We start from the raw sequence: 116,798 nt of genomic DNA, 5'->3' as shown, positions 1-116,798 counted from the left end.
GAGAATCTGGAGATGGTGGAGGGAAGTGTGCGGTGAAGTAAGAAAGCCAAAGGCAATTTCGTACTTGGCAATCCTGAAGTGAAGCCTGAGTTTAATGGGCAGTTGTCAGGAAGGAGGGAGGCGTCACTGAAATGGCCAGCTTGGTGGGTTTCATTGTATGGGCCTGAATGGGCTTAGCTCTTTGTGAAGGGCAGATGTTGTCCTTGGAGCCCTTTATTCCCTGCGTTGTGGGAAAGCCAGGAGACAAGACATCTCATGAACAGTTTGAAGTAGTCAAAGGGTTGTGATACAAAGTAAGATACAGCTCAGAGACCATGCCCTAGCTCTTGCCGGCTAGAGTAAGGTGTTGCCCTTTTTCCTGTGTTGTTTGGCTGGCCTTCCTCCAGAAGTTGGTGTCCTGTGTTATCCCTTTCCTAGCAAAAGAGCGATGGTGGCAGGCCTAGAAGCTAGAAGCTGGCAGGTAGGCATGTACCAAGCTGGTTGAAGAGGCTCTTCAGTGTCAAAAAACATCTTTTTCCCAACTCCTGAGCAGCAGCTCTGACCTTTATTGCTGTATTATAACTGATAGCCAGATGGTCTTTTGGGAGTTGGATTCTTCCCCTTTAAATCATTCAGACTCAAGCACCGTCACTAATGTCATGAGTAGCTGCAAGGCACACTTCTATTGTCCCAACAAGAAATGTTATCAATAGGGGAAAAGTATGGGAAACGCCGAGAAATTCAAACCCACACAGCCTGGTGCCAGTAACTCCTTTGTGGAGCCTGCGCTGCTGTCAGGGCACGATGAACTCACACGCCTTTTTCACCAAGTAAGGCTGAAAAGCACGTGTTCCGCCATGCAGGCAGGGGCTTCTCAGCGATCTGGGTTTTCCAGGAGAAGGGGGCAACATGGGGCAAGGGGGCAGAGGCAGTGGTGCACACACGGGGGTGGCCAGCAGGGATGCCCAGCTCAGCCGCAGCACTGGCTGTCCCGGGGGCCGACAGTTTGCTTCACCGTGCTTCAGTTTGCCCTTCTGGGAAATGGGAGTGGTGCTGCCGAGCTCTTCACAGAGCCCTCGTGGCGTCAGGAGCTGAGCCCGTGTCTGTGGTGGGAGATAGGGACAGGGCTGACTTGGCCCCTGCGGTTTTTGGGCACCACTTCAGGGTACTGCCAAACACCTGTGAGAGCCAAGCGGAGAAGGAGCGACGGTGGGCACAGCTCTGCTCCTCTGCAGGAGTGCTAAGGGTGGCCTCTTCTTGCTGTTTTACAGAGGAGTTTCTTCTCTCCCCATCTGTTGGGAGCCTGGTAGAGATGCTCCTTCCCTGGGACACCCCTTTGTCACCACAGCTGCCTGGAGAGCAGGGCTCTGCGGGGTCTGTGCTGCGTGCAGTCCCATCTCTAGTCGGCTTTTCTCTTCCTCGGGCCAGCCCGCGGTTAGTGTTGCTGAAAGGCTTGCTTACCCAGCTAAAATGGAAGGCTTTTTAGGTCCAGGCTGGCTCTGACCTCACTTGCACAGGCCATGTGCTAGTGGCAGCATCACAGAGAAAGACTAGCAATGAGAACACCTACCAGGGTCCCAAGCTGACCTGTGCTGACACACCTGTGTGGAAATTACTACCTTTGAATGTTTGATGAAACTATTGGGTCTGTATGTTGTGCCACACTCATACCTTACTACCACTGGGTATTAGGGATGTCTCCTACTGTGTAAGATTCCTGGGGTTTAGTACTACAGATCCCTGCAGTATTACCACATCCCTTCATCATCCTCATACCCGTACGACTTGCTCTGTGGAGGTTTTCTGGGTAAGGATTGAAAAGACAGGGTACTGCCTATTTGAGGTGAACCCTAATGATCCTCTACAGTTTTTAACTTAGGGGCCACTGCTTGCTTTGGTGTCACAGATAAAGATCACTTCTCCCAGCCCTCTAGGTACACCTAACCCTGTCTACCACATTCTGCTCAGGGTATTTCAGTGATAGTACATTCTACACAGTAAATAGCTTAAAAAAACCTTTGTCATGGGAGGCAATATGTAAAGATACTGTCCTGCAGAACTTGCCATTCAGGATTGGCTTCTTTCGCTCTCACAAGCCAAGCGTAATTCTGCCATGTGAACTGATGGAGTGGAAGTGTAGTGCAATCTGCCTCTTTCAGGGGAAAAGGTTATGTTGTATTAGACCTATTGTAAAAAAATATTCCATTAAATGTCATTAGCATGGCATTATCTTGCCTCCTTTAGATATTAGACATTAGAACCCTGGCAAAAAGCGGTCTTTTATTACTGTAAAGTACATTCTTCACAGGTTAACCTTTTTTAATTAGTTTTCCTTTAGATCCAGAACGCTTAATATGCAGCCATTCCCAGGTGTGTAAGTGAAGGAAAGTGGACTTTGATCATTAAGAAACATATAAGACAATTTGATATGCATTTTCAGGGCTGTTGGAGGCAAAAGCAATTTCTATAGTTGCTTGTGTGGTTGACCCTGAAATAGTCATGCACCAATAACATAGTCTTTCTACAGTGAGTATTACAAATAATTAAAAATTAAGGAGAATTTATTATTTTTCTGCCCAGCTGAAATTCCCACAAGTCACCTCTCAGCATATTCAAGAGTGCACAAGAGGGATTTATTATTTCCTGGTATATTGACTCTGAAAGGTCTGGGGATTACAGCTGCTTTGCACATGAATAGCTGGAGTGTGTTGTACAAAAGGCATGGTCTGTGGGATAATGGGGTTGGATGTGGGAAAGCGCTGACCCTGGGGGAGAGCAGGCTGGTGCCTGATGGCAGGAATCAATTATGTCTCAAAGGAACACATTGCCCTGGGAGCAGGCTTTGCGGGAGCCACCATGTTATGTGTTTACCACCCTCCTCCTTCAAAAACCCATATAAACCAACCACAGAATACATCCTGTCCTTCTGCTTTTACCAGGGGACTCAGCTACACCTTGCTCTACAATTAACGCCGGTCGGTGCTAAGTTAGTTATGATCTCAGTAATGTAAGTGTTCCCCAGCTCAGCAACAGCGCGGAGACCTGGCAGTTCTCTCACACACGCTACCAGATGGTTTTGAGCTTTGCTCTAAAGCACCCCAGATGGTTTTGGGTTTTGCTCTAAAGCCCCCCCCGATACTGCTGACTTCAGCGGGAGCGCGTGCTCCCCAAAAGTCCGCTGAAATACACAGACCCCACCAGTCAGTCACGTCCCAGCTCTGGCCAAGGAAGGAGAAGAGCCTGTCACTAACAATAGAGTGGAGGGAGCAAATACAGAAGCTGCTGAGTTCATGCACTTCCTTCATTGTTTTGGGTGGGTTTTTTGGAAGATGGGACTATTCAGTTCTTGCAATGGGCTGAGCATCTCTGAGGATCTGGCATTACCGCCAACATTTCGAATGTCAAAATTTGGGCTTCAAGAAACCAAGAAATGGGCTGAAAGTCATAGGGATTCAACAAAAACATGTTGATGTTTCTAATAAAATTAAAATAATTCTGATGGATTTTTAAAAAAACTTTTTTTTTTATTAAGCATTTGGACTTTGGATTGATGTCATTGATTTTCTCTCTTTATATAAGCACAAGGCTCGGATGTGAAATATTAGTGAAGGCCATAAGTATTATGAGTCCCATTATAAAAATCGCAAGACTTACCAAGTAGTGCTGCCAAGCATTTTGGCAAGCAGAGAATATTTCAGAGGACCAGGTTGAGAATTGGGGGTGTAGTTCCTGAGGTCTGGCCCCAACAACCACTTGCTGTCATTGACGAGACAGGAGTGGTGTGTTTGTGCGAGACAGGAGGGCAGTCACCTCTCCCCTTATAAGAGCAGCAATTAATCCTATCTGCTCTTGTCAAATATTTAATCCCTCATCTCTAGCTAGAGCAGCGGTGGAGAGGGGAGATAATAGTCACAGACTTCCCTGGCATCCCCTGAGCCTCATCTGATTGTTCCCTACCTTGGGACCAAGTTGGTAACCTGCAGCTGAATGCCCCAGTGAATTTCTCCCTTCCCTTGAGTTCAGCCTGGGTTTGGGATGGAAGCTCCCACCAGAACCCACGTTCTCATGTTTGGCGGCTGTCAGTCACCACACTGTGGAACACAATGGACAGGTGTCTGGTGAAAGCGTCTTGGGGCTCAGTGTCAGGTCCTGCCCCACCAGGCAGGTAGATTTTGGAGGACTGAGGAACATCTCTGCCATGTTCAGCTGGCAGCAGCGAGAAGAGATCGTGTCAGATAAAAGCAGGTGCCAACCTTGCAGGCAAGAATGGTTTTTCAAAAGCTAGATAACCTAGTTCTGAGCCAGGCAAAGGACTAGCAGAGGGGCATATGCAAGGACTGACAGACCGTGGTCCTCACAAGACGTACGAGGCAGAGTTGGAGGCTCTCATCACCATGCCACAGGGCAAGGCAGGCTGTCACATGTCAGGATCAGGGGGATCTATTGCAATCTAGAGCCAAACTCTACAGAAACAGCCTAGAGGGCATTAAGAATAGGACCAGGACCCCAGAACATCTTCAGTGTAGCTGGTAGTATAAACTGGGCCCTACAGTCACCTGCGGTGGTGTGGTACTGGGCATCTGGCACAAAGTCCCCAAGAGCTGCCATCGTCAGACTGGGCAGGCACCTTTTGCGTGCGGCCAACAATCAGCACATAATGCTGTAGCTAGCACTGATCTTGTTTACTAAAGCAGTACAGCTCCTTTCTCATTTCTAAGTCACCGGTTTTATCCAGGCCACGAGTCTAGGGCCTGAACTTCCCTTATAAACTCAGGGAGTTCATGTAATTTGGGGCACACTGCATCCTGTCCTCCAGGGAGCTCCGAGCCCAGAATAACCGCAACCGCTGGGAGGCAGCTGGTCAAAATGAAATGGTGCTGACAGACAGATTTGCACAAGGACTAAGGACAGCTGCATCTTAAGACTGCGGTTTTGGTAGCTCTTCAGGAGCATGAATAAACAAATTAAAACTTCGTTTACTTTCTAGAGAGATCAAGTTACTTTCTGTTGAATAGATCATTAAGTATTTCCTGACCAAGGATTTGAGTGCATCTTCCTTTTCAGCCATTTCATGGCCTTCAACAAATCGTACTGAATAACATTTTCAGAAACCACTGCTGAACTTGAGTAGAAAGGAGAACTCTTGCATCTACTTATCTAGGTGGTGCAAGTGCAAGTGTGGTCCAGGCTGGGAATACAAATTCTCAAGTTTGCTCCTTTTCAGAGATGCCAAAGCTGATTGAAACAGAAGTGGGCGCTGAGCATCTTTGTAAACCAGATGTCTCAAATAGCCACTTGGCAATAGAAGCACTGCAACCAGTTGGCTATTTGAAATATTGAAATTTTGGGTTTCTCCTGTCTGCCTCATTTTTCTTCCTTTGTAAAACATCACTAATAATACATCCTTATCTCACAGAGAAGGTTGCTGAGAATTCATTAGCTGGTATTTGTAAAGCACTTTGAAAATGCAAAGCCAGTGCATTATTCCTAGTCTTCTGGATGCTTTCCATGTTATTAAAATCAGGATTTCAGAAAGGCTTATCGGGGATCAAAACAGCATCCCAAACTTGAAAGGAAGCACGACTGTTAAACCATCAACTGTCGCCTCCCCCTCCAGCCAGATGTTAAGCCCTAAAGAACTGAAGTGGCACAGGGAATTACTTTCCCAAGTTCCCCCAGCTGGGCTGACAGGCCTTGATCAATGGTTTTCTCCACAGTGAGTGCTATGCAGATGGTCTGCCCAGAGCAAGGTTTCTGTGAAGTACAAAGGGAAGTCAAACACCATTTCTAATTCAGCTTGTAGCATGGCACACTTCCTTTATCCTCTGCCTGAATGCAGTGAATAGGAGAGCAGTGTGGGAAACTGGAAGGAACTCCAAACTCACACAGTCCGCGGGTCCGTAAGACACTCCTGTCCTCAAACCACATCTGCCTGTGACAGACAGAGGGGAAAAGAGTGACAGAACGAAAAATCAGATTATGAAAACTGCATGAAGGGAAAAGAAACCCTGAGTAAAAGGGGGAAAAAAAAGTGAAGGAAGCTATGCAGAGAAACAGAAATTGCACCAGACTCAAACAAGGGACTGCCAAGCAGCACAGCAAGGAAAAGTGGAAGGAAATGACAGGGAAAGGAGCTGCAGGAGCAGAATCTTGCTCAGCCACTGGTAAGGCCAAAGAAAATGGTCCCGCTGAAGGTGGCAGAGGTGGGTTTTGCCCACGCTAAGACTTCTGAGCCACATACTCTGTTTGCCTCTTTACGCCCCCAGATTTTTTTAGTGTGTCCCAGGAAGCACAGAGCCTTGGTATTAGTCAAGATGCTCGTAAGCTTTTGCAAGCTGTTGCAAACAGATACAGAAGCTACTCCAATCCTGAATTGCCCTGGCATGTTAATCTGAATTACAGTTTGCTGTAATTTAAATACAGGACTGATTTCCTCCTCACAGCTTGGAGATCGTCTGCAGTAGGCGAGGCATTGCCTCAGTTCAGCTTTGCCCGAATAACGTGGTTTTTTGCTAGGACTCTCCATGGAGTCACTGACAGAAAGCGAGAGACTCAGCTACCAGGTGTCACTTGACAGTCAGGGTGCCCCTGCTCCAGATTGCTCAGTACCTTTGTCTTGCTATTCTCTTTACCAAAGGCTGCCCAGATATGATGGCAAGCATTGCAGCACATCCCCCCCAGTGGTACAGCAGGGCATCGATTCCTTAGCTCCGTGTGTTGGTGGGTGTGCTTTCCTTGAGCAATCTGGGAGATGCCGAGCTCTGAAACCCAGCCAGTGCAGGTCCCATTCGGGAAGCCATCACTGTAGTTTTGCAATGGGATTTTTGTGCCTCTTTGCTGCACGGTGCTAAAGGGGAAAGGTGATTCCTGTGGACCATGAGGGTATCGTGATTATTAGATCGGATTTTATACCAGTAATGCTACAGGGAAGCTTTTCTCTTCATTAATACTTCTAAACTATTCTGTGTTGCTTGGATAAAAGAAATGAGAAACAATAGACCGGATGCTGGTACTGGTATTTGGCAGATGGAAATTCAGGCTCAAATTTTTCAGATTAGGATTTTGATAAATTCCACTGTACGTGTAGAGGTAATCTGTATTTCCACCAGTTTACCGGAGATCAGGAAATAGCTCTGGAGGTACAGAAGCTGCAGGCTAAATCTAGCGGTCTGCTTCACTCTTCATGGAGTCTGAAGTTTCTGTTGACTTCAGTGAGGATCCAAGTAAGGCTCTTAGGTTCGGACCCTTTTTATTTTTCACCTCAGGATGGTCTGTAAGACTTGGCACTAATTGTGTCCTACATTTTGCTGTCTTACCCGTTCACTATTCAGAAACACTGCTCTGTCCCTGCTCCCAAGCGTTTTACCTTTCTAAATGACTTGCTAACATAAGGCTATGGAAGTTTGTGTACTTCTGAGTTTCCCACACCATTTCTTAACTATATTCATTCCTGTCACAAAGGAAGCGTGCCTGACTACAAACCACATTAGCAACGGTGCTTGCCTCTGCATTGTGTTCAGTGGGAAACCCTGCTCCCAAAAGGCCATCTGGGCAACACGTATCAGGAGAGAAGCAATGGGAGCAATGAGCATCTCGCAAGACTTGAGAAAGGAGCAGCATCTTTGAGTCTTCCTAAAGAGCTAACATCTGGCAGAGATTCTGGGGGAAGGCTCTTGCTAATGCCGTATTTCAAACATGTTAACCAGGTCCAGTATCTTGGGATCCTCGTAAGTTTTCTATGCAATACGTATGTGTATGTTTGGAACCATCATAGAAGGTATATAATTCAGAATTCATTATCCTCAAAGTCCACTGACTCTGCTAACTTTATAATAGGGAGGAATTTTCTTTATCACTTTTCTTTAGGTTTTCCAACTAAAGCAGAAGCAGAGCATCTATTTTGCATAATCGAGCATTTAATTTGAGTAACACTTCCAAGATGGTCAGTAATTGGCCAATTTTTCCCCTCATAGACTGTGAAACCAACGAAAATAAAAAGCTATTTTTAATATATGGCTTTTTTAGATGCTTTAAAATTAATGTGTTACACAAAATGAGGAATTAAGAACCTCAGTAGATTTAGCATCTCAGGGAGATTTTGCTACATTCACCTCACATTAATACATTGAATAGTATCATTTTTCTTACCACACATGTTCTGAGTATGTATGTAGGGCCTCCAGCCCCTATAGTTAAGTGAATTTCTCGAGGCCACAGGAGATTATTAGCGTTCAGCCTGCTCTGTAGCAGTCTTTGGGTCAGTTTGGATCCTAATGGAGAAGTATTGAGCCTTGACCCCTTGATTGTGCCAACCACACCACGGCTATCGCAGCACCATCAGGCACAGTGTTGGCACAGCCGTCTCTGACACCTTTCCCTTTGGCTGTGGACTGGCCAGACGTGAGGCAATGGAGCTCTTCTGGAATCCCTGCTAGGAAAGCTGATCCTGCCTTTGCTGGGCTATGGTTTTTTTGTGAGGGATTGGAGCTCACATTGCTCTGAACCCAGCATGCAGGTGCTAAACTGAGGGTCCAGGCATTGAGGGGCTAGCCGCATCCACGCGGCTTGGATCATGGAGCATGGTGAGCCTTCACCTGCTCTCACGCTCCACTGAGTCAGTGGCAGATTCAAGGCAAGAATTCTGAAGGTGTGGGTTACAGTGACAATGCCTAACCATGTAATTACTAAACAGCAGGAGAAAAAAAGGTCCACCACATCTCAGGCGCACACAGTAAACAGATACGAAATGGGACATGATGCTTGGGATCCTGGAAGAAAATCCAGGATTTTTTATCCCATACAATTCATTCCTTCAAGAAGGTACATGGAAGTTACTTTCTTGGAAAAAGAAAGGAGATAGAGTTTTTCATTCTCTTTTAACTTGAGCTAAATTTTGTAATAATGAATTACGCAAAATTTCTACCAAGACCAAGGAGGGTAAGGTGGTTCAGGCGTGCATGACTGTTCCCACAGAGTTAACTTCATAATCCCCTGGCTACTGAGTGGAGAAATAGAGGTTCATGTGTGAAATCCTGCTGTAGAGATCCCAGGTGGAGTCAGCAGTGGCAGACGTGGGTGGCAACACCTTCAGCCTGATGTGGGTCGGTGAGGGGCTGCAGCCAGCTGCCCCAGCGCAGGCACCAGCACCCGTTCCAGGCTCCTGCCCCTCTCCTTCACGTCTTCAGAACCGCTGGGCAAACCCAGAAATGGCCAGAGCCTGCACAGGTGAGAGAAGCAAGTCAAAGGAAGACCCAAGTCACTCAATCACACGTCTGCGTCTGCTCGACTAGTTTTATCACGGAAAGTTAATTTGTGCTCCCCCAGAGTAACAGACCTGTGATGCAGGAATGCAGGAATGCAGAGGCTGCTGAGAAGCAGGCTTAGTTTCTTGTCCTGTACTGTGGATAATTGCAGGGAAGGCGTCTGACACTTTAAACAGCCTTGTTGGGCTCCAACTGGAGTGCCTGTTTATGTGACTTGTACTGGAAGGGGGAATTATTGCTGTTCCTAGAGCTGTTTATTAGTGAGTTAATTGGGAGAACAGAAACCGTCTCCAGCAGAACTGCTAGTTGACTCTGCTGATCACGGGATCGGCACATTTCTTCTTCACGCGGCTTGATTAATGAGCTCAAGAAACGAGTTACTACTCAGGAGTTTCTGTTTCAGAGAATCTCCCCAAGAGGGATGCACAGAGCGTAAGATTGGTTTCAGAGGTGGCGTTACATGGGCTCAAAGATAATCCACAAGCTTTGAGGAGAACATGTGAAATGGTGTCACAAAAGCTTTCCCACAACTTGACATAAAAGGCTCAGAGCTCAACAGCTGCTGCTCTGTACGAAAAGAAGGAGCCTATTCAGGAGCAGTACAATAGGGATGGAAAAGCAGATCCTGGAAGAGGTCATTTAAACCTTACCTGGTCTTACAAATAATGAGTTTCAGAGTGAGAGAGAAATGTGTACATGTGTATGTGATTCACATTAAAAGTCATGCGTGACCACACATATATATATTAATATATACATGAACACGCATACACATATATTAATGTTAACACAAACAGGATTTACTTACTACAGTAAGAGATCCCCCACCATAAGCCCTAACGTTACTTGGCAGTAATTTATCTGATTATTATTATTATTATTCCTGTATTGAGTCTTGGAGAGGGAGATGCTGATGCTCACAGAGAAGCATATCGAACTGATGAGGTCACACAGCACATTTGGAGTAAATCTGGGACCAAAACGCATGGTTCTAGATACGCAGTTAATGCTGCTGCCTGCCTGCTTTGCCCTTCATGTCTTGTAACAGGACAACATTGCTGTCAGCCGTGCTCCACACAGGCCAGGGTGCATGTCCAGAGGATGCAGAAGATACCCAGCTGCCATGTCCTTCTTCAGCTGTTCATTGGAGCTCGTAAAAGGAAGCGGTGCTTGCACGGGCAGAAGGCAGGGTAAATGCAGGCAGATCTGGTTCAAGTGTTGTGTCATGAATCTCTGGCTGTGTGCTTATAGGATACAAATAGGAAGACGGTTAACTCTTCCAGCTGCAGGCACCTATTGAGCAAAGGCTGTGCCTCTCAATGCAGAAACTGCCCCAGTGGAGAATAATGAGGAATCAGGAATTTGATTTCTGATAAGTGTATGGGCTATATAAATTTCTTCTGCACTCCATTTTCGTTTGTGCATAGATGAAATAAAAATAACCAGAATTATTATTAAAATGCATTTTGGGGAGGAAGTGAAAAAGCATTATGTGAGACAAACTGCTCTCAAAACACTCCAAGATCCTTCTCCCCATGGATTTACGTTGCAGGTATTTGCAAACAGAAACATGAAGTGCTTGTGGCACGGCTTGAGAGTATTCTAAAGAGGCACATAAGATATCAAGGGAAGAGAACAAAGATCAAAACTGAAAACGTTTTCAATAACTGTGTGCTTACAATTAGAAGTACTTATTTGCAGTAAGACAAGCTGGAAAAGCTGTTTTCTGTTTCACATGGGCAAAACTGGCGTCACGGTCACCTGAGGGAGAACAACTGGCTCTGGCTTCCTGAGAAAACAAGGTGAGTGGCTTTAAAGCAGTTCTGCTCTTTATCTCAGTAAGCCAGAAACCGCTTGTGTGTGCATGTGCATTTGTGCATGCTTAAGCGTGTGCCTCCAAGCGTCCCCAGAGAGGAGCGCAGCCCCACGCAGGAGTTACTTCCCGCCATCGGCAGCTGACCTCCTCCTTCCTCCACGCATGTGAACCCAAGGCTGCGTCTGGAATGCTATTGATCCGCGGCATTAGTCAGCAGCCTTTTCCCATTGAAGGCCCGCTCTTTCCCAGCTTCTGACACGTAACTCTGATCCCAGCCTTTCACGTACCATACACTCCCCACCTGCTCATCTGGGAGAAGGTCATTATCCCCAGGCTATTCACTGGCAATGGAGCATGCAAGAATAGATGCTTCTCCTATTGTGCTGCCTATCTCCCTGATTGGCTGTAGAGTGTGGGAAACGCCACCAAGCCGGAGACCCACAGACTCTCAGTGAGGTTGTACAGTATAAATACCGCGCAGAGGCAGCTTCCAGCAACACGTTTCTCCTGGACTTCCACTCTGAGACCTTCCTTGCTTTCCCAGGACAGATGGCTCCCAGCACTGTTTTCATGGAGCCCGACAACCTACTGACACCAAAGGAGAAAAACAAAGTAAGTCCAGGCAGAGCAAGGCAGCTTCGAGCCGCGCTCTCAGCTGTTCTCATAACAGCTTACACCAGCTGAGAAACAGGTCCACATTGTTTAGGAACAGTGATGGGCAGCAAGCAGTCCTGTGAGATGGCAGGGAGAAGATCCTTCTAACGTAGGTCTCTTTTCCTTTGCTTTTTACAGCTGAGGAAGCCGGTGGTGGAGAAAATGCGCCGTGACCGGATTAACAGCAGCATCGAGCAGCTGAAACTGCTCCTGGAGAAGGAGTTTCAGAGGCACCAGCCCAACTCCAAGCTGGAGAAAGCCGACATCCTGGAGATGACTGTCAGCTACCTGAAGCAGCAGAGCCAGCTGCAGATGAAGGGTGAGTACTGAATGTTGTGTCACTCTCTAGCTTATTGCAAATCTGTGACACTTTTATGAATCTCTGGCCATGAGCAATTGCTCTAAACTATTCTTTCTTTCCCCTACCTCTTTTCTTCCCTTCTCTAGCTGCAGGATCCTTCCATAAAAACTCTCAGTTTGACTTCAGAGAGGGCTATTCGAGATGTTTGCAAGAAGCTTTTCATTTCCTCTCTCTTCATAAAGTCCGAACTGAAACACAGACCAAACTTTTAAGCCACTTCCAGAAGAGCCAGTCAGCTGCTGCAGAGGTCGCCTATTCCCCTGGGAACCCCAGCACCCTGAAGCAAGCATCGCCAAAAGACACCAGTACTCTCTGGAGGCCGTGGTAGTCAGGGGAGTCCTTACTTCATGGACCTCTGCCTTTTACGGTCCAGAGGAAGGATCTGAGTGCACCTGATAGCCCAGCTCTGATCCTCTCTTCCGTAGGGAATTTTGTTTCCCCTATATTTTATTTATGAGTGAAAAGAATGGCATACTTTTGACTTTTATGGGATCCTTTGGCAAAAGTTCAGGCGTTCTGCTGAGTGGTACTGAAGCTGTGTAGACACTGCTGGTAACAGTCCACAGCACGCTGCCCAGTCAGGGGGCGAATGTCTTCAAAATGAAGGAGGGTGTTTTTGTAGATGTTACAGTTGTGATGGACGAGAATTGCTGTAGGAGAGATTTCTCTAATATTGCTTGTAAGAGCCATCAGCTTTGCTCTGGCTTGACTAGCAACACTTGGTTGCTCAGTCACTCCAGAGGATAAATTTACTACCCTTTGGTTCATGCACACTTGATTAGAATCAATTTCCCTTGGTTTTCTTATAACTTGTACAGCATCAGAGATGGTTTTCGTTTTGTTTTGGATTTTTCCCCAATGGCCCTTTCATAGTCCTAGTATATAAAGCATGATGGATGAACAGAAGCTAGGAAACTATGTGGAATATTTCTACTATTTTGCTGCTTTTTTCAATTTAGAAAAAGAGTATGTTACTGCTTTATGTTAAAGAAAAGGTAGTACGTGTAAGGCTTGATTTGTCAATGTTATACATTTTGGGTGTAAGCTATGCTTTTTCTAGCATTTTCATTATAATAATGATTTTTGTCTGCATTGAGTGGTTTAATTCATGATGGATAGTGTTTCTCCCACTACTGGGACAGGCCTGTGGCTTACATGCATACTGTGTATGCGTCTCTGTGTTTGTAGAGAGCAATAAAATGCATTTGTGTGCAACTTCTGTCTGGGTTCTCTCCCTCTGAGCGATAGGCAGCCACTCGCGCCCCTGAGAAAGACCAATATGTTAGTCTTTGAAAGTTAGAAGTGGGATTTTTTGTAAAGCAAAAGGAGCTCATGTTCTCATCTACTCTGTATAGTCTCATGGCTCCCATCACGTGAGTACCTTGCACACTTAACCCCAAGAAGCAAGCAAGTGCTACCATCACACAGATTCTCTCAGCTGAATTGTAGTGAGCATTTCCTTGGTCACTGCCCCTCCTATCCACACAAAACCTTCTCACCTGGGTAGTAAAGCCTCCAACCTGGCCATCTGGTCTCCCTAACAGGCAGCACCTGGAATCTGTAGTCTTCCTTTCACGTGATTTTTTCACCTCACACTGAGAGGAAGCAAACCGAATCACTGCAGTGCTGTGCATCCTCTAATGCCTTGCCACAGTTTCTTCTCTGGGAGCTCAGAGGGGCAAATGAACTGTCCTGCCCTGCAAAGCCTCGGGGAAGAGCTGCACTGCAGCGGTGTGGAGCAGCAGCGGGAGAGCTGTGGAGGTCGGGTGGGTCAGAGCTGCCCTGGTAGGGACACACAAACCAGGGTGAGGCCTTTTGCTGCTGTTACACCTACCTGAATGAGGATTCTGTGAGCATCCCCCATCAGGGTTTGTGGGAGGCATGTCTGCACCAGTTATAGCCCAGTAAGTTATATATGTACATATATGTATAGCATGTATTTGTCCGTGCAAGGATGGGTGGAAAACAGGTCGGAGGCAGCTGGTTTGTGCTCAGCTTTTTGCTCCCTACCAAAGGTGGCTGGTTTAAAACTGCTTTGGGTATCAGTGTAGAAGGAGCAGATGCGCAGGTAGAGCAATGAGCTGCACTTCCTATATTTACCTGGCCTGAGATCAGAAAGGCAGTTTGAGGAGAAGGAGGAAATCTCTCTCGCTTAGGCTGCCTTGGCTTCCCTCAGCTTGTTTTGCTGTTACGTTGCTGCCTTGGGTAGCAGCGTGGCCGTCGGTAACGCTTCGTGCTGGTTTGGGCCCTCCTGAAAGCCAGGCCCTTGACTCAAGCTGGGGGAGCTGATCTCTCCCCTCAGCAATAAAGAGTTGTAGAGTAGAAAAAGGATTCCTGGAAAGCCGCCTTTCCTCATAGTAATTACTGAATTGCTAAACTCTATGTTCCTAATATTAAAAAGTCTCTTAACTGTTATTTCAAGCATGATTTCTTCAGGAACTTCAGACTGGTCAGCAGGAATAGCCAAGGTCCTCTTGGCTGCATGTCTCACATGGACAGCTTGCTTTCTTTCATGTGGAACATAAGCACTTACGAAAGAGCAATATGGGATTTAAAAACCCAAACAACAAACATCTGTACTCCATCACAACAGGAACATCCACGTGTGCCCCTGACTGGGGGAGCTTCCCTTCCTATGACAATAAACCAATCGTGATAATAAACGTAAGTTTGTGCAGGCATAAACCTTGGGTGAAAAACGTTATCCTCTGATGAAAAAAATACGATAGTTCTGTGGCTTACATACAAAGTTACGGGATGTTTTGGCTAGAGACATAATCCATGTTGTTAGCCAGAGATCACACATTGCTTGCTTATGCAGGTTTTTGTTTGTCTCTTGTTTTGACAAGGAATGATTTGTTCTGCCACATTTTATCACCGATTTGTCATACATACGCATTTTACTGCAATAAGGAATGTGGCGTCTGTGGTAGGAGATGCCATTAAGTGGCAGAGTCCCTATATGCTCTTTTACTCTGGAGTTCTTGGCAGTAACTTTGTAAAGCGATACCTTAATTTCATTTGAGGATTTGAGATGTTACTATAATGTAAATAGTAACACTAGTAATGACATGATGTTGCTACTGTTATCCAGCAAGTGAATTGGCTTGCGATACAGAGAACTTGCCATATAAACTTCTAGAATTATGCAAAACGATTGTCAAACTATTTAGAACACTAAAAAGTTCTTACTGAAAAAAAATCTTTAGATACACAACTTTTTTTAATATTGCAGTAGGAAAAGCCCTTGCAAAGTTTACAAATGACATTGTAAACTTTCTTTTTTTTTTTTTTTTTTTTTTTTTTAGCCACCAGGGGTCACAGTTACTGTAAAAACACTGTCCCCTTGGATGACTAAAACGTCAGTTTGAGCAGAATTTTAGGGTTTTTCATGTGTATGCTTCATGTGATTTTGTTTGCTTCATTTTAATGGCCAGGTATCAGATGTCAGTCAGTGCTGGAGACTTAATAAATCTTTTCCACCTCTCAGTTTCTGTGTATGACATTGTAATTGTTTATATGTGGACAGATGAATAGGGTAACTTGATGAAGCGTTAAATTGATGTAGAGAGGTTTGGGTTTTTTCCAGCAGTACTGGAGTAGAATTCTTTTTAAAATTTAGTTGTGGAATCTGGTGCAAAAGCTGCTTTCTATCACTTCTCTCACTAGTATTATATGAACTGTGTCTATAAAGGATAATTTAAGCAATTCCTTAAAGCTGTAAAACTTGGGACTTGCAGGTCTGTTGCTTCCATTTACACTGAATGCTTCTGCCCACACAAAATGTTACTTAAAATTTTCAAGCTATAGTCCTTTTAAAAAGACACCACTTACTACTGACACACACTTATATATTCTTTTTATTGATGTTTCCTAAAGCTAAAGCTTTAGAAATAAAGTTAGAAGGAACAACGAGTTTTCTCTGGCCAATGCCTTCAATATCACTTAAATCAGAGTAATTTCATTTCACTGCATGTACTAAGGAATATTAATTTTAATTCTGCCCACAAGTTCCAGGCGGCTTATTTGGGTCTGTCAAGACACTGCAGCAGAAAAAAAGCCCTGGCAAAAACCCCACCAAAACAAATAGGGAATGGAGCTTGAAAAATGTGCAGGATGACTGGACCATAAACCAGTATGCTGTTGGATTTATATAATGTTATAATGCTGTTTGGTTTGGGGTTTGTTTTTTTTAAAAGGGGTAGAATTTGATGTTGTCTGTGTTAATGTCTCTATAGCTGGTGAATGAATTCCTTGTTTTTCTCTGCTTGCACACGCAGCTTTTGTTTTACCTATTAAACTGTCTTTATCTCGACCCACGAGTTTTCTCACTTTTATCTTTCTGATTGTCTCCCCCATCCTGCCAAGGGGGAGCGAGCAAGCAGCTCAAAGGGTTCGAGATAACGACAGATTTGACTGGACTTGCTAGGTCAAATTTATAGCTGTCGTTGCTGTTCAGCTATTAATTGGCAGGCTCCTGTGCTTGCCATGGGGTTTGCTTTCCTTACTGCAAATTAAATCTTGTGCTCGTTAGGGGCTGCTTTTTGCTTTTGCTGCTTGCTGTACCGCTGCACTGCTTATCATCGTACTCTGCTGTGCCTGGGCACATTCTGATAACAGCAGTGGCAATGCACCTGGGCTGGCAGCTGGCCAGGGCATCGCTGCTCTTTCTGTGCTGCTGTACTGGCTGTATACTGAAGAATTCAGAGATGACAGAAATGTTACAAGTCTTCCCACCACCAGATAAGCTTTGATCAGAGCTTGTACCCTACCAGGCACAAAATATTTTGTCCGCGAGACATAAAGCTACAGGAAACTTGTCCTTAGAAGTTCCACTGCTCACAAGCATATTTGATCACAATAGGAAAGATACCTCTTTTCATTCTCAGACGGGCTGCATTACATCTATTGATTTCCCCCCCCCCAGAGAGATATTTGCACTTAAACAGCACAGCTGCTATATTTCAGTCCAAAAAAGCAAACAGACTGATAAAATTATAAGCAGTTAAAAAAATAAAACAACAACCACCTGAAAACCTGAGAAGACTGCTTCTATCTTAACTTCCAGGCTCCCTAGATCTTCTACCACAGATAACAAAACTAAGGAATCAGAAGGGCGTACAGCTGTGGGATACCTTTGAGCATTACCTGTATACAAGGCACCTGCAAAGATAAATTCTGGACTAAGGATGCTGGTTCATGCACTAGTGTGTGCACCTGTGTGAAGGACGGGATAGTGGTGTGAAGGACAGGGAGAAGGTCTTTGCCCTCCTCATAGTCCTAAAAGGCTTCTCTCAGGACTTACTCTTTCTTGCATCCTGTAAATCAGTAGTAAATCAGTTGAAGACAATAGCTACTGTCCTTCAGCTGTCCAGAGCGGAGTTTCTGTACTTCAACAACCAGGAAAGTCCCTTTGCTTGTGAAGAACGAGGTACAATCAATCTGTGGCTGTTGGGAGACCGATGGAAGCTGGTATGAATCTACACCTGGCTTAGGGTTTTTGTATTCTGAAATGGTGATAGGGACGTGGGGGGAAAAAAAACCAACCCAAACCTTGGCCTGCAGTTAGGGAGGCAAGTCAGGAATGACCTGATTACAGCAATACTGCTGAGCTAAATACATATTTCCCATCCAGCTATGAACTACACTTTTAAGTAGGATGGCTGCTTGGTTTTCCCAACTGCTAGGTCACAGTGGTAGCCAGCACTACTGATTTCTTGGCTGAAAAATTAGTGCTGTATTAGTGCTGAATGCCGGCCACAGCCCGAGAGGTTTCTCACAGGGAAAATCCATTGCAAATGTGATAATACCAATGAATTTCGACTTGTCAAACGCATTCCGAGGCAAGGCGAGGCAAGCTCAGACCTTCCTGTCACATGCACAGCAGCTGTCCTTTGCCAGAGAAGCGTGATCTGCCGTGTCAAGTGAAACCTGGAGCAGTGGAAAAGAAGCGGTGATGTGTAGGAAACTGAGGCAGCTGCCATACGGTACAATCAGTTCATGTCAAGGGACTACCTGCGATCACTTCCCAGGGGAGAAAAGTAACTCTGTCTAGAAACCCTCAATCTCTGTCACTATGGAAAAAGGAAGCTTGACATCCATATTTCACAAGTATACTTCCCTATTTTTGTGTCTGAGGGAGCTTTCACTTTCAGCTTGTCTATCCCAAATAGCTATAGAAGTTAGCATTATCACCTGAAAATAAGAGGAAATGTTGAGTGAACTACAGGCGTGGTGCACCATCAACGCAGGTTACAGGCAGGACTGACAGGGCCACAGTGTCACTAGGCTTGTGCTTAGTGTCCCAGATTGCCACACACGCTCTGTGTGCGTGCCAGAGCCAGCCATCCCCAGCATCTCCAAAGTCAGCGCTGGCATTACCTCTGTCTGACTTACTGCCGCAGCCTTTGGCAAGTCATCCCCCTCCGTCGCTGTACGCCAGCATACACACGCTGACACAGGGCAGCAGTGGCAGCGCCAACCCCAACACCTCCCTGCAAGAATCTGGGGCATGGAGAACTGGAACTAGCGCCATCCATGACTTCCACCTGCTCATCAGAATGAATTCTGGCCTCAGCCGCTTCCCAACTGCCATTTCTTCATGGGTGCTCGTAGTGGGGTTGGGGGGAATGGGACCGAAAGGAGCTCTTCTTCCAGCAGCGCTGCACGTCAGCGCCTGTTAAACTGGCTGGGGACTCCCAGTGTGCTTGCCCTGAAAAGTTTAGCTGTCAGCAGAATTATGAAACGCTAATAACAAGAGCTGGACCCCTCTTTAGCTGCCTTTGCTACGTAGGCATGTAAACTGACTTTTAACGGATGTGGGCTGAACACAGGATCCCTGACGCGTTCCAGTTGAGCTGTCCCTAGCTGGTGGGCATCCTGGCAGAGGAGCAGGCGTGCGGCTCCCGTGTCTCGCTGGTCTGCTTTCCACTTGCCAAAGGTTCATCGCGGTTCTGAGCTCAGTGAAGGCCTTAACAAACAGCTCCTCTCTGCACCATCTCACCCTGCTGCAAGAAACGCTGCCTGCCCATTTCAGAAACTAGTAAAGCATTGCCAGCTTTTTTTCTTCAAAAACAGAAAGGGGGAAACCTGCATTTATGTAAACTGCTTCCCTGTGGTATTCGAGGAACAATGACCCATTTCAACATGTTACGTATTTGTGACAACAGCTGTTTTTTAAAACTGCCAATGCTTTGGCTAATCCCAACATCTGCTGGGGGCTGGTGCCGACTCAAAGCCAGACCCAGAACTGCCGCAGTGGCGGAAAGCCATACCGCTGGCACAGGGGGAATCTGAGCTAAGTCTAACAGCGGACTTGGGCATTTTGCTTTTTGGTCAAATAATTTCTCTGCTGGGCATCCTCAGCCTCTTTTTTTTTTTCTTTTTCCAACGGTTGGTTGTTCTGTTTGCTCTTGTGTGTGCCTATGGACACGTTTTCATGAAGGAAGGGTGGCCCCCAGGCAGGGGCTGGGGTGATCACTGAGCCCCAGGCCCCCTCGGCTGCCATCTTGTGGGGCAGGGGCCCTGCGCCGGGCCGCCCTGAACCTGCTCGGCCTCTCTCCCCCCCCGCCGCCATCTTGTGGGGCAGGGCGGGCAGCCCCCAGCCCTACCCAGCCTCTGCCCCCGCCGCCATTCTGTGGGGCAGGGGCCCAGAGCCGGGCTGCCGCAGCGGTGGTTTCCCTTCCTCGCCCTTCCCTGCCTGGGCAAGTAATTTCTCTGCTGGGCAGCCTCGGCATCTTTTTTTTTTAATAGTTGGCTGTTTCGGGTTGCTTTTGCGTGTGCTTATGGACACGTTTTCGCGAAAGGAAGGTGGCCCTCAGGCAGGGGCTGGGGTGATCACTGAGCTCCCGGCCCCCTCAGCCTCCCGGGCTGCCATGTTGTGGGGCAGGGGCCCTGCGCCGGGCTGCCCCGGCCCTGCTTGCCCTCTCTTCCCCCTCGCCACTTGTGGGGCAGCGGCGCGGGGCTGGGCAGCCCCAGCCCTGCTCGCCCTCGCCCCCCGCCGCCATTCTGTTGAGCAAGGGCCCACAGCCGGGCTCCCCGGCCGCGCTCGGCCTCCGTCCCCGCCGCTGCCGTTGTGTCGGGCGCAGGCCCAGCGCTGGGCTGCCGCCGCGGCTTCCCCTCCTCGCCCTTCCCTGCCGGGGCAGAGGTGATCCCGCTCAGCGCGGCTTTCGCTTTCATTTTCGTGTCGGCGGCGGGCGCGGCCGCGGGTCCGGCAGCCGCTGTGGGCCCGGGCCGGCCCCCTGCATGGGGCAGCGGCCCCGGGCTGCGCCGAACGCGGGGCGGCCGCTGAGGCGCCGCGGAGCCCCGCAGCTGCGGGAGCCTGCCCGGCGGACCATGCGCCTGGTGAGTGCGGGCCGCTCCCCGCTGCTTCTCCGCCCGGGGCGGCCTGGCGGGGCCGGGCTGGCCGGGGAGCGCCCCCCGCCCCGGCCCTGCGGGGAGGGCCGCTCGTCGGAAGCCCCTGTGCGAGACGGCGGTGTGTCGAGCGGCCGGCGTCCTGTAAACAGGCTGTGCAGCAGAAATCCCTTCTTGTATTGCCCCAAGGTTTTTGCCGTTGTGCTCGTCATGCAGCTGGACTGTGTGGAAGCCTTAGAATGTGGGCTGGGAGAATATCCCATAGGTGCAGAGTGCTGCCTCATGTGTGCTGCTGGTAGGTAACTGGACTGCTTGCTCTCCATGTCAGCTGCAGAGGAAAGCTCCTTCCCTCCTGCAGCGGGTCATGAGGGTGACCCGCCTTCCCTCCTGCAGCCCGCTGCACCCTGACACCAGCCTTGCAACTAACCAAGTTGTGAGCATCATGCCTGAATGGCCTCTTGCGGCCCTGGCTCACGCCCCACACCCCCCTTGCAGCAGCACAGGGCCCCATCCCTTTCTTTGGACCCTCCAGAGTAGAAGCCAAAACCACCAGAATCTCTCTGCCCTGGTAGTCACTAACTTCACGGTTTCCAAGGTCTTTCATTTTGGGTCACGGTTTCCAAGGTCTTTCATTTTGGGGCACAGTTTCCAAGGTCTTTCATTTTGGGTCCCGGTTTCTGTTTCGGGGTTCTCTCTGCAGCCGCTATTAGCATATTTCTGAGGTCCTTGTAGTTTAGTAGTTACTGTTGGTTTAATGCCAGTGTCAGGCCCCGGCCACGTAAGCTTTGCTAACGGAGCCACTTCTCTGGGGGGTTGTTTCTGGTTTTTAGGACTTCGGGTTTTCAAGCACTGCACTGCAAATTCCAGCACCATGTGCGTACCTTGTGTTGAGGATACGTACACAGATCATCCCAATGGTTTAGAACACTGCAGGAAATGTAAACTGTGTGATAAAGGTAAGGAGGATGCTGAAGAACCAGGTTAAATGGATTTTTCATGCCTTTTGTGGATACATTCTCCCCTTCTTTCTTGCCTCATTTGCTTGATGAGTTGGTTAAGAGGATGAACAGAGAGGCTTATGTCACTGTGCAGACCTCAGAATGCTATCTCCTGGGTGATGGAAGGGAGAAACTTGGATCAATCTTCAGCTGGCACCACCGGAGGTTTGGTCTGCAGCCTCTCGCTTAATGTTTAAAGGGTCCTTTAGATCGCAGCATGATGTCTAAAGAGTTGTCTTGGACTATCGGGGTAAGGTAGACCTGAATGAGCTCCTGGTGGACCTAATTTAAAAACATCTGAGTTGAGAGTATTTTGCTTTTGCCATGCAACGCTGAGGACAGATGTAAAGATGCTGTGTCTGTAAGGATTTGGGCTCTTTATATATCACAAAAGGAGTTGTCTTCACTAACCCTGCTAGTTCTGGTGCTCTTCACCAGTGCATCGAGGCAAGGCTAAATGTTTGCTTTTGGTTTTGTATCTGTTGATTGTACCCATGTAAATACTGTGGCTGCGCATGTGAATTTCTCTTAGGAGCCAACCTAGTGCCAGAAGTAGCATGTACCTATACGAAGAATACTGTGTGTGGCTGTCCGCCTGAGTATTTCTGCAGTTATTTGGGGAGTGAAGACTGTGAACTTTGTCAGCGCTACACTGTCTGCTTTCCTGGCAGTATGGTAAAAGAAAGGGGTAAGCCAACACAGCATCGGTAACACCAAGAGGAAAGTTTTCTTATGGGAAATGCCTTTGGAGCTCGATTTTGAGGAGTCTGGCTATCAGTTCATCCAGAAAAAAATCAGTGAAGGAACAATGTGAATGGATAGGGCCAGCACATACTAGGTATGGTGTATACTTGCCCGCTGTACTGACTGTGACACAGCTGAAAGCTTGCAGGATCCTTCAAGACCTAGATGCTGAGGTAGCTGATTAGCCAAGAAGCCTTTTTCCTGTGTGCAAAGAGAAGTGTGTGAGCTGTTGTCTGTATTGAAGTCTCTGCAGTAATCGCTTGGTCATTTGCAAAGAACACATTGAACTGAACCTTAGCCTTAGGTGCAGATAGAAATCCTGTTGTCTTCTCCCTTACAGGCACAAAGACCACTGACAATGTGTGTGAAGCCTGTCCTCCTGGAACCTCCTCAACAGCCAACATGTCTCACAGTTGTATACCATGGTCCAAGTAAGCAGCTCTTACTGGGCATGGGGCTGCTTTCTTTAACTGTTGGGTCTGCATTTTGCAGCAGTTTTCTGCTTCCAGTAAGGCACTGAGCATGGAATCCTGTTCCTACATCCCACTCTTTCTTGGGAACAGCATAACTTCTTTCTTTATAAACTCGTTAACATGACAGATTTAGCCTTCAGCCTCTTGTTCGAGCTTGCCACTGCACAGGAGACTCTCAGACAGCTCTAACAGAGCTGGATCTAGACCCATGAAGAGCAGTGCGCTCCTCTGGGTACCAGGGTTTCAGCTGACACATCCCTTAGCTATAGTGGAATGGGTGAGAGTTTGCTTCTGAGGAGAATCAGTTTGCATTTACAAGCATTAAAAAAAAAAAGAGGTGAAAGTCCAGGTCCTTCTTGGGTTACCCACCGAGTCAGAAAGACCTTTGTGAATGCCCCTGGGTGCGGAGGTGGGGTGTTAAAAACAGTACAGCAGTTCCCCTGCAAGGTCTGCTGACAGGTTCTAAGAACACAATTATTTCTTTTCTCACATCAGACTTAAGAAGAACGGCTGGGTACAAGGAGAGAACGGGAATTCTTCCTCAGCTTCCTCCGTTACAGTAATTGTTTGTTCTGTTGTCGTTGCCGTGCTAGTTATTGCAGTTGGTCTTACATCTATCTGGAAATGGAGGAAAAGGAAAAATTATGTGCCACGTAAGTACAAGTAGCATGTGTATAAAGGGGTGGTTTTGTAACAGTATTCTGAAGAATGGTCTTTGATTCACTAGATGTTGAGCTGAAACCTTAACAGCCAATTAGATATGTGAACTGTATCATCATCACAACAGGTTAACTGTGGCACACAGAAATGTCTACATTTTTGCATGCCACAGTTAACCTGTTGTGATGGTGCCTCCCTTAGGGGATGTGCTTATGCAGGCTCACTGCTGAACCGCTCCTACATACGTGTAAGAACATGGTAACGTGGTTAGAAAAATGTGTGAGTATAAAGTTCACCTTACTGCATTTTGATGGGACTGTTTCCTTTTCTTTGCAGCGGTGCAGGAATCAAGGGTGAGTCTCTTTCTCTCTCTTGTTTTGGGTTTTTTGTTTTTGGGGGTTTTTTTTGGTAATATGTTGAAATCTGAAGTAAGTTTTTTTGTTTGGTGTTTGTACATGCTGTGTGTTTGATGGGCTGAGTGCGTACTGGAGCAGCTCATCGATAGCGGGAGTGTCTCTGAGTTCCAGAATCCCCAAGATTGTGCAGTGTAAACTCATTTTATGCAGTTCTCATTAGGAGACTTTGAAGCTAGTCACAGGGCTGTTGTTATCTCCTGAAATTGTCTAAGAATGAATATTGAAGGGGTTTTAGGAGATGGACTTACACTAAAAAATACGAGTCCATCTTATGGAACTGTGTTTATCTCTCCATCCTACAGTATTATGTATCCCCTGAAAGTTGCTGTTAGTGATGTGCAAGATCTGGTATCTGTGCAGGCAGCGATGCATTTCATAGGAAAAACATTGAATGGACTGTATAATTTGTGCTTCTGATTGGAGAGGGGACCTACAGCAGCTCTTGCTCTTAAGGAAGAAGCCAAAGTCTGGCTGTTAGCAGTGAAAATCGCAGGCATTTGCTAATAAACACTGACTCTTCATACTCTCTGTTTTCCTTTGACATGTTTTAAAGAGTGAACAGCAGAGTCAGGCTTTGATACTAACTGTGGAGCATACGGATCAAACAACTGTTCCTGTGCAGGAAACTGGTGCTGGGCCTGAAGAAACCAGTATTGAATAGCCGTTTTTATTTGAACTATTGTAAACAATGGATATCCGCTCCTAAAACCAACCACAAAAAAAAACCCCAAACCCAAACCACCCTAACAAACAAAACCCAACATTTTTTCCAAGTATTCACGGAGAAGACAGCTTGAAAATGAAAAGGAGGATCTGCAAAGGAGGATCTTCTGAAGCATCAAAGTTTGAAAATAGCTGAGTCATCGAGGTGTTGGTCAGTATCGTCAAAGGCTGCAAAGCTCTTTCCTTTTACATTCCCACTTCATGGAGTGGTGGCCTGTATGGTATGCCTGAAGTTTCTTTCTTAGCAGCTTGGACAGTTATCACTTGGTATGCATGTCATTCTTCCAAGATATATTTGTTGGTGGAAAGAAACAGCTTTGTTTCATTTTAAAAATGAATTTAAAAATTCCGCATAACTAATATATAACACATTTTCTAAATGCATTTTGTACAGATTTTTCCTTTTTATAAGTAAAGAAAATAATGAAGGGAAGGGAATCTTGTGCAGCAAGAAACATGTAGCATTTAGTGAATGACACACACACACGTCTTTTGCTCTGCTCTAATCTCTGATCATGTGTTACAACAAAGAAAGTTCTGGTCCTACAGGGACATTATGTCTAGAAATAAAATAATGAAAATACATTCTCTCTGTAAAAGGAGTTTCTTTGCCTGAGGAAGGGAAAACACTGAGTTACTTGGCTGTTGGCATTATCTGGACGAAAAGTGTTATTCTTAAAGAGCATCATGGTGGACGTAGATTTTTGAGGAGGGATTTGGTGAGGGTAGTAATGAGGTGAAGAACTGTATAAAAAATGAGATGTGGAAGAAGATGGAGAGAGGCATGGAGAAAGCATGTGGTGCTTGCAGTGGGACAGCTGGGAGGGGGTGCTGGGGCTGCTGGAGTGAGCAGATACCGAGATGTACTGTGAAAGCATCAGTGTCGGGGTGAGAGGCCTGTTTCGCACAAGGTGCAGAGGGAGCTGTGAGTGTGTAGATGTGGCTTTTGCTCTGTTTTTGAAGTTGGAGACTGATGTGTCACCAGGTGGCAGCATGGGAGAAGGAAAGACTTCATTTTCCTCATTCTGGGAAACATCTGAATCCTTCTTTTGCCAAGTACGTAATAAAGCTGCTCTGATGCATAATTACTTACGAGTCTGGAATCAGATCTGCAGCAAAACATCTCTGGGTACAGAATTTTCCACTAGGCTAAAGTATTTTCTGTAGGACTTGCTGACTTCTGTCCCGTTACATGGATTTGTCCACTATCTTAGTTACCAATTAAGGTGCTCTGTTGTGGTTGGGGGTGAGGGGTGTTGCAGGGGGTTAAAAGGGAGGCTGTTGGCCAGAGTCTCTGACTGACACAGGTGAACATCTGGTACAGAACTTAGCCTGGAAGCAACTGCAAAGGACTCACCGTCTGACAGCTGTGTTGTTTCGAGTAGGACGGTATGTGTGTGGAGAATATGTCAGGTCTGAAAGCTCTGCAGATTATGAATATGCATCTTGTTCCTTCTTGGAGTGCGTGTCCTGTTTCAGTAGTGAAAGCTCTGGATTATTGGGAATGCCTGTAAAAAATTTTTACTGACCTTGCTTTGAGGACAAAGGGTTTCATTCTGACCTAACACTAAATACGTCACTCACTTGTGCAGGTAGAGAAAAAGATGGGCTTGTACAGGCTCCCGAGGTGACTCTGTTCCTTTGAAAATAGCTGAAAAGTCATCACAAGTGCTGAAGAAAGTACAAAACCTCAGGTAGGGGCAGGGGTTGCTTGTAGCTGCAGTTCCCATCCTGATTTGGAATGGGGCAACCAGTTGTAGTTTAAACTTCACCTGGTCATGGGATAAATGAAAATCAGTGTCTTGGGAGCACAGCAAATGGTCCCCCTGCTACAGACACTGGGTCTCAAACAGAGAACGCTTGTAAAGCTGTGTTCTGTCACTGCCACCGGTGTTCACAAACTGAGTGTGTGGCTGATGCCACCGGCAGCGTAACGCCAGCTGCCGGGCAGCCCGGCAGAACAGCCGGGCAGTGGGCTGACTGGTTGTACCACGCGACGCTAACAAGCTGTGCTGGAAAATGTTACTTGACAGGCTGAAGGTTTTTGAAGCTCAGTCTGGTCAGGACCTGGATCTTCCTGGAAAGGTATTGTCATCTCTGCTCTGAGCTTTGAATTGGCAGTTGCGTTAGACCTGGATGGAAGGGGAGCTTACAGGTGGCACAGACAGAAGCCAAGCGCACAGTAACAGACCCTGCTTGTAAAGCCACGATCTTAATTTTAAAGTCCTCTGCATTTATCTCTTTGTAGGTGTTCACTCACTGATAGGCTAAGGTCAGTGACACTCCACTGCTGCCTCTGTCCTCAACTTGAGTTGTTTCTTACTTGTGGTAGTGCATTGCTTCTGCTGTGACCCTTGTGCGTACGATTATGGAAAAGTACCGTGGTGGTTAACAGGGAGTGCCACGTCCTGGTTGTTCTGAGCCTCTCCCCGATCTCTGTCCTTGCTCCGTCAAGGTCATTGGTAGCCGGTGTGATGTAGGGGGCTGTAACTGGCGAGGGGAGATGTGAATGCAGTAGGGGTAAAATGGGATGTGTGGGACCGTAAGGGAGGTTGCAGCTTATGCACTTGCGTTGTGCTGGCACAGACGCAAAGCGACAGATGGAAAGAGTCTTCTGCAGGTGGGAGGCGTAATAAACTTACATGAAAAAACGAAGTAACTTCCATGTGCTGTAATAATAACTTGGAATAAAACCTCCCAGGCACATTTTAATTATCCCTTTAGCAGTTGCATGTGCCAGAACTTCTAATGGCACATCTCCAGAGCTTAATGATTTTGCAGAGTTATTAAACTGTCAGCCATGTGAACCTCCTCCACCTGACCTCTGCATGGTTGTGTGCTGTTTCCCTTGGCATATATATGCTGTTGTCACCTTGCTGAGTACCCTCACGGTAGGCAGTGACTGCCTGGCAATCTAGGATCAGACAGCTTCACAGTCCCTTTACTAAGACTTCTGTGAATAAATATAAAAGAATGCAATTCGCAAGGCCAAAACTGTCCTATGAGCATGGTAACCGAGAACAATAACTTGCACTTTTAGAGAAGGATTATACGCAGATCTGTTATCTGTAGCGTACACGCTAAGTTAATATTATCATAATATTTGTAGTACACCTGTAGTAGTTACAGACCAATTAAAACAGTTAATCGCGCTGTATTACTGGTCACAGCTTTGGTTGACTCTTCTGTAATCTCCTGCTTTTGTTCTTGTGCATAACTCTGACCTGTCTCCCGAGCAAGGGACCTTTCCAGCATGCTGGAAACGTGCTGGGCTCCGTACCCTCTCCCCAGCCGTAATTACCTCTGTGTTTCTTACAGTGCAATGAAGAGGTCCACATGGGAGAGCAAACAACAGGAGCGTGAAACATCTAAGCACAAATGAAGCTGGCAAGGACTGTCTTTGTTCTGTTACTCCCTATTTGCAGTAAACTCGCCTTTTTGCATTAGTAGGCTTGTGTGACAGCTGGACCACTGCAATTTTGAGTAAGTGTTATGTGTAAAAGATACCGTGCCAGATTCTAGCCTTGGGTTTGTGATACTGTTCATATTAGCAATCAATAGTTTGTGGTATTTCTTTTTTTTCCCCTTCATATATCGCCTCTTGGATTTTACATTTAAAAGTTCCTCCTCAAATTTGCTTCTTTTTTCTGATATTCTGATGCTGAAAGATGTAGGCTACCTAATTTTTCTGTCCCTAAAGAAGAATTCCAGGTGAATTTACCCTGAGGTACTGTTACTGCTGGCTTAATAGACAAGTTAAACTATTGAACAGTGAGGTATTTAAAATGTCACTCTCTTCTTAATTGACCCTAGCATAAAAACATTTTCACGATGGCAGACAAACCTGCCTGAATGTGTGAAATCTGTGATCGTCAGGCTAATCGAGACCTAACTGTGAGGGTGAGGCTCTGAGCAGAAGCTGGCAAAAGGAATTGTATGTTCACTCCCCTGAGGAGTCCTAGAGTAACTCCTTGTTCTCAGAACAAGTTGAGAAAATAGGTGTCTGGTACTGTGATATGTAGGGGGCAAATATTAAAGACAAGTCAGGCCAGGACGCTTTCCTTGGAGGGTCTGTGGCACTGTAAACACCTGGCTTGTAAAGGCATGTGAAGACAGAGGAAAGAAAGGCGCTTTGGCCACCTTTGCTGACTGGAAGTGCTACATCAAAGTATTGGTCACACAGGGGAAAAAGTTTTTATTACCTGACTATGGAATTTAGCTTTACTGTACGCATGTAATCTGGCATGGAAAACCTGAGCAAGTGAAGATGGACAAAATGCAGTTAAATACAGTTTATTTTGCCTGCCACCATACATGAATAATTAAATCACAAAAGCTGATTTATCAGAGCACTTGACTGTCTTGTAGCCAGTCATTCAATGTTAAAACAAATGAAAATCCTTCCAATAGGGAGCAGTAGTCAAATGGTCTTTCTATGAACACCCGTTTTAGATGTGATGAGAAAGGTGAACCTAACTTAATGGCTGCAACAAAGCTTGCACAGCATTTCGTACTAAGGAGGTTCTAGATCACGTCACTTTTTATAAAGAGCAATTTAGATAATTAAAAGTCCCTGGTCTATTACACGTATGATCTGATCCAGGAGCAAATACAAACCTAGTCGGTATGACAGTCGGTTTTAACAAGGCATGGGACATGAGCATTTGGTTAATTCAAGAGCAAAAACTCTCTTACAAGTGAATAAAAACCAGAAGCAAATGTAATTAGACTTGGCTTCAACATCCAGTTGCAGACACCTTAAAGCACTGTTCCTACGCAGAACCTGGGCTTCGTAATTCTCATTTGATCTGATCTGTTGGCCTTTACCTCTAATGATGGTAGGCAGAAGGCAGTACAGTAGGCATGAAGCCTTTCAGGACATCCGAATCTCACCGATCTGCTGCTACATCTGTAATCTAACTACATGGTTCTAGTCCTGGATGGAGCCAAAAGCTCATGGTTAGTCATAGTTTGAGTGGAACCTTCATTAACATCTAAATTAGTTCCTGTCCATCTGTGTTTTATACAGAGTCTATGTTACCTCCTAACTAGCTTTAACTTGAATCCTCCTTGTTAAAGTCGCATCGATAATTTACTGCAATATCAGATGAAATTGCTTCTGTTGTGTTTTAGTAGCGTTATTAAGCCTGACTCAAAAGGTGTTGGTGTTCAGCATCAGAACGGAACTTCCCGAGACAGACAAGTGTCCAGTGCAGCAATACTGCTCTGTGTGTGTGTGGGGGTGGTGTTCTAAACTACCGCAGCTCTGGGGTGATGTGCAGGCACACACAGCACCTCAGCCCGCGCTCCAGCAGGGAATAAGCATCTCTTTACACGTCTCCGTAGAACCAAAAGTTTTAACAGCTGAAGCACTTCAAATTGTGCGGAGGCATGAGCGTGACACGTATGTGCCTGGTTCCCTACCTCCATGTTTTCCTTTAAGAGCTTTTAAGTCACTTAAACGGGACCTTGATCCTAGTGTAGAATATTGTAACTTTTTTTTTTTTTTTTAAAGGGCTTTTGGAGCTTGGTAGTGCACTCTCCTATTCACCGGGTTTTGTTGTTTTTTTAGTGTGGGTCAATCCTAAGTTTTTCAGGCATATGTGAATCCAACAATTCCCATCTGAAAAAAAAATATCCTTTTCTCCTAATTAATCTGCCTTAAATCAGGATCTTTGTTAGAATTAAATGTTGTCGAGTGCCATTCTCTGCAGGTAACAGACAGAGCTGAAATAAAGACAAAACCAAAACGTAACTGGGGCTGCATTCCCTGGCAGAGGTCTGGATACACAGGCGTCTGAGATACTGCCCAGAAAACAATCTGATGGGAAACACCTTTTCTATGAACTGTGTTGAAAGCCACATTCTGTGCTTCCTGTAATATTTGTTTATTCACTTTATTTTTGTATATAAGTATGGTATTCACTTTAAGGCACAGCAACCTTCCTGGTAGGTGCTGAAGAGTGTTCTTAGTCTTTTGAAAAGATGTTAAATAAATAAACTTGCAACTAAACCCTCTTAGTACTTTCCCTTCTGTACTCAACTCTCAAAACTCTGAAGGGCAGAGAAGAGTGGTAGATCCCTGAGGCAGCACCGATTCTCTGAGCAAGTTAGCTTCCAAAATGACTTTTAGGATGGAAATAACATGTAATTGAACTATATATTCTCAGCTGCAGTAAAAGTGGCAATTCACCTGCAGGCTGATTTCACTTTAGCAGGTAAAATTCATGCAAAAATCAGGAGGGTTTCATTCCGTGATTTAGCCAGCTCTTACTGTCAAATGGCCAGAGCAATTCCGTGGGTCATCTCTTCTGGCAAAGCTGCTTCTGTCAAGTGATTTTCATTTCCTTCCCCGTTCTCTAGATAATCAAACCTTTTGCTAGTGGCGTGCTGAAATCTGTGAATCAAATGAATAGTGTGATTTGGCACTTGGTAAGCTAAGCACTAGGCGTTACTGTCTTGCTTTCCAGTGATTTCTGTGCTAGAAAGAGGAGCATTTGATGGAAGAGTATTTAAAATTCACTATTAAGTGTTGGCAGTTTAAAATATTATCACTGTATTAGAATACTTACTGAGGGAAGCCACCCAAAACTCTCTATAGTAAAATGTGTGCTGAATTGGCTACCGTGTTTTTGGGTTTGTTTGGTTGGGTTTTGTTTTTGTTTCTTTTTTTAATTAAAAATTAATACTTGTTACATTTTCAAGTGTAAATACTGAAAAATAGCCTATGGCAAAATGAAAAGGCACAGGATTAAAAACAGCATAATTGTTTCCATAGATACATGTTTGCTCTTTGACAAAAAGTATTTTATACACTTTCTACAAGAATAAGCATAATTTTAAATATATCTCTGAAGGGGTGGGGTGGGGTGGTGCGGGTGGGCTGTAATTTTAACCATAACAACAGAATTTGTAGTCCTAAATATGGGATCTTTCTATCTAGTCATACATCACTTTAAGGTCATGTTACAGTTGTTCTTTGGAGCGGAGGAACTTGAGTGCAATAGGAGAGCGCAGCTTGGCATGAAGTTAGCAGCCGGCAGGCATCTTAACGTACAGCTCACTCGGTAACGTAGCAAGACAAATAGCAATTCCTTACAACAAAAGCAGTAATCGAAGTGCAAGTATACGGACAGCATGAGAGTTTAAGCTAGCTCTAACCTGAATTGGGGAAGAATGCACCAGAAACTGAATCAGAACACTGGAAAACAGTTCACTGAGAACAGCTCCAACAGGTTCACTGAGTCTCAGAAGATGTAGTTGTAAGACATATTAAAATTATTGTTCTTTTCTGAAAAATAGAGATATGGTTGTTGTTGGTTTTGTTTTGGTTTTTTTTTATTATTATTTAAGAATTAAGTCTTTGTAACCCTGATGCAGTGTCTTAATAACAGTCAGGATGTCATTTGAAACAGTCGTTTCTGTTGTGGAGCGCACGGTGGCTTTCAGCACAGTGACACAGTCAGTCACTGAGATACCTGGGTACTTCCCAGCAGAACTGTAAGAGCTGGAGTGCTGGAGCTCCCTTGATCGTTACTACAGTAGCTGCACCGTTAGCCTTGGCTGTGACTGAGTGGGAGAACAGCAGGCACATCGCTGGCAAGAACTGTTTGTTGTGTCACCAGTCTGTGTCATTCTCGCTGGTGTTCTTTTTGGTTACCACACTCTGCACTTCTCTGCAGGATGCATGGCTGTGCCTTTTTTACAGTGGAATACCTCTGAGAATGCTTCAAAGTTCTGCAAAGATCCCATCACCCTAAACAAAGAGAAGGAACTTATTTACATGGATACACTGCTTGGAGGGTCTTGCTCTGGAAAACAGAAAGCCATGTCCATAAAGTGATTTAGAGTCGCGTAACTCAAATACAGTCTCAAAACACAGGATACTTTATGCAAGAAAAACATGGCTCATATGACTAATGAAATGCCAGAACAAACAGAGTGGGTCTGGGTTCTGGTCCGTCCTCTACCGATGGGCAAATTCACCAGACCAGGTAATGGCACGCGCTCCTCAGCAGTGTCCTGCAAGCCATGGGAGACCCGCCGAAGGTTGGCCTGGGTTCATCCCGTCTCCTAGAACGCATCTGCCAGCAACGCACCACTCTCTCCTTTTGTGCAATGGGTCGAACCAAGTAAGTTACCAATTCGTAAATCCGTTAGTAAAACCCACCTGTATTTCAGAGGACTGTGAACATCTGTCTTAATTGACTGGCTAGCGTATTCTGGTCTGTAGGAACCACACCAAACCTAGACAAGGGGGATTAATAATTAGTGTGTGAGTATTAAAGGGAATTCAGTTTGGGGAGCTTCTCAGTTTTTTTCAAAGTTTTTCCTAAAAGCCATCCCAGTTTGTTACAATACAGTTGGAGTATGTTTTGTAGAGGAGACTGAATAGATACAATTATTTACTCATTAGTTTTTGTTTTATCAAGTTCTTGGATCAAGATCTGATGCTTGATTCCATGTATTTCCTAAAACAGATGAGCTAAACTCCGAGAGTCTGAGGCACAGTTCCTTCATCCAGGCTGAAGGGTGAAATTCAGTTCATCAAATTTACTGTTTCTGCATTGTGATAAAGTGGTATAGAGGAAAATCAGTGGAATCTGGGGCAACATCTGTGATCTGAATACGTATCCCTATTTCAGGGCTGCTGGCCTGGTATTTCCGAGGCATTGTTTTCTCCAGCACATGTTAAAAACGGATGAAACCCTGCCTGTGTCTAAAGCAAAAGCAGTTTTCTCATAGATGTTAGTGGAACCAATACTGACCTGAAATGGCAAGCTCTGGAAAGGCGTTGTCCCCACCAGTTGTTGTCTGACGGCTTTTTGTGGGTAGATGCCCTGTTTCTCTGTATCCTCGCCCCAGGAGGTTTCAGTAGTGCCCTCAGAGAAGTTACTGAAAATTCTTTCCGCTAATCACTAAACCATCTTTTTCAGGTCTGCCTTGAGGACCTTTTGAGGGGCGCGGTGGTGACTCGCTGGCCCAGGGGAGCTTGGGACTGGTGTCTCTAACCTTTAAGGTAACCGAATTTATACTTTGATGCAGGATGTAGTGGCTGCATTGGAGGGTTCTTACCTGGGCAAAGTTGAGGAAGAAAAGCTGTTTGTGGGACAGATTCAGGCCAGGCAGCTTTGGCTCCTTCCCTTCCCGTTCCAGCCATTTTAAGTAGGCCTAGAAGTGAGCACAGATTCACTTGAGAGAACCGGCAGGATGGCTTATTCAGACACAATCATTTCACGTGTTATTTTGGGGTGAGAGATTTTAATCACAACGTACGTGAGCCCAACATGTCTTCCCTTCTGTATTTTTGTAGTTTATCTTTCTAATACAAATAGTACAGCTAATTCTATGAAAAAGCCATCGTCATAAGTCCTGTGTTGACCTTTCTAGCAAAAAAAACCCAAAATGCAAAGATAATTTGCATTCAGCTTCTTAAGTATGGTAATCTCTGAACTGAAAACTGCTATAAAACAGGAAAAAGTACCAAACTCTTATGTGGAAGTGGAGTATTGGAGTAGTAGTTATTGCTGGGCAGTTGACCCTCGCTGCAGGAAGCTATGCGTGTTCTTTACGGAGTCACCTGGAGATCTGTTGTGAATCGCTTCGGCCAGGTGGCACACACCGTTCTAGCGGAAGGAATGCCACTGTCCCCACGGAGGGTTCATTTGCTGTTGTGTCCCAGCAAGGAAGCATGACAAAGTGTAACTGCTAATACCCTGTTTAAGCACAGCTGATGACATATATATATAAAATCAATACTGCTATGGAGACTGAATGCCCATGGCTGCAGCTGGAAGTAAGATCATCAGCTTCCACTGATTTTTTCTACAGGAATCTGTAGGAAATAAAGTGTTAAGTCTTCTCCACAGTTCTATGGTGATGATTTTGATCTCTTCAGGTAACTGCTCATAAAATAGCAGATAATAACCTTGTTCAATGTTAAATCCATTACCTGTTATTGTTACACACTAATTGGCCAATTTTCTTTTTTTAGGTATATTGATATAATGGAGACAAGTTAATGTGTCCTCACGCTGGTTAATTTCAAACGTTCTATTACCTTATTCTCTTAGTTGCTGAGATAATCCCAAAGAACACAAAACACAAAAGGTAGACCTGAGGGTAAAAATACCTCCAGCACCACAGAACGCAGAGAATTCTCTAAGCAGGCAGTTCCTGTCAGCCCACACTCCTCTTCCACGTTCGTAATAGCTTTTAGAACCAAGTACATATTCACTTTAACGAAGCAATGAATCTGAACAGCGTCCCTCAGAGTCAGAATCATCGGTTTAGCTTTCTGGAAATTCAGGAGGTTTTTCTACAAACACCCCTAACTGCTGCCGTATTCAAAACACCAGAGGGAAGAAGCTGTACTGTGACATGTTAGGATTATTCATGGAAAAGAACATTCGATGCTCACACCTGAGGTCCGCATGGAAAGAGCCTCTGTGCTGATAACTATTCCTTAATAACTGTTCCTATTCATAACGATGCTTCGTAAACCTGGAGGATTAAAGATAGTGGACTTCCCTGGGTCTGGAAGCTGCCTTCCCCTGGCAGAGCAGGAGAAATAAGGTGAGATGCAGTAGTGTTTACAACAGGTAAAATCATGCTGAACAGAACAGCTTTTCAACCACAGCATGGAGGTAGTGCTCTGAAATACCAGTGGCATTTATCCTGTTTGGAAAATAACTGACTGGCTGAAGTGAGCTTTTGCCTTGGAAAGAGGCACACAGTTCTGAGGTTACCAATCCTTGCATTTTTATCCTGCTTTCTAGCTGCACGGAACATAAACAGCAGCTGGGTAGAAGGGACTTTGTTGTATTATTTTCCTAAAGCTTATAAAACACATCAAGCAAGCAACAAAAGGAGCTAGGCTTTTAGAGTCGGGTGTTTTGGTAGATGTGGTCTGTAGCCCTCTTGGGAAAGAGATGGCATTTCCATCCATTCTTTTCATGTCCTACCTGACGTGTCACTTTTGAGATCAAAGATGAAAAGCATGAGTGAAATAAACTTGGAAAAAACAGTTGCTCAGCTTCCTATCACCAAACCGTGTTGCCAAGAAATTAGTGCTCTGTTGCCATGGGACAAGCTGTTTGAAGTTGTAACTGCCATTTTCAGGACTAAGGGCTTTAGAAAATGGAGGGTGGTTTACCTTTTTCCTACCTAATACTGTGCCTCTGTGGGCACTGCCCTTGTTTACCAAAGCTGCAGCATCAAGTGCTGTAGTACCTCAAAGTACAGCGAGGAGAATTAGGTGGTCTTCTCCTGGGTGCAGGAACGCCAGCGGTCCTACACTGTGACTGGATCTACGGGGACATAAGCTTCTAGATCTATAAGTGGGGCTTTAAGTTTTTGATATGCTAATAACATGTTAATCTTTTTACAACGGAATGGATAACCCCATTGCTGAATCCCAGGGGTAAAACGAACTCACAGGGTATTTGAAATTCAGTTACCTTATAAGCCTGTCGGACTCCTCCATTATCTGCAATATTTTCTCCTAATGTGCTTATTCCACTGACCTGTAAAAGAATCATCATTCATTTACTCTGTAGTCAGTAACACGAGGAACCCTAAGAACCACCAGCTAAAGCACAGTCATACATCACAGATAGACTGGCACGTCTGGAACAGAAGGAAGCAGTGACTGTGCTAGGGCAAATAAAGGAGAGAATTAAAATACTAAAAAAACCTCATAGGGTAAAAGCTGTAGATTAGAATAGAGAAAATGTGTATGAATATAAGATGAATAGAATATGGGCTGCTGGGCAGAACACATACTAGCAGGACTGGCAAAATACAGAAGCAAACACCAGATTTCCACACATGCCCCTTTCCAAAAACACTCATAAGGCCTGGCAGCAAAAGCGCACACCATTAACCCAACTGCGCCCGGATACTGCTGGTTTTCTAGGCTAACTAGTATCCCCAGTTCGTAAGAAATAACCCTTGGATCTTAATTCCAAAACAATTAGGCTGTAGTATGTGAGGTTTTATGCTTATCATCTGCAGAGATTCTCCATTTACAGTAATTTTTCTGTATTAAAAACCAGTGGTGTGGAAATGGTCGGGTTTACTTACATTTTGTCCTCCAGCAAGCTCCCACGTGTAGTTCCCATACTGGTACACCATGCAACGAGACTGCTCCTTGAAATGCATCGCTGAGAAATTGCTCCACCAGTCAAACATATTTCCATCTTTATCAAAATTCCTACCTACATGAAAAGCCAAGAAACAAGGCAAGTTGCGCACATATGTTAGAGCAACTGGTCTCCCAGTGCAGCACCAGCACCTCTTTCTTTTTAATGTTACAGCTGCACTTCCCGCCCTCTTTCCTCCTTGATTTAGATGGTCTGTGCTACAGAGATTTAACTAGATGTTGTTTATCTATAACCATCATATGGTCATATTTCATATATTATCATATAATTATCATATTATCTATATGATATTTATCTGTATACTTTTGGCACAGTTGATTCTGCTTTGGCACAAGGGAATGGACAAGATCAATCATGGTTCTTTCATCTCAGTTCTCTATTATTCCGGGATTTCCTGTTCAGCCAGCATCCCTGACTCCAGTTACAGCGCTGAGACCCAGTTTTATTTCAAATTGGATCATACAGGCATCACGTAACAAAACTTTTCACTACTTTGAGATGTCTAAGGTGCTTATTCTGCGTGTCCATTCACAGAGAATTACTTGCGTTGCCACAGCAGGAGAAAGCTGGAGCTGCTTTCTCAGCTCTCTGGCTACAACACGCTTTCTCTGTGCTCCAGATCTAAGTTTTTGAGGCTGTATTGTGTGCTTATGTGTAAACTGCACAAGTTAATTAACATTAAAAAAAATGCATTGAAGAAAGCCCATGTATTACTGGCTTACAGTATCAGAAGTGCATTTTTGCCCAGAACTATTTTACATAGCATTCTAGAAAGAAAGTCAATTTATTTCAAACGTTCATGTGGAAAAAAAAGTCTCATGTGATTTAAGATGCGACTGGCAGCTCTTCTACCCAAGAATGCAGTTCCGATTTCATTTTACTTTAGAAGCCAGTATCTCTGCTCTCATCGTACTCCCCATCTGAGGATGCCGTGAAAGTAACAGCTTTTCCTGAGAATTGTCATTGACCCTATTTTTAGCAGCTGCTTACTTCTTGTGCGACCTGCTCAGTTCATGAAAACACTCACTGCAAAATGCTCAACAGCCTGTTAACAGCGTGCCTGTACTGCTCCCGGCGTGAGTGGGTACCTGACCATGCCTGCGTGGATACGTCAGTCACAGCAGCGTGTGGCTTTAATTTCTTACGGAGTAATGAGTGCAACTGAAAGAATTAATACTTTCTGTTATCTTCTCACCATTGTCATCAAACCCATGAGTAATTTCATGCCCAATAACCATCCCAATCCCTCCAAAGTTCAGGGCTTGCGGTTGGTGTTTGCTGAAGAAGGGGGGCTGTAGAATCCCAGCAGGAAAAACTGCAAAGAGGGGAAGAGAGAGGGAGATCCTCTAAGGCAGCTGTATTTTTGCATACTTCGCAGACAGATTGTTTGCTTGGTTTAAGGATTAGGAAGGAACATAAAATATAAAATGATTAGAAACAACATCGTGTCTCCTCATGGGAAATTGTTTCTGTCTTGAAAAATGGAAAATGACAAATTAATAAAGGTTTACTTTAGCACATCTGCACCACAGTATCTCCTTGTTTGAGAACTAAGCACCATTTACGTTTCACCTTTAGCCTCAGCAGGTCCATAACATATGCTGCAGTAAGTCAAGAACAAAATATTTAGTAACTGTCTTTTGGAGACAGGTACAGTTTGTGGTTTAGAGCCGCTTAATAGGGGAAGTAATGGAAGTTTTATTGCTTTATTTTTGTTAAACCGAGGTTAGTAATCATATACTGATTGCCAACAAAACTCGGTGCGTAAAGCATGCGCAGCAGTAATTCCTACAGACCACCGAGTGCACCTGGGTGCCAGTCTGGGGCGTGGGGGTGCAGCAGGTCTGTCCTTCAGTCCTCTGGCAAAAACCTCGTACGGAATCAATGGGGTTTAGCCTTCATCCCATCTATGTGAGACGAAAAGCATATATGCTTCTGGAGGCATTAAGACTGCAAGCAGTTCATTCTAATAAGATACTTTCTTATTAAATTAAGATACTGAAACTTATAGCAAATTTTCATTTAGAGGCAAAAACCTTTTTGATTACGTAGAAGGTTTTATCCATATAATTCTGGGGAGAAATATACGAGGCAGACTGCAGTAAGACAGAAGCAGGAAACTGAAAGGAGCATGGAAAAATATCTTCCTCAAACTAGAGACAGGAAGAACCAGGATTTAACTGGCATCACTGTTGTGGGTAGCTGTGCTTGGGTTTGGGGCTTGCATATTCATCTTCAAAAGTTACTTAAACCAGTTACTTCAATATTACTTACAAAAGCAAAGTTGCAGAGGAACCAGTCTCCTTTAAGACTTGGGTTCCCTGCCTGGAAAGGCAGCTCACAGCTGATTACCATCAGCATAAACCACCTGGATAAACAGGGAGCCTGAGCCTGACCACCAGTACAGCCCCAGGACAAGGTGGGCTGGTGAGTGGGGGTACCCTGCTGTGGCTGGTCACGGTGCTCGCTGCACCCACACGTGGAGGAAAGTGGGAGCTACCCAAATGCAAATCAGCTCTTTGTGATGAGGCCAGAGGGCTAAATTATGAGCCCTCTGGATGTTTCTGCTTTTAGCAATTACCGAAGTTTTCCCTTGTGATGCTTGGTTGGGTTGTTTTCTGTTTCTGGCTCTTGCCCTGTAAGCAGGATATGGTTGCTGTCTGGTCCAAAAACAGACACAGGTTTTTTTCCTCTTACGGTATTTGGCAGTACTTGGGTAGCAGATCTTCCTGGCAGTCTGGGGAATTTGAATAAGCACTTCTTGGCAGAAATTATTTGGTTTGTCTCCTGTTTGGGGCATTCAGAATTCAGCAAAGACTCTACAGCATCTGCAGGCTCAACCTGAGCTTGTGGCTGCCTGCACCAGAGGTCAGGGAGCATGGGGAACCGGGCAGGTTCACTGTATCTTAAAATCTTTTTCCCTGCCAAGAACAAGAAAGGTCAGCCTAGCAACTCTGCAAAAACTCGCAGATCTGACAGTCTGCAAGCAGAGGCTGGTTTCTTTAGTCTGGTACACCTCTTATCACTACCGTTCCAGTACTGTCTGTGCAGACAGCAAACTGGAGAGTTGCCCATGTGTTTATCAGGAATGTGGAAACATGAGTACGAACAGCCCAGGATACACTGTGAACGTTCTCTGGTCTCGAAGCTGGCACTCCTGTAGTAGCAGTTACTGTCTCAGGCTTTCAAACATAAGGCTGTTCCAGTTACAGTATAGAAACTGCGCCTGCCGAGGAGGGGTGGGGGTTGCTAGATATTCATCAACAAAGCAACTGCTTGAAGGGAACAACATGGTGCCCAGAATTTCCATAAGGGTACAGGCAGGTTTGCCTCTGGAGAGCGGACTTGCATCCTTGTGGGGCAAAAAATTATTTCGTTAGATCCATGCAGCTGTTTAAAACTGTTGTAAACCTACCTATCTGGTTCCGATTGGGGGAATAGAATGCGTTGACCACTGCAGCTCCAATTATCCATCTAAAAATAAATGTTGCACACAAAGTTAGTCACGATGGGGGGTTTTTTAGACAGTCTTTTTATTGAATTATTATTGTTAAAAAATGCAGGCTGCATATAAGGAAGGGATCAAGGTAGGGAAGAAGGGTGCCACTGAACCCAGCTGTAAAGAAATACTAATACCAGGAAATAACTGGTGTCTTGTTTATGGGCACCTTTCATCCAAAACAGCGCTGAGTTAAAGTGAGAAATGCTTTTGTTCTTGAATGTTGAATGGCCACGTTGAGGTGGAATGTGGTAACTGTTTACTAGCGCATCTTAACGCTGTCTGGGCTTGAGAAGAAATGAGTGGGTTACATCTAAAACAAAATCAGCATTTAGAGGACACTTTGAGCAGCAGAAGGCAGCTACTGAAACTAGAAGTTAAGACCAAACTTGTCTATTGAAAACTTATGTATCTGACTGATTATTCATTTTTAAATGTCTGCATTTGGAGTGCAGTACTTCACAGGTAAGTGTTAACTTTCAGGAGTAATTTTTAAGTACGCTGCTTTTGGAAGCTCTCTCCAATACTTCAATAACTGTTTATTCTTTGTATTTTTCTTTCTCCTCCCTTTCTCTTCTACCTCTGGACATACACATCTAGTCGGCCTGCTCTAGTGAACCATGCAGTAACGGTCTGAAGCCATGAACTCATGGTAAGCATTCAGCAGCATCAGCCTAAGATTCTTCTCCCCCACATCTCTTGTCTTTATAGTACCTTGTGATGCCCTAGGTGCTGTGTCTGCTGTCGTTTTGACATAACTGCTTGTGGGCTGCTGTGGAACGGAATCAAATTTCCTGCTTAAGAAATCGAGCATGTGTCCACAGCTTTCAGGGTTTTTGACAAGCTGGTTAGTCTGGACTAACAGAATAGAGGGGACTGCTCACCACAGCCTGCGAACAGGCGTACGGGATAGAAGTGAGTTATGCCAATATTGCCACTAACCTGCGTGTAACATGTGCATAGAGAGGCAGTAGGAATCTCTTCCTGAATTCATGGGGGTACTTGAGAATTTGTCAAAACAGATTTGCTCTGAAAGCCTGTCTGTTTTGAAAACATGTTCTTGGTCCGTAAATTTCTCCTTGGGTGCCTGACATAAACATTTGTAGCTGGCCAGGTAGCTTGTAACAAACACCACCTCCACAAAGAAAGCTATGATTATGAATAGTGGTTAATTTTCTTAATTGCAATTATTAGCTAATAATATCAGCAATGTTAGCTGTATACTCTCCTTCAGTTTAATTAAATGGTGATCTGGAGTGATAAGTGGCTTACGTCTCCTTGGGGAAACCCTTCAAGCCACTGGAGAGACATCACTAGAAAGACGTATTCCATTACATGGAAAAAGTGTGGGGGGGGAAATCATATACTGTCAAACTACGAGGAAAAAGCAGCTTAATTCATGAACCCATCAAAAGGTTCCCACAAACGTGCTTTAAACCACACCTAGAATGAGCAGAGGCACTGGAACTTTGGCCTGATGGCTGCTGTCTGCCTCTGTAGGCTATAAAAAGGCAGCAGTGATTCATTAACAGTTTGTAGATTAAGAGCACCAATGTTGTGCAAGAATTTTTTGCTATGAAGAGCACCATGACTGATTCCTTGAGAAATGAAGAAAGAGGAAAAAATGCTGTTATTTAGCTGACTGATCAGAAAACTCTCTTGGTGAATTATTCATCACTAATTCGCTGGAGGTTTCCAAGTGCCTGCATTGTGTGTGTGCTCACATCTTGAGTTAAAACCACTTCACAGGCAAAGGGAGAGATAAAATGAATCAGCTTTGCAACAATTAACTTGACTAACGCTTCCCTTCGGAGAAGTTTTTGTTTGCTCGCTTTTCAATAACTCTGTGTTCTTTCATCTTCTGTGGAGAGGTGTTTGAAATTCTTATTGGTATCTATTTCACTTTGTCTCAAGACATTCTCTTCCAGCATCGCTCTGGCTGGAAGCCTGCTAGTGAAGAACACATCAGGCTGGCATCAGCTTCCTCGCTTTTGCCTTCCATCCCACGTGTCTGTGACCAAGTATGAGCAGCAGCTTTGCCAGATAGCTGCGTCGGAAGCACCCGACTCAGGAAGCTGACTGGACTATTAAAAGTTCAGATTGGCTAGCTCATAGCTCTGGAAATCGGGTCCTATTCCAAGGCGTTTGTTGCTGAACATGCAACCCAGGACTCCTGGGACATCTCCATGTCATGGATTTGGCAGGAACTCAGGACTGGAGGGGTTGTCCAGGTGATGTTGTGTAGTAATGCTTACTGGGTAACTATGCCAACCGCTCGCCTTGGAGCACTTAGTAACAATTTATGAACGTGCCACTTTTATTTGGTTGTTTTAAGACTAGCACTAGCTGAGGCTGTGCCTAAGAGAGGAGAACTGTGAGGTACCAGCTAGGGCAATACAGGCTAAGACCTGGGACTGGGATCCAAGACCGAGGATGCATTCATGGAGTCAAAGAAGGGATCATGAAGCAGCCAAACCTGCACGTAGACAGGAAATTCCTGAAAAATACATTTATACTTTAGTAGGTGCAGTGTGAAGTAATCGGCTGAAAAAGGACATAAACTAGATCTGGTGCTCAACTTCCCCAAGATTGGGCATATTTCCAACTGAATTCTGGCTAGAATATTTTAAGCTTTTTTTACCCTGAATATATATTTTCAGAAGTTCAATGATACTGTTTATCCCATCTCCTCCTTGCTGACTTGCTGGAAAGATCTGTCGCTGCTTTTGTGTTAAGCAGTTTCAAAGTAATATCTGGAAGCAAAGCAGCTTGATGAAGGATTAGAGAGATTCTAACAGAACTGGATTAATTCCTACCACAAGAGGCAATGAACTACTTGTTAAATTCCAGAAAATTGCTTATGTCTGGGATCTTGTCAGTTTTCTCAGCTACCCACAGCATATGACTTAAAATATAAGAACTATTATTTCAGAATTTAGATGGTGTCTGTAGCATGCAGTCTGGAAACTTACATATCTTGGTCAACTCTCTCTCGAAGTTTTTTCAAGCTCTTTTGGGCTCCAGCTCTCAGGTTTTCCAGAATGTTTTCAAAGTAACTGTTTTCACTGAAGCTTAACTAAAGAAACAGATAAGCAAGTATATTAGTAAGCTGTGTGGAAAGAAGAATTCCTCATACCACTGAATGTATCTTCTAAAAAAAAAGTTTTGACTGCAAGGTATCACTTGGCAGTTAGCTCTTTGCATGCATTTATTTATTAACATGTTCAACACAATTAACCTTGTATGCTGACCAGTCACTTGGAAGTTACACTTGTACAGGTATAAGTATTTCAAGTGGCAAGAAAATAAGTGTAGGCTTTTATGCAGAGATACGTGCAGCATACTTACATTGGCATATTCCTGATCTAGTTTTTCATTCTGATCTTCCAAAATATAATCTGGATAGCCAATTTGTTCTTTAATTGCCATTGCCTAGAAGAGAAGGGTTTAATGTTTCCTCTTAGTTGTGGGTTTTGTTGGTGTGTTTTGTTTTTTAAAAATTTCAATACACAGCGTAGTTCAAATTTTTTATTGCTATTGTCCACCTGTTTGTGAGAAACTGGATGCAAATATTTAAAGACCTTGTTCAAATGGACCCTATTACCTAGTGAGACTTTTTTAAATTTTTTTTTAACCAGTACAGAGCATACAGTCTTCATCTCATCTCCGGATGTCTAGCCACCATGGTAGACTGCAGATCCTGCAGCACTACCTGGCAGGGATTGGGCTTAACACTCGTTTAGTGCCTCCCCCCTTCCCCCCCTTGCTATTGGAACAGTGCTGATGGTCCTAACGTCAATGAAAAGTTTGGAAAGTTTTCTTGGGGGATTGCATTGTATTCAGTTGTCATTCTAGTTGATGCATTTGCTGCCATCTTGCTATTTATAACACTTATTAAGACTCGTAGCAAATAAAAATGTACGTGAACTAAAAATAAAAGGACAATTTAATAGGATAATGGATAATAGGATAGTGAACATCAAAGATGTTTTTTCTTCTCATTAGTAGAGGAACTGGGAATAGTGATGTTACAGAATTCCAAAGATTTCACATTCATGACAGAATACTGAAGTTCCTCGCTGTCTCTGACCTTCTCACGAGCCTTCTCTTTAGATGCCTCATCCATCCACTGTAACTCATCTAAAGTCTCGATGAACACTTCACGAATCTTCTCTATTAAATCTCGGACCTAAAAGAGAGGCAGTAAGAAATTAATCATTAACATGCTGGCTTTCATAGGCACAGCTAAGGAGGGGTGAAAAGCTTCCTATGGAAAGATGATGTCCCCAGATTCTATGCTCTAAACAGTGGTACTCTGCATTTAAAAGTGTCATAAATGAGTTCTTATGCCTTCTGACTCCTGGCTGATTGATATCTTTAACAGGCAAAAGAGGCTGGGAGATCAGAGGGAGGAGAGTGGGCACTGTAGACACTGTGGATGTACAGTAGTATGAAGGGTAAGCTACATACCATCCGCTTGCTCTCACCAGCAAATGCCTCCCTGACATACATTGCTCCTACTGCGTTCTCCATGTTGTTGTTGACGTAACTGACACACTCCCTCCAGCGGGCTTCTTCCAGTGTTGTCCCATATAGTGCCTGCAACATAAACCACCCCAGGATTAATTCTGCTTCTGCATCTCTTTCTAAATCATTGCCTAAGGAAGAGGTTGCCCTCCAAGACAAAGGTTTCTGTTGTCGTGATTGCTGTACTTAGATTTGTTTGCTGATGACATGACATAATAATGTTGCTGTGTTGACAAGGGCTTGATGTGGTGGCGGCGGGACTCTCTTCTAGTGCTATGCTCTGTAGTCTCCTTAGGAAGAGAAAAAATACCTTCCTGTAGCTGGCCCGAGCATCCTTGAAACGCCGACTCAAGCTGCTGACTCGATCAATCACCAGTCGCCAAATGAGGTAGTTCTGGATGGTGCTGTGTGGGGAAGCAGAGCTAGGTTTGATCCCTTGTAAAAAGGAACGCTGGTGCAGACAGTCAGGAGGGGGATCTTAATACCAATTGGAGATAAGAAGCCTGATTGCTGCCAGTCATCAGTTTCATAGCATCTACAGGTGACTGTTCTTATTTAACAGGTTGGCTAACTGTAGAGGCATCCAGACTGAGGACTGTACTACCATGTTTGTTCAGGGATTAGTTTCTCTTTTTATTTTTTTTTTTCTTCCTTCTAGAGTGTAACGAGAGCTAAGCCTGTGAAGTATTTTTCTCTTCCCATTTAACCTTTTCTGAGCAGGTGAGACACCTAGTACCACAGTGCTTTGGGACCCCAGGGCCTTAGAAGATACTACCCATATTTTACAGTGAACTGGTGTAATTTTTCTCAGAAGCTCTGACAGAACTAGCAAGTGGGCCCAATAATTTACATTTCCACAATACTTCTGTGACTTTTTGTCTTGGATACTCTCCAGTTTCTTTACCTTGCTGAGTACTTTGAGATAATTGCTTTCAGCTCTTGCAGATAGGGCATGCCATATACAACAACCTCCTCTTCTGGGTCGACCTGAACACTTACTGAAGACATGACACCTTGGATGAAGAAGGTCCAGTTAAATTCCTAAGCAAACAGAAAGACATATACCAATGCCAGGTGTTTAAGTACCTGAGTAACCATCTGGATTTTCTACAGTCTATGGGATTGTATGGAGTTGTAGTGTTTTTCAGTAGAAAAATGCTTTTTAAGAGACTCTGAAGACAAGGTTAACAATGGGAATGACTTCTGTCTCTTTGTTGCACCCCTGAAATTCACAAAGCCATTTCCAACTGGCACTGTAATAAGAGGAGGCTGAAAGTATTAGACTGCTAATTAAACACTTACGTTCAATGCAAACTTTTCCTGTAGCTCCTTTAAGGTCATTTTGTTGTACAACAAGGTTACATCGTGCCTTTCTTCTGCTGGGGTAGTTGCCTGAAGACATTCACAAGGTTATTACTAGAAACAACTGACACAAGTGTCGAAGGCTGTAATTACATGAATGCACATATATACACTTAAATAATACATGAATAGAAGTTTAATTTGGAAAAGTTCACTTGACAGTGTCCAGTGCTGCTTTCTAAACCTCAGGAACTTGGGTCTTCCCTATTCAGTAACGCCTCAGTAATGGTGAGGCAAGCAGTTTCCTCTGTCTTCATTAGAATGGAAGACTAAGTCCTTAGATTTTTAGAGTGCTGTAGACTTCTAAGAATGCGTGTGAGCTAGCCCTGGTGTTACCATTGTGTGTGTTTCGCAGAAGATAATTACCTTGCTTTGAGACTTCAAAAAATATATATGGCTAGGACTAGAGTGCACACAGTAGCAGTGTGTGCAGTAGATGTAATTATACACGCAGAGGCTCTGATTTCTGACCTGCTCACAGCACAACAAGTCTCCTTCCTCCTGCTTTCTTCTAGGCCATGGGTTTTCTGCTGTGTTGAAAACTGCCGCACAAACTAGCGAGAGACTCTCCCTCTCGCCCCTTGCACTGCGCCCCATCCTGGGAAGTTCTCATTTCTGTACTCACATTTGCAATCTCTGTTTCAAGCTCCATAACTTTTGCCATTTCCTCTTGGACAAAGGAATCATCTTTAGACACGTTCTTGTCTTCTCGGATCATTTTGGCAATGGTGATCATGAACTGCAGGTAAGCTTCTCTCACCTGCAGACAAGAGACGGAGCACATTTGCTGCCTATCATCTCTCATTCAGCAAATCATTCGTTCTGTTATTTTAACTTCACAGTGTACTGTGAAAAAGTTGAGTCCAGGGCTCCCAGTGTCTGCTCTTGTCTCCAATGCAACCCTCCTCACCCTGTTGCCTTTTGTTTGGGGTTTTTTTTTGTGGGGTTTTTCTTCCCTTCTATAATAGATACTGCTGCAATACCTAGGACCTCCATTCATCCTGGAATACCTTATGATATGGTTGCCAGTCTCAAAACACATAGTGAAAGCAACAATTCCTGCTTCCCTGTGCAATCCAACTTACTGGTATTCCAAGTTAGAATTGCTACTGGAGCAAAGAGAAAGCTCTGTGCTTGGAGTTACACTATGGGAATAGTGATCCCTACTAGCTAAAATACCAGGGTGAACATAGAAGGTTTAAGTTCTCTGAAAGTAATACCATAAATCTTCTAAGCTCTGTTTTTACTGTCTGAAAGAAAAGCTGTGTCTCAGATGGTTCCCAGTGATACCTTTGCTTTATTTCTAATAGGAGGCTACGGCTTTGATTTATGCCTCCGAACAGACGTTGAAAAGGTATTTGGCTGCTGAGGGAGTACTGATGTCTGATACAGGAAAGCTTAATACTACCGACTCTTCTTGCATACTTTTCTTCCTCCACTGACCTTGGAAACCAGATAAATACACTAACTGTTGTGAAATTGAGTCTGGGCATTTACACGATGATGATTTGTGTTTTTTAGGCTGAATGCTGAGGCCTTAATCAGGCCAGACTCCCACAGACCTCAGTAGGAGTTTTGCCAAAAGATGCTGGACTAAGCACAGGGGGAGTTTGGGTCATCAGAATTTGGTTCATTGTCTGTGGGAAGTGAGCTGTTAAATAGCAAATAAAAAGGGGTTGTGTCTCCTCCTTATTCATTAAGGTTAAAAACACAGACTTAGCCCTTCTTCTTTATAGCCTCAAATTAAAACTGTATTGAGCAGTACTGGTTGTCTTTTGCTAATTTAGGATTGTCTATGTACTGTACCTCATTTTCTACCTCCTACAAGTCAATCAAAGTCTGACTTTCATGCAACGATGCATAAATATCCCTCCTTTCTATTGTAACTGCCACTATATAGGTGAAACTTGCAGAATAGAACCCTAGTTCCAGCAGCTATCTGCAGTTCCCAACACAACTACATGGGGCTTGTTTTGTATCATGAGACAGATTAACAGAAGTTGGCAGTTTATAAAGGTGTCCAGAAGGCGTGGAAACAATCTCCTAAAACCTTCACAGGACCATATTTTAGACTGTATAATAAATGAGAATAGTCAGATACATTGGAGGAAGACAAAAACTAGTCTCGCTGATGTTTTCATCTGCCTTTACAGCCACTAGACAAAAGAGTCTAAAATGCTGATTGCTGTCGCTCTGTATTCCCTTCCATTCGTGTTAGGAAAATTAGTTTGATGTCAGGCTGCAAATAGTCCTTGTTAGTATGACATAATTTATCAGTTTCCCGGATGAAACTACTGCTTTAGTACATCTTAATTTCCTCAATTATCTGGCTATATTTGCAAAAGCTTTCCATGTATTTGCAGAAACCGTCACACTTTTGCTCTGAGCATTGCCAGAGAAAAGCAGATAAAAATAAAAATCTCTCACAATTTTCATGTAACTTTGGGTCAAGGCGGGGAGTAAGTGGCAGCAGATTCTTACTAGCTGAGTATCTGTTCCATTAATACAGCTTTTGCTGCTCCACCTGAAACATGGGGTTTAAAACTTTTTTTTTCCACCTGAATGAACACATGAAAAATTTGGAGTATTCTGGTGTTCAACAAAACATTTTGGGGCATTGTATGTTCAAATACGATCCGGTATGACAACTCTTCTCCCATATCTATAATCTATCTTTCCAGTACCTTGCAAAATAGTAGCCAGAACCAGTGGCTGTAGAAGAAGGTATAAGTGAATCCAAGATAACCTGGACTGAAAACGTGAACCTATCCTTCAAAATTAGAGACTGTTTTAAGCTATAAAACATTATGATTTTTATTTTCCCATAACCTTCTCAATCTGTATGAACTGCCGAGTTTTGGAGAGGCTTGTTATTTATGCAGTTGTTCAGTCCTTTTGTAGACTCTACAAAATTTTGGCATAATTAGGAAAAAATAGGGTAGCAATGAATGTTACAGTTTAATTCTGGTTGCTACAGGACATGAAGATTCATGTATTTGAGTCTTCCAAAACACAGAGATAAGTAATAAAGTTGTTTAGTAGCACACAGTAAATCAATTACAAGGAACACTTACCCTTTGATAGTTGCCCCCGTTAAAGTAGTAATCCCTGGATGGCATTCCTAAACTTGGCTGGTCAATCTGAAGGAAATCGTACATTTCTTTAGTTAGTGATGAACAGGAACTGGTGTTGTCCAAGCATATCCTTGAAAGGCAACATGAAATGATGCACATGCCATCCTTTCAGTGTTGGAATGACATTAGTACACTGCTACCAAACAGTTAACGAACTTTAGCTGTCTAGGAACTGGGGTGAGATGAAAGGTACAATTCTTGTCTCTGGATTTCTAGATAAGAACAGGATGGGTACTCGGTGTGTGTTATTAAGCAAAATCTTTCGGTAACCACTGACTTCTAAGAGTAAATTTAAGCAACTTAGAAACGAAGTTGCTTGACTTGAGGGTGAGGCTTTGCGTGTAAGCATATATGAACAAAATCTGAACAATTATTTGCATGTTTTAGAAACATGCTTTCCTGCTACATATTAAACCTCACCATCATTTTGCAAGTCACAAGGATTTATAACCCTTAAATGCTGTAAATGAGCAAAGGTCCACTGATTTTTATTTCTTTAACTGACATATAAATTATGCTACCATAAAACTTCTCCCAGCATGACTTTGAGACAGTTCTGTCACTTGGGGTACAGAACTGTTGCATACATTTTGCCAGTATTGTGCATACCCACTGACTTATGGCAAGCTAATCTAGACAGTGTAAATAGCTATCCATTATGATTCTGGCATATAAATAATTCCCTGCAATTTTTTTCTTACATAAATGATGTGTCTGCTGGAATCCCGGTCATCATTCCATACAAACATGTCAATGAGAACACGTTTGTTAAATCTGGAGTTCATTATGGAGAGTTTTTCTTCCATGCTCCAGTTTGGCTCTGGGAGATAAAAGGGAATATATACATAACTTATCAGTATGTATCGGGACTGATTAAGCTGTATAGTTTGCAAGCTTGTTGCTCAAATTGTTGAGAACCAGGCTGGACATGATGTGAGAATACTTGTATAGCACATTCTCACAGTAGCTAGAAATTGCTAGGCTGTTCTTACTGGCCTTATCTGTCTTGGTGATACAAAGTAATCAGTAAATGATTTATTTATATATATGCAATTGCTTATGCATAGTATAAATCATCATGACCTTGCCTAGTTAGGCAGTTATGGTCTAAGCCCTAATTAATATGCAAGCATTAGAACACAGCTGTATTAGTTATGTTGCTTTTGGTTGTGTTACTTATGTTGGTTCTTTACATTTCCTAACTGTCTTAACGCACCCTGTTCACGAATAAGATCTTACGATATGGGTATTAAACTTATACCATCTTATTTACACAGATCACTCTGTGCTAAGTATGCATGATACACTGACTTCTCTTCACGAAGGAAAAGTTAAAATGGAGCGTCTAATTCAATAACAGTAGTCTCCTTAGTGCAGTAAATAATTGTGACTTAACACCACTGAACTCTCTCAGGCACAGCATTACCTTTGGTCTTATTCCAGTCTGCAGAAGCCACTGGCCAATCTCCAACCATCGTTAAGGCCTCTAGCAGAGGCAATGAATCTCGTTGCTCTATGAGACCTGAAAGAGGAAAAACAAATACTATATTGTTTTCATAGAGGAAAAAGAAAAATAGGTAACAGGCCTAGTGGTTTAAATCTGGAACTACATTTGTCATAGCAGAAAAGGAGATAACCATGAAACGGTATCTCCTACAGTAGTCCAGAAAAGGAATGAAAACACTTCTGTTGACTTCAGTACTGATATTTTTTTTTTTCTTACTGAATCAGTTTGGTAAGTACTGATTCATGGGACATCTTTCTGCGTTCAGAAGGGAAGGCTTTGCTTTGATACCAGAGGTATCCATCCCTTCTACATCCCAGAATGTGCCTTAATGATGTACCAAGGCACCTTCATTCATCTAAAGATTAGCTTTCCAGGCAAGGCCATGCAGATTAGATAGATATTGCTGGGACTCTTGCTTAACAGTACATTGGTACTTTTGTGCATTTGGTATTGAAGAAGAAAAACAATGGAACACGAAAAGACTCACTTTCATTCATGCATGATTTGTAAAGTATTTTAGCTTTCTGAAATGCCTCTCTGTCCCCTTGATCTGTCGTCTCCAGCACACCTGGGGAAGGAACCATTGCAGTGAGATTTCTGCCCTGGAGAGCTTTGATCTTTTCATAGAAATCACTGACAATCCAGGGCTATGATAAATACTTGTTATTGTAGGCTTCAATTACTGTGAAGCTAGAGTGCTCTTTAAAGGAGCTATTAATGGGAAAAAGTGTCAGGAAGAAGGACATGCACGCAGCTTGTCCTTCTCCTTTTGAAGTTAGTACCAAAACACCTATGGCTAATTTTTAGTGGGAGCAAGATGTTACCACAAAAATGGGTGTAGTAAGAGATGCAGAGATTAAAGGACCAGAGGGAAAAAAAAAATTACAATCAACACTTCTCTGGAAGTTTACTTCTCTGTATAATGCGTAGTAAATAACATTTGAAACTAAACACAAGTGCATAACCAAGGATGGAGTAGCCTCATTCCTACCTTTTAGGATGATCTCCAGCTCATCTCTCAGAATGTCGAAAATGCTGTACCTGGAGCTAGTTTCTGGGATAACATGCCGGTTCAGCCAGCCCCCACAGGCATACTGGTAGAAATCCTTGCAAGGATCAGCTGCTGGGTCCATATTCTGAATTATTCTAGCAGCTAGGTATCAAAATTGGAGAGGTGAATTCCATAGACTGCCCAGTAATCTCTGGGACTACCAAAGACTATCAAGCAGCTGCTTGGCAAGAAGGCACCCTGCTTATGCTGCTTATAGTTGATAAGACTCACTGTCATGTATTATCACTCAAAGGATCCTAATTTTTTGCTTAAAATGTTGTCAGATGCTTCCTTTGCACTGTAATTGTATCATGTTAGAGGGAGCCTCTGAGTGGCAGAGTAGCTCTCCCACAGCACAGTGCCTGAGCAGGAGCATTCTGCTCTTCTGCCCAGTGCTCTACCTGGCGCCCAGCTTAGGTACCCACCTATAAAGTCAGGTTTCCAGGGGAAAATTGGGAACATCTGTGCTGGAGTCTTACCTCTCTTGAGGTGTACAAAGAGATGCCAACAATAAGAAGGTGGATAGCACCATGTGTAGAATGCATTCTCTCTTGAGAGAGAATTTGGTCTAAGGGGATTCTTATTATACTTCATAGACACAGACTGTGCTGGTCAACACACATCCTCGTGGCTCAGGCCAGAGCCAGAGAACTGTTGACCACACTGGCAATTTTCCTGTACTAATTCCTGATGAATGATATTCCTGGTGACAAAGAAAGTACAACATGGCAAAGTAAGAATAGGATTTTTTGCTCAGTGTTTACACATGGAACTCTACTTGCTGCCTTTGGCAGTATTAGCAATGTGTATTCGGCCCAAGGGGAAATGTCATTCCTTCCCAACGTCTTCAGTCTTAAAGCCTGAACTATTGTTTATGCAGGTTCAGCAGAACTAACAACATGCAAAACATCACCTCTGCAATGATCATTCATGGTAACAATCCTTACCTGCTGTAACACATCCAGGTGTGGTACATACGTTGCCTGAATTGCTGCCGTAGTGAGTGCCTGCAGGGAGAGGGATAAGAAAGCAGATGGAATTAGTTGTTTTGGAAAGAAATTGCTACCGATGTCACTCACCGGCAGTGCAACCTCAGCGACAGCTCTGTTTAGTTTTAGAGCAAGCAAATGAATATTAGTGCCAGTAAAAGATAACAAATGATGACTGTGAAGAAATCTAATCTGCAGATTTATGAGGAAAATTTACTGGAAGTGGTATTACAACAGTCTTGACAGTAAGTTAACTCTCCTGGGAGCAGAGTAAGACCAGGAGTTTTTACTTTCTAACTGCCTTCACAGTCCTTCTGACACATACTAAAACTATGAGATCCCTTTCTAAATGATCTACTATGATGCTTTGAGCATCTGAGCTCTTTCATGATCTTCAGAGTCACTGTGACTGAGAGGTATAAATGGGGTAAAAAGCTCATAGCTGGATTACTGCTTTCACGCTGTTTTGAAATGCAAAGATCAAATTTAGAAAAAGAAGTTACTCTTACTTCTCTAAGTGTATGTGTGGTGGTGGTGAGCAGGTAACAGACCTGTGTTCAGTCGAAGTTTCAGATATGCCCTTCAAAGCTACTTCTGGCTGTTCAGCAGAGCGGTTGCTCCCTAATTAGTAATGCTGTGGGCTGACGACATGGCATATAATGAAGGAGACTGGGGACCTGTGTTCAAATCTGTGTTCTGGCTTTTGAGATGAGCCTGGAAAAGTCCAGTGAAGTCACTGTCAGTGATCTCAATGCATCTTGGTACTCCAAGGAGCAGATCCAAGAGCAATACAAACGAAAGAGCTAGTGGGTGTACTAGTATCGGCTGTTTCAGTTGTGACATGAGCACACCTCTCTGATAAAATATGACTTGTTTCATTAAGAGCTTATCTCAGTCCTGTTGATTGCTTTCCTCAGTAGTCAGAAAGCAACAAAATGTAGAAATTCTGGGACCTTCATGACTCCAGCCTGCAGTGAAGGAGTGATGCGACAAGGAATTTGAGAGGGAGCACAGGCAAGGAAACCTTAGCTGAAGCGTTTTGCTATGACTTCTTGAACAGAAGAATATGCATGGGGAAATGGGTCTGCATGCTCACTCCAGCAAAAGCTGCAAAGTGTTAAACTTCATTATGAATTTTCTATTTTTTGACCACTTAGTCTTGGTTTGTGAACTTCTTCCTGTGAAGAAGATCCACAAAAAGCCTATATGCTTCTTATGCATCAGTGGTGAGCAGAAGCTGGAACAGTACCCAGCCCTTATTGCTTGGTGCTCTACACTAGAAGTACTAGGAGTTTGATGGCAGTGACTACCAAGGGTCTTGATGTGAATTCACAGCCATAAGTTCTGCTGCAGACTTTCACTGAAGCCTTTGTACATGAAAACATTTTTTTTATTATTTCTTTTTTTTAATGCTGAGTACTAAAGTGAACATGTTTGTGATGCTGGTCATGTCAGTCATGTGTGCTGTTTGCTACACAACTGGAATGGGAAGTATCCAAGCACCTCAGCCTGACTGAGTGGCTTTGGGCAAAAGAAAATTAATTTTGTTGTTTTAATTTCCCATTTGTGAAACTGGACAGTCTTAGTATCTACTTATGTTAAATACACCACTACTTTGTTCCACACTGGAGAACAAAAACTTGATACCCTCACTTTTCAATAAGATTAGCCATGTTTTTAAACTTTCTTTGATCCTTGCACTAGGATGTTTGCAGAAGAGTTCCTAAAAAAATTCCTTCCAATGCAAGTGTTTTACATGAGAGAAAACAAGATTATAGTAATTCAGATAGCCCTGTTTTCTTCCCTACTGTTTTATTTCTTTGAAGTTCATCCGTGGAAGCAACATAAAAAGCCCCCACTGTGATTGAGAATGTACCATTCAGGGTTCAGCTGACTGCCGTCGTGCTGCGTGGGAGCAGATCTGCATTAGAATAACGGCATGCCTTATTATAGCTTAGTGTCTAGCAATCTGAACATGGGATGAGCAAAATGTGGAACAATGTGAAGCTTCACACAGAGGGGTTCAGCTTTTTCTTGTACCAGAGGAGGCAAGCCCAATTTCTGGCATTTCCTAAATTCTCCAATAAAAATTAAAAAAAAAACCCCAAAAACCCAAAAAAACCCCACCAACAACCAAAACCCCATCTAAAAGCCTGCATATTGCTAAGACAAAAAAATCCTTTTGGGGAAATGAAGCTAGTAGCTCAAAGGCATATGGAAACTTTTCATAAAGGAGCAATAGCTATGGGCCAGGTGTGAACGGGGTAACTGTACTACAGGCATGCTGTATTTTTCTCATTGTTTCTCAGGGACTGGACTGGACTTAAATGAAGCTTTTTTTTAACTTTTTTTTTTTTTTCCAGCCCAAACAAAGCTTCTATTTAATGTAACTTGACAATGTTTAACTCCAGTGCCTGGAACCCAACTGCTTTCAACAAGATTCTAACTCCCCACATTCAAAAAGCGCTTGTGATCCTGAAAGTGTAATTGAGCTGTATAAGCAAGGATGCCAAACCTGTTTGGAAACCTTGGTCGCACACTCAGGGCTCTGAAACTGTCACAAAACCAGATGATTAAAAATGGCTGGTGAGGGGCTCTCAGTTTACTTCTAAAAGTGGCTCCTTTGTTTTTCTGTCAATTATCTCTTTTATGCCTCGGTACCAATCCTGACAAAGAACTGAGCCAACCTGACTGTGTGAGATACGACCAACACTGCCTGTTCTACCAAAATATGTTTGTGCAGTCTTTGCTCACTTGACTGAGCTGCTGTCTATGGCACCTCTTGAACTTCACATAACCAGGGACAAACATCAGATGCACTTTCTAACTCTCTGCTAGACTCCATGCAGTTCACTTTCTCAAACTACTTTGCTAAAAACTGCCGGGGTTTTCAGTATAAATATAGGTATTTCTTTGTATTTTTCCTCCCTGGTTAAATACTGCTGACATGCTGTGCTACACCGACTTACAAGACTCCTGCTTCAATGTCCACGGACAAAGAGTACAGATGTGGGAGGGGCAACTTGGGTTAATGTTCTACTAAGCCTAAAAACTGAAAGAAAACAAGTGTCTAGCAGGATTTAGATGGATGTGATGGGGAAATTTCTGAATGCAACCTAAGTGGGACATGGGTTCGTGTTTAACAGTAAGGCATGAAGATAGTGATTTGTAGCAGAAGGAAATTGGTACAGATTGTTCAGCTCATGTTCCCCTGCTGCATAAAATGTGAACTCATCAGTGGAGGGGGTTGTGGGAAATCAATACTTGTCTCTTCTCCTATCAAACCTTAACTCCCACTTCTCCTACAGTCAAGTTCACCTGGGATCTAGCTGCTTACAGTTTTTTCTCTTTTAAAATTAATCACTCTGTTTCCCCACCTCTTTCTTCTGATACCCTTCCTCGGGTATACCTTTTAAAACTATCAGAGCAGGATGCCAAAAGAACAGAAATGGGCCAGAAAGACTTCATCACTGGAACTACTCTGTACAGTAGTAAGTTCCTTCATGGCTCTCAAACTTCAGGACCTCTGCAGTGTTACCCCTGCATTTACTTCATTAAAAAAGTTGTACTCTTGCTCTTTCAATAGTCTTGTAAGTTGAAAACAGCCATTGAACCCTCTGCAGACTGAAGGCCTTCCTCATTTCTGTCTGACAGAGCACCATCAGAGAATTGATAAGGGAAGGTAAGCTTTAATGAGGCTAAATAAAATGACCTCAGCTGTGGCACTATGCCAGATGGAAAAAAATGAGGGAAAATAAGCACTTCCAGACACTCCTTCAGAGGTCAACTGAAAAATGGCAGAGCTGGGACATGCCTCAGACCCCACTGGATTCACTGTAGAGAATTCTATTGTCTTAATTTGACTTTACAAGAAGCCACCAAACAGTATTAGATTACTGGTCAGCAGCAGGATAGAAGAATAACTTCTGAGTTGTCTGGTGTCCTGTGGTCCTCTTCAGCAGTTCATCTTTTGAATGACAGGCTCTTAACATACAAGTTGCTTTACGCAGCCTTACTGAAGTTCCTTTCTAGACAACAAAAGGAAGCAAGTAATTCTGTACAGTCTCTGAAGCACACAGTTTGTGTTTCGTGTTTTCCCACTGTGCGTTTTGACGACCACAGATGGCTGGGGATGGTACACATTGAACAATTAGATCCACAGTTGTCATCAAGCAGTCAAGTGTGAGCTTTACCTTCCAGCACCTTATTTATTCCACATACAGATCTCAGCTGCAGAAATGCTGTCAGCGCTGCAGACTGCACTTGTTGCTACTATAAGAGTGAATTGTTTACAACAATGTAAATGCCAAATTTAGCTTTTCTTCCTCTGAGGGCTGTCTATACCACATGTCAGTGTCTTCAAATGGGCTCCATAATACAAGTGTTTTTGGTTTTATTCCATCTTTCTTAAGATTTCTTACCTACAGTCTATCTATAAGCATGGCGGAGACAGATTTTCATGTGAGAATTGGTAAACTGAGTATTTGCCCACTTTTGCAGCCCTGTACAGCCTGTCACTCCACACTCACACTTTACGTTCATGTAGCTCCACCTGACTACAACTGAGAAGAGCCTTGCCAGCCAAATGTCATTTCATCATGACTTCTGTGTTAGCTGCCACTTGTTTAAGTTCTCTATCTCCTTTGAATAGATGCCTCATTAATGAACATTCACGAAGTCAAAGAATGACTGGGCATCAGTCTAGGAGACAAGCCAGATCTCAGCCACAACCTTTTCTTAGTGTGCCAGTGACCAGTTTAGATATTGCCCCTAGTCAGCAGGTTCTTGCAATTATCTTATTCAAGTGCACATTAACCACGTTCACAGCGTAGGAAATGCAGGAGCGTAACATGGCTTTTTGAAATCCACTCCTAGAACAAGGAGGTTCTTAGTTCAAGTGTTGTATTTATCTTTGTTTGTAGCCTGCGTAACAGGACAGAGGATAGGTCCGTAAGCACGCCTTCTCGCTTTCTAACAGCCTGTGTAACAGCTGTGAATAATGACAACCTGGCAGGATGCAGACACCAAAAAAAATAAAACCTGCAAATCTTATTTCTGAGAAACCCTACAAACTTGGATGTCAGAAAGTGAATAAAATATCAATTCAATTAATAACCTCAGGACCAGCAATTAGGTGAAAATGGAAGTTATGTGTAACTAAGTTGTCTGGAGAAGTCACTGGCTATGACTTGATGTGTCAGCTACAATAAGTGTTGAAATGTTCTTCAGACTGTTTCCAACAAGTGATGAGATTTGGAGTTTAGTAAATATTTGTAGAACATAACTGAGAAAGAGCTGTGAAAAGGCTGCAAAGATATATGTGTGGGTGTGATGGAAAGATTGAGAGCATGGTGTATTCAGATTCAATAACGAATTACTTCAGTTACTGTCTGCTTCCCTTTCTATGATTACCCAAATATTACTCTGCTGTCCTTACTATGTTTTCTTTTAGCTTATTTAGAGGAGGTTTTATGGGTATGAAAACTTCTTTGGATGTCAAAAATGCCCCAACTGCTTCTAAAATGATCTAACTGCATCACTGTGAGAGCTTCAGTGTTTTTGTTGGCTGGGTATATAAATCACAGTCAGTATTAACACGTATTAGAGGCATTACTGCTATAACCACAGGCCCGTTTCACACACCTGTGGTGCATGCTCTTCTGCAAGCTATACAAAGCAGAACAAAAATATACTCCCTGAACCACGAAGTCTAGATATACATTCATATATTAAAAGAAGAGAGAACATAAGGCAGGACAGGTAATCCTTTTAATTTTCCATTAGCTGAACAGAATTACTTTTTTGAAGCCTGTCTGGGTAGTGTCATTCTGATAAAGGATGTACAAAGATGAAGTGGCAAATAATGTATCTGCTCAGAGTAAACAATCCAGCATCCCACACACACATTTCAAAATTAACATTTGAGTGAAATTAGAAATAAAAGAATCCTAAGGATAACATTCTTGGTTCTAGCATAAGAATGCTGCTCAGCTACATTTTTATCCTGTTGCTGTGTAGGATTTGCGTTTGTTACACAGCTTTGACCAATATGTGCTTTTCACTCGGTAAGTCTAAGAGAGACTTCAGACTTTTGATTGAGCATTGGGTATGGGCCTTTGGATTTAACATCAGAACAGAACCAAGTGGGGTACTTGAACAAAACCTTTCAAGACAAGAAATGTAGCTGTTCTGTGGGAACGCTCACTGATTGCGCTGAAGAGCTCTTGCTTTCTCAGTTTTAGACCCGAAGAGTGCATATAGACACGCATCTAAAGAAAAGACGGTGTTGCCATAAGTTCCTGCTGCTCAGTTCCTACCCGCAGATTACCTAAAGCTCGTGGCTGCTCTAGGGTATAACTATATATCAGTGCCTCCTATTGCCCTAGTTCAACCATGTATGCTCAAATGAAACAGCAAGGCAGAAAACTAACTCCAGGGCAGTGCTGAAAAAACTCCTCTAAGGCACAAGAAAACAGCCGGGAGGAGCTGCACGCTGTACAGGACGAGCAATCACCTTGTACTCACATTTTGCTCAAGAATGTCTGAATGCGGGAAACATTTCCAATGAAAGTTTAATTGCTGATATGAAACTGCAAAATATTTAGATTTTGGAACTGCTTTCTCACCGATAAGCCTTCCATCAAAGACATGTAATAGTTACCACTTGCTTTACATACACAGATGCTTCCCATAGATTTGGATGAGACACCAACATTCGAGCAAATGTCATTAATAACTGAATTCTGATTTGCTTGAACCCAAGAAGCAAGATGTAGAAATTTCTCAAATTCTTTATGCATGCAAGCAATGCAGTTCTGCATAGCTCAATATTTTGATACAGAAACTCCTACCCTTGCACCTAGCTCTGGGGATTTTCTTTCATCCTGTCAACTGAGCTAATGGAAAAAACTTTCTGATGAGTATTATGAATACAAAACACTCAAGAGATTTCATCTAACACTGGAACAAATGCTGGTAACATTCAATTGCTGGTAGCAAAAGAAGTAAACAATGAAAAGGCTTTTCTCATTAATTATTACTCAGAATTCTGCAGTGTTTTACTTACAAGTGCTGAAGCAAGCAGTTCACTGCAAGCAGGGGATGCAGAGACAATGTTAAGGAGCAAAGCAATGCCTTGCTTTAGTTTTGCTATTTATACTTCTTAGTTTTATTCTCTAGTGTTTTAGCAAAACTCTGAATCTAAGAGGCATTCATGGAAATGACAAACGTGAGGCAGTGCTGCTACCAATCATGTTAATTGCTTCACAGAATTTTTAAATAGGACTTTGCATTTGGTGTGTCAGTGGGAAAACTTAGTTTTGAGAGTAAGCATGCTCTGCAGAAAACATATTTAGGTAAAGCAACTCAAAGTAATACGCTTCATTGTCAGGTTCCTGGCAAGCCATTGCATGAAAGTCACTGGACTAAATCTCACCTAGAGATCAACATTGCCTGATGTAATACAAGAAAATAGTCTCCCTTTCTGCAGCAGCACACTGGGTTGTTGTTTGTTTTGTTTGTTGTGGTTTTTTTTAAAGGTTTCATATTGTCATAAGCAATCTGCTCTTTAGATCTTCTAAGCAGCTGTTGCTTTATAACTCCTGGCAATAATGAATCCTGACTCAGGCTTCTATAAAATAAGGAACTGTCAAGCTTTAGATACAGATGCAGAGAGACATACCTTCCCCTCTAAAATACTGCAACATTTTTTTTACCTTTGTCAAAACAATGCAGAGTTCAGTAAAACGCGTAGAATTAATTAAAAACATAGAATCTTACATCACATAATTTAAAAAAGAAATAAAATCCAACATAATCCTCTCTGTGCATGAGCTTGCAACAAAGCAGAGATAGCAGAGTCCCTCACAGAGGTGAGCGCAATCCCTGTATTTTTGTTTTTGTTCAGCTCTGCAAAAAGACTTGTATGTTTGCAGAGGGAAGAGGAGAATTATTCACAGGTTCCTTACCTCTGCTGCTGGCATACAGGATCACCAGGGCGACCACTGCACAAGTCATGAGGAGCAGCAAGACAGCCAGACTGATTGCCACAAAGCTCCAGGATTTCTTCCCAGATTTTGTTGATTTTTCCACAATATCCATTTGACTTTCTGATTTCCCCATTATGGTAACTCTAGATTGAGGAGAGGAGAGTAAGAAAGAATTAACAGCACAGATAAATCCATACAAATGCATAACAAATCAGAGAGGAAAAAGGAGGCAGAATAAAAGCAAAGACTGATAAAGAAAACTTCCAAATTATTACATGTATTTGTCCATTTGATTGTCCACAGATTTGCCACCCTCATGCTCCATCTCCTGTGCCTACCAGGCTGCCTGTGCCCAGGGTGCGCTGCTGGGGGGCTGTTCTGGACTACACTACCCTGGGCTCTCAGTGGTGCAGCGTCATAACTTGAGGAGCCTGCTTTGGGAAGTATGGAAAAGTCTCATGACCAGGTTGGGCAACTCCTTTCTCCCAAACAGGGAAGGAGGGGAGAAACTGCCTGCTTCCACTCCCCACTTTGAAAAGTATCTTGCTGTTTCAAAGAAATTTCCACTTTTTTTCCTCTGTGGATACAAGTAGGTCTGTAGAGCTCTGTTAGCAGCAGCAGAATCCAAAAAGAGATCCTTCCAGGTGCGAGTGCCTTCGGGCTGTGTCCACTCTGTCCTTCGCGCAGATGAAGGGTTTGGCAAGTCGAAGGCGCCTAGACCGTGTGTCAGCTCCCAGGTCCGCAGGAGTGTGTGACCTCCAGCTTCTCAGTCTTCTCGGAGCCATGCTCAAACTTGGGAGCTCAGCCGTCTGCAGTTCCCAGCTCCAGGCAAATGCTCCTGAGCAGCAGGGGGAGGAGGGGTTGCATCGCAGCAGCAGGCAGGGCTGGGCACTCTCAGCCTGCTAGCAGCACAAGCTGCAGCTCCTCACAAGTTTCCTCCAGCTTTCCCGAAATCTCCCACCGGGTTATTTGGCCGCTGTGCTCACAGGAGGAGTGTGAAGTCAGGGAGGTGCAAACCTGCTGAATCCCACTGGCTCTGAGAGTGCTGGCAGCTTTTGGGTGCAATGGAACAGCTTCTTGCTTGAAAACACCCGATTTATAGATCATTGCAGGCAATGCACAGAATCCTTTTACACTACTGCTTGGAAATCTGTCCAGTAACAACTGGGAAACACAGTAAAAGGGCAGGATAGGCATGTGATTTCCCTTGGGTTTTATTTTATTCTTTTGCAGAACTGACTTTGGAATGAAAGAGAAGCAGGTTGGGTTTTCTTTCTTCCCTGCAGGCTGGTTTATTGAACTAGCGTAACTCACTGCCAAAGTTCACACTCTATAAATTTTAAGGTCGGTACCTCTCTGGACCTGAGTGCTTCAGCAGCACTCCCAAGTTTTTGTGCATGTTCAGGATGAAGTGCTGAGGGCAGAGCAGGGATTTCTTTGTGGCAGTCCTGTTTACCGGGAACGCGCGCGCGGAGTGTTCCAAGAATGTGAACGCAGACCTGTTTCCGTGAATGGGGTAGGAAACAATGAATGCCAGTTTCTTCTGCCAGGAGTCTAAGTCTCCTCTTCTAGTCAGTATTCTGCCTCAAAACCCCTGTGAGAATTTGCCTTTTTTTTTTTTTTTTTTTCTTCAGTCATGTTATCTTAGGCTTCTGTCAAGTGTGAAGGCTGCTATTCTCATCCCACCATCTGAAGAGAAGTATAAGAACACAAAGATCTGAAAGAAATGCATACACTTTGCAGATCCTGGCTGTCCATATGTGAAAACTAGCTACAGAAGGGAAGGTTGCTTTTAAGGACAAAGCTGTACATTTAATGACGAGCTAAGCGATCTCTTATTTCTGTTTGTATGAAGCTCTACAGCTAACAAAAGACTAGTTTCCTTTGTATGTATTAATTTCCTTATTGCTGAACAGTTTTATTGTTACCTTACGATGTAGGTGGCTCTGAGGAAGGTCTACCTAGTTCAGGTGCACAATACTGCAACAGACAAGCAACTACACAGGATTTAATGTAGTTATTCCTGTAATGTGGCTATAAGATCCTGAAGGGCATTATTTTCCCATTTCACAGGTGGAGAATCAAGATGCCAAGAATCTAGTATTTATTCCTACTGCTTTCTGTGTGTGCCAGTTGTAGCCATTGTGACTAAGGTGGTCTTTGAGGCTAGGAATGCTATGAGTGATTCACGCTGCTGGCTACTCAGGGTGCAGACCCTAGCCCCCCATGTAATCAAGGGATAAGAGGACTTGCAAAATCCTAAATAACATCTGTAATAAATATTTTGAAAATGGCCCAAAGTGACTTGAGGTTATACATGAGCACCAAGAACGTACATCTCTCTTACGTCCCCAGAAAATTCATAGATTCCCTCAAAAAGAATTGACCTAATCATAAAGAAAATACTTTTTTCCTCCTTTTTTTGTTTTGTTTTAATTTTGGGAGGAAGTGGGAACTATATCAAGAATCTCTTCCTGTATCTCTAATGGCTTTGCTTCCGTGTAGAGCTGAGGAAAAGGTGTACTGTTTCCACTAGGAAGTGCAAGGAACTTTTGGGTGTAGCAATGGCATTGGCTTGCTTTTCTAAAGGTTATGTTAGACCAATCTGAATGTGAGCCTGGAAAATCAGTAGTGACAAATATTTTGTATTTCTTTTGCCTTTGCAGTTCAACTTTGAAATAAACTGCTTAGTATTTGTAATGAAAATACTTCCATTGTCAGGTCTCAGGCAGGTTTTAGTGACAAAGGGTGTAGGTACTACTGAGCCTGTTTTGGATTAGAGAATGTCAGAAAAGGCAGAAGACGGATTAGTAAGTTTATCATGTTCCTTCAGGTCCTATTTTAAATTATTTTTTTACCTGTTCTTCTACACTAAGTCAGCATCTGGGTGAACAATAGCAGTGCATAACCCAAAGCAGTCACCTAGAAGCCTGCAGCTGCAGAGAAGCAAAGGAAATCCCTGATTATTAATACCATTTTCTGTTGGGAAAAGTTAGTTTTATCCTCTTAAGATTCAAATTTGGATTGATTGGCAAACACAGCGTATAATTTAAGTGTCTTGGGTAGATATACATTTTCTTTTCCAGGCAAGTACAACCAAGTCAATTGAAAGCCATCAGGATGTGCTTGACGGCAAGGCATAGCCAGTACAGGCTCCGAATACAATCCCAGAACACAGTCCCAACAGTCCGTAGGCTTAGCAGCAACTGTTGCAACATCCTATAAGTGTGTGCTTTCAAGTGATTAAATTATACAGAGTATACAGACAGCAGATAATCATATCCCATGTGCTGGACCTAAAGAAGCTGGAATTGGTCATTGTTCTTAAGATACTGGTGAAATAAACTGAGTATTTTTGCTGACAAAATACACTGGGGAAAACGGATGTAGACGTTCCTGAAAAGAATCCTTTTGTACCTTTTAACTCTGAAGGAAATATATTTTTTTTTTTCTACTTGATGCATCTATCAGTAAATTCCCCTCTTAAGGAGGGGCAAGCAGAGCTTATATTAAAGGCAGCCAAGGGAGCTGTAATAATGCATGCGAGGGCAGAATTATGCCCTCAGTACCTCAGTATAGGCACGCTGAAGGTGGGAAGACTTAAATATTTTGCAAAGGACTTTTATGGGTGTGAGAGGATCTGGTGACATGATACATTTCTGGTTTGTGATGAAGCTTGTGAGGGGTGACATGAGCTATAAAATACACATTGTTAGACACAGAGATAGCAACACTAGACAGCATGATTTTGATTTAAGTATGTTCTATCTTGTTTTCACTAGATATTTCTCTTTATGATGGGAAATCTGGTAAGATGTATTTAAATTGCTGTGCTGTCAGAGAGTTTAAAAAAAAAACAAAACAAACTGCCCCTCTTCTGTATGAGGGGAAGCACCAGCAACTGTAAAGGACATATTTGCAGAATCATCAATTTTGATTGTCTTGAGCAACTTTGTGTGGTCACTGAAATAGAGTAATCTGTCATTTTGACAGTTCTCCACTAGTGTGGTGAGGTCCCTGTGCTGTTTGTTGCTCTGAAGGGGAAGGACCTATTTTGGTTTCTGACACAGCCAGTATCACCCTGTAGCCTTTATGGCAAAGGAGATCTGATGATGCAAAGTTGAAGTTGTTTTGGGTTTGGTTTTTTTTTTTTTTTTTTCTTTTCCTAAATCTCACATTCAACTGAATTGTTTATAAAATTTGTTTTCTGCAGTGCATTTCAACCAGAAATTGCTAGAGGACGTTCAGTTCCTTTATACCCTAATGCAGAAGCTGAGGCACAGGAAAGTGTTGTGGCTTGTCGAAGTTACTGCCTGCAGAAATTTTCACGTATGGGCCTTTCATCCGCTGGTCTAGTTCATAATCCATTAGACCCTGATTTTATAAATTAGCTTTAAAAGTGTAATCTCTTTTTTCGATAACGTGAAGGTGAACACTGATCTGGGGGTTTCTTCTCCCAGAAACAAACACTAGGGGCTGCCAGAAAACATGCTCTTTCCCCAGAGCAATGTAGATGCCCAACATATGAAGCAACGAGGCATCTGCTGCATGTACTGGGCTACTTTGGAAGGATTTTTTCCTTTTTGCTTGCTTTGTAACTAAAGGAAGTTCTGTTACTGGAATCTGGACTTGTAAAGAGCTTGCGAAGGCAGGGTTAAAGTTGAAAAAAAGCCTCAAATCATACATTTTTACACCTGGATCACGGAGAGGTGGGGCTTGAGTAGCCAATCTGGCTGACTGCCTCCTTTTAGGCTGTTCTTACTGTGAGCGTTAAGACCCCATGCATGACTGAAGAGGTGCCTCCTCAGGCATGAGGCACCCCAAACCGCACAGAAGTACTGCAGTTCCAGCACAGAGGGGGAGCTGGTCTGGAGTTTGCATACGCTTTTCTCCTTGGGAAAATTTCTCAAGTCTGGGAGGAATTTATGGTCAGAGAGCTCCTGCCCTGAACAGCGAATAGTTGAGCTGGTGCCTCGCTTGCCTGGGAGACCGTACTTGAATCAGGGCTGTGAATATTTTTGCTTTCATATTTCCCTTGGAGAATCTGGAATAACCATGGGTATACCTGGGGCACTGCGCTGGGAGAAGATAGTATTCAAGGATACTACTATCTTTCTCAGAAGTTTAGTTGCTATGTCTTAGTTGCCTACAATGTCAGATTAACCTTCAACTCTCCATTTAGATGGAATTGATTCTAAAGATAAAAACTGTGAAGGGTTGTACTTTTCCTTTCTCTGCATATGTTTGCTTTACCATCGTTGTACCTCAAAACCCCTGTGCCTGCTAGGATTATATGAGAATATATTACCCAATTTAGTTCCCTGCCATCCTGAGGTTTTGCAGTCTTTCCTCGGTGCTATGACCTTCTCCAACAATTTATTCAGGTTGCACTAAGTTTATTGTGTTTAGTATTGATGTAATTGAATGTGCTGGGTCATCTGAATAGATGTTCTAAAGGTTGCTGCTCTCTGTATACACCAGGAAAATCAGGGGCTGCATGAACAATAGGGTAGTTATTTCCCAGCCAGTGCCCTGGGTTCTCCTGCAGGTATTAAACATCTGCATCAAATGTATAAACAACTCTGTGTTCTAAAGCAATCAAAAGCAAACAGGACATGATGCTGACATAATCTTTGGTATGGTGTGTCTTAAGTATTGTTACCATGGAAACAAGGTATCCATCTCTACCTGTACACTTTTTATGTCCTTATAAACTGATCCATACTAAGATGTGAGAGAAAATCACATATCTATGGATGCCAGGGTTTTGCACTTTGCCATGAATACTCTGCCTGTGCAAAAAGTCACATATAAATCTTGATTTTAGGCAGTCATCCAAAGCCTTTTGAGTGATGTGGGCATGCAACATCTGTCATGACATCACTTCCATACAAGGTGATTAACACCGAGGCTTTTGAAGGGCTCTGATGGGCTGGCCTTGGCAACTACTTGCAAGGCGACGGTCCACGAGAATCAGTGCAACTCCTAGTGGAGTGTGATGTGGTATGTTGCCTAACTTTTCTATGAATTTATTCCTCTGGAATGGCCAATACCTTCTGTTCTGGCTATCGCTGGCACATCAAAGTATGAAGAGCTATCTCTGTTCTGATGCAGCAGCACTATTGTCAAACCAACACAGTGCAGATTCAGCTTCCAAGCAAGGACTGGAAAGGACCTTGCCTGCACTTCACTGTGCAGTAATGTCTCTGAAAAATCAGCACAAATCTTGCAGAAAGGGTGTTGCTTTAGTATATGTTGATCATACGCTTTGACTCTGGCTTTAGACATTAGAACTGATTAGCTGGAAAATTTCCCTGTTTCATGTCCCAATCCTATAATGTTTGCACACATACAAACACCATACATAGACAGGGATTTTTGACTCTCTCATGCAAAAAGAAGGGCACTGCAAAATCTAGCAAGCAAAAACTCTCTAATGTGTATTGGATGGACAGTCTTCTTCCAATAGTAATTCAACAAGAATTGCTCTGTGGAATTTTCCTTGCCTCTGATACAAACAGCAAAAGCAGCTTGTTTTGAAAAGTCATCCATAGGTGACAAACCAAAGATGAGTAGTTTACCAATTAATTGCATACGTTTTTGTCCCACATGTCTTCTTTTTTCCTTTCTGATTTCTTTCTGAGCCCTCTCCTCTTTCAATAGGGTAAAATACAGCAACACGAGATAATTGTGTTCTCTTTAACTTGTAAGAGTTTTAGGACTGGGGGACACCTTAATTCTAGCTGGGGCACAGTAAGTAATGTAAATGAATGTGTTAATAGGCAAAGCCCATGCTTATGCTATCTTGCATTGTAGCTCTGCATTTCGTTTTGATTCTATTGCTTTGGATTCTGCTACTGATGGATAACAAAGATTTCACACTCGGAACAGATGGGTCATTTAAGAGTGGATTTTTTCAAACGTGAAATCTTCATATTTTTTTTCCTTTCAGTCAGATTTATTCACCATGTACAATTTGGCAACTGTATCTATCCCTATATCCTGGTATAAGTGCAACACCAGATCTGAAATCACTTGCATGTGAAATATTTCTCATTTCTTCTTTAACGCGGATTACAAATTTGTGTGTGTGTGTGTGTGAGGCATGGGTATGGAGAGCTGCTTGCAAACTCTTTGAAGAAACTGCTTAAAAACTCTTTTGTGGCTTACCTCTTTGTCTCTAGTACAATAAAGAACCACGAGACTGGAAAGATAGCTAATCTCTGTTGTGACCCCGGTTTCAATGTTCAGGTTACAGAGGTACAAAGATGTACTTTCTTCTGTGTATATGAATTAATCCAAATAGGAAAACTCACCTAAACCAAGAGTTATAATGTGTGTCTAAAACTGTCCTGTTTACTATCAACATCACTAGTTGTAGTAACCACAACAGTATGCACTATTCCAGTACTGTCGAATGTTAGTAAATATCTTCATTAATCTCAGTCTCTTCAGTCTAAGCAGTTGCTTTCTGAAGAGTTAAAGCAGTATTGAAGAAAATGTGATAGAAATGAGTCTAGTTTACACGTTTACCTTAGATACAGAAGAAAATCTGAAGCTATAGGGTGACTTTAAAAAAAAACGACCAATCAAATAGCCTAATAGCCTAGCCCACAGTAAATCAGCACAATGAATGACTCCAGGACAATGGCTGGATGCTACCCTTTGATTCATTGTAGCCTGCTACAGAGGGTAACTCATTGTGCTCAAAAATAATGGGTTTATCTTTGAGAGCCAGTGTACCCTGTCATCTGCCAACAAGCATTAAAAGAAAAAACTAATCAACTCCCTCCCAGTACTCAAATATCTTCTTATAGCTGGTTGGTTACCAGATGTGTGTAGCATAAATAAGTCCTAGTAGATGCACACCCAAAACAGATTAGAATTGGGAAAACGCTGAAGTTTAGATGATATTTCAAAACTCTTCTCTAACCCTCCCTTTAGAGATAGTGATCTTTTGAACATCATCATCAGAAAAAGATGTCAGATATTAGTGGTATTATGTATAAAAGGTGTGCAATGATTTCTGCAACGAATTTCTAAATGCATCATGCACTTTACACAGAGAAGTAGTAAAAATGTGAAGTTGTCTTACCTCTGTCTTGTGGAGAATGTTTTTCAGCTGCAGAGGTCAGGTGGCTTGTGTAGTTTCTGAGATGTAATTGGAATGTTTGTGTTCCCTGGCAGTCAGAAACAAATGCCTATTTGTATTTTCAGCACTGATCTCTTTAACAGGCTCTCCCCGATAATGGTCTTGCAAAATACTGTGCCTAAATCTCCCTTTCTCTTTCCCTTGTACGTTCACTTTCGCACACAGGTGGCTTAGAACGCCCAATGAATTAAATGCTCTGCTCAGAGACTTCTCAGGGAGAATTAACCCTTTCCACCATATTTGAAATCAGTTGATTTTATATCTAGACTGGAAAACAGATTGTGCAGTAGGCACAAACAATGCTGTCCTTAAGTGGACAAGGTGATTTCCTAGCTTGTTAGCATTTAGAAAAGTCTCTCCTGCTACAGTAATTAATTCTTAGTAAAGTTCTCATTTTACATGATAAGCTTTACTACTTTCCCAAGAGATTTTTCAGGTATCTACGGTAGGAAACCTTCTTCTGGAAGCCAGTGTCTTATTTTCCATGTACTTAATTTCAGTACAGTGATGAATATTGCAATTACATTTTTAATGACACAACATTTTAAAATTATATGTGTATGACTCAAAAGGTATATTCTTGCATTATATTGCTGTATGGGAAGATGGATTACAAATAAAATGAATTTAATATATTTTACTTGAAATTATTTTCAGCTACAGAGCACATAAAATTCAGCTGTAATATTCATTAAATGCACTGTTTATATCTTACAAATGACAGAAGATAGTTCTACTTTCCAAAAAACGATATTCAGACCAGTAGTCATATGCATTTAAACACCATGCATATATGATTTAATTGAACATAAGAGGCCCAAACCATAAGATCCTCTTCAATAAATTGTTATTGGTTTCAGCAAGTCTGTCCATGGTCTGAAGTCCCGAATTACTAAAATGTTTATAAAATCTGCTTAACTTTTGGCAAACTTCCCCTTTTCATCCCCACCTTACCTCTTTGTCACCTGCCCCTGACAGTTAGGACACTGTTGTGGAAGCTAGGTTTGCATCATTCAGCCCAAAGATGTATTGAACTTGCATCCTGAACGAGCAGAGTTGGTGGTTGTGTGGAAAGTGCTTGTGGCGGTACAAGGAGCTGCAGGATAAAAGAAGGTAGAGAGGTCTGGTGAGTTCTTTCAGGTAGTAACGGCTGGAGGTGGCTTACATTAGGAATGAAGCCTGGCTCTGGAGGTGCAGAGGTATGTGACTGATCACTAGAAAAGGATTTGGATTCTAAGATGCATCTCTGGCTGGAGTTTCCCATTAGGTACCAGTTGGCTGGCATATGGTTTGCTCCCAGTAGCAGCCAACTCTGCATGCAGTACAGGGTGCCTAAGTGGCATGTGGATTCTAATGTACAACAAAGAATCTGGGGCTAAAACTTAGGCAGTGTCATGCCTATAGGAAGGTATTTAAATGCTTTTATTGTTTCTTAACCCTTGCAATTGTCAACAAAGTAAATACAAAATCTGTACCGGCAGGCTGCATGCTGTGGGATGCCCAGGATGCTTTCTTGTTCCCACTGAGGGCTGAGGCTCTGCCTTTACTTGTGCAGAGACAGTTGTACAAATAAACAAGTGGCTATCAGACACAGAACAGAGGGGTGACCTTTACCAGCATCGCTGACTGGGGAAAGGGTTTGATGACAATCTGTAGCTCTTTATCAATAATGTAAAATGTAAAAATAATGTGATCTTCAAAGCACTTTGCAGCTAGAACTGAGATACTGACAAGCATCTGAAATAGAGCATTATCCCCATTTTACAGATGAAAAAAAGTCACACAGAGAATCAAAGTCAAGATTAGATTAACAGATATTAGTGCCAGAGGATCTATTATGTATTGTCTTGCATCTGGCAGAACAGAGCAGAAAATATCATACAGATTACTCCAGTAAATTTATAACCTCTGTTTGGACTTAGGAAAAGGCCTTCAGAGCTGACATAAGGACACTACACCATTTTAAGTTGCTTGCAGGGCACTGTTGGAAGTTCGTATCATATTCCAGTATGAGTTTATTTAACTTCTAGCTGCCTCATCTAGTTTTGTTTGAGTAATTTAAGAGGCCTCCACATTGCCTAAATCTCCTTTGCATTTCTGCTACCTAGAGATAAGTATCAAGTTACTACTAAACTGACAACACTGCATTTCTTTATTCCTTTAGTCTACAGATGTTATTAACTCTTTCTTTTACATAACAGGACTTAGGCTTTTCAAAATTAAAAAGAACAATAGATCATTTTTAGAAAGTATAGTATTTACTGTTAATTTCTTCTCTCCCACTTTGTCTGTTTCATTTCTCTGCTGCATGCAAAAAAATAATTTGGCCCTATTGCAATATCTATAGTATGAGAATCTTTGGAAATATGTGTGGTCCAGTGTTTGTAGAACTAGAGCCTTCGTTAATTATGTCTTACGTGCATTACTATTTGTGTGTAATATAACAAAAATAATAGCAATACAATCAACTTGAGAAACCTTAACTCTACAGTTGGTATCAGGTGACTGATCACAGACTACTGAAAGGCAGTTTTGTGGTAAAATTACAACTTAGTTCAGCTTAGCTTAAAGTAAACCTCCTAATCTTGCCTCTAGGACTCTTATCACTTCACATATTTGTTGAATATTAGATGCCTATGAATTGAGTAAATTGATGTCCCTATGAGTTTGGAAATTCTAGAATATAAATAATTTCAGAAACGGCACTAACTATTAGGAAATGTTATGGAATGGAGAGGACAGTTACAGGGGAAGCTCTTGGGAGGAAACTCGGTCAGATTTATGCAGACAGACTAGAAAAGGTCTGGAGGAGGGCCATGATTATTGAAGGGCTGGAGAACCTGCCCTATGAGGAAAGACTGAAGGAGTTAGGTCCCTTCTCCCTGTAGAAGGGAAAGCTCAGGGGGCACCTCATCACAGTACTCCAGTACTTAAAGGGCAGCTGCAAAAAGGACGGAGGCTCTCTCCTTACTAGGAGCTGTGTGGAGAAGACAAGGTGCAACAGTAGCAAGTTGCACTGGGAAAGGTTTAATCTTCATGTAAGAAAGAATTTTTTTTGGTTTGTTTTTACAGTGGGAACAACCAGTCAGTGGAACAGCCTCCCCAGGGACACAACAGAGTCCCCAGCACTAGAGGTTTTCAAGGTGTGACTGGACAGGGTGCTAGCTGATCTGGTCTGCCTCCCTTCCCCGTGAGAGGCTGGCTCAGATGATCTTTTGAGGTCTCTTCCAACCTGGGCTGTTTTATGATTCTGTGAAAAATGTTTTGTGGCTAGGAATTGGCTTAAGTGTGTGCTTAAAAGGTGTGTCGAATCAGGTCTGGGATACCAAATCCACCACCAGTTACGATCAATTAGAAGTTTCCCTGTTGAGAAGTGATTTGGGTCTTTCAAAATGACACAGTCTATTCTAAACTGTCAGTTCTGTGGCATTTCCCTCTACATCTCTACTTGATGTGTGATTATATTGCAGTTCATCAGTCAGGTTTATTAGGAGACTTAATTGGATTGCATTAGCTGGCATTTAAGCCATCCAAAACAGTTGAGAATGCAATCAATTAAAACATCCAAACACATTAATGATGTAGACACAGGGCAATTTATGTAGATGGCTAATTACCTGTTTTCTCCAGTAAGTAGATTTTATTGCCCAAGAATGGACAAATGATGCATGAGAAGAAAGGAATCAGCACTGAAAAAATACTCGTGGCGAGGTTACAAAAAAAAAAAAGAAAGAAAATGGCAAGGTATAAATGTTTCTATTGTTAAAACTCTATACAAAGTATAAAGAATAAATCCTACACTGTTACCAGCACTCAGAGATGTTCCTAATATTGTAAGATTTTAATGTGACTTTTGAGGAACATATTGAGCATATTACCAGTGTTTGAATGTCTTCTAATATGACACCTGAGGTTTCTAAGCAATCAAGATGCTCCATGCAGTGGTCATTTTAAGTGGGAAAATTCTAATCACTGTCATTTTTTCATTTCATCCGCTACTGATCTGGATCTAAAACTGTGGCTCCCTTGTGACTTCTGATCCCTACACATCATGCTGTGTGATGCCCATGCAGTGTATTTGCTAGGTTGCATTAGGTGTATGCAGCACTGACCTGGAGATGAAAGTACAACTGAGGGGCGTAACAAAATGCAAAACAGGAATGGAATGGAATCATTAACATCCTCCTGTGTTTCCTGCTCCCTCCTACACTCCCCCTCTGGCTTTACAGCTAAATTTTCTCATTTACTGTGACGCAGTTCAGGAATGAGACATGCAGACTTATTATCAGATACTGTTCTTAATTTCCTTTACAGTCTGTGGGGAAATCCTTATGCTAGTTTATTTTCTGTAACTCTTGACTTTTTGGAATAGTGTAGGACATGCACAAATACAAAAACGATCAGGTTGGATGGTAAAACACCTAAAGCCACAGCTAATCTGGCGGGTTAAACTGTCTTGCATTACGTGCAGAACAAGTACTCAGTGGTTCTCAGGGACACAGAGAAGACTTGTCAAGGTCTCAAGGAGGTTTTGGCTATGCTTCATATGCCCAAAATAAACTTTGGAAATAAGTCAACTGAAAATCAAATAGTTGCATGTGTCTTAGATGTCAGGTTATACATTTGTATTGAGGTGAGTGGCACCAGGCTATGACAAAAGGGAAGGCCAGGACTGAGCAATGGCAGCAGGCCAGAACAGAAGCCATGGTATTTTGCTTGCACACCTGTTGCCAGCCTGTTGGTGAGAAACTGAAAATGATATCACTGTGATCGTGATTCTTTTCTACTCTCTGCTGACATATCTTTGGGACTGGCTTGTGTTCTCTAACCTTGCCATCTGGAATGGCATTTTCTTCCCCACCTGTCCTCATATGTTCTCAACTGCTGAATGCTACAAACAGCAGTATCATCCTGGATTTGCCTTCTACCCTCTGAGCACTTTTGTGACCAAATAAATCACAGGTCCTGTGCTTGGAATGTCAGAGTTATACACATCTGTGACACAGGTGCAGGTCTGCAGTGTTCTTTGGCATCCTACAGAACAAATGAATATGAAAAAGTCATTCCTGGAACCCAGAGCAGGAGTAGGAGGAGAAAGAGCCTTCCAAATCCCACAGCTTTGGAGTGCTGCGCCTTGTAAGTAATCAGTCACTTTTCATAAGTTGTCATTGAGTAATGGCTGACTGAACCAACAGATTTCAACACAGACCAGTTAGGGTGAAATGCGATTGAAATAGCCAAGACTCCAAAGGCAGACTATAATGCCAGTGATAATTTCATGTAACACATTAAATTAATGGTGACAGCAACTCCTTGGAGCCCTTGCAAATTAGAAATTGCTCGATGCACAAGCAATACAATGATAACACAGTTAATCTGCAGGGAAATGATAGTAAAAGAAATGGCTTTTAGATTAGCTGTCATTAGAGTAAAACATCTGCCTCTGCAAGTCAAGGGGAATGTCCTCATCTATGCACACGGGAACTCATTAAAGTTACTGGGTTTGTAAGCTAGACCCAAATTTCCACCATGATCTACATCTGGGAAGCACAACGAATTAGACTGAAATTCATGAAGATGACTTCCCAGGCAATATGTCAGCTTCAAAAATGCATTTGATCAGTTGCTGAAGTTAGCTCATGTATTTAGATTTTTAGTACCTGGGAGCACGTACCTAAAAAATAGGAAAAATAAATGGGAGTGATATGATTTTGAAAGGAATAAGACCTTTTAAGATCACAAAAGTTTGAAGTTTAGCTCTGTCTGAACTCTCAGGAAAAACTTTCAGTTGACTATTTAATTCCAAACAATTTGTCATCATTTCTGCTGTTTCTGTTCTTTATCTGCTGGACTGCAGAGCGTAAGGTCAGGAAACTTCACTTGTGTAACTGTATTTGTGATGCAAATATTCTCACTTCTGATTTTCCTTTTATATTCTTGTGTGGAATGTTGAATACTTCATAGAGGCAAGACTGGCAGGCAATGGTTTGTGTTAGAAATGTTCTCAATCATGATTTCAAAGTTTTCTTTCATTATTCACTACCTGGTGACAATGTGCAACAAAGTAGGGTTTTTTGCAGTTATTACAGCGTGACTGGTGTGTTACTAAAGGTTGCAGAGTGCTTTAAAGGAACAAAATTCATAGGAAGCAAGGAACTATTTGGTAATGTCTATATACAGCTCAGAGTTGAATAAACTAGAGATATTTAATCTTTCCTTGGGATGAATGTAACTTCAAGCTGGATTATAAATAAACAGGTACCCAGTTCCACTGTTCACATAGGTTATCAAACCGTATTCTCTTCTTGATTACATTAGTGTTGATTCATATAAATATACTTGAATTCTTCAGTTACCTAACGTTTACAGCAGCATGCCATAGGAATGTGTCCTAAAGCACACTGCACAAGAGGCTTTCAAGGAGCAGGTGTTACAACAGAGTTGCTTTTCTTAGTAACTTCAACCATCAGCTGCACGCGCAGAATGAGGGCTGCGTCTCAAAGCAGTTGGAAACAGCTCCACCATCTTGATGAATTGCAGCTCAACATTAAAGAAACGTACAGAAATGACCACTGCGGGTTTTTTTCTATCCAGATTCTTCAATCTGGAAGAAGTGGAAACAATATCCTGTTAGAAAATGGCATGTATATAATGAAGTAGGTGATTCAGCTGAGTGGTCCCTGACCTTGATATGGGTATGGCCGCAGGTAGGAATGAGATTTATCAGCCTGGAAGGGAGGGAGATGTTTGTTGATAAATACTGATAGATTTCTGGTGCATAACTTCTGTTGGCGGGGGAGACCAGGCTGAAAGGAAAGCAGCAAAAGGTAGCTCCCTAGGGAGAACAATGCCCTCTCTGCTGATAGCTGTGATAGCTTGCTTAACATAGCAGCAGTCTGGCTGGAGCCACGCTCAGGTGCAGCCATCCTACTAAGGCATCTTAAATGGTCTTCAGGGCCTTAACTAGCATTGAATGAAAGATCACAATTAGCCTGAATTCTAACCAAAGCCAGTGATGGTAACTGTCTATTAAAAATGCCAGGTACTCAGAAAGGACTCCTTCCCTGCAAAATGCAGCATGTTGTTTTTTTGGAAGACACAATCTTCTGGCAAAGCATAGTGTAATAGAGTGGTGGAGGCAGGGGAGTGTGCAGGTGTAGCAATGATTTTGGCCATTAGGTGCATGCGCTGGGCGGTAGTTGAAATAGACGGGTCACATTTAATGCTGTCTGCTCCCCAGGACTCCAGGAAATGAGTGTCAGAATGGGTTGTGGTGAGTGTGAAATTGTCCTAGGCATGCATAATGCAGGGACGCTGCTAATCAAACCCCTCTCACTGTGACTAATCAGGAAGATCTATTTGATATTCTAAGAAATTAGTTGGAAGAGCAAGCACATAATGGAAAAATAAAGAACGAATCAGAAGCTTAGGCACAGGCAAAGATAAGGACTTTGATCACAGTAGTTTAGTGGGCACAGAAAGAAGACAGAGAAGATAAACAAAAATGCTGATGAGAACAGTTAGGATCTGCTGAGAGAAGCAGCCATTAATCTAGACCATGAGGAATAGATAAGAAGTTATGTGCCTTCCTGGTGCTTAAAGGAACGGCAGCTGTAGGCACTGAAAACAAAGTTTTCCTCAGCATAACTCTATAGCAGTCTTGCAGGGATGCATGTAGTCCCTATTTATAAAGGGAAATTTATTTAGGAGGAATAAATGCACTCTATTCAGAGCAACAAAGAATAATAGATTGCTCAACAAAACAAAACATGCCCGAACTTCCTAAGAGGCAGCCCAGGCCAACGGGTGGAATTAATATTAGCCTGGGAGACAGGACAACTAGATTGTCTTCCCAGTACTTTCAATGACTATCAGGCAGTCTGAGAAAAACAGGATACTCAACTTTTACATAATGGAAAGACTGTGGGGCTTTAGGAAAATCTCAGTTCACTAAAAATGACTTAGCAAAATTCAGAAAGTTGGTACTGCTGCTCTCAGCAGAGAGGCTACTAATCCAGTAGGCTACATGGACTGTTTTCTTCTTTTTTTGATTTAAACCCTGATTCTTTCTTCATACAGTTTTTGTACTGATATTAGTCCTGTCAGCATTGATAAGTGGGAGTAGAACTGGATTCATGGTCTCTCTGTAATGAAGTTATTTCACTTGAGTGCAGATGAGCATGTGTGTCTGTTCTTTGCGTGTCTAGATTTCAATGCTTATATAACATCTTCAGCAATATTAATTATGGCAAAGGAGACTATACACTGTCTCAATTGTGTACAACATGAACACATTGTATAGACACAGACATCTCAGACTATATATTAGGAAAGTTTCTTTACCAAGAGGGTGGTCAAACACTGGAAGAGGCTTCCTAGAGGTGGTTGATGCCCCAAGCCTGTCAGTGTTTAAGAGGCAGCTGGATGATGCCCTTAATAATACGCTTTAACTTTTGGTCATCCCTGAAGTGGTGAGGCAGCTCAACTAGATAATCATCAGAGGTCCCTTCCAGCCAGAACTATTCTATTTTAAAACCCAAAGAAGGATCAAACTACTAAAGAGAGAAGCTATTGGCTGACTGACACTGAACCAAACCTGCAGCTAAAAGAAGCAATGCTAACAGAATAGCAACATGGAGCTGTAAAGAGATTTATTATTCCACTCAATCAAAAACCCAAAACAAAAATCAAGAAAAAAAAATCAAAAATCCAACCCCCTGAACAACTGCTTAAAAATTTCAGCGTGACACACAGAAAATTCCTATCGATTGGTTATTATTTGAAGAAAAATGAGCAAAGTTATTTCTTTCAACTTGCAAACCATTCTGTTGCATCTTGATGGCAACTAGGAGCAAAAAGAATTCATCAGTGTCACTAGGATTAAAATCCGAGTAACTTTTCTTGAATTTGAAAGGAAAGAAGCCCAGTCTTACCTGTGCTCTTAGGGAAGAAAAAAAGGAGCATGCAGAGAATTTAAAAAGATGCAAGGGCACAGATGGTTATCATTGCCTATTGGGTTGATTGCATGGCTGCTCAATGAAGTTTCACTCTGGAATGTTGCCTTTCAGAAAACAATGTAACAAAAAAGAAAATGTTCCCTTCCCCTTCCACCCTAATCAAAGCAGGAGAGCTGTTCTTAGTATTGCTTTCATCTTTGTTTTCAATAGTAGTTTCTATTTTTCTCCATGGTCGTATTATCACACTCCAAAAATATTGGGAGAATTCACTTGGAGCAGTCAAAACAAACGTATGAGTCTGTTGTTTTGGGCCCCTCCTCATTGTTTCCTTTCTGCACAGCATAGGCATGCTGCTTCCAAACGAATCTGTAGACTCCCATTGCACAAATGAAACACCATGGGTATGTTGGCACCATCTCTGTGCTGCCCCCTAAGCCTAGCTGTCCCTAACAGGTGGTGGAGCTATATATATGACAGCAAGCAAAACCCTTCAGAGCATGTGAGTTGTTGATTCCCATGCTGTCCAGCATGGATGATGAAGAATGAGTGCTGAATCGCTGCAGAGCAATCACATTACCATCTTGGCCGTTGCCTCCAACCCAGACCTCCTACTTGCACATTGATCGCTTCTTGATTAGTTCATGCTCCAGGGCTGTCTTTTGTGCACGAATATCCAGGGGTGTGAAAGATGATATTCAGCAGGCTCTTGCAGACACCCCTACTGAGAGATTATCTCCATTATCTGCACTGGCAAACTGAGACAGAGGGATCTGGAAGTCCAAGGTGAAGTCTGGAGTACAGCTGCCTGTGTGTCCCAGATCACAGCATATTAGTCACTAGACTGGATGTTTCATCTCTGTTGAGTCTCACCCTTTATATTATCTATGTCCCCTGTAACAGGAAAACAGTTTACTTGGCATTTGTACGGCTCTACTCCTCTATGTTGGTGCTGATCATTGCAAATCAACCAGATTATGCCAAGGGCAGTTCCTTCCGTTCAGGAGCGGGTCATCCAAGTGGTGTAATACATCTGGTCCTTCACAAATACATTACAAAAGTTACTTCTCACTGGCCCATAAAAATAATGGTACTTAATTTAACAGTATGTGTTAAAGCTAATCAAATAAATAGCTAGGGAATACAGGGTTATTATTCATAAACTGCTAGCTATTTGAATGTTTTGCTTCACTATGATTGGAACCCATGCATTAGAATTAGTTCAGTTTAGCCAGACAAAACACTTTCTTCACAAGGGGAGTTTACATACATCCACAATACTTTTAAAGAATACAGAGTACTGCCATTTACCTTTCTCACAGCTCTCTTGGTCAGTTTTGTTTCACTACCTGAAACTTTCTACTTCTGATCTTGTTCAGTGCCATGTCTGCTGCATATTTATCATGAGCTTCTAATCTTTCTGTTATTCTTGCAGCCTCACAAACTAGAAAGCAGACACTGGAAAATTCTGAAACAGATAGATTAATGTATGCTACAGCTTGATGCCTCTCGCTTAAGTCTTGTTTTCAGCTTTTTAAGTTCAGTATTTTTATCAATTTTAAGACCGTAGTCTGTGATTTTCCAGGCCTCTTCATAATGCTGCATTTCAAAATTACATTGTGCAATCTTATGAAATGTTTTCGTTACAATTTCACTGCCAGGGCCATTCGTGATGCTGCACAATGCCATAGATTCATCTAACTGCAGTGCCTCAATATACTGCTTAACTGCTGCTTCTTCCTCAGCCATTGACAATAGCAGGTGTCCTTTTGAGCAGTGGTCCTCAACACGTGTTTTAAGACTGTTACAGCCATGCTTCTGGATGACTTTCTCTATATCTTTTAAAGCTTTGTCGTATTTTTTCAGGTGTGTAAGGCAGGCAGCCCTCTGCCGGAGGTACCTTGGATTATCCTTGCTTGTCATGACAGCCAGGGTATAATAACCAAGAGCCTTCTCATAGCAATATTCTTTAATCAGCACATTTCCTTCGTGGGCTGCTACCTGTGGACAGAAAGTGTGTGTGTGGAAAAAAAACAAAACACAAAACAAAAGGAGTAAAGTATCTAGTCTGGACCAGCCACAGGTAGATAGAGACATAAGAAATTTTGAATACTTTTTCAGCTGTTGAAATTGCATCTGGTTGGAAAACATATAATTGGCATATTTTGTGCATGCAGATACAAAAATCTTGAATCACTAGGCATTTGCTCTTATCTCAAGAATTTCTGAACCACTCTTCTTTGTTTCTGTATATTTTGCTAAAAGTCTCTCATTTCTTCTAAAGTTTACATTCCTTAAAAATGATATGTGAACTGAAAACTGAATGGACCAAACTCTAATAGTAGGCAGTGTTCTCTTCATGAAACTAAATTTCTGCCATGGTCTACTCCAACAGGAGAGTATATGGAAATTGTATTTCCTGGTCAATAGATAGTTAGCCCCATGTCCTGTCCCAAAAATATTTGCATGTGCTAATAATGAAGGTTCGTCTGTACTGAAGTTTATCTAAGCTACAGGAAAAATCAGTCTCAAGTGCCAGTGGACTATCTGCCCTTATCTGAAGGGAAAAACAATAAGAAAATAGAGAAGGCAGAAAGAGCTACATAGCGTTTAGGTTCATCAAGGTCAAGAAAGAAAACTCCATTAGAACTATTTGCCTCAAATGGATTTCTCATTATTTCCCTTTATTGGTAATAAACAAAGCTTTTAACATGCTGCAGCAGAGTGAATATTTAAGTTATAAACAAGGCTGCCACCAACAGCTTAGCTCTTACAGAACGCTGAGCCAAACAAGCTGTGACTCCAAACACAAGGTAAATGTTTTCATCTGTCTCATTCCATGGGATATCACACGTTGCCTTTGGATGCTTGTGGCTCCCCAAAATTCAGTTAGCCCAGCCGCTGTCTCAGTAGCCACATCTGACAGCCAGCTGAGGTCTCCCTGTCTCTTTGTGTGTCTTGGTCTTTTATTTTGGTGACTTGGATTAGAATTGTTTGCTGTTTAACAGAAATGGACCAATATTGCAGGCCAAGTCCAAGCACCTCATCTGAGACCAGTGGCATGAAATAGTTTAGCCATTCCTAGCAGTTTATAAAGAATTCTATCCCAGTTATTTTGTTGTAAAGGAATGTAAAATCCTTTATGCAGTTGTATTCATTAGAGGCTCTCAGCTTCCTTACATAGAAATAGAGATAGGACCTCTCCCCAAATGGTGTCAATTGCTGACTTTAATAATTCTGGCCATAAATTGTAAGGCAGCTTGTCCAAAACCATCTCAGATTATTGTTTTGTATACATTTTAAAAGTAGCAAATTTAGTTTGTCCTTTCAAGTGTTCTTAAGTCAACTAGTTAATGCAAGTGTTTTCTCAGTGGCATGATTTTAGCAGAGCATCAAGCCAGAATTGCATCTGCATGTAAGGCACATCCTGACAAAAGAAGTTGTTCCCCCCCGAAATTCTAAAGTTCTAGATCACATTGTTCTAAAGAGCACAGTGTGGTCCTTCAAAATACCTTGCGTTCGTATAGTTGAATTGTAATTTTCAGCCTTTAAAGTGCATTTGTTGTCTCAATGGCAGAAGAAAACTGTAATTTTTGTTGTTCTGCTGAATGACTAATCTAATGCTGAACCTACTAGTGTGCTAATCAGGATCATTTTGGTTTTCTGCACCACAGACAATATTGCCACTTATTAGCTGAGCCACTGCTTTGACTTCTTCACATTTCACTGACAGTCCCTGAAGTAAGCAAGCCGCAAGATTCTGCATTTCCTGCCACACGTGGAGGAAAAAGGTGCATTGCGAATAAATGATTCTCTCTTATCTTCACTGATGGAGTAAACATGGGTGTTAGGCAGCTGGATTCTCTTTTGGCTCTGCCTGACTTAAAGGAACTGAGCTGGGACCCATTCTTGGTGTGTAACACAGATGGATTAATTAGCAGCTTACTTGCACACCATCTTCTGATCCAAGATAAATATGAAAAGAAGACTTAGGGAAAGAAGATACAGGAAGTGCGTAGAAAGCCAGAAGGATATTGCACAACTGAGTTCAGCTGCTCTCTGCACGTAGCTTTTGAGAAGCACTCTTGCCATCAGCCTGATTACAGGTGCCTTTGGAAGGCCAAGAGCAGGCTATGTAGTCCACCTTCAAACCTACCACTAAAGATTTGATTATGGCTTCCAGACTGAAATAATTCTGATGCCACTTGGAAAGGGCTTGGCAGGCCAAAAGTAACTGGTGATTGGACTGCTTCCTGAATTAGGTCTCTGCGTCCCTTTCTACCGTCTAGTTACCTCACTGTGTGATAAAGGACTGAAAATATATGTATTGTTGTTGCATTTTTGGTTCCAGTCCCTAGTGACTGATCTTATGTTGACATTGACCAAGGTTCAATTCCTTAGAAAGAAAATGAGTGAGGAGTTTAATGGACGTGGAATTATGGTCAAGGGTTAGTCTCTGAGCAGAAAATACTAGGAGATGGACTGGTAAGCGCTGATCTTTGGAAGAAGGTTGGATGTTTTCAGAGCAGTTTGGAGGAAGCCTTTCCTTCTTTACCTGCAGTCCCCATTTGCTCTTCTACCTTGGGCTGAGGGCCTAATTCTGACACAGACCATATAGCTTTTGAGACCATTTTTGTAGGAGTCAGCTCTGGATATCCTATGGCATTTCAAGAGCCAACAGAAAGTGCAGCTGTGAAGAGCTGGACAAGGAGCTAGCAATCAGTCATGCATTTAACCTTTGACATAGGAAACTGAAGGGTTGAAGCTGCACTAGCGGCAAGCAAACTCCCTTCCTCTGACCTTTTGCAGTTTAATAAATCTTTCAGATTCCTATTCCCCTGGGGCTCTCCCAGTTGTTTACAAATTTCTTAGCATGGGATCCCTTAGACTATAAATAATGGAAGAATTTTATTGCTTTGTTTTTCATGAAAAAAAGCAGTACATCAAGGAGCTCTCCTTCCTCCACCCTTTCCTATTCAGCTTATGCAGAATTATTTTTAGCTTTTCAGACCAGACTCCAGGATAATGATGACACATTTCTATAATGCTTGTAATCTCCAAACGCTCTAAAACAATGTGGCGTGGACTGCTGAGACTAAGGGCTGAGCATAAACCACTAAACTCTTCTCTGCTTCAGTCATCTCATTTGTGAAATAGAGGTAACAGAAAGAGTACTACCTCGAGCGTAGTTAGGAGCCATGACAAAGTAAGGCCATCACTTGGGGGGTTGGCACTAATTTTGCCTGTAAGCTGAGATCTTCCTTTCACACACAACCTGGAATAACCTTGCAGGCAAAAGGAAGTGCTACTGGAAAATCCTTTGGGACACCAGGCAGGTGAATTAACCAATTCCTTCCTCACTTATCCCCTTGTCACAAAATACATATAAAAAGTTTCGTGATTCTGGGCTAATCAGTAAAAAAAGTAATCACACTCAGTAATCTTTGAAGATTAGAAAATACAAAGACTCCCAGGTGCTTGAGTCCAAATGTTTACTCAGTTGAACAAAAAGCCATAGATTAATGATTTTAAAAAATTGTAATTTTTCTCTCTTTTACTTCCAGCACTGGTATTGAGTTCCAGTCTTGAAATCAGTCCAGCCACCCCTATTCTCCCAAGTGGCAGAGAAATCTTTCATGATAAACAAGCCACCAGTAAGGGGTTTTATTCCAGACCCTGTTCCACAGCTGCCAAAACACAGACATGAAGTGCCTCTCCCATTTTAAAGGTTTCACTAATCTGTGGCACCAGCAATTTCGTAATACAGTGCAGTTTAAACTGTACAAGAATTAAGTTTGGTTTTTCTTATTGACACAAAGCAGCATGGATGGACTTAGCTGTGAGACTTCCACACAGAACAAGTAATGTGGCAGCAAGGGAAATTCAGCTGTAAAACATCTTCATTTATAGACACTTCCTTAAGCCCCCCATAGACACATACTTGATTGTACTTTTGTCAACTTTATATGGTGAAAGACTGCAAATTGGCTCTAGTATCTTCAAACTCTTCCCCATAAGACAGAACTTTCTACATTATTCAGAAGAAAGGGGCTCTTTTCTCTGTAATGGGGTATATCTAGGGACTGGTAAATTAATACTTGTTTACTTATATCCTCCTGCTGTTTTGCTAAAATACATACAAAGTACTCCTCTCAAGATGCATTAAGTACATCAGCATGTTGTTTGCTTTATAACCTGGGAGAAAGCATAACAATATAGCTTCTCACCAGGGCGCACACAATCTACAAATTGAATAAAAGGAAGCAAACTGATTCTCAGAACACAGAGCTTCTGGGTAATCAGAATTGCAGATGCTTGAGTGAATGTTAAAACTCCTCACCATCAATCTGACCTTGTCCTGTCTTACTATTGGAGATGCTTTCTCAGAGCTGCATGTACCTGGGGGAGAAACTCTAAAAAAATACTGAAAAATATGTACTTGGGTAGACTAGAGCAACGTGCTATTTCTGTGTCAGTTTTAGCTAAGAAAACCAATACCAACCTCAAAGGCTAGTAATTTTATAAAAATATCAATATATTTAAATTCCTGAATGTTACACAAAAAGGATTGAAGCATTTAATGTGACTGAATCAGAACCTTCAGTGTCGTTTCATCAAGAAAACGAACAAATCATTAATTCCTCCCCCCCCCCCAAGAGCACCATGTAACTCATACAGAGTGTGATACTAGCATTGATCTTATTAAATCTCTAGCTGCTGACCCTCACATCCCCTCATTTTAGTATTGGCATTAAACAGGTCTCATGCTAGGGAGACCAACAAAAAAATTCCCTCAAGTGGTAAGAAGCGGTAATGATGAATTATTAGAGACTGAAGCAAGGTCATTGCAATGAAAGAAGTTTGGATTCGATCCCTAATCTGGCTGAAGGGAAGGCTGGAGGAAGAAGCTAATTTGTTCCTTGTTCATCTGATAAATGGTCTTCCTGCACATTGCTGTTCAAGACAAGGCAGAAAAAATCTCTGCAACCTAATTTTGTTTCCCATTTCTTTCCCCACTGAATTAATGGATGCGGCATTAAAAAAAGGATTGTACCTGAGAGAGATTCTGCTGTTGCTTAGTGTCTACGAAGTTCAGCAGAAACTCCAACTCCCTTTCATCTTTCTCAGCTAGGATGCTGAATAAGTGAGCTGCTGCTGCCACACTCCTCTTCTTCAGCTGCAGCACAGCTAGTCTTGCATTAGCAAAGTCATCAGGAGAGTGGCCAAATGCTTCATGAAGGTGATCAAGGGCCTCTTCATACCTTCCTGTTGGTTAACACCAATATAAGCTATATAACCCATTCCATGTAGAGAAAGAGACGTTAAGAAAACTTACCAAAGCAGGATTTAGGTAGCCTGTCCATAGCCCAAATCTAAGGGTATTAATTAGTTCATACCCTTTCCCAAAACATTTGCAAGCTTGTCTTGAGAAGTAAAACACAACAATATGCTTGCCATTTAACATTCACTTTCTTTTAATTTACTGCTCATTCACTTAGTCTGATCAGCTATGTAAACGAATGGGAACTTACCACTTGCAACCAAAACATCTGTGTAGAAGATGTGATATTGCGCATCCTTGCAAATCTGGACTAGTGCTTTTGCAATCATGAGAAGATCCTTGAGGGTTTCTTCTTTTGAAAGGTCTTTAGTAGCAACGACCTCAGTTAATGCAGTCCTGCCATGCTGAAGGAGCCATTGAGTGATCAGTCCTTGGGCTTCATGCTTTAAAGACAGGATCGCTGGGACCACTACTCCTGCCTCCACCTTCAGTGCTGAGATCAAATCTTGCACTGCTTCCTATGTAAAAACAAGACCAAATGATGAAATGGTAGTAGTAATTATGTATTGATAATTTGTTCTTCCAGGTGCCTTCAGTTCTCTGCTTTCCCACAGATCACATGCACACCTTTGGAAGCTCTTTCCTGTCCTTGTGCTGCATCTTTTTCTGTTGCAAAGCTGATATAAGAGCATAAAGACAGGCTTGAATGACTATTTGCAAACTGTTTTGAACTCTCCAGATTATCACTGAACAAGATTCTTACAGCAACAAGAAAGAGATGCTGTGAATAAGTAAGTGCAAGCAGGATTTGGCTCAGTCAGGACAAACCAGCACAAAACCACACACCCAATTAGGGATGCACCATTTCAAATGCACTGCAGGATTGCTATGATGTGCAGGGAAAGTGTAAGGCTATTGCCCATATTAGAAGCATATAAACCATGTGAACATCTGACATGACTTCCAGGCAATGATATACTGCAATCTCAAAAGTCCCCCCTAACACTAATTGCATACATGAGCTTTTCACAGATGATGGAGAGGGACTCGCTAAACCTTGAAACTGTTCTTTCTTTTTCCTCTTGTTGTTGCCACATTTCATCTAACACAAAATCTTGTCATGGAAATGTGAGATCAAATGCAGGGGAGTTTGCAGCACTGCAAATCAATGCATGGTAGCAACAGTGAAGAAGATCTGTGATTAAGGTTTAGACTTTCTCTCTCTAGCCTTGGGAAAGCAAACATGTAACATCAAGCCGACTACTTATACACCAAGCCAAAACAAGAGCCTTTCACTGCCCAAATTCTGTGAAAAACTTTTAAGTGAATCCATGACAAAACCTGTGGTATCTTACACTAATATTGATTAATACCGTCAGAAAAATCATCAGCAAATCAATACAGTGATACCTTCTGCTGCTTCAGAGCAAGGTAAATGAGTCCTCGTCCACTCAATGCTTGCACATTCCTAGGGTCCTCCTTTAGGATGGCATTAAAATCAAAAATAGCGGTTTTCTTCTGACCAAGGCGCCCATAACACTGAGCTCTGATGAGAAGGCAATCTTCAGCATAACCACCTGGTGGAGAGAAATGCAGCCATTGTTAGCTGAAAGGTCTCAAGTCTACTGCTCTAAAGCAGGTACAGTAAATCCCAGTATGTGCAAACCACTAAGCCCCACCAAGGGGCTTCAAAGCAGCTAAGGGAAAATGATGCAGTAGACCTACATGTTGCGTTACAGTGACTGCAGGAATGAAAAGTACGTACCACTTTATTCAGAGCTGTGGCAAGGGTGGAATAAGAGGGGTGTGCTGGACAGAGGTAAATGCGTTATGATAAGGAACTGCAATCCACAGTTGTGACTGGAAGAAGAATAGGAGAGTGCTGCCTGAGCATACCTGATGAAGTACAGTGACAGTACTTAAGTCATAGCTTCCTTTATTTTTGTTGCTAGTGGAATTCCTATTGTGTGCTATCAGGTCTGATTTGAAAGGAAAAAAAAAAGAATCTGTCACTTTGTTTTCAAAACACAGCACTGAATCAGTTAAGTGTCCTGCTGAGGCTAGCAGAATTCTGTTCAAAGAATGAATTTTCACTGGTGAAGTCTTGAAAGTGTTTTCTGGTATGTATTACAAAGACAAGGCTATTGTGATGTTCTAGGTCTTGTGATGCACATGTCAATGTCATTCTGCAGGGAAATGATGAGTTGTGATTCAGTGTTGCTGCTCAGGACCGGAGTTCATTGTTTAGCTTTGCTTCAAAATTCCTATCTAACATCAGAAAAAGCACTCAGTTTCTTCATATGTCATCATTGAACTTGGGAAACGCATCTTTCATGGCTGGTTGGGATAATGTCTATATATTTGATGCAAGCCAGCGAAACATTAATGGGACATAGAGACAGAGCAGTTTGGGTGTTATGCTAGTCTAATACCAAAAGCTTTCCTACACAACCAGCAAGCCTATCCACAAATGTGAATGTGAACCTGGTCTTCCACTCTGTGACATAAAAGTAGCCATGTTTCTCACTTATGGATAGCTGACAGCAGAAATCATTGTATCTTTCTACTTGCTCTGTAGGCCATCAAAGGACAGGCAAGCCTGGACCAATAAAGAAGTCTGGGCTGCAGTATGTGCAAAAATCCCTTTTCAGGGCATGTATTTTGCTACTAAGATGACTTTTTCAAAAAAGAAAGATTCTGCATGTTATAAGCAGAAGAACCAGTTCTGGAAATAGCTAAAAAGGTGTATGTATATATTTACGGGAAGAAAAAAAATAATTCTAATAGCTTTAGATATACAGAAAGAAAGGGCACTTTGCTGAGCATAGTTGCATGGCTGCAATTTGATTTATAACTGTAACAGTCCTACTGTGACTCAACTCTAACTTTCCAGACAGGAACAGGAACCATACTGTGCCAGGCATGCCAAAAACACAGGTCCCACTTCAAAGACTCTTCAGTCTGGTTAAACATGCCAAAAGAACATTGTAATAAAAAATTGAATGAGTGGAAAAGGTAACAGAATTAAAATCATAAAATCACATTGCTCAACTAGTTCAAAAGCTTCCTGGTTTCCAAAAACAAATATACATGTCGATCAACAGTCTTTCCTCAAATATCCATGACTGCTTTTCTGATTGCCTCAAGGTCTCAGCAAAAGTGTGTCTCCTCAGGAACAGCCAAAGGAAGCAAAAGGAGTGGTCTGCAATTACTAAGCACTCAACCTTCCCATGCAGGCAATTTTTTCCCCCTACCTTCTCTGGGATACCTAGATTCAGCCAGCTGACAGTATAGAGAAATTCCATGTTTGCCAGTTGTCATGAAGCTAATTCTATAAATTTTTGAGGTCTAGAAAGCTTTGCCCTTATTTGCAGTTATTCTGTCCTAAGGTCTTCCACGCATTTTCATGGGGAAATCCAAAAGACAGCACTGTGATGCTGCTCTGAAAAGCAGAAAAAGGAGGTCGAGGCTATTGTAAACAGGAATGTCTTCATATCACCATACCTGTCCCTTTACCACACCTTTCTCCAAAGACGTCATTAACATGCAACAAATGGAGGCAACCTACCAATGATGTGATCTGAGCTGCGTTAGGATCCAGTCCATTAGGAGGAACCTTTGGAGATTTTAGTACAATGGAATAGGAGCAGCAGAAATGAGAGAAGAAACGTCTAAGAGGAAGATACGTGAGGATGGAGGTACAAGGCCATTTGGCTGTTTTAATATAGTGGTAACAGTAATCCAGAAGGGACTGACTAATTTACTGCCACTCTTAATATGCACTGAGATTTGTGATACTAAGGTTCTTTTTTCTCTGCTTTCACATAAGTGCCGCCCAAATAAACACATATAGTGACAATGAAAATCACGGTCCATCCATTCACTAGTTGCAGAGCATGTATCTTTCTGCCATCCACATGCCTCTTCCTTTCAAGTCAGTTTCAATAAGGATCTTAACACGCTCAGGCTTGCAATCAGTAACTGTGGCATCCCAATATGGGATGATAAATCATCGGTGCCACTGTAAATATTTTTTCATAAGGAGGTCAGCAAACACAGGGTCTTGCACAGCTGCCTGCAGAGATGAGCCAGCAGACAGGCTCCAAGCAATTCTTTTACAGTAATGAGGCTTTTTCTGCCTCCTGATATGCTCCAGAACTTCTGTACCAAAGGTTGTTATCGCTCTGAAGCTCTACCAATTGGCTCCTATGAAGACAATATCTATTTCTTAACAAGCATCTGTTCTAGCAGGTGGGGAGTTGATAAGCTGGAATGCACGGGCTGTGAAATGGAACCATCTCAAAGCAATTAACAGGGTTTTTTTCCATTTTCATAAACCGATCTCTCTTCTTCTCAATGATGCTGTCATAACATTTGCTCAGAGTGAAAGGCAGATTTCCATACAAACATGGTTTTACTTGGAACATGCCAGAAGCACTTCCACGTTAGCCTGATCTCTCTCCTCAGGAAAAGCTAGGATAATGATGCATGTAAGTGGATGCTTTCACTCTTTTGCACTGGAACTACACATTCTTTGGTGTGTTGGAACAAGAAGGCAGGTTGTTTGCTGCAATGACTGTATTTACAATGTGTTCATTCTGATGAAACAGGTACCAAGTAAATATCATTGGTGCGAAGGTTTTCAGGGGATTAACTAATGTAACAAACCAAGGCTGAAATAGGGGAGCCTTCTACTTCTGCACTGCTTGTCTAAAACAGGCTGAAGCTGTCTCAGTTTCAGTAGCTTTTCCAAATTATGTATCAGCTAGCATCTCCTCTAAAAGTTATGCAAAACAAATAGGGTGAATGCTGTTTTTTTCTCCTGAAAGGGGGATTTCCTTCATCTCGATGATTCTGTGAAGTGTCCTCTCATTCAAGCACTAACTGCTCACAGGGACCAGATTCCCTCTCATTTATCACAAGTTTGGCTTTGATCTCTTTAAGAAACAATTATATTGTATTTTCATAGCAGCTCTCATCTCTCTCATTCATCTGATCAAGTTTAATTTTCTGGGGAAACATTACCAAAAATATAGTTGTGTAAACTAGCAGCTGGACAACAGGATCAAAAAGCCCTGGCTTCCCTCAACATTACCAGACTCCAGGCTTACCTCAGTCACCAGTTACTGAAAAATCAAGTTTTATAGAAGGACAGATAATTCTGTAAGATTTCCTTGAGACTTTTCCTTGTCAGATACATTTTGAGCATGTATCTGTTGCTGCAATATAACAGCCTCCCTACATTAAGTACAGAAGAATCCCCCTGCCATTCTGCTTTTCCTTTACCAATGCAAGAACAGAATTACACTGCTTATATTAAAAGGGTCTTTTTTTAAACCACAGTAAAGATGGAAAGCATGGCACAAAAAAGAAAATAATCTAATGGCTCTGAGAAGGTAGCACTGCTAACATTAAAACATGTGGTTTGTTCAACAGCACGGCTATAATTGTGAGAAAATCTGTGATCATATGTACGAAAATAAGCATGGTTACAAATCAGTTTCTCCAGACCAATTACTCAGAAGCAACCTACAGCAACTAAACACTAATTGCATCCTGATGTTCAGTAGCAGGTCTACCACAACAAAAGGCTAAAGTGTAAGGAAGACATACGTTGTGTTTCCTGTACACTCTGCACATTGTATTTCTGGAGCAGAAAAAATGGGGAAATGATTAGATCAGAAATTTCAAACCACCAGCTGGAAATAGATGGGTTCAGAATGGTAAAGGTCTTTTCCAAATAATGAAGGAATTTGGGGTTCTTTGTGTTGATATGACCCAGTTAGGGTGGTTTATGCCTGAACTTAACTTTTAGCACATGAACAGTGCAATTTAAAAGCTGATGTCCCTGTAGAACTGAACTAAACTGAACACTTGCAACCCATTTCAAGGACTTCACAAGCTACTTATGGGACAGTAAGAACCGCAGTCACTGTTTAAGTGCACTTTTTCATGGTCCAGATGTGTTGCTACTTTAAACAACTTTTTTCCTGCTCTTCACCTGTTTTTGGAAGTCTACTGTTTCAGTCTTCTTGTTGGGGAAATGACAGATGAGACTTGCCTACCCACTGATCTGATTTCTCACAGAAGTAAATCTCTTATCAGCATCTTGATAACCATACCTGAAGCGATGATGGCAAAGGAAAGGTAGGCAATGGCTTCTTTGATGTCAGCATCCTCCTGTTTGTTCTTCAAGATGGTCAGCGCTCTGAAATGGCAGTGAGTTTGCATCAGCTTCCGGTCTTCATCTTTGAAAATGTCCATGATGGGCAGGAGGCAGGAGGTATCTCCAATTCTGATCACTTTCTTTAGCAGCTTAACAATGTGAGAGAAACAGGCAGGAGAAAAGATCACCATGAAAAGATAAATGAAGTCATGCTAAAGCTGGAAATACTACTGTCTGGTGAGACAAGTATGCTTTTACCCAGTGCTTCCCCACTTTTCACTAGGGCTTAAGTCAGCCATGGTCCAGCCAAGGACCACAAATCTATTTTACTTAACTCCTCAGTTGGCCCCAGTGTAAATACATGTTGGAGAAAACATTAATTCTTATCTTTTCTCACCACCACTGCAGCTGTGGTAACAATTCTGGAGAAATATATAATGCTGCCTTGCTTACTTTGGGTACATCTATTTCAGACTGGCAGTTAACTGTTTTTATAAACACAGCTGAACCACAGGATGATTGCCCCAAATAAAGAAAGTTTCTGTGGAACAGAAGCATTCCAGTGACCTCTTTTGACTGTAAAACTGAAACCAGTGAATTAATGGAAAATCAGTGAAGTGCTGTGTCCTTCCTTTAGTATTGCTATTGGGAATCTGGGAAAAATAGAAGTCACGAACTACTGTCCTCCTGGATAAGAATCTTGCCTGACATACGGTATCTTTGCCTCTATTCACTAGAATGAAAATCACCAAGCACTTTTTTACTACATTTCCTAAGGAAAAGAATCAAAAGGTGTTTCCTCCAGCAAAGCAGATGTGCTTAGCAAGTACTCAATATTTAAATCTGAGCCAGAGAAGCCAGGACAAGAACAAAGTTATCTTGTACCAGACATATCCATTGAACTTATTACTTTCTCTGTTTTTACTAATAGATACAAATATCTGGGTGCTGACAGGCAGGTGGGACAAAAACATTTCAAAGAGAAATTTTTGGTGACATGTATGTTCCAACTAGAACTTGTAGCAGAAGTTACAGATAGGAATTCGACTTCCAGGGCAACATATGGATTGTAATAAAGTCATGTCATTCATTAATAGCCTTCCCAAAAGCCGCAAATTATACAACACTTTTATTCTTCATAGGGAGTAGTGAAGTGGCGACAATAAAACCTTTCTCTTTACGGCTAACAATTTATACGGGAATTTAAAAAATGCAATAGTTCCCTCTGACGGCAAAACCTGGTAATTCAGCTTCGTAATCCTCGGTAGGAGAATCAACATGTTGGAATCCCTTTTCATGGTTTCAAGCACAAGTCATTAGCCACTAAAGAAAGCAAACTGCAGACTGATATTTGAGCTTCTGGGTTTGTTTTTTTCCCCGCCCCCCTCTACAATGCTTCATTAGGATAATCAGTTAGGTAGTAGTTCTGCCTTCTTTTCTCTAGGGGAAAATTACCAGTCCCATCAATATTGTCACCAGGGGCGGGATGCTCAGTCATGCTCTGCCTAGTTAAAGCCTCTGATTAAAAGTGCCATTAAATAGCATGTGATTAATGGGATGTATTTAGCTAGGAGTCCTGTGGCCTGTGCTACAGACAGAAAGTCCTACTTATGGATCTTAAAAGTTCTGTTAGCAGTTGAACTACCTAAACCTCATGTAGGCTCCAAGTTTTGCTGTGTCAACAGTACTCACTGTTGCTATTCATGGAGCTTCTAACAGCAAACTGTTTATTTGTGAAATGGAAAAGCATACAAACCACTGAGCATGACAATGTAATTTCATTGCAGTCTGGGGAAAAGCAGTATCAAGTCAGGTCAAAGGGCTGTTCCCTTTGACGATCAAACTTTGCAGTGCTCTGAATTTGAAATTCAATTTTTTGTTTGAATTTTAAAATTACCTTGCAAGCAGGGAGGTTAATTTTTTTATGAAAGCCACCAAATTTTCTTAGCATTTCCTGTCTTTTTTAAAGACCTTTGTCCAGTTTACCAACATTCTTGAGAAATGCCTTGAAGCATAGGTTGGGGTTGGTGCAGCCCCACTGGAAAACCCATCACAGGTTGTGTGACGGGGGAGGGTTCCACCTTTGCACCATGTAATGAGGTGGCCTCACAGTGCAGCTTGTACCCGGAGCCTTACAGTTGTCACACTAACACTGAGGAGCAGAAGACAAGCAGAGCACTGTGTTGGGAAACTGAAAGCCCTTGGTACACCCTCTGGCTAGCCTGTGTCTCTAAAGTGGTCCCTCTTAAGTTCTACTGTGCATCTTCTGTATCAGCCAAAAGGGTTGTCAACCCTCTGCACCATACCATCACTGATCACTGTCCCATTTTGGCCAGCCAGGTGCTCCTTACCTGGTTGCCATCATACATGAAACCCTTCTTCAATTGCAGAAGCGCAAGTCTAGCCAGGATGGGAGACCTTTGTGGATTTCTGGAGAGTGCTAGTAAGAGCAGCTTGTGAGCTTCTTCTACACAGCCCATCTGGTACAGGGAATCAGCGCAAAGGATCCGTGATGCTTCATCAGAAGCATCCAGCTCCACCAAGAGAGAAGCTAGCTGGTAAACCCCAGGGGCATCTCTGGAGGAGAAAAAAAATGAAGAAAAAAGGGGAAGACCACCTTCAAGGAAAAAATGCTAATGAGAGTAACACAACCTTTGTCTCACCTGAAAGCTAAAAGCAGGTTATCAGTCCAGTATCAAAATGGATAATACATTTTACTATACCCAGCAGCATAGATATGTCTGCTGCTTGATTCCATAGTCATGATCCCTCTTTATAACAACATGTTCTTAAGGAGTTAAGGCTCTAAAGAAAGGTTAACAAGTAATGATTCATACCTGTGCCTGCAGTTCATACCACAATCAGAAAAGGAAAAAGTAACAGTGAAAAAATAAATGAATCACCATTTCTAACGAAGAGCTGTGTGTTAAAATTTGTACAGACTCAGAAGAACTGTGTTAATAGGTAGCTTCTTGTTCCAGAAACAGTGACCTGTGTCTAAGGGGGCTTGTGTTTGTGTCCTGATCTGCCAGCGCAACACTGAATGAGTTAGTCCCGTCCTTCAGTGATACCGGAGTGCAGACCCCAAGTACTGGATATGGAATGCGCATCATGCAACTGCAGAAAAAGGCCATAATAGCACAACAATTATTAAGAGACTAAATAAATGTGGGTATCAGTCGTAAAGAGCAGCCACCTGAGATGAACTTTCACATGCTATTTCCCACTTCAATTTTCAATTTTTCTCCTGAAATATTAGTATTTCACATAAGGGAAATCTGAGAAAGTAATATAAAACTTCAGTTTTGGAGAAAATGGAAGACTTTTCTTGGGGTGGTATTGGAAAAAACTTTGAAAATGAACCACTGAAACTTTTAGATTTAAATACTAGCTTGTTTTGTGTTGGAAGAAATCAAAAACCTAATAAAGATACTATTCTGATAAGCAATTATTTCTGATCTTTAGAAAGATGAGTTTAAGTATTAAACCTCAGAGTCCCTCTGTTAAACCTAGTTCTACCTTCAAACTCAGTTTTTAATGGATTTAGCTGGAATAGCTTGGCATTCCTGTCTCAGATCTCGCCACCTTAAATATGACATTAATACAGTTAGCACAGAAAAAAGAATTTGGATTGCCAGCACCAAATACATGGACAGCAGCACTTCAGCTCTGTCTTGGAAGAACACTTTCTAGGGGCTTAGTACTTCACGGCCCAACAAACCCTTCAGTTCAGAGCTGCAAGGTGCCAGCTAGCACCAACAAATCTGTTCCATTATGGATGTATCTACTCCTTTAGAGGAGAAATCTCTGTCATGTTCCCTTTAGCGTTGTGCACGCTCCTAGCTTAGGCCAATTGGTTTATAATGGATTAACTTCCATAGAAGGATTGAGCTGATTTGCCTATGTGGAGCCTATTGTATTGTGACATACCAGTGAACAGCATTTTGCTGGAATAATCACACTGCAGTTTTATTTCAACCCATTATGTTAATTAGGAACTTTAAACGGATCTATATTCTATTCTTATATATCTGAAGCAAGTAATCACTCTACTACTCAAGCTGCTCTCTTTTTGTTAGGAATCCACACAGCCCTGTTTATTTGTCTGCCCACAGGCAGAACTGCCTCCTGGGTACCTCTTCTTCTGGAGCATCTTCTGTCCTTCTTCTTGGAGAACTTTTAGAAGCAGCCCTCTTTGGTTCCACGGCACATAGGCCTTGATTGTGAAGATGGTTTCTTCCAGCTTTAACTGGCAAGCTGTGATATAATCCAGGGCTGTCAAGTAATGGCTGCCACCAGAAATCCGGATAAGTCCTCGCCCACATAAGGCTTTAATACAGCTGTTAGGATGTGGAGAATCATGCTCAATGACCTTTTGGAAGTCCTGCAGGGCTTGCAGATGGTCATGAGCATGGAGGGAGCAGAACCCTCGCAATGCTAAGAGAGTATTATAGTAAGTTTTCTGCTCTGCTGCCAAGAGGTGTTCACAGATATCCAGGGCAGTTCTGATGTGTCCATGCAGGAGATGGCAGTCTGCTAGTCGAACACTGAGCTCACGTTTCGACCGTGGGGAGATCTGAAGAAGGAATTGGACTGTCTGGATGACAGAAGGCAGCAGTTCAGTACCATGACTGCCTCTCAGTTCGGTCCGAGTACGCACAGCTTCCCTGTATGCTGCAAACTTCACCTCCAGGACAGTTCTAGCCTGCTCTTCTATCCTCTCAGTGTCATGTGGTAAGAAAAGCTCTTCAAAGTGTTTCATTGCCTGGGCAGGGGTGGCTGCAAAGGCTTCTGCTAAATCCTGCGTCATTTCCTCCATCCGTCCACCCAAGAAGTAATATGCAGCAGCCCGTTCTAAGAGCAGACCTGAAGCTTTCTCATTTCTGAGATTATTATCAGCTGAGAAGCCCTTGAGGGCCTTGCTACAAACTGCCACACACTCCTCAAATTGGCTTTTCTTAAAGAGATAAGCTGCATGCACCCTGCAAACCCAGAGATCATCTGGTGCCACAGCAGACAGGAAGTAGTAGCAGTTGCCCAGCCACTGGTCTAAGGAACTGCAGTCTGGGCTTTCTTTCTGATATGTCGAGAGATAATTAGAGAAGGCCTGGATGACCTGTGGCAGGTGTTCCCTTTGCCTGGTACACACATAGGCCACTGCCTCAGCCTGATGTCTCACAAAGGCTTGGATATAGTCTGCAACTGCCTTCCTAACTTGTGTCCCTGACAGCACCCATGCCAATGCCCTCAGCAGCAGCAGTTCCATTGAATACTTTGGGTTAGCCTTCAGCAGGCTATTGCATTTACACAGCACCTCCTCTGGGCATCCTTGCCTAAGCAGGGTCTCCAGTTTATATACCGAGGATACCACATTGTTGGGACTCAGAGTAGAGAGAAAGATGGCAGCTATTCCCACACTGAGGGAAACAACGGCCAGGTTCTTGCTCTGGATCTTGGGAATCTGATTCTTGCCTTTGCACCACATCTCCAGAGTGGCTATCACATTCTCCCAGAGCCCTTTGTCTAAGGACTTCACTTTCTGTACTGCTGTGTGGGCACTGCAGCTGAAGGCAGCCATGTAGAAAGCAGTGGCTGTTGGTAATTCCTGCTGGGCGAGATGGTGGTCCCCTTCTTTGCAGACCAGTGCAGCAAGCTCCTGAGGTGACATTTTTACTGCTGGTATCTTCACCAAGCGGTGTCACACACGTAACGTGGCTAGTACCTGTAAAACAGAAAATCAGCAACATGAGGGGCTGTGGAACACACAATTTTTTGCTTGGTGGAGGGGTAGCTTTCCAACTGACAGACATAAGCAAGCCCAGATGCTGTTAAAAGCCAGGGTTTTGTCACTGACTGACTGGGTTTACTGGGAAGCAAAGCCAAGAGAAGAAACACTGCAGAGGTTCTCAGCCCATAAGGCACGGAGCCAGGCCACTGCCACACAACCTTGCAGTGCTCCCTGCCCTACTGCCTGGCCAGGCTGGGGGGCCTACTGGGCTTCGTCCTCCCTGGCCGAGATGTCCATTTGATAATTTGAAGGATTTTTAATCCGCAGGACAGTATGTCAGTGCTGGTGGCTGGCAATGAGGAGACACAGCAGCACCTCGACGCTTTGCCCACCACTCGCCTTCCCCCATTTGCCCTGGAGAGGCGGAAAAGTGGCACCTGCCTGCCGGGGGCGGCGGGAACGGCGCGGTCCAGTGGAAGGCCCCGAGCTGCGCCGCCGGCCTCGGGGCCCGGCCCTGGCCGTGAGGGAACCTGGGGAGCGCAAATACCTGAGCGCGGGCGTCCGCGATGGGCCCCGCGCGGCCCGTTCCCGCCGGGCTCCTGCGGCGGGGCGCGCTGAGGCGAGGTGAGGCGCGGCCGGGCAGCCGGCGGGACGTCAGCGCGGGGCCGGAGCCAGGAGCCCTGTTGCTTGGAGACCGCAAACACTGCCCCGGCTGCGGGGCCGGGCGGGCGGCCCTGGCGGCGGCGGGGAGCCGTGCCGGGGGCGGCCTGGTGAGGAACCGGGCCGGGGGCGGCCCGGTGAGGCGGCCGGGCCGGGGGGCAGCCCTGTGAGGAGCCGTGCCGGGGGCGGCCCTGTGAGGCGGCGGGGAGCCGTGCCGGGGGCGGCACAGTGAGGCGGCCGGGCCTGCGGCCGCCCGTAGCGCGCCTCTGGGCCCCGGGGTGGCCGCTGCCGGCCGCAGGCCCCGGCCCCGCTGCAGCCCCTCGCGTCGCGCTGGCGGGCCGCGCTGCGCTGGGCTGGCTTGGCGCTTCCCAGCTCGCGGTGGTCGTGAGGGAACGGCGCTGGCGGCGAGGGCGAGGGCCGGGGAAGAGACTGTTACCTCAGGAAAAGTCAGCCAGGTCCCTTGACCCCTTGGTGGGACTAAGGTAAAGCGAGTTAGTCAGCCAAAGCAACAACAAACTGTCTTTGGTGCAGCCTACTTGTTTAACCTTGTTTTTTTAATAATAAAACCTGGTTTTAGCTGTAAACAGTGATGTTTGTCGGAGTGTTCAGAGGGATGATGTTCCTTTAAGCCACGGTCACTTCTGAAGTCAGGCTTTTTCCTTATCCATATTCTTTGACATTCACAAGAGAAAAAAAACCCTGTGATGAATAGTGATTTTTTGACATTAAGAGTTTGCCCATTACTTTGATTTGATTACTTTCACTTTAATTACCCTAATTAGCCATCAAGATATAATTTAGCATTGCTGTCACATTAGGCCACAGGTGATATTACCAAGAAAGACTGGAGGGGATAAAAAGAAACAGTTCTGAAATAGAAATCACATTAAAAGGAGCCGGGTTGATCAAACGTGTGTACCTCTTTGCCCCTCCGCTGAGGTTCATGCGGCTTGTGGGAATAAAACCGAGACTGGTGCCTTCAACGGATTGTGGTCCAGGCTGCAAAAATCATTACCCATCATTTGACTTTGCTGCATGACTGAGTGGTGTGAAAGTTGCTTCCAGCTACATTTTGCCTTGTAGATACAAAGAACATGGAGGATGCCAGTATCCTCTATTCATCATTTCTAGCATAAAGAGTCCTGGTTTAGTTAAGAATCCGGTGTGCTCACTGCTGTAAATGGATGGTTTAGAAGATGTTGTTACAACCTGTATGGTTGGCCAGAAAGGCAGGAGCAATGTGAAGAAATTATTTTGTTGGTTTAGGGTTTTATAGCAGGTGGTATGAATATAGCCAATTTTAAGTTGTAAATCAAACTTAAGCTTATATTAATGTATATTTATGTACATTTTATATATACACACATGTATATATATAATATATATTATATATATTATACATATACATATACAAAGTAATAACTTTGGTCTTAAAGGAATAAGAGGAACAGTGTCTAATCAATGCTGATGGAAAATTAAAATATTTTTCTGATGGAAAAGACTGTGGCCTGGTATGATACTTGAGGTATATGACTACAGCCCAGTGCGAAACCCTATTGTTACAAGTGGCGGAGTCAGCAGTGTAACTTGGAGGCTCCTAATACTTTTCTCAAGCCACCAGCCTATTTGCTGTGTGTCCTGTGGGGTAGATACGGCAAGTCCTGTTTCTAGGATCATAAAAACTCAAGGGGTGTGTGTGGGAAGTGTGGAGGTGTGTAACATTTAATATTAAGTATGCTACACACTCATTAAATATTAAGTATACTACAATAGCTCCTCATGATGTCTCTGATTACTGATAAATTTTTAAAGGGAGGTGGGTGGGGAGGGAAGTAAACACATTGCAACAAGTAGAGGGCTTTGCAAAGCAGGAGATGCACTGACGTCTGTAATAACCCTTTTCAAAGAGGCATGGCTGGGAAATCTTGGACCTAATTCTTTTGAAAGCTCTCAGTGCCTGCAGTTCATGTAACAAGTGTCCGGCCCCCACCCCCCGCCCGCGGGGCTTTTAAATGCTAGGTGTAGCTACGACTGAGGGTGGAAAACCAGTCGTGTTCATTTAATACAGGAAAACTTTTTTTTTTAAAAAAAAAGACTTTTATGTGATAGAAAAGAGTGTAATGGGGTGGGGTGTTAATAACTTAAATATATTTTTGATTTATTTGACTAAAATTCTTTGCTCTGAGCTGTACCTGAGTTGGAGAGCAGACACCAAATTCTGCTCTCACTTAGGCTGGTGTCAGCATGGGGGCTAGGGAACGAAGATGGCTTGTACTAAATTATACAGGCTGGGTGACTGAATGCCCACAACACTGAAGTCGAGAAGCTCTGGTGATGTGCTAAGCCACATGATGAAATTTCATCCCTAGGCATATTTAGTTCCCCGCCCACAGTCTGCCAGGAGAGTTAGGCTGCTGGTAACTCTGTTGTCAAACTGAGTTAGGATATTCTTCTCCTGTGAAGGAAATTTACACCCCTGGCGCTGTATCCCCGTGACCACAGCTGCTGCTATTTCTTTGGGTTAGAACAGCAGATTTCAAATGGAGACCTCTAAGCTTTGTTATTGACAGATCTACTTCCTAACGTTGTCTGGTTACTTGTCTGGTTGGAAAGCACACAGGAAACATTTGTTTTCATAATGTTCAAATTCTCAGCCTTTTATGTGCTGTTCTTTATACAATATGATAGACTGCTGTTGGGTCAAACACATCCTAGGAAAAGTATAAGATGATTAAGTCAGTGTTTGTAAAGAGCTCTGAAATGTGTGGGTGAAAAGTGGCATAGGCCAGAGAAGAAGTTGTAGCCTTGTCATTTTATAGTCCAACCCAATTACTCTGGATCTGGTTGAGTATTACAAAATGTATCCCTTTGCTCAAGCTTCTCAGTAAAGCCTTGAGTGCCAATCTTAACTTTTTACTTGGCTTTGCCGGTCTTGAAAATAAATGTGTTAATACATTAAACATCCTAGTACTCTCTGAGTACATAAAGGTATAAAGGCACAGAAAGCCAAAGTGTTCTCTTTATGCACTGGACTATTTTTATCTATGTTCACCCCAGTGAGAATGATAATGCAAAGAATTGCAGGGATCCTTGATAAAGAGTGGGATTAATATGCACTTGAGCAAGATTACAAGAAAAACATTGTTGCTCCATTAGAGAAAGAAATAATTCCTTTGTTTATATTACAGAGATTAAAGCAGCAACAGCAGAAAACACCCAGAGGTCACCACACTCATACTTTGCTGTCTCAGTTACTGTCTATGATTTAACTTTGGGATTCAGCAGCGCAGTTGCATAATTTAATCAGTTGTCCTTGTGCTGGGAGTCCTGAAGCAGCTCTCTGAATGAGGTAGTAAAGTGGATCTGCTTACGCTGCAGACAGATGGGTGTGTTTGATTTTGAACAAAAGGTCTGTGGTGTGAATGAAGTGTTTCCAAGTAACTTTAAAGTAATGGCCTTTCCTAGCTGCTGAAACTGCATGTAGCTCTTGAATATCTATGAGGGGTTCAGCCTTCTGCGAGGTTTCTGTTTTCCTTGTTTACTCCCATAGGTATGATGTGTATGACCCTCAGCAGTAACTACCTTTTAATAAGCTTGTGTTCTGTTGAAAAACAGTTGTCTTAACTGAAGAGTACAAACCAAACATTGCATTGTTTGAGACCTAAGAAAGAAAAATTCCCTTAAAGCAGTTCAACTGTGCCCAGTGGTCTGCTTCCAAACTGCATTTACCAAGTGTACACCTTAACAAAATACCATCCGTGTTTCTCTGACATTCATGAGTCAATACCTGTCTTCCCCTCTGATGCCACATCCTCTGATACAGAGGCTCAAAGGTAGAAATTTCAGGTAGAAATTTCTGCTTTGAGTTACTTCACTAGTATTTCGTAGCCTAGTTTTGCAAGTATAAGATTTTCTATGTGGAGACTGCTGAAATCAATAGCAGTTGTGCCACATATAATCGGGGAGCAAGACTAGCCTCTGAATAGCAAAACATTTCAACATTCTAGATTTCACATATCTTGCACCCTGATAGTTAGCGAGCCAGGATGATTTTTCAACTAGTTCAGCACCTTTGTGTCCAGTGAGGAAGTCAATGGAACAGGCTTGCTTGAACAAAATCCTCAATATGACAAGCAAGTGGCAGTCCAATGAAATAAATGTGCTGCTTCCATTCTTCCCTGTGCAAGATGGCCATTATCAATTTTCTTCTTTCTGATATGTTATTTGCCATGTCTGTTTAGGATGTAAGGTTTTGAGGCCGAGGATAGTGCTGGGTATGGTGAACACAATGGGCTGAATCTCAGAAGGGATCTCCTAGCACTGCTGTAACATGAAGAACAACAAACCATGAGGTATAAAAAAGGAAAGTGTTACATCATCTCAGCAGATTCACTGCCAACTCAAATTAAACAGACAGTGTTAACCAGCCCACTTTATTCCTCTTGTTAATATTAAAACTTACTGCTTTTATTTCCTCTCATTCCTTCCTTACTTTACAAACAAACAAGGATAAGGTAATGTTGTTGATAACTTATTTGGTTACACTGATTCCAACTCATATTGGTTTGAACTAAGTTTAGCAACCAGCCATGGAAACATTAATCACCCAGAAAAATAGCACACAGTGAAATGACTTTTCAAAATGTTGTTGGTGTAATTATCATCTTGGCCATTACATTAAATGCCACCATTTATAACTGTTATGTTTAAGTATGCAAACAGTAATTAACTTGGTAATGAACTGAGGACCCCTGTGCCTCTCTTCCCTCAGCTAATTTGCATGTTAATTATCATTAGCAACCAGGGAAACAAGTTATAAACAGCTTAATTAGCAGCTTAATCATTTTTACAAGAAAACGTGCTGCACTTTGATACATGAGCAAGAGTTAGATTAATGAAGTCAGATGAGCGTGTTTTTTCAGCACTATTCCCTGCTGCAGCACTGTGCTTGTACTCGGGCAGTGCGGATACCAGAGGTGTGCACACACACACGCATACACCCATGCTTCAGGTGGTTGTGCTTCATTTTACAAGCAGGCATTGTTTCTGCAGAAGGCTCTGTCAGTGTTCTGAGAGGAACTGCCCTTCTTTTCTGTGTCTGGTACCGGATAGTTATGTTAAATTGACACTAGGAAAGCCAAAATTCCAGCATCATCAACCAAAACTCCATGAGGCTAGTTTTGATAACAACCCTCATTTAATCCTGGTGTTTCTAGGCCCTTTTTGCTGTGATTCGATTCCACTTGTCCCTGCCATGTCAGCCAGTCCCTGCTTCAAGCGAAGCTGTGTTGGCACTATTTCAAACACCAGGGTTACCCTGATTACAGTGCCCCCCTCGCCTGGGCTCTGTGGATGTCACCGCTGTGGCCTTAGTGGACAGTGCTGCTTCAACTACACGTGTGTGTGTTCAAGAACAAGCATTCAGGCTCACTGATGGTGCTGTTACTCCACTTAGGGCTTTTGCATTTTAGACTAGGCTCACAGTCGAGGGCTGAGCTTGTCTTTCAGAATAGCATTAATTGTAAATGTCTTGAACACTTCTGAAATTTATAAGAAAGAATAATTTGCTTCCCCCCCCCCCCCTTTTTCTTTTTGTTTCCTTTTTGACAGAAACTTTCAGATGATTGAATGGAAAATTTTAGGTACAATTTGAGGCGGGGGTTTTTTCGTGGGGTTTTTTTGGCAGGGTATTCCATGGCGTGACATACATTACAGTAAATAATAGGTAGTGCACATGCATTTTGAAGGTGTTTGGCGGTGTTTTGTTTTTTTAAGACTTTTTTATTGCTTTCAGAAGTTAAATGGAGAGCTGGAATCTCATCTTATTACTACAAAGAACATAACAATTAAAGGAAGGAAAATCTTAATAAGGAGAAATGCAAACTGTGGTTTATAGCTGGTATTGCCCAGTATGTCTGATGGCAGGCATGCAGTGTGAACAGGCACTGATCTGTGTGGGGTTTGGATTTCTGTGCATGTACTGAGATCCTTGATGGGTAAGCTATCCAGATGAGGGTCACCCTGTTGCTTATACAATGGATAAAATATCAGTCTGGGAATTATTCCACATTAGTTTGCCAAGAGCACTTCTCATTTGATCAAGAATCAATCATTTGATGAAAGGCAATAGGAATTTTGTCATAACATGAGAACGCATTGTCCGAGGAGGTTGTGGAATGTCTGTCACCAGAGATTTTAGGAATGGGTTAGATAAACATCTGTAAGGGATGGTTTGGGTATTGTTGATCCTGCTCCAGGATAGCAGGGTAGACCTAAAGTCTGAAACCAGACAGTTTTCTGTGATGTGGCTGCAGAACATCCGTGGTGCTTGATTGGGAGATTTGGAATCTGACAAAACTCATTTCACTGCGGGTTTGATCCAAATTCAGGCTGGCTTCCTTATTCCACAGGAATCTAGGGATTATCTCCATCATAGTAAAGATGCTTTTTGTTATCATGTGTAAAGAAATATATGCTTGCACAAAATTAAACTTAAAAGGTGTCACAACCTTAGTGCAACTCTCATCATCGGTAATACAATTCCCATCCTTCTGCCATGACAAACAATTACCAGTAGAGGGTACCAGTGCACTGTTTGTAAGGATAGAAATTGTCATTGGAATTTTTAAAATTTTTTTTTAAATTTATTTTTATTTTGTATGATTAACTGGGGCTAACAAAAGCAGGAAGCTGCTACCTTGTGTATGCGAGTTCAGCATACAGAATTTGCCCCAAGTGGCTGCCTGCAAAGTCCTGATGGTTACAACTGTTCTATAACAGTTCTGACTGTTACAGAACAAAGGAGTTGATGGTGAGGGGCTCAAACGTCTTTTTTTCTTTTTCTCCCACCACCAGACAGAAAGATTGTGATTTTGGACTTTTGAATTTATCTGCTGACACATCACTGTCCCTTATTAATTCAAGATAGTTTATAAAGATGGGTGAAAATCTGAAAGTTCCCAGCACAGGCAGGCTTTGAGTTACCATGTTGGAAAGTTAGGAAGTTCGGTGAACTATGTGGAGCTAAGGAAAGTTGTGTTTCTGGCTCTGGATGATAGTTGAGGGAGATCTTACACTGCGGGAGCAGCTTCCTTTCAAACTAGGACTAGGAAGTCAGCCAAACATTTTTTCTTCTTCAGAGCCTGTGTAATTTATAATAATGGATAATGTCTCTGAGAAATGCCCTCCAGAATGCTTCAGGCTTTGTGTCTTCAACTGTCCTACCTCCTAAAAATGAAGCTGAGCCCTGAAACTGAGCTGAACACTGTATTCCAACCCTGTTCAAGTCAGTTTGACCACTAACTATGGTATAACCATCTTTTTGGTTCCGAAAGTTTGTTTGTCTAGCTTTGCACCCAGCCAAAGTGAGCTCTGCCTAGCAAGTGGTAGTCCCAGCACTAACCACAGTCTACTGTGGCCATGCCTTAATAAGTCACGGTGTTCAGTTCCTGGATGAATGGCAGTCCAAAGACACTGTTCACCTTGTGAAGTAGTTGCCTGATAAACTAAAAAGATAATCCAAGTCTCACTTTGTCAGTCCTGTTGCATCTTTCAGTCTGCAAAAGCCCAGAGCTGAGTGCATTTGGAGACTGAGCTAGCGGCTTACCACTAGAAGTAGTCCATACAGTTCAGTGTTCACCTGAAAAGGGGGGAAGCTTCCATTAAGTGTGTGTTGATTTATCTAATAGACAGATGAGATCAGATGCTGGCAATTTGTCCCTTTTCTTCAGATACCTTGAGAAGACTTGTCACATACTTTATGAATGCACACACAGGACATCTGTTCAGGTAGTTTACCAGCTGAGATGATGATGGTAGTAGAAAGGTACAGCTGAGAAACTACAGTCCTTGTAGGTCATTGTGTAATTTTACCAAAGAAAAGGCAGTAAATCCGAAAGAGGATTGAATTGTTGCATGAATCAAGAGTGGCAGACAAGTCTAGGGTGCTCCAGCCAGCTCCACAGCCCAGCATGGCTCAAGCAATGGCCCAGTCAGTGAAACATGGCTGATTTACACCAGCTGAGGATCCAGCCTAGTGTGTTTTATCTCCTCTGCCACTGGCCCCCATCATTTCCTTGCAAGGGGCACTGCCCTGCGGAATGGCAGCCAGTAAAGAGAAAGCTTCCTGTGCTACGTTCCATAAATTCTTTATCAGCTCCTGTAATCAGATAGCATGGCTGGATGTTGATTTTGTTACGGTACCTGGAGCGAATCTCTATATGTTAATTGAAAGCCATAAAACTACAGCTTAGGGTTTCGGCATCCTAATTGAAACTTCCTCTTCTCGGAGGCATTCATGCTACAGCAGAATAATAATCATCATAAAAAAGCAAGATGCAGATAAAATGAAAGTACATTGTTTCAAGTAACCCAAAAATGCCAGGAAAACTCTGACACCTAGTGCCAAGCATGTAGCTGTGCTGAAGGATCTCCACTGGACTTTCTCCTTGCTTTTGCTAGCAGTCCAGTAGCAGCTCCATAAGAAGATCTGTCATTGTCAGAAATGTGGTGTTTCGTCTCCTTTGCCAGAGAGTGTCCTCATTTGAACTGTCACTGTGCGAAGAGTACACAGTGCTTGGCACAATGAGGCGATCGTTTCTGGTCAATGCTATTTAATGGCCCCTTTTTCATTCTGCTCTTCTGCTATGGAGATACTGCTGATGTCAACATAAAAACTGAAGAGCAGGATAACTATTGTCAAACTGTTAAGTCTGGATCCTGAAAACACTCACTGTCAAGGCAGTCACAACTGCCGATCATGTCCTTAGCCTCCTGTATACTAGCCAAGAATAGGATAGGAGAGCATCACGTGGAGCTAAAGGAAGGAGACAGAGGGTGGGATGCTTAGGGCCAGAGGTGAAATGGATAGGAATTGGTAGAGTCTGTCAATGATTTCCCTGAGGTGAACTGGCCCTTCACTGGGACCTGTCTGAACACAGACATTAACCTGCTTGCACTGGCGGTGGTGTCTGAGACAAGTGGCTGGAGCCACATACGCTGAGCAGCCTTTGCTTCTGCAGGCAGGCCGGGCCTCAAGCTCGGCACTGACAGCCTTGACCTGGGGTCCGGGGTTGCTAGTTGGCTCCTTCTGTTGATCTGCTGCTTCCCATAGCTCAAAGCGTAAGCTCTGCTCTACTACACCCACCGGCCTCAGGGCCTCGTCTCCAAAAAGACCATTAATGCTTTAGGCAGGGATATAGGACCTTGTACTTAGAAGCGAATCAGAAAGGGTAAGACAGCACCAGCCTGCTGAGTAGACTGTGAACCAAATGCTGTAACAGATCAAAGGGAAAACTAAATTATGGATTGATAGATGCCTTTAGTTTATAAGTTATTAAGCACCAGGTAACAGGTTAGATTAATATTGTGCCTGGAGGTTTCTCTTTGCTTCTTTTTTTCTCTCTCTCCTTTTTTAAAAATTGGAGAAAACAAAATATTTTTCTAATTAAGTAAATCTACAGTGCTTGCTAATGGGGCCCGTCTGTGTGCTTGTCACAGGGCACAGGGAGAACTGGAATAATGATTTTATTTTTTCATTAAATAGAATTATAGGCAGTTACTCAAAGCAACTGTGAGTCTAATTGAAAGAAAACCATTTCTTCTTAATTTACTTTCACGGTTCTGGATGATAAAAGAGTGTGTTCGCTGGAAAATTAAATAAAAAACACAACATGAGGAAGCTTGAAATAATGTTGCTCAGGCACAGGTGGGCAGAAAGAGCACAGTAGTTTTCCTGCTAGTTATTAGTGAGTTCAGATACTAGTGCTTCCTTTTACTCCCCAAAAGGTGCATTTCTTCTCTCTTGGGGCCCTTCCCAAGCTTTCATTTCAGCTTCCTCCCTTCCACTTCAAGGGCATACCTTTGTTTTCCCGGTTTTGTCATCCACCACATTAACCATGTAAGCGTGACTTCCTGCAGGGTTAGACTTCCCCTCTCCCTCCATGGATGACAGCAGTCAGATATCAGTGCTCACCTGTATCCCAAATGATTCCTGGCTAGTTCAGGTATTTGGATTACCAGGATCAGCAGGAACAGGTGGGAGGCGAGCAGGTTGCATGGAGAACTGACTGGAGCACTAACCCTGCCTAGGACGATGCTAGAGTCTGTTGCCAAAGTCCAGAAGTCACTGTATGTGAGTTTGAGAGAAGCCAGATATAAAACTCAACTTGGAGGCGTACATGTAGAGCTACTCCAGGAATTATTCTTGATGCAGTGTGGGAGTTAAAGTATGTCTAAGGACATGTACCCAGACAGAGGGTGTGAAGTCACAGTCAGAGTAGGGGCCAGGGACTCTGGGCTCCAGCTGGTGCTTTGCAAATCTGTTGCTCTGGTGAAAAGTGCCGGCCAGGGCAGTGAGCTCTCCTTTTGCTGTCATTATGAAGCCCTTCAGTTCTACATGCAAGCCTTAAGTGCATGGCTGCACTTTTCTGGGCCCAGGCTCCAAGGGCACCTTACAGAGTTGCAAACATCTCATGGGCTGGTTGGATTTCTACTTCCTTACTAGGGATGCAGCACATAAGTAAGGTTTGCTGTGTCTCTCATCCCTGAATGGCTCCAGAAACCTTTAGGCCCTGCACAGTCCCCCTGTGCAGGCACACGAGGGGTTAAGAAAATGGGAACTGATTAATTCCATGGCGAGGGTGCTTATCTGGCCCTGGTGCTGGACACATCTGGTAGGGTCACAGCATCAAGGAATGGCTGCAGCACTGAGGCAAGGGTCTGTTTCCACTAACCATTTCTGCTACTTCTTACACTAAGTACTTCCTAAAAAAGGCACGGGATAATGTTTCACTGTGGCTGCCGTTAGATTTACGGGGATACCATTTGCTCCAACTCTTGGATTCACTCAGTCCGGGACAAGATTAAAACCAACCCTTCAATTTCCTTTTTTTCTTTAGGAAATTAACTGTGGCTTTTCTGCTAATGAAAGTCCAGAGACACTAGCTTATTCAGGCTCTCTGCTGGCTCTATGTTTGATATGTCTTCAATGTGCACCTGAAGGAAACAAGAAGTTAAGGCAGCAAGGCAGCTATTGGCAATTAACACTAAACATTATTTTCTGCCTTTTATAAGTGCCTGTGTATATAAGAAAGCCAGAGGAGGGCTTGGACTTGTCACTTCACGAAATGCTTAGTCTTTTCATTTGAAAACAGAGTAAAGAAAAAGGCAGTGAAAACTTTCCATGAAACAAAACCTATTCTGAGTCCATCTGTAGATGTCTGTCTTTGGTGATCCTGTTAACTAAAAATCTGTTTCATTCCAGTTTCATCTTTATTTTTTCACACTGTGTAATAAAAAAACTAAGGAAGTAATTTCAAAAGAAAATTGGAATCTTCTCTTCTGCTTCTATTGAAATGTTTCTCAGAAATGTTTCTGTAACTAACTTTACTTGAAAAGAGCTGCTTCTTACAAATTGTTCTGCTGCTGATGCCATGAGGCATTCAAGGGAAAGAACTTCCCTGTAAGAATCCTTGATCAGCTGTGTCTTGGGTCAGGACAGGGCAGTCAGTCAAGATGATTCAGAGCAATGGGACAAGATATTTATATTTTTCCCATCAGTAGACTTAGTTGGGAGTTTTCTGACAAAAAGGGTTTTCACTGGAAAGTGCTGGTTCAGCCAAAATTATTTTTCTTCCATCTCATTCCCACAAAACACTAGCGTCTTTGTTTCCTTCTGCTGCTGGAGAATCTGGGCCTCTGGGATCAATAGTTCCAATGCTGTCCCAGCGCAACCATTTTCCTCCCTTTGGAAAATATGAAGCCTTCCAGGTAGTCTGGAGGAGAACTGGACACCATAAAAATCCCCATTGAGGCAAGTGAGCTGTAACTCTGGGATCCAGTTGAACCCTGGCTTGTGTTGGGTTTGAAAAGGGTTTCCCAAAAGAATGTTGCTGGGATATTTTTTTTTTTTTGGCTTGTTTGTTCATTTTTCTTCAGTATCTGAATCGATGGGTTTAGTTAAAGAGAATCCCTAGTCAACAGATTTGCTGTACTTTACTGATAGTTAATACACTGGGAGGACTGGATGACCGGGCCCTTTAAATTAGGTGCCTTTTTAGGTTTGGAAACATACTTCCAGTCCATATTGTTGAGGTGAACAAAAGTGAAGAGGGGATGTTGCCGAATCTCCTATTCCTGTTAATGGGGAGGCAACCTCTATCCTAAACATCCTGCTGAAGGGCTATGAAGAATAAACCGTGTCCTAGGAACTATTTGATAAATGCTTCTTTCAAAATAAAGATTTTTTTTCCCAAACTCTTTAATACCTTCCTAATCTGAAGTACAATTTTTCTCCTCTATAATCACTATATTAAAATTTAATACCAAGTATTAATATAACATACTTAATGGCAGCCTGCATATTATTCTGAACGTAGCTGCCCTGCAGAAGAGCTCTGTGAGCTTGAACAGGAGAGTATTTAACTCTTCCCAGACACTCAGTGGGTAGTAAAGGCATTTGGTGTTAATTGCTACCACATAGAGCAAACTTCATTTTTGTTGTGTTGGCAGGTTGCAAGCAAGGAATAGGCTGTCTTCCTTTGTCTGCTGGGATCACTTCTGTTTTAGAAAACGTTTCTTCTGAACCCATTCTAGTGGGGAAATTTAGACCAGCAAGGTGGAGCGGGTGAAACCATTATGAAGGGAAGCCTGTTACTTAGGTGTATGTGTTTAAATCAGGGCAGGGTGGAGGATGAACGAGTGAAGAAGGTTAGACCATTCCAAAAAAGAAATAAGTGGAGAAACAGGAAAGAAAGTTTGTTTTCTTGGCCCATGCAGGAGCATGGTTGTTAATGGTCTTTTTAGCCTGACTGCCACCTGGGTTGTGTCTCTGCATATGTGGGAGCGTGGATGCTCTATGCAGGGCTCTGTGAAGTACAGAAAAGCACTTTGCCAGCTTTCTTGTGTGCTGCATCTCCCTGCCCTTCTCCAGAGAGTATATATTCATGGTCTTGTGCTTTGTTCTTCCTGGAGACTGTACAGCCCCTAGCACAGAAAGTGCCTGCCCTCAGCTGTGTTCAACACAAGGGCCAGAGCGTTTCCTTCACTGGGCTGGTTCCTGACTGACTTTTCCCCTTTCTGTCCTAAGCCTTTAAAGCAGGAACTGACCCATCGAGTTTCACTCACTGTGTCTAGGAAATACGGGTATCTGGCTTTTAAAGTTTAGTATTCTGTTCTATTGGAGTGTCAAACATTAGTATAATTACCCAGAAGGAGCCTTACAAATGATGAGGTTGGCCTAAAACCACAAGAATATTGTAGAAAGTAATTGTTTTAAATTTTGGATTTTGAAGCTTTATAATTCTGGTGTTCGAGCTGTGGTCCATAACATGAGAGGTAGAAACCTGCTGTAAAGGAAAACTCAATTAACATGTAAACACAGGCGTGCAAAAGCTCCAGCTTACTGCAGAATGCTGAAACTCATGAAAAAATCTGTGTGGCTGACAAAGCCATAAAACCTCAGATCCACTTAGAGGAAAGAACACAGGAAACAAATATTTCCGTGCAGGTTTGATTCTGCGGGTGCCCCAGCCTTTTTGCTTGACTGGTTTACGTGAGTGTGTTCTCAGGAGCTAAAAGCACTGAAAGTTAGTTCTTTTATAATGTTTTTTAATCGAATCACTGAGTAAAATATTCTCACCTGGAAAGAAGTCTGTGCTGAGATGGAGGGAGGGGAAAGAAATTAGAAAAAGAAAATAAAGAAACAGGCAGTGGGTGGCAAAAGGGAGAGAGGTCCACAGTGGTGAGTGTGAAGGATGACTTGGAAAGTAGAGGGATGCTATTGAGGAACAGCAGTAGGAAGGAAAAGGGGGGCTGAGGGGAAAAGCAGGAGACATGGTAAGTTAAGTAAATTCACATTTATTTCTGCAAGAATTTGCTTCAAACGCTCTTCCTGCCCTCACTGAACATTTGCTGTTTGGACGCCCTCCACTACAGGGAGGAACAAAACCGCTCTGTTAAAGCACCAGTGGTGGAGGTGAATACCAGGTCACTGGCAGGCTGCTGTGTTCAGTGTCTGTGTGCTCCACCTGAGGCACACTGTGCGTGCCGAGGGGCGAGCCAGCAACCCATGGAACTCTTGCAAAGGCTCCCTTGGGTCCTGCCTGTGCCCATGGTCTGGTACAGGAAACCAAATTCCACTGCTAATTATTGGTCATCTCCAAAAACTCTGTGGCTTTCAGAGGAGCTAGTTCTGGTCCCTCGGGAGCAGTGGTCATGGTAAGGTTTGTTAGCATCGTCTTGACAGTGTTTAAATGCATAATGGACAAGCTAGACCATGCAGCTGAAATTCTATCCTGCACTGCCAGTCAGATGTGTTCAGAAAGAGATGGTCCCTGTTTAAATTAGGGCCTTGAATATCAGTACAAATGAAAGGGTTTTCAGCACCAAGGAGGACAGAATTATTTTTACCCTTAGCTAACCTCCCTGTAGCTAGCACACCAGATAGCAGATATGTTCCAGCTTATTGGGACTACAACCAACCTATTGTTTTGGTCCACTGTGAGCTGCAGTGAACAATGGGAGACATTGTTGGGGATCTGTTGCTGAAGGCTTTTAAATGCATGTTATGCTGTGAAGGCATAGGGCATCTGTAGTGTAACTGTCTGGAGACATTACTGTACAGTCCTGCGGAGTCTCCTTTACACACAAATTGCTCTGTTTTAATGAGGACTTGCCATTTCCTATAAGTCCTACATGATTTTAGCTTTAGGGGCTTCACTAGATAAAAGCTGTAACACTTTAATGATCATAATCTGTTATACTTTACCTACTGTGTACTCCAACCATGGATATGTAGCATGGCAATTGCTGTTCACCTATCCCATAGGCAAGCAGTAACAGCACAGTAGGACAGCTATGCTTTTAGAAAACAGACTTCTTACTAAAACTGGCAAAGTTGTTCTGGGCTGGTCTAGTTAATCTTTTATAAGATCTTCCTTGTTTCCTAAGTACATTGCGTAATGGTCTTTTAGAAAAGAGCTGATCCACTTCCTATGTCCATTAAAATATACATTTCACTGCTGTATACAATTTAGTCCTGTATGCATGAGATCTGTAATTTTAAAGAAATTTTAAAGATTTCATTTGAAATCCCCTGCAAAATCTCATTGGCTTCACCTGCAGGGAAAGGCTCCTACAGATACATACTGAATTGCTTTCTGAGATGGGAAATACCTTCCCCACCACGTGAGCTGGGAGAGAATGTTTTAGGTAGAGCAGCATGACTAGCTAATCGTCTGACAACAGAGAAAACGTAATATTTCATCCACTGCAAATTTGGTTCCTGTAATAGGTATCTTACATACTCCTTCCAATAGGTAACTTCTCTCTTTTAAATGTAGGATCTGCTAGCTTTTTGAACCAGATGTTATTACCCTCTATCCCTCACATTTGCAGTAGTGCCAATGCCAGGAGTATGACAGTTTGCTTGTAGAGATCAGTCCCTCTATGAGAGCACTAGAAACAGGGAGAATATTTTAGAACGTGATGCAGGGGGGGGGTTGTGGGTTTGCTTTATTTTTGTTTAGAGGGTGGCTGATTTAGCCAAGTTCCCCACTGACAAACAGGCTCCTCTAGCCAATGTGCTCTAAATGACTACTAGGAAACCAGAACTTGATACTGCAGTTTCACTGATTAATTATCATTCACTAAAGGTGGAGGAGGTTGAAACAAGGGGTACTTCTTACGCTGTTCATCTGTAAAGTTGCTGGTGAGCCCTGAAGCCCTGATAAGTAATACATAGCCGATCAGGACAAAATGCAGCTTACAGCTGGATGACATTTTACACACGTTTAGAGTGTCTCGCAAGATGTTCTCCAATTAGTCATCATCACTCACAATATGTTTTACATATTACTACACAGTTTACAGTCAGTCAGACTAATACAATTGCAGTGCAGCTGCTCACAGCAAGACACAAAGGTTATGGCACTGTGTACATAAGCAAGCTGTGAAAGTTACAGCCATCCAGCTCCTTTACCCTCTTGTGCTTTTAAAAGCCAACAGAAGCAGAAACAAATAGTGAGTGCGCCTCTCATTTCAGCCCTGGAAAAACATTTGAAAGCATGGAGTGAAAGGAGGGATTTTGTTTTTATAATTTGATTCCCATTGCTGCAGCTGCAGCCAAAACGTTTGGATTCTGGAAAAAGTTCAGAAAGTACTGCTTTTTGGAAGAGGTCGTGTTTATTGGAAAATTACATCTTGCCCAGTAAAAGCTGACAGTATAAGTACTCTAGTCTATTAAAAGCTACAGAAGACACCGTTAAGAGTTTATTTAATGATTGCTGCAGATGGGGTTTGGGAACTTGGAGCCTTGCATTGGTATATTTGGTTTGCGATTGTGTTCTGGGAACACAGAAGCCATCATTGTTTTATTGGTGACCCCTGTCATCCACCTACATGCTTAAACTAGAACTAGCTGCCACAACTAGGCTCTGCCTAGTAAGTAGGCTTATTTTCCTAACAAAATAGGTATTGGAGGTCCATGCAGCAGCTTAGTGAGAACAGCTGAGACACTGTGACTAAGGAAGCCCAGAGCTGGCAGAGTTAGGATCCTAGCCTGAAAGTAGACTCTGGCTCAGACCAGGGCTTGACCCTGCGAAGCTTCCTGGATCTCTGTATTATGGAACAAAAATACATTGTGGAAAGAGAGGACCACTGCTTCGGAGATGTTAGACCTGATCTAAACTCCATCAGAATGTCATGAGCTATCAACAGTCTTTGAACTGAGCCCTTAAAGTATAAACTCCTTGCCTTTGCGTCAGCTCTCTATGGAGAGAGGAAGTAAACATCATAACTTGGAGCACTGGGAAAGACAAGGGTCTCTTTCTCATAGCTTTCCTGCCAGTGAGGAAGGGAGCAGCCTTCCCCTTTGGTTGAGGAAGCCTCCCATTCCTTTTCCACCAGCTGTCCAGTCTCTGCAGATCATCAGAAAACCCAGGCACAGCAGAATGTGTCAGGTGGCTTCTGCCATGGGTGCCATAGTACAGCAATCAGGCATCACTCTGTAGAATTTCAAGTAGGTAGGGCACTGCTCTGCTCTGCTCTGTGGGCTTATCTGCTTGTCTCCCTGGAATCTGGGGGCTTTCTTGTAGTCCATTTAGGAAGCAGCAATAACATCTTTCAGGTGTTTGTAATTTATTTTTTTTTCTAGGAAAGAAAATGTATGAAATAGTGTTATGATTTTGGAACTGTTTTGTTAGGTATATACACATATTGCTCTATATTTTAATTGAAGAAAACAGGATAAAACAGTGATATTGGTATGTATAGCAAAAAGTGGTGAGCATTATGAGGTCTTTACTTTTTGGAGGACAGGCATAGCCATGCACACATCTTTTCCTCTTCTGTGGCTATTTTGTTTGTCCTAATTATATAAATTACTATTTTTTTTATATATATATATATATAAAGTAACTATGTAAAAAGTCTTTTGTGTTGTTAGAAACACCTGAGCATCCATACAAGAGATGCCTCAGGAGGAAGTTCACTACCAGTCAGTAAATCCAGAATTGTCTGTATAATTTTGTCCCTGGTGCACTGCGGTGATACCATTGCAGAAGGGTGCAATGCAAACATTTCTGCATTGTCTTGCATCTTGCAAACATTTTGCACCTGCCTTTTGCCATTCTGCTCAGTAACACTTCATTAGGAAAATGTGTAAGCCTCTAGCAAGTGGATGCCTCTCCAGTGGTACCAATGTTTGAGTCTAGCCCAACCCTGCTGATTTCCTCTTTAAATTCCAACTACTGTATGTGCTTCAGTGGTGCCCACTGTCTTTGGGCTTTGCACCCTCAGACAGACTTATTGCCTAGAATTTGTCAGGTGCTCTAAGCCTGTGGGCCGTTGGCCGTTAGTACTAAGTTTTTGTGTCAGGGGAATGGAGGTGTTAGGAAACTCAATGTTATGTTTTGGTTCTGGGGCCTGGGGGTCTGTTGGCCAGAGTCTGAATGAGATTCCAGGGACCCATGTAGGTTCTACTCCCTGTCTCTGTGATTGACCTGGTATTGGATCATCTATGGCGATCTGGAAGCCAGACTCTCCTATGAATTCTCTCTTCTCGCTTACTTCACTGGCTCCTGGGGCCTGGATAGAGTGGATAGAGATTTCCTGTGCTTTTGAGGGGAGCTGCCTTTCCCCTGAGCATCAATTGCAGTTTTACTATAGCCAGCAGAGTAAGTGTGTGTGTAAAATCCTAACGTCACAGCTGTTTAGAACAAATTCAATGTAATTCGGTTTTACAAGCACTGTTAGGGTAAATTCAAATCAACATTGCTTTCAGCAAAATACAGTTATAATTCTTTTGGCCTGCTAACAAAGTGTGTGTTGCCATATTTGTCTTTTGGAAGCAAAATAAAATATGACATGTACTGACAGCCTGCTTCGAAAGTGGAACGGCCTGATCTCGCTTACATGCTGAGACTCTGGAGGCAATCCATTATTGCTCCTGATTCCGTGGGTAGTGTTGCCATCAGAATGTAACCCACTGCAAAGAGGAAAACTCATCTAACAGGAGGGGCTGTAGTCTCTTGTAGGTAGATGACTTGTTCTGCTGGACTGTGTTTCTTTCAGGAGTGATGTTTTCAGCAGTTAGCTCATATGATGGAGTGAATTTTGAAACTTCTCTGTGAGACTCTGGTAGCTGGCACTGAGGTCAGTGAGGGTGTTAGCACTTAGCTCAAAGCTAGCAAAGGGGCAGAAATGCTGTGGATTTTTATCTTCTGTGCTGAGCTCAAGCTACACTACCAACCTGCAAATTCTTGAAGGCAGCTGTAATTCTGATAGTTTTACAACTGAAAACTGGAGAATTCAAAGTTAGTGGTATGAAGACGGTTGCATGGCTCCTAGGACATCCTCAGACCCAGAGTACTCCCTATTCACTCAGCATCACTGTTTTTGTTTTCTGAAAGTTCTTACAGCTCTGGACAACCTCTCTAGGGTCTTGTTTACTCAGCCATTGGAGGGGTTCATTCTCCATTGGAAACAGCTTCGTTAGCCTACATACTTAGATATCATCTTGTAGATCTATTTACCTCCCCATCATTAAGCCTGGAAAAAAAAACCAGAGGGAAAAACAGATGTGTATGCGCACACAATTATATTCTCTGTCGCTCCTTCCCTTGGAGATATTCCCCTTGCATGCATACCTCTTTGAACTCTGGACTTTCTCCTACCCAGCCGCACACTACCCCATAATA

The 116,798-nt window shown here is 42.8% G+C and overlaps 4 protein-coding genes across 6 annotated transcripts; 2 read left to right on the top strand and 2 right to left on the bottom strand.

Annotated features, from left to right (window-relative positions):
* The first annotated feature begins 9,435 nt into the window (after nucleotides 1–9,435).
* LOC119145206 (transcription factor HES-5-like) lies at nucleotides 9,436–13,288 on the top strand. Its single transcript, XM_037381464.1, has 4 exons — nucleotides 9,436–11,044; nucleotides 11,608–11,670; nucleotides 11,851–12,031; nucleotides 12,160–13,288. The coding sequence occupies exons 2-4, from the start codon at nucleotides 11,608–11,610 to the stop codon at nucleotides 12,399–12,401; spliced, it is 486 nt and encodes a 161-aa protein (XP_037237361.1). The 5' UTR covers nucleotides 9,436–11,044; the 3' UTR covers nucleotides 12,402–13,288.
* Nucleotides 13,289–20,262: 6,974 nt separating this feature from the next.
* TNFRSF14 (TNF receptor superfamily member 14) lies at nucleotides 20,263–25,024 on the top strand. The gene is made up of 8 exons (XM_037380165.1): nucleotides 20,263–20,416; nucleotides 20,615–20,720; nucleotides 21,256–21,381; nucleotides 21,956–22,111; nucleotides 22,508–22,598; nucleotides 23,136–23,293; nucleotides 23,637–23,653; nucleotides 24,270–25,024. The coding sequence occupies exons 1-8, from the start codon at nucleotides 20,318–20,320 to the stop codon at nucleotides 24,375–24,377; spliced, it is 861 nt and encodes a 286-aa protein (XP_037236062.1). The 5' UTR covers nucleotides 20,263–20,317; the 3' UTR covers nucleotides 24,378–25,024.
* A 3,692-nt stretch (nucleotides 25,025–28,716) lies between these two features.
* MMEL1 (membrane metalloendopeptidase like 1) lies at nucleotides 28,717–68,897 on the bottom strand. Of its 3 annotated transcripts, none has more exons than XM_037380163.1 (23): nucleotides 68,756–68,897; nucleotides 60,640–60,803; nucleotides 52,631–52,690; nucleotides 51,624–51,785; nucleotides 51,120–51,200; nucleotides 50,552–50,647; nucleotides 49,827–49,945; nucleotides 49,066–49,131; nucleotides 46,617–46,751; nucleotides 45,932–46,021; nucleotides 45,534–45,670; nucleotides 44,940–45,033; nucleotides 44,573–44,701; nucleotides 44,193–44,291; nucleotides 43,451–43,534; nucleotides 43,075–43,178; nucleotides 40,019–40,077; nucleotides 37,799–37,918; nucleotides 36,524–36,657; nucleotides 35,899–35,964; nucleotides 33,515–33,610; nucleotides 32,610–32,686; nucleotides 28,717–32,195 (listed from the first exon to the last, which is right to left on the bottom strand). In XM_037380163.1, exons 2-23 carry the CDS (start codon nucleotides 60,791–60,793, stop codon nucleotides 32,096–32,098), a joined length of 2,262 nt encoding a protein of 753 aa, XP_037236060.1. In that variant the 5' UTR covers nucleotides 60,794–60,803; nucleotides 68,756–68,897; the 3' UTR covers nucleotides 28,717–32,095. The 3 variants fall into 3 exon arrangements, with proteins under 3 accessions (XP_037236060.1, XP_037236061.1, XP_037236059.1); XM_037380164.1 differs by lacking the exon at nucleotides 68,756–68,897 and adding an exon at nucleotides 60,999–61,556; XM_037380162.1 differs by lacking the exon at nucleotides 68,756–68,897 and adding an exon at nucleotides 60,936–61,555.
* Nucleotides 68,898–79,248: 10,351 nt separating this feature from the next.
* On the bottom strand, nucleotides 79,249–96,882 carry TTC34 (tetratricopeptide repeat domain 34). Its single transcript, XM_037380052.1, has 7 exons — nucleotides 95,304–96,882; nucleotides 93,566–93,789; nucleotides 91,171–91,363; nucleotides 86,459–86,625; nucleotides 85,295–85,566; nucleotides 84,821–85,028; nucleotides 79,249–79,767 (listed from the first exon to the last, which is right to left on the bottom strand). The coding sequence occupies exons 1-7, from the start codon at nucleotides 96,880–96,882 to the stop codon at nucleotides 79,249–79,251; spliced, it is 3,162 nt and encodes a 1,053-aa protein (XP_037235949.1).
* Nucleotides 96,883–116,798: the final 19,916 nt, after the last annotated feature.

This window comes from Falco rusticolus, chromosome 3, assembly GCF_015220075.1.
Source record: "Falco rusticolus isolate bFalRus1 chromosome 3, bFalRus1.pri, whole genome shotgun sequence".
Taxonomy (NCBI): Eukaryota; Metazoa; Chordata; class Aves; order Falconiformes; family Falconidae; genus Falco; species Falco rusticolus.
The sequence above is the reverse complement of the archived record's forward strand: the minus strand, read 5'-3'. Positions and strand labels throughout refer to the sequence as shown.

Coding starts and splice junctions, on each gene's coding strand:
- MMEL1 (XM_037380162.1), bottom strand. CDS start 60,985: ATGGAGCATGAGGGTGGCAAATCTGTGGACAATCAAATGGACAAATAC. Junction 45,034..45,533: donor ATCTCAAAGTACTCAGCAAG/GTAAAGAAACTG, acceptor TTCCCCACACAG/CACCATCCAGAACTACCTCA. Junction 37,919..40,018: donor CCCCAATCGGAACCAGATAG/GTAGGTTTACAA, acceptor CCCTCTTTGCAG/TTTTTCCTGCTGGGATTCTA.
- LOC119145206 (XM_037381464.1), top strand. CDS start 11,608: ATGGCTCCCAGCACTGTTTTCATGGAGCCCGACAACCTACTGACACCA. Junction 11,671..11,850: donor CACCAAAGGAGAAAAACAAA/GTAAGTCCAGGC, acceptor TGCTTTTTACAG/CTGAGGAAGCCGGTGGTGGA. Junction 12,032..12,159: donor GAGCCAGCTGCAGATGAAGG/GTGAGTACTGAA, acceptor TCCCTTCTCTAG/CTGCAGGATCCTTCCATAAA.
- TNFRSF14 (XM_037380165.1), top strand. CDS start 20,318: ATGGGGCAGCGGCCCCGGGCTGCGCCGAACGCGGGGCGGCCGCTGAGG. Junction 20,417..20,614: donor CCCGGCGGACCATGCGCCTG/GTGAGTGCGGGC, acceptor TATTGCCCCAAG/GTTTTTGCCGTTGTGCTCGT. Junction 21,382..21,955: donor ATGTAAACTGTGTGATAAAG/GTAAGGAGGATG, acceptor AATTTCTCTTAG/GAGCCAACCTAGTGCCAGAA.
- TTC34 (XM_037380052.1), bottom strand. CDS start 96,882: ATGTCACCTCAGGAGCTTGCTGCACTGGTCTGCAAAGAAGGGGACCAC. Junction 91,364..93,565: donor TCATGTATGATGGCAACCAG/GTAAGGAGCACC, acceptor CACATTGTTAAG/CTGCTAAAGAAAGTGATCAG. Junction 85,029..85,294: donor GTTTTGGTTGCAAGTGGTAA/GTTCCCATTCGT, acceptor ACCAACAGGAAG/GTATGAAGAGGCCCTTGATC.